Below are 144,179 nucleotides of genomic sequence, written 5' to 3'. Positions count from 1 at the left end.
ACGTGCGGCTGTAATGCCACGCATAGGCTCAATATCAGATTTTTCGGCAGCCGGCACTGTCTCCTGCACACACTCTAGAGGCTGACTGCCGATTATGAATTATTGTTCGCTAGACAGGTTATTTTCAACATTTCTTTTTGTCTTCTGCGTATTAATCTTCAACCTATTCTTATACTTTCTCGGTTAAGGTCCTCAATCGTTTCAACGTGTTCCCAGCGTTGCTGAACAGGACAATGTCATCGGAAAGCTGGAGGTTGTTGAGATATTCGCCGTTGATTATCGCTCCTTATCCTTTCCTACCTAAAAGCTTGAATATTTGTTCTAAGCGTGTAATGAATATAATTGGAGAGATTGTCTCCTTGCCTGACCACATTCCGGATAAGTATTTTTCCACTTTTTCTGCGGATAAGTAAAGCATGTGAACCTGGAGCTATCAATTAGGCAGAGTTAAAGCCTGAGGCAGTTGCAGATATACGTGCACTGCGGATGAGCGTAAATGTGGCACGTCCACATAAATAAAACCATTTTGATGCGAAAGCATCAAATAGCCCATTGAGCTAATTAAAAAGCCGGTGTCTGTCACCTGTAGCAGCGAAACGCCATGTGAATTCCTATTGGCTGCGACGTCACGGCATCAGCGCGCCTCGACGTAGTAGAGCGGGCGAAGGGATGATAAGTGGTTCTTGAGGAAAGGGAAAGGTTGACGCTATCTTCTGCAGCCCTTGAGGGAGCACGGCTTACCCCAGCGGGCGAAGGGACACGCCTGCTGCTGTGATATCGCGCCAGGTGTTGCGTGAGGGGAGAGGTTGTCGCCTGCCTTTCCCATCTCATTTATCTGTCTCTCTCTTTCGGAAGCCTCTATTATCCGAATGCTCCCTGTCCGCGCAAGTTCTCGCCTGCGTTCTAACTGCGCCTCGGTAAGGCGAAATTACGACACACCGAGCGTCTCAACGCGCTTGCCTGCCCGCGATGAGCTTATAACTCGAAGGACCGCTCAGCGGCGTTCAATTGGACATTAATGCTTTCGCATTCACAACTCATATAAAGTGCTTAGGTGTCCTTGGATTTTAAGGCGAAAGTCTTACATGTGCCATGAAGCGAAAAATCGGGCGTTACGTCCGTTAACATCCGATGGTACCAAACCCTTGGACTCTCGTTCTTGTCTGCATTTTTTCTTTCTTCCTAAATAAAAACTGGTTGGAGCGCGTGCGGCGAGCAATACCAAATTGACACTGGCAGCTTACGGCAATCCTCTGAAGAAAAAAAAGTGTACGATCATTAAATTCTACCGGCGCTAACATATGGGGCAAGAACTTGGAGGTTAACAAAGAAGAATGAGAGGAAGCAGAACCGTGCAATGAACGATGGAACGAAAAAGAAAATGGCCGCCATCCAGCCCTGCGAGCTTGAATGTCCAGAGGAGCTGTGTCGAACACCACACATGGTCGAGAATTGTAGTCACGCTGTTCTTCTGGTGTCGTTAATATCCGTGGTCTACCCATGGCTGTCTTATAATGAACTCAATGAGTTGCTAGACGGGTCTCCCTTTCTTATATGAAAGCGTGGTATTTTTAAAGTTTGGCCCAAATGTTATTTCAGTCCACAATTTTAAACGTGCAGCCTTTAGCTTTACTCTTCCCACAGATTAGGACCTTCCTGTACGGTTGTATTCTAAAAAAAAAAAAAAAAAACGTATTAGGGCATTATGCCGTCATTTCTTCTTTGCAAGCCATACATTTTATATTGATATACGGCAGAACGTCCATTTCTATTGTTTGTCGTCAGTTGCGTAAGCTCTAAAGACAGTGCGTTTTGTTTTCTTGCCACGAGGATTTCCCAGTTTTTCAACAGATTCTTCGCTCGTGCGTTACTACGCCCAAGTACCGTTGAGGACACACGTTTAGGCCACGTGGGTTCAGCTAAGATAAACAGCAGCGAACGTGGGTAGTTTCATGGGTGCCGATTTGGTAAGCTACCGCATGTCCCCCCCAAAAAACTGTGCATTTATTTCTTTTGACAATATAAGCTCCGCTTCTAAGGCGTTGCCATTCCGTGTTTCGCGCTACATATGAAATCATTCTTCTATGTGCAGTCTACATCATGTCTGATGTTTTTGAATAACAAAGCGTGGAAAAATCCCCACAGGTAATGAATTTTTATTGTTGCTACACGTTTCGCGCGAAATAAAATGAAGGCCTCCAAAGCAGCGTTCCAGTTGAAATTCACGCTAAGTCTGGCCCTGACATCGACGGCACAAAAAGCCTGGGCAAGATTAAAAATGGGCACGCATAAAAAGATAATTTTTCTCCGGGTTTTCATTACAGCAAGCCGCGACGTCACACTGCATGTAATGAGCGATTTCAATAATTAGTGCGTTCCGTAAATTTATGGGGATTCTGTGGTCACGCGTTGGAGGTGGCATGCCTGCACATTGTTGCGTCGGTGCTTTGGCTGCTTCGTTGTCTCGGCTTAAGGGTTCCTTCGGGGAACAGTGGCGCGTGCTCTTGATGGTATATTGAAACAAATTGATCTGCTGTTTCGCGCTAAAACGGTCGAATTTCCTTTTCCACTTTTTTTTTTCAACTTTGTTTAATAGGGTGCGCTTCCTTTACTGGTTTTTTATTACCGAGACAAAACTTTCATTTTTGGACTTCTCCTTTGCTTTCCTTCTCCAAATGCACGTCCTTTAAGCTACAATTCTTCATGTGAAAAAAAAAAAAGAACTGAAACGATGTTATCTATAATTTTCGTAAGCTGTTATGGCCCGGAATATTCAAATTGATAATGTTCCGCGCCGGAGGTATGTCCACGTTCCAGCAATTTGGCTTCGTGCCCCGTCACGTTTTATGCTGAAAAGAGTGCTGAACGTACACAAAAGGTGGTGAAATAGAGTAAAATGAAACGGCTCATCTAAAGGAAAAAAAGGCAATACTACTTATTTGGCACCTTTCTGAACTGCACACAACTAAATCTCTCGCCAAAGTGCCAGAAACGTGTTTGTTTTTCAGGACGTGAGACAGAAAAAAGCAGAAGCTGATCCTTTTCTGTTGTAGACAAAAAAAAAGTATGACCAATAAATTTGACCAGCAACGTTAGACAAACACGTTTTCAGAATACGTAAATGCTACTCTCCGCTTTTAGTCTACTGCTTCTTTCGGGCCGTTAAAGCGTCTACATTTGGCGCCAGAAGGTGGGCTTTAAGAGTGTTTGGTTCCTTCCCGCATTCCGGCGCTGAATGTAAACGCTTACGCGGCGCGGAGAAATGAACTCATTTCACACTTGCGTATGCCAAAAACGTCTTCACGTGCTCGGCCTGGCCGCACTTATTAGTCATCATATCGTATTGGGGATATCTTTTTTATGGCCTCACGTTAGGAAATTATCAATTTCATGCCGAAAACCGCACCGGGCGTTCTGTTTTGCGTCATTGTACACTGAGTAACATTTTGGATTTGGGTGGCAAGTGTTTGGCAGTAAACATTCCGTCGCAGAATTGTTAAAGTTGTAGTGTGCGAACAAACATTGCTTAGTCTACAAATGCATTTCTTTTATTGTCTAAAGAAAGTGTGACATTTGTGTTGCAGTTTTCGTTGTGATTATACTGATCCTTAATTGGCATTCTTAAGTATCCATCTACCGACACATAAGTTGTATTGCGCTAGCAATTATATGGAATCTCCAGGCGAGTTTCTGCCCTCGACGTTGCGTGAGGTTCCCTTTAATGTGCAAGTGCGATAAAACTGGCCGCATGCCGTATCGTGTAAGCGCGAGAGCAAAAGTCGCAGTGTCGCACGAAAGGCGAAGCATTGTTTGCGATAGGAAATTATTAGACAACTATACGAAGCAAGCATAGTAGTTTTATTGACCGTATAAACTTGCAAAAATTCACTTTCTAACTGAGTTAACAAGGATGGTGACACGCGTGCACAGGGAAACATAAAATTATGGGGTTTTACGTGCCAAAACCACGATCTGATTATGAGGCGCGCCGTAGCTGGGAACTCCGGAATAATTTGAACCAACTGGGGTTCTTTAACGAGCGCCTAAATCTAAGTACACGGGTGTTTTTCGCATTTCGCCCCCTATCGAAATGCGGTCACCGTGCCCGGGATTTGATCCCGTGACCACGTGCTTGAGCAGCCTACCACCATAGTCACTAAACAACCACGGTGGGTCAAAGGCAAACATTAACACATCTCACTCGATTACCGCAGACACTCGCTGTCAAAACGCTGGCATGAGAAGAGCGGCGGCAGCAGTGAGCGCGTTGACGAGCTTCTTGCTGTCTCTCGATTCAATGTGAACTATGCGGCGAAAACACAGCGCACACGAAGTTATCAGCCTTCGGCGCCCCTGGACTCTGTGCGCATCGTAGGTCGCTTTCAAGATATATGACCCGCGCGGCCGCGCTCAGCCGCGCCATACGCAGCCGCCACCGGAGTTGATTTTCTCATGCTTGCCTGTGCGCGCATCCCAACATGGTATGTAATTTAGTTAATAAGCGCATGTTTACTGCGCTAAAAGTTTGCGCTGAGACTAATAAGCTTTCTTCGTACAGCTGTCTAATAATTTGCTCTCGCAATCAATGGTTCGCCTTCTGAGTGATACTGCAAGTTCTTTTTTTAAACACGTAATGTGAGTGGTGCCACCCCAATGGCCTCCATTAGGCACCGGTCTCTGTACTTGCATTTGTCTAATGAACTATCACTACGCATGGACAATAAAGGACCTCTCTCTCTCTATCACACATAAAAAAGTGTGAATATGGTTCTTTTACTTTTTGCAACACCATTGAAGCATACCGCTTTGTTGCAGTGCACTTCTCATTGCCCTTCTGCTTCCCACCATGCCATTCTCTGTAGAACTGATAATGCACGTGCTCGAACTTCAGAATACTAAAGTCTTGTTGAGTGCACTAAGCCTGATGCAGAAAAATAACAAAAATTCCTTGCAAATTGTAGTGCCGTTAATGCTTCTTCTGGCTTTGTAAAATATTTGCACGAGTATAAATTCTTATTGTTGTCTGTTTAGTTCTGGGGAAGGAACAATCAACCGAGTTTCTAAAGGTTTGCAGCCAAAATAAATACCGAGTGCCCACAGCTTTTCGTGACTACTGGCTATAGAACGGACAATTTGTAGCATCCCTGCATGCAGTATAGCATTGGTAATGGGCAAAAGTACATTAGGCCGGGAACTCAACCCTCGTAGGAAAAAAAATATTCTACGAATCTTGAATAAATTTTTTCTCCTTCTGCACACAGCCGTCGGCGCAAATGGGGAACGAAGCAGGAGGCGACCAGGATGTGCTTTTTGTTTGTATAAAGATAAGTATTTTTTATCTACCAAGAGAATAGTATGTAGAACTGCAGCTCGAAGTATTCAGGCATTGTGGATATTTAGTTTTGTGCATATTTTCGTAGAGTGCACAACTGTAGAGATGTCAAACAAAATGCCTGTGTAGTTTAACGTTCTCGGAAGCAGCTTTGAAATTCGCACTCAGCGTTTGCTTGGGGACTGCCTCAGTCTACTCTATACCACGAGAGAAATTTAGAGAATTGCCCTATATCTAATAAGCATCGTTACGCAACTTATCTCGCCTAATAACGACTGGGCTGAAATGACCTGCAGACGATAACAATTCCGGCAGAGCCCATCACAGAATTGATGTCGACGTTGAAGCGATTAGCATCGAAGAATTGCAGCGACACACCTCAGTACCACCACCGAAGCGTGTCATGTACTCGCATGAGACATGTATGCAGCCTGGCTCTTCTCTCAGGCTTCTACATTTTTTTTGGTAGCACTCTGCGATCTAGCGGCACCCCCAAAAAGTCCGCGTGTGGTGCGTGTGGCAATATATAGAAGATTGTCTGAATTCGTATGTCGCCTGTTTGGTTCTGCCCAACACTGCAGAAGCATTAAAGGTTTTTTTTCTTTGTTTTGTTGAAGAACGATACATCATGCCCATTCACCCAAGTTGGTGTCAAAGAAGTTCATTGAAGAGCAGCACATAGTACCCTGTTGCACATTCCGAGTGAGACAAGTTCACGTCTAATAGGTTTGTTCAAGTTTGGCCCCTACCGAGTTGCAACTTGATGCAAGTTGCCCAGCTGGTGTCAAATAGGTTCATTGAACAGCGGCATGTGCCCAGTACCACCTGCCCATAACTCGTTCCGACGGTTGGTTTGAAAGCCTGTTCCCTCGGCACAGACGCCCGATGCGTTACCAATTCGACCATGGGCAACCTGTGACCAATGTTGGAGGGAAAATGGTTAGAGACCAGGTAGGCAGCCTCGGAAAGTGCCGAGATGTACCCCTAGAATTGCTAACCACCTTAATAGCAAAGAAACATAATTGTCTTATTTTTGAATGGTGGTAGAAAAGGAACTAAACACAAGAGAGAAGAGAGAGACAAGTCATAAGGGAAAACTAAACACAAAGTTAAACAAAAGCTTTAGGGCTAGTCGTCCACTTTACACATAGGTTGGAGAGCACAGTATATTCAAGTAGGCCAAAGCATCTTGAATAAAAGGAATATTAAGATAAACGTAAAGCGCTTGAATTCTTGTTTTTATACATTGAAACAATATCTTTGCCCTCTTAAACTATGACCCAACTGCGTCATCTCATCAGGACTGTTTCATTTTCTTTCCTATTTTGCATTAACCCGCAAGTTTAACAAGATTACCCACTTTCACTGCCTCGGGCGCTTACCTGCTGCTGATGTACAAGACCAGCGCCTCCTCTTTGCCTTTTATTTTTTCTTTGTGCTGTACTGCCCACCTTTACCTTCTAGGCCCTTTCTTCTCTATCATTCACTGCAGAGTAGCATGTACGTGAAATGCACTAGCTAATCACTCCGCTTCTCAATAAAGAGCCATAATAATTTTTAATAATAATTTTATTAATAATAATAATTAATAATAATAATTTTTGCTGGTTCACTTCATAAGGTATATGAAGTGAACCAGCAAAAACTACAACTCGCTACACTGCACAGGAGGAAATCGTTTCGGATATTCAGGGGGAACGAGAGTGGCGCAGCAAATATTTCACACCTGCAGGAGTTTCTTCATCTCTTAGACATCACGCACGATGTACAGTATCTCCTGACTACACTTCAGAAACATCGACGGTTTTCCGTCACTGTGGAGGAGTCCTGAAGCGTACGCTTACGCTCTGCGCAGAAAGGTCTCCTGTTTAGCCTAATTTTTGCCGTCTTCGCTTTAACACCCCTTTCTTCTCCCCACCCTCCCTCTGTCGTTCCTTCATGTTCACAGCCGGTGTAGAAAAGAACCACAATCTTGGAGGCTTATACACCGCTGAGACCCGCCTCACCACCTTTCTCTGAATAAGTTTCCCTCTCCAATATACCGATGGAACCATCGTAAGATTGAGTTCCGTTTAACGCGCGACTATAGTTTGTCTCGTTACGCCAGGATGTCTCACAAACTGAATAGCCCAATTCATTCTAGCTTAGTGTGCGAGCCAAACTAGCCCCGTGGGAAGAAGGAGTATCGATGACTGCAGAATAAACCAAAACACCCGACCGGCTTAGCGTACGAAACGAAGCGTTCTACCATACTATTGCTAACGTTTTCTTTCATGCATCGAAATTAAGCCTTCATTGAAACCAAAGCGCGGTCGGAGGAGTCAGTGATGCGTGCGCACTGGTCTTTCGAAATAGCTAATCTTCATCTCTTGAGACATCCGTAATTTTTTCGCAAGCAACAAAGGTCAAGGAAGGAAGACATTATGGAGGCAGCTAATGCTCAAAGGTGTGTCTGCTATCTGCGTTGGCAGCATGAAATTTTCTATCGATCAGACGATACAGTTACTACACGGCCTCACCTTCGTATATGGCGTAATTCTTTCTAAATGATCCGATACACAATATCGCAGGGAAAACGAAACGGTATTAACTGTCATTCGTATACGCCCCCTTCAATCCATATTTTTTCCACGCCATTCTTCGCTGTCATCGAGAATGCGTAAACGTTGCCGATGCCCGACTAGCACTCCCTGCTGCTAACAAGGCCACTACTTGGTGGGCCTCTTGACGGCAAGCCAGTGGAGGAAGGGGGGTCGGGGGGGAGGGCGTTATTTATGGGCGCAATTTCGATGCTCCATTGCAACAATCCTGATTGCGGTCGTCGTTTCGCTATCTGGCTGGGCTCACGCACTAAAGCGCGGAGCAGCGTGCTGCAATTGGCGCGCTTCGTGTTATTGTGTACCGGTATGGAAAGAAGGGTCATATGAACAACGCTATTTTGGCCTTATATTTCGCGATTTATACGAAGACTGGATCTGGTAGCCTGTCGCCCTTCCACGTGAGCGTCTCACCGCTTGGTGTACTCCGCCCAGGAGGCCGGCATCCACCGCAGAGTCACGAACTCCTCCCTAACTTTATTTCTACCCTTTCCCCCGTTAAGCATTGACACCATCCTCTCTCAATAAAATTCCACTTATTCTTTCTTTCTGTCTTTTTGACGCTTTAGCCACAATAAGAATCGGTGGTAGGAAATTAGGCGCATTTTCTATTTTGAATAGCGTAACCTAATTTATAAACGTATTAAACCTACAGGTGCCGCGAAAAGGGCAAAAAACGAGCATGGTGGTATGTATGGTTGACATGAGAAAAACTGGTTGACTGAAATAAACCAGTGTTGTCTTTGTCGGCTTGCATAAATGGGGAACAATTTTCTTGGGAGTGATTTCTAAGAATACCGTTCCATTGCTTCCACTAGCCGATCACTGCATAAGGAACTTAGCTGTTATAAAAATTGGTATATTTCATCCTATTTTTTTTCGCTCTATGCTGAAGCAAGAGGTAAGTCCTTCAATCAGGGACATTTTGTTAACTAGACAGGAATCATTAACGTTGTCCTTCAAAACAGAAGAACGGCGAAGGACGTGCCGTGAGCTCGTCCCCTAGCCGAAGGTACTAGGGTGATGAATGTTTAATAATTATACTTCGAGAATAACACGAGTAGTATTAGAGATCGCGCTACTGTAGTCTGTCATTGTTTAACTTTCACAAATTATATTGGTTGTTAAGTAGTACAATGTGTGTGTGTGTGTAAAAACTTTTTATTTACAAAAGTCCTGGGGCTTGACTGTTTCAAGTCGAGGCGGGCCGCTCCCACGATAGCACCGTTAGGCCCAGCCCTTCAGCGACATCGTGGGCCCTCTGGACAGCCCGTAGCTGATCTTGAAAAGATGAACTCTCTAGCATCTTTTTCCAATGGAGCCATTCTTCTTCAGGGTTGGTGAGAGTCGCAATGTGCATATTTTTTTCTAGTGCTTTCTTCCGCTGACCCTTATCGCTGTTCAGAGAGAGAGAGAAAATGATTTAATGAAAGGCAGGGAGGTTAACCAGGACTGAGCCCGGTTGGCTACCCTACACTGGGGGAAGGAAAAAGGGGAGAGAGAGATTAAGAGAAGAATAGAAAGTTCACTCTTGATATCGCCGACGTAGCAACAGATCTCTGTTCTATCACTGATTATCAATCAGTCCGGGTCATAGACGGTCACTCAGTCCTGTCGTTTTTAAAAATCGCAGCAGCGCTTTTGTGGCCTTTTGCAGCTGTGATATTCGAGGCCATGGTCCCAAGATCTTGCTCAAAGTGAACGGTCTTCTATCTAGCCTATTGAGAACGTTGCAGAGGTTATGTCTTTCGCTTTGAAAAGATGGACAGTAGCATAGTAGGTGTTCTATAGTCTCATCGACACCACAGGCATTACACTCGGCGCTATCAGCCATTCCAATCAAACACGTGTAAGCATTGGTGAATGCAACACCCAAGCGTAAGCGGCACAGCATTGTCTCCTCATTTCGCGGAAATCCAGGCAACAGCCGCAGCTGCATAGATGGGTCGAGAGAATGCAACCAATGTTGGGCGAATTCAGTTGTATGCCACTTCTCCAATGTCATAGTTTGCGCTAGCTTGCTTAGATGTTGGGCTGCGTCAGTCCTCGACAAAGGTACAGAAACAATATTTGCTCCTTCGTGTGCTTTCCTAGCAGCTTCGTCGGCGATGTCGTTGCCAGTGATACCGCAATGACTCGGCAGCCACTGAAACACGACGTCGTGTCCTTTTGCGATCGTATGGTGGTGCATTTCTCGTATCTCCGAGACGAGTTGTTCGCAGGACCCGCGACGGAGAGCTGACAAAAGACATTGTAGGGCCGCCTTTGAATCGCATAATATTACCCACCGATTAGCCGGTTGGTTGTTAATATAATCAATGGCACCTCGGAGGGCAACAAGCTCCGAAGCGGTCGATGATGTCACGTGAGAAGTCTTGTATGTGATGCTCATTGATCGTGATGGTATAACCACTGCGCCGGTGGAGCTGGTCTGAGTGGAAGAGCCATCCGTATATATGTGGATTCGGTCAGAGTAGAAAGAGTGCAAGCAATCGAGAGCTGCTTGCTTCAAGGCCAAAGTGGGCATGTCCGTCTTTTTTCTTATTCCTGGAACGTAAAGGCGCACTTCAGGTTGTTTTAAACACCACAACGCTGATGGTGAATGTGTCGAGGGTGTGAACCCCGATGGTAGGGAGGCACTATGAATGTTGACCACGTTGGAAAATGACGCCTGTGGTCGTCGTTCTGGCAGGGAGGCAAGAGAGCTTGATTGCACCCGTGAAACGTGGCGAATATGGGCCCTAAGCGTGTCGATGGTCATGTAAGTCGTGATCGGATGGTCTTGAGCCGTGATAACTGTTCCTGCTGTTGAGGCGCTCCGCGGAAGGCCGAGGCAAACACGTAATGCCTGTGCTTGCACGCTCTGAAGGGCTCGAAGATTTGATCTGCATGTTTTAGCAAGCACGGGAGAGCTATAGCGTAGGAAGCCGATAAAAAGCGCTCGGTACAACTGTAGCATAGAGCTCACTGATGATCCCCACGCTTTACCGGCGATGAATTTGAAAACGTGAACCATAGATGTGAGCTTCTTCTTCAAGTGGGCAACCTGAGGGCTCCAGGAGAGGTCTCGGTCAACAAAGACACCCAAAAACCGATGATTTCTCTTGTAGGAGATACGCTGGCCATTGATGCACACTGGATAACCAGACATCGCTTTTCGCGTAAAAGCGACTAACGCACATTTTTCTGTCGAGATGGTTAGGCCTTGTGTGCAAAGATAGCCAGTTGCCTGCGTTGCTGCCTTCTGTAACCTTGCCCGAACCTGCGGGCGAGTCACCGCTGATGCCCAGATGCAGATGTCGTCGGCGTAGATCGAAACACTCACTGTTTCCGGTAGGGAATCGGCCAGCCCAAGAAGTGTGAGGTTAAAAAGAATAGGGCTTAGAACACCGCCTTGAGGAACGCCACGGCATGTGTAGTGGTCAGTAGTCGGACCATCTTCTGTGCGTACATACAAGGACCTTTGTGTCAAGTAGCTTTGGATCCATCGAAATACTCGCCCTCCTAGTTCCAATGTCAAAAGTGCGTCTAGGATGGCTTGATGGGAAACGTTGTCGTAGGCGCCTTTCACGTCAAGAAAGAGTGCTACTGATAAGCGTTTCCAAGACTTTTGCTGCTCAACAGATGACACTAGATCGATGACATTGTCAATCGATGAACGGCCTCGTCGAAATCCCGCCATAGAGTCGGGGTAAATATTGTGGTGTTCAAGATACCATTCGAGACGCATGAGGATCATGCGCTCCATGAGTTTTCCGACGCAGCTGGCGAGTGCTATAGGCCGATATGATGACAGTTCTAGCGGTGACTTTCCTGCTTTTAGCAACGGTACCAAGCGGCTGCGTTTCCATTCCTGTGGAACGACGCCATCATGCCATGACCTATTAAAAAGGTTGAGCAGTTCTCGTCGCGCTTCTCGACGTAGGTGGCGCATAGCATTATATGTGATTCCGTCGGGCCCTGGCGAAGACGAACACCGACATAGCGCCATAGCAGCCTCTAACTCTTCCATAGAAAAAGGAGCATCCATACTTGTATCTCGTGGACCAGGAATGTCGCCTAAAACCATGTCAGGGAGTAGAACTGTTCCGCCGGCGACTTTCGCACAAAACTCTTCTGCAACGTCTATCTCACGGCGGTTTTGATGGAGAGCAAGGGCGTTAAATGGGTGTCGTTGCTGGGGACATGAGCGAAGACCCCTTAGGGTACGCCACACACGGGACAGTGGCTTTCGGGGGTCCAGTGACTCACAAAAGCATTTCCATCTTTGATCTTCTAGTTTATCCATCCGGCGCTGTATCTTCTTTTGCATTCGCCGAGCTACTCTGAGGTCAAGAATTGACTTCGTGCGCCTGTACCTCCTTTCAGCTCGACGACGTAGTGCACGAAGTCTTTCCAATTCAATGTCATACTCTGTACGCTTTGATGAATGTGTGAAGCTACGCGTACAATCGTGCATTGCGTCTGCAATGATGTCTTCGAGCCTGCGTGCGATTGGTTTCTTGCATGCGTCTTCCACAAGATCTTCAAACACTGACCAGTCAATTTGGCAAGATATATTGGGTAATGTAGCTTCTAGTCCATCGATTCTCACATAGGTCGGAATATGATCACTTCCATGGGTTTCGATATCAGTGAACCACTGCACTCTCGAAGTTAGGCAACGTGACACCAGTGTTAAGTCTAGGCAGCTGCTGTACGTTGTTCCTCGCAGAAATGTCGGGCTTCCGTCATTTAGAAGACGCAGATTGTGGTCTGATGCAAAGGATATGAGTGACCTGCCTCTTGAATTTATCCTGGAGCTTCCCCATATCTGGTGGTGAGCGTTGAAGTCTCCTGTTATTATCCAAGGACCGTGAGTCGCAGCCATAAGATCGTTTAGTCTTTTGCTATCGAATTGACTTGTTGGGGAAAGGTAAACGCCAATAAGTGTAAAAGACAGCCTCTTCTTTTTCACAGTAACACAGACATATTGGTTATCGTCGTGTGGAGGTACGGGCTGGGCGAAATACGTAAGGTCCTTGCGAATGTAAACCAGAACCTTACTACTTCGGGCACAAGTGGTTGAAACGAAAGGTTCATATCCTGATATTCTCAAGGTAGTTGATAAATTCGGTTCACAGATGACCAGCACAGGAAAGCGGTTTTCAAACACGAACTGCCGGAAATCCGAAATACGTGACCTCAGGCCTCTCGCATTCCACTGAAATATAGAGGCGCTTCTGACATCATCCCGGAACGATCGCTGCTGCTGTCGACGAGCCATGGTTCCGCTATATAAGTTTTCAAGCACTGGACTTCTGAAGGCTTGCGAGAACCGGATTGATGGCATCCAGCACTTGCAATGCACTTCTAGCTGTTGGCGTCTGCAGCTTGTCCAGAAGAACACGAAGAGCATTCACCAGAGAGCTGAGCATAACAACAATTTGTTGATCCTGGTCTGTCAATTTATCAGGAACAGACGAGGTGTCCCTTGCTGTAGATGTCTGTTCCCGCTCCGTAGGTGCATGTAGCCTCGGGAGTTCAGGCCAAGCGTCAGCTGCCGTGTTGTTCGAAGCTCCTTTGTCCTTAGAGCTGACGGCGTTTGGCCTGGGCGGGAGAGGGGGTGGTGATGTACGTGGCTCGCGCGGTACAGAGGCTTTGGAGGTTCTTGAACGGCGTCGGCGACGTGATCTTCGTCGCTTAATAGATTCTGCCGCTTCTCGGTGAGACGAGTTGTCTCTAACCATTTTCTTTAAAATTGCCATTTCCTTTCGAATTAAGGGGCACTCCTTTGAGGATGCATCATGAGGGCCGCTGCAGTTTGTGCACTTCAGCACACTGGCCTCGCACGTGTCAGTGGTGTGCGGCCCCGTGCATCGAGAACACACGGAAGTGTTTTTGCACACACTACTCACATGGCCTAACTTCATGCACTTCCAGCACTGTAGTGGTTTTGGTACAAAAGGGCGAACTGCGTGTCGGAAGTGGCCCACTTTTACGTGTGTTGGTAGGGATTCGCCCTTAAATATGATCTTCACACACCGTGACGTGCCGAGACGAAAAACGTTTGCGATGACGGTGTTTTCTGTAGCCGGCTTGATTAAGATCGACAAATCGGTGTCGGCAATGGTTTCGTCGACATCATAAATTACGCCAGTACTGCTTTCTTTTCCCAGCGGAATATGAGGGTGGACTTTAATCCCGTCAAGTTCCGTGACCTTGCGCAAAGAATCTAACGCAGCCGCATGTTCTACGTCGATCGCTACGACGTTCTTACGGGTGTTTACTCTGATGTCCTTGATTTCATTCGGGACCAGTGCCTCTAGATGTGTAGACACGGCTTGCCTGTTGAGGCATCTCAGGTTATCCGTGGCGAGAACTGGCGTGAAAAGGATGGTGAGTACCTCGGTAATCCGTGATGACCTCATGGTGGACGCACTCGAATTCGATGATGTGCTGACAAACCTTCTCTTTGCTTTACGGCTCCGCACCAGCTCGAAGGTGTCGTCACCAGATTCTTCACTGCTGACATAGTACTGCATGGTGTCGTCGCTGTCAGTGTCGCTCTCGGTGCCGTTGCGCTTCCTGGAGGCAGCCGCCGCGGGCACTACCGAGTCCGGCGGACGCGCGTGAGAGTCCATCTCCACCGCAACTAAGCAGGAAACAGCAGTTCACCGGCAAAGTCCAAGAAAATTCACAAAAGAAGTAGAGCTCGAAGACTCGGCGTTCTGCCTGAAAGGCACTTCGTCTTCGTCAGAGTAGACAACTAGGCGATGAAGCTACACGTTTCAGTAGAATATGACCATTGACCAAGAAAAGCGATGTGGCCTGAGAAACGAGACTTGGCAAAAAGAAAAAGCACTATAATGTAAGTTTAGTACAAAATTGCAAATATTTTTGGGGGCTCCGTCATTCTATTTAGCGGCTCTCTCGCTGGAAAGATTTCTGATGGATTCCTTGACTACTATAAAATATGGAAGTTGCACCAACTTGGAAAGACCTTTTTCTTTCATATAACGTGACCTTAGCAAAATGCGGTGATGTACCTTCTAGAGGCTTTGTAGAACGTTACCTTGCGGCAGATTATAAAAGTAGGTCCCACAGGTGAATGTGAATGCGTGAAGGGTGACCGTGCCATACAGAATAATCAGCGTGCCAGATAGGCAAGAATATGTATATACTACATGAGAGAAAATAGAGTGCGAAACCACATATTTCCTGAGCCAAGCGGAAGCGTGGATGATAAAGTTGAAGCGACCGTCTATGCTATCGCAGTGAATACGCGCCAAAGCTTCAAGTGACAGGAGCTCGTATTCGCGTGACTGAGCACGCGACAGTATGCACTTTCCGCTTCCCTGCCTGCTTTAGCAGCAAACACGTGGAAATTACTTCATACTTCTTGCGGCCGGAGAGAGATCTTTACGAGAACACTCGAAGAACGCTGAAATTTTTTTCTTTGTTCATCGAGAGTAAAGGCACACCTTCAATTTTTGTTGGCCTGAGATGCCGCGCTGTGATGCGTGGAATTAATAAGGACATGCTAAAATAGTGTAAATAAACATTAAATTGTGCGATTTTAGACGACAAAACCAAGATATACAAGTCATGCAGTAGTGGGGTACTGCGAATTAATTTTTCTGACCACCTGGGATTCTTTAAAGTGCACCTAAATGGAAGTACATGAGCGATTTTGCATTTAGCCCTCATCAAAATACGGCCGCAGCGGCTGGAAATTGAGCCGGTGGGCACAGGAGTGTCGAAAGCAATACGTTCGACAGTGGAAGCACATGGTTTATCTGCTTCTTCCTTCTTATTTATTTAGTACCTTGACCACCTCTTCGGCTATATTCCGTAACGTATAATAATAAGGTGTAAGTTTTATAATAGTCTATAACGTATTCTGCGGTATAGGTTATAGTATATCGCAAACCCCAGGTGTTTAAGTGCAACCTTTAGCTCGCGGTCTCCCATCATACATACATGGAAAAGGACAAACATCTTTATCTGGGCAAACACGGCCCCAAATTTTATAAAATTTCTTGCATTTAAAAGAAAATGTTAAAATGTAGGGCCTGTTGGACTAGAATTTTGGGTTTCAGTCGTCTATTTGTTAATAATTGTTGCTGAAACTCACAAATTTTCACGAAATATAGCTATGAAGTTTACAGCTCTGTAACTTCGAAATAAATGTGATATCACAATGCACTAAATGGCACTTAATAGTGCATCTAAATGTACAAAATCGGTGCACTATACGAGACTCCTAAATAAATCACTAGTATGTGAGTAGGACTTTCGACAACTCCGTATAAACAATGTAAAACATTCCCGTAGGATATAAATTCATACATCAATTTTGTCCGCTTTAGTTGATATAATAGAAACTGTTTACAGAACTTTGATGTTTCTTCTCAGGTGCAAAGTTACTAATTTTAAATTTGTGCTTATGCTTTTTTTCTAGCTTCCCAATTTTGGGCAATATTTTTTCATAAAAGTCAAGTCCTAAAAGCTTCTATCAGTGACTGAAATTTAATTTTCTCTCTCAAATGCAACAAATTTCATTGAAATCGGCCCAGAGGTTATAGCTCGGGAAACAATGTCTACGTTTTACATGTGTTTGAATAAGTGACATCAGAGTTGGGCTAAAGCTAAAGCTTCATCTTTAAGCAAGCAGTTTTAAAGCAATGTACAATAACAATGACCATAAACATGTTTTGATCACAGCGAGGCTAAACAAACTACCCTTGAAAGCTATTGGTGTAAAAGGTGTAAAAGATATTTAAGAAGCGCAGCGGAATGTGCTTAAGCTGGCCATTGCGGCTGGCAGCAGTCGCCGCGTTTTCTGCACACTCAAGCGACTGTCAATGCAGCTCTGTTTTCCTGCACTTCTATTTCATTCCACATTAAACCATTACAATGTGAACCCTTATCACGCATAAAGTGACAGTTCAACAAAAGAAAACTTTTATTTGGACCAATAACCTTGCCGTGATATCTCGCTGTTATGACACCTTACAACATCCTCTCAGTGCACCTGATTCTCGAAGTTTGTCTCTGCCTTCGCGAGAAAGAAGGAGCAGAGTGAAATGTGGTGTTTGTGTTTGCAGTCATATAACAGCCGGATAATGAAGCCAATTGGATCACAGTGTAGAAAGTGTCGCCGCAGTGCGCACCAACAAACTTGTGCGGGGACCTTAACTTCGATTTCCTAAACCCTGCCTAGCTCTGGTAAACTATATAGTGCCTCTTATCGGCGATTGCGTATTCGGCGGTGTCTTCACCCGGAGGGCATTGGTTTCCTTTGTTTGGTTTTTTGTTTTCACTTTTTTGAAGCCCCATAAGCAAAGCTGCGTTGTTAATTTACTGGTCCTCACTTTCGTCCTTCAGTTATTGGGAAAAAATGGTCCAGGGTCTCGTCGCCATGTTAGACCAGGTTAGGAATCTATAACCAGGGTGGCCGCCTGTCAGGACGATCTAGCTGGCCCAGTCACTCGCTAGGTTCATTACGGATTTGCTTCTTTTCACTATGGCATCGCCTAAAAGCTTACTCCCCGCGCGTCCTGCTCCTCATACCATTTATTTACCTGACCGGAAAAGAAAATATAGGATGACAAAGTTGGTGCTTTAGGAAAACTTGTGCTTGAGGAACGAATCAAGGCTTCGTCAACCGCCGCCTTTCTCCTCCTAACTGCTACGACAAACGATTCGAGCGCGCGCGAAGACTCGATTTAAGGACTGGTGGGAAAGGAGAAGTGTCACTCGTGGTGGCAGAGAGCGAGCGCAAATATGAACTCTCGCTATAGGATCTTCTGTCGATTCCTTTCATTGTTGCCTATAGTGATTCAAGCATGCGAGAGGCAGGCTGCCCTGGAACGAAAGACTCGAATATCGATCCTGCTTTCGGTAGGATTGCGTCGTGCGTTTTGCGACGGCTCGTGAGCGCGTCGAAAAGGGGGTGCAGTAAACGCCGCATTTTATGTGTACGTAGATGATTTCGCAAGTATAAACAGTTTTGAACGCAGAAGTCAGCTTTTTTCACTGCGAATGCAGCAAGTAATTTTCTTTTCGTAGCTACCAACAAGCAGTATCTAGAATACGACATAAGATGCATTCCATACACTTATCGATAGAAAAGGCCTAAGTGTCACTCTTGCACGAGTTGCTATAATCGGCTGTAAGATTCACTGGGTGGAGGGAAGAGGGACGAAAAGTCACAGAGACCGCATAATGTTGTAGGAACGATGGAACCCAGCCTTCAGGACAAAAACACCAGGAGAGAAGTAGACGGACACATGCTGGGACTAGCAACAAGTTTAATGAAAACAACACAGAAGTTCGCACGGAACCCACAGCGCGCATGCGTCGTACATACCACGTGACAATCAAAGAAAAAACCACTAAATGACACCTAGTAGCCACATTTTTCTAAATAAGCTATCTCTTTCTTTGACAGCGATAACGAGGGCGCACTAACGCATTGATTGTGATGTTTTCGGATATGGTACGCTTCAATCAGTGCACGTTCGTAACGTGTGGTTCCCTTGGCTATAATTTGTGTGTATTCCAAAAGAGGCGAGCAGCCGCACACTCGGCAATGCGAAGGCAGGTTTGCTCCTACTCCTGACATGACAGACCGTTCATGTTCTTTAAAGCGGATATTAATACAACGCCCCGTCTGGCCTATATACAGGCGACCACACTTCAAACGTTACTGTGTGGTGAACTTTCTGCGTGAAAAACAGCCCTTTGCCAACACGGCGTTCTCCTTAGACGTAGAGGACCTGTTCTATTCAGTGCCACATGCTGATTTGTTTGTAGCTCTGCGGGAGCTCATCGAAGAAAACGGGGCAGTTCCATTCCAGAACGCCTGGGGTGTTCCCATTGATTCCTTCCTGGAACTTCCAACCATGTACCTATCGTCAACTATTGTTGAATTTCAGCATGAATTGTTTGTCCAAAAGAATGGTATATGCATAGGATCCTGTGTGGCACCCGTCTTATGTCACATTTTTTTTCAAAATTTGACAATGCTTTGAGCAGCTCTTTAAATGACGATAGGGTAGTCAAGGTCTTGAGGTATGTTGTAGATTTTTTGATATTGTTAAACCTGAAGGACCCTTTGGAACTAGAGTCGGTTTCAAGTGATATTTTTAGCACATTGAGAGCATGCACGAAGGCTCCGAATTTTACGAAGGAACTGGCATCAGACAATGCTATTAGGTTTTTAGACTTAAATCTAACCGTCTCTGACAATGGTCACGTTTGCTGGATGTATGCGCCTCGTACACAGAAACAGCTTCTACCATTTGAGTCGTCGCACTCTAAACTAGTGAAGCGTGGCATAGCTATCCTCTGCATCAACAATGCCCTCAGTAGAAGCTGCCATCATTCAATGGAGCAAAGATTTCATCAGCAGATTAAGCGTCTACAGGTGGCCGGCTTTCCTGGCACTGTTCTCAGTTCAGTAGCTGAGACTGAACTGAAAAAGTTGAAAAAAGATACACAAGGCAGAGCACACAACACTGCCTATGAGGACCGTAAGCGAATGGAAGTCATGCCGTATATCCACAAGGTTTCCCACAATGTGAAAAAAAGTTGCCACAAGGCACAGCGTTCGTGTTGCGTTTTCGGCGCCATGCAAGATGTCAAGTCTATGTGCTAGGATTGAAAATCGTAAACCTAGGAGTGCCTGCAGTACTAGCCATAACTTCACAACTTGCATAAAAAATGTCGTTTATCGCATACCGTTGAAGTGTGGTCGCGTGTATATAGGCCAGACGTGGCGTTGTATTATTACCCGCTTAAAATAACATGAAACGTCTGTCACGTCAAGATGAGGAGCAAACCTGCCTTCTGATTGCCGAGTGTGCGGCTGCTCGCCTCTTTTGGAAGACACACGAATTATAGGCAAGGGAACCACACGTTACGAACGTGAACTGATTGAAGCGCACCATATCCGAAAACATCACAATCAATGTGTTAGTGCGCCCTCGTTATCGCTGTGAAAGAAACAGATAGCTCATTTGGAAAAATGTGGCTATTAGGTGTCATTTAGTGTTTTTTCTTTGATTGTCACGTGGTATGTATGACGCATGCGCGCTCTGGGTTCCGTGCGAACTTCTGTGTTGTTGTTTTCATTAAACTTGTTGCTAGTCCCAGCGTGTGTCCGTCTACTTCTCTCCTGGTGTTTTTGTCCTGAAGGCTGGGTTCCATCGTTTCTACAAGTATGTACCAACAGGCCCAGCAACAGACTCTTCTACGCATAATGTTCACGAAGCTTTTCATTAGTATCGTAAGTACTCTTTACCATTGGCCACCTGTCTGCGCTAATAATATATCCGACACTAGAACAATCGTAGCGTAAAACCTTTTTGTGATGCGGGCCCCGATGTCAATGATAACAAATACATTGGAAGAGTGCAAATACATAACGAAACCACGAAGGCCTGTAGGGATTTTTATCCAGTGCGCACGTCTGTAAATTGATTGTGAATGCCGTCAATCACGTCAAAAGCACAGAACTTACGAGAGGATAGCAGAGCTCAAGCTGTGTCCACTTGTTGATATTTATTTAACAGTTCTTGGGTGACAGCAGATGTAGCGCGGTTAATACTGGAAAGTGTCGAGTAGGAAACGAACCTCTGTTGTAAGCTATAGATTCTGTTTATGACAAAATTACATGAAGTGGGTAAAGTTCAGCTACTGGTATAGTACACGGAAACTACGATAAACATTGCATTTAGGCAGAATGTGAAATTTAATCTTTGCGAAGGGTATAAACACAGCCACAGTCCTGTTACGCCCCCACGCTTGCTTCTTTGCGAACATTTTACAAGTGATGACGCCAGCACACGTGTCGACGAATGCGAATTTTAAAGTGAAGTAATGACTTTCTGTGGTTCCTTCAGCCCTTTTCATATTCGGTGACCCGACTTTCTAAGTGCAAGCACACCGATGCACAGGGCATGTGCTCCTGCTCATCCGAGTTACGGGGTGTCTTCATCGCCGAACGCCAACTATAGCTATTTGCACTATAGTTCAACAAACCTCTCGTGCTGTCGCGCGAGAACTTTGTTACATGTTGACGTTTAGATGCTGCAGTCGATGTTGGCGTTGCGTCGAGTGTTTCCGCCACCATAGCTTCTTCACCGAAGTCCGCCGAGCGTGTATTCTTCATAAGCGATGCTTTTTTTATTGCCGGCTCAGCACAGCTTAGCTTAGGCCAACATCCGCAGTGCGTAGGATCGGCATGATTTTAATTCAAATGGTCGGATGAGTAGCTGGCCTTTACGGAGCAAACGAGCGAAGAGAAAGCCCAGGTATGCAGCCTTTTTCGTGTCATTATTGTCACCCTGTGGTCGTCGCAACATCGTCATCATGCTGTAGTAATTGTGTTATATTCATGCCGTCTTGGTCATGTTCCGTCGTTGTCGTCATCATCACGTTGTCATCCTTTCCTTCATTGGCAATCCATCGGCGTTACACCGTCGTCGCGGAGCCGCCACTTCTGTCATCGTCATGTTTTCATGCAATCTATCAAAACATGTCGATGATAGTGTGTGCCGCCATCATCAAGCACCGTTATTCAGAGACTAAGTGTACTTCCAAAATATTGTCAGTCTGTCCACTTCATTTATACGGTCCGCCCAACCTATTCGCTGTACTTTAGCGTTCATCTCGCTATCTCTCTTAGCCATCACCTTCGACGGTTTATGAAAAAAAAACGTTTTTAGGAAAAGATGGCCAATATATTACTAAAGGCACGCAGAGTAACTACAAATACATTGGGCCTTGGCTACAGTGAACTGGGGGAAAACGAAGAAAACTTCCAAATTATGTCGACAAAAGAAACAAAGATGGGTGCGAGGTGGACGAGGAGAAAGTGTCTGCGCACATGTGGTCATATTCCGGTCAGCGCTATCGGTGTACCACGCACTCGCAATTTTATTGAAAGTATAACAAGGAAACGATGCAGTACGTTAAGGGTACTTACAGTGCAGAATCTCTATTTGAAAAGTGATATAGCCAGGCTGGCACGATTTCTGCTAGGTTTTTGATAGCACTTGCAGTAAGGAAAATGGCTCAATGTTAGGTGTAAAAGTTGAAATTGCTGCCTCCTGTAACAGAACCAAACTAATTGTTTGCATTTCTTTCGAAGAAAGCAAGTAGGCGAGATGAAATTCAAGTGCTGAGTTATATATTCATCAAAGAATAGCCAAAGATTTCACTGTCTTTTGCCTTGCAGAGCCAACACGTTGATCACTAACGTGAGGTGATTTCAGTTCCTAGTACCCCTGTCCTTCTAATCTTGCCTACGTAGTAGGCCAAACATTTCGCTCCTCCGGCCAACTTTCTCACCCTTCTTTTTACTAAAAGCCGTATCTTTTCTGAAAAAGGAATGCAGTGATTTACTGCCAAGGTAACCTTACGAGTGCTCCTGAAATTTCATTCATGACTGTTGTTGCACAAGAGTGTCTATGTGCGAATATTTAGAAGGGAGAATGAGACATGCAGTCATAAAAGTATGCAAGGTCATGCGATAGGACTTTAATGTCTTCGTCGCGTCGGTATCATTATACGACAACAAAATGATCTCGTTTCCCCCAGTCACGTGGTGCTACTAATCCCCGGGCGAGATCGCTGCGGAGCAGGCGTGCAACTTGATTCTACCGACGTGAACGATGTCACTTCGTGGGCGCGCAGACAGTGATGTCAGTTTGACGAGGGTGATGTGATAGGCATTATCGGTGACGTCACAAAGCTTGGCAGGAACAAGTGTAACGTGCTAAAAGCTTTGCTGTGGGATTAGCTCTTCAAAATGGTTACCAAGGTACGTATAACATAAAACTTTATCGTGTTGATTTTATTAAAATATCCGGCCGTCATACGTGACCACCAACGTAAGTATCGGGCTATGACCCACAGCGTTGCCTGAACAGCCCAATGAAACAATTTCCTAGTCTATAGGCAGTCGCTTTTGTTTGCTAGGGAACCAAATAGCATTGCCTACCTTGACTGTTTTTTTTTTAAATCTGATTGGCTGATGATGATGATGATGATGATGATGATGATAAGTGGTTCTTGAGGAAAGGGAAAGGTTGACGCTATCTTCTGCAGCCCTTGAGGGAGCACGGCTCAGCGCCCTTGACAAGAGGCGAGGAGAGCGCAGAAGTGGAGAGGGTTTCGATGGGTTCGAGCTAGAGCAGCGAAAGTAGATAACCAAGTGAGCAGGAGACCGCTCGGCAAGAGACGTGAGAGCCATGGCGATAAGGCAGCTGAACACGAATATGTTGGTGGCCTTCATGATGCTGCTCCGGCACTTCAAGGCCGGAGTCATTAGGTTTCTTGCAAGCTGAGCGATATGCTTGCTTCGATGCTAGCTAATAGTCGTATATGACCACAGGTGGTGTCGAAATCCCCGTACCAGCGATCGCTCTGTCTGGGTCACTAAAGTTAATTTAGAAGGCCTTGCTTTTGCGGACAGCGTGCGCTGAAAGCAGTTGCTTAATACACGTTAACACGTAATACGCGCCATGATTTGGAGACCACCTATAAATGATGCACGCATTGCCCGATGTGCATATAGTGGGAAGTACATGGCCTGTGTAACCGAGCAAATAAGAAAACGTTTGCTCATGTTTCAAGCTGCACTGATCCTGATATAATTAAGACGGTTTGATGACTCCATACAGCGTCAGAACTGCCACATAGAAAGGGCTTCCTCTTGTTGCGTTGTGTAGCGGATAATAACAATTCAACTAGTAGGGCCCTTAAGCACTGCGTAATGCTGACAGTCCATGGAACCTTCAGGTTGAGCAAACATGAGCAGGGCTAGTGCTGCCATTTTTTCAGTGCTGCCTTCGCTGTGCTTTTATAGCATTCCTATTTCTCCAGCGGACATTTTTTTACGGCGTTGAAGTTAAATAGTGACGGTATGCCTAGCAACTACAGTATTCAGCGTTGGTTCACAATTGCGTAATATGTTAGAAATGTCGGCCATCACATATTACATCACTTGGCCACATCCGTTTTTCTGCGTTTCTGTCTATTGAGTGTTAGACTTTAATTCATATTTAAATGTCATAACTACAAATATTTCATTTGTGAACATTCCCCAATGCGCAACCCTGACGCAGGAAAACAATAAACACAAAAAATGTCGCAGTTTCACCCGAAAGGCGAAGCATCAATCGCGATGGTAAATAATTAGAGAGTTATACGTAGCAAGGATAGTGGTTTCATCAGTTGTATAAACTTGGACCTGCAGCTGCACCAGCAACGCCCAAACTGTTGTCGATGCTGTCGGCGTTGGTGACTGTTGCCGGTGCCTCTGGGGGCGGCTCGGAGGTTTTCGAAGAGATGGGAACGGGACACTCGTCGAGCAGCGTCGGAAGGCTTTACCACCTTCTCGCCTCGCAACGTTTTTATATAAATACGCATTTGGTGCCGCAGCTAAACGTCGCCTCCCCTCCCTCGCGTCCCCCCACGACCTTTCGCGCCACGGAAGTCGCGTTTGCTCTCCGCCGTACGATCGCTCCCCGTGAAAGCGCTCGTCTATCGAGCGCTTTCACTCGCGCATACAGCATACGACGCGCGGCGACGATTTAATCACTATTGGACTCTATACGGAACCTAACGGTGACGACGACGGCGGTGACGACGGGGATGACGACGCCGAACGCAGAAATCCGCTAGGAGTGTCCATATAATTTCTATCGCAATAATAAAGCACCAATGTCATTGTTTAAGTGGCAATAACCTCGAGGTTTCCAGGGGTTTTTACGGAGAGAAACAAGACCCATTACAGGAGGACATACAGAAGACGGTAACTTTCACCAATCAAGCCGGTAGGATGTGTGCACCCGACAAATCAGAGTTCATCAAGAAGAGAGAGAGAAAGAAAGCGAAAGAAAGACAAGGAGATTAGCCAGTGTAAGTACCGGCTGGCTACCCTGCGCTGGACAAATGGGTAAAAGGAATAAAAGGTGATAGAAGAAAAACAAAAATTCGAAGTAGGGAAAATTCGCACAATAACGCGACCCTACGCGCTACAACTTTCAAAGTTGGTGGCACAATTCACAAGCTCTTAAGAACTTCAGCAGATCCCAGAGTTTATCAAAGTACGCAGCAAGCGTCATAAAAAAGCAGCCACCGCAAGCATAGACTTACGTCTCAATGACAGACCCATTGGCGAGGTTACCCATATAAGAGCGCTTGGTTTAGTAATCTAAGAGAACGGCAACGTCAATGGCACAATTCATAACTGAAAACCAATCGTCGAGAACGTGGTGCGTATGATATGCAGAGTCGGATGCCGCTGCAGCAGCCTCGCGGAGGAAGAAACCCTTACGCTGGCGCACGCCTTCGTGAGTAGCCGCATCACTTACGGCATTCCTGCCAAAAAACTTCCTAAAACTGAAATGAAGCAGGTGGACGCACTTATTAGAACGGCGTATAAATCTTTTCTGGCACTCCCGAACACAGCCAGCGCGAAGCGCCTGGAGCGGTTGAGGAGCGACAACAGCTACGGAGAACATGCCACTGCGGCTCTAGTAACACAAGAGGAAAGGCTGAAGTCTACAGCTCAGGACTGATCTTTTCTCCAACGTCTAAAATACGGCACTCGGCCCCTGTTCTGCCGAGACGGAACATACTCGTTGATGCGGGAATTGAGGGACCACATCCACGTCTCCCCATTCCCAGAAATATAGTACCACGCACGCCACGGACAGGCCAGAACGAGGGCCCTGCAGGAGCGATTTGGCGGGGGACCCGGCAGCCTACTACACGCACGCGAGTGCGACTACTCGCTAAGAGTCCTACGCGATCGCCGCCATCAAAGAAATGACCACGATAACCACAACGGTTATCGATCTGCACAGCGGAAGCCGCGGCAATTGCGTTGGCCCTCCGCTAACCCCAGGTCACGGGATACACAAAATTCAAGGGCCAGCCAGCTCACGTGCTTACAGACTGTCAGGTGGCGTATCGACTCTTCGTGCGAGGCGTGGTACGCAGCGACAACAGAACACTCGGCTCACACCTTGAACGGGACCACGGGATTACGTGATACCCGGCGCAAAATGAAACTGCACCGGAATACAAGGGCAGACCGGTCGCATAGCTCGAGGGAGCAACGACAGAGCGGTGGACATAACCCTACAGACCCTAGAGGAACCTCCGTTCACGGAGCACGAAATACCAGAGACACACTAGGAATCCTAGAGATGAGGGAGAGACGGACCTACGGCGCTCCGCACACCAAACGAAACAGAAGACAAGCCAGAGACGGGCATCGCGTACAACTCAATTCATGCCTACACTTAAATTTCTCATCATAAAATATACCCGGCACAGTACACAGACACTTTCCCGTGTGCGACACAAAGCCTGTGCTGGCCCACGTAACGTGATACGACTGTACTGTCACGTACTAGTGATGGTGAAGAAAAAGTCGCAAAACAGGTAATCATGAAGCGGACTTTGTATTGGGCGAACCTGTGCCCACAAAATCAAGTTGCACTCGAAGCACAACGATAGCGGCAAACACAGTCGGTGATCGTCGAAATCTGATCAGCGGCGAAGCGCGTCGACTTTTATGCATGAGTCATCGAAGGTTACAGAGTAATCCCTGGTGCCCGCGTGTCTTCCAGAAAGTACTAGACAATTCGCGTCGCTCATACAATCAGATTACATAAGCGTCGGTGACAACAGACAATGGATAGAAGCATCGATAATGTTCGAGAAACTTCCGATACATGCAGGCGCGTCCTGCGCCGAGCGATAACGTTTAACACTTGTTAGCCGGTGAAAAGCGGTCACCGGTGAAAGATAAACTAGTACACGTGTCAACACCTAGTAACGTCCGTGATCTCTTATGCGGCTAACGCACTTTGCACGGCAGTGTGAGGCACGACTCGCAAACGAAGACCGGCACAGCCAACTGCCCCTCCTGGACCAAGCTCAGTGAGCCACAAGAGCCAGTGCAGTCCTGGACTGAGGGCCCCACTAGGACCTGCTGTCACACCAATTAAGAAGAAGTAGCTTAATGATTTGAAAATGTAGAGAGGTCGGCCGGAAAATGGAGCATCTGGCCTGCTACTCTACGTAAGGGAAGGGGAAGAGGGGAAGAAAGAGGGTCACAATGGGGGATGATAATCGGAGGAACGAGGTGAAAGGACACATTGCATAAATGTAATCACAACCATGAGTCAAGGCCAGTGTCGCCTAAGAAACGTGAAAAAGCACGCATTGCCTCTATCGTCTGCCAACTCTGTGGCCCTGCACCTAGCAAGAGGTCCTCCGGCAGTGGTATATTCTATAAATGCCTCAAGGTAGCTGCCAGTGTCAGTCTATTGTCAGTCGCATGGTCTATTGTCTCTACAACACCACACACCGAACAGTCCGGGGAGTCTGTCCGTCCAATGATGTGCAAGTATTTGCGCGTGAAAGCGACGCCTAATCGCAGTCTGTGTATCAGGCATGTATGAGGGCGTGGAATTCATGCAGAACCGGAAATTGCATATCGGGATCCAGTCTTTTAAGGCGGACGTGACGAGCGTCTGGCTGGGCCCAGTATGTTCTCGTCGCACTCCTCATTAATTTCGACAGGAGGCATGTGATGTCCGGTCAAGAGAACGGCACTACAGTTCGCAGGCCATTGCTGAGGGTGCGCCTTGCTACAGCATCGGCCAGTCTCATTACCATTGAGCCCACAGTGTCCCGGGGTCCATTGGAACAATATGCGGTGGTGTTTTTCTTGAGCGCATGAAAGTAGCTCGGTGATCTGCAATGCCGAAACCTGATATGCGGTGCGGCGCAGGAAGCATGCCAAAATGTCACACCAATCAACTATTAAATAAACTTTATTCCTCCTCTTCCACACCAGAATGCTATTTTCAATAAACGTAGGTTTGTTCACGTGGTGAAAAAATATATATTGGAGGAAAAATGCACCGAATGTCGAACCAAATAATAAATATTTTATAAATTTTAAATAACATGACATATGAATTTGCGCACAGTCCATTTAGGAAGAAAAGTAAGGATATATGAGTTATTTGACCCATAAATGTAATACCGTTCGCTACTAGGTTTCCGATGATCCGAAGAGGATGTTAAATGAGAGCAAATGTTTTCAGTTGCCTGTGGCATCATCACAATTAACGTTGTGAAACAAGGGAACAGCACATCACCAGATGCATGGACAGCGTTGTGTTCAACAACTGCAGCTCTTTGGCAACAGAATTATTTGGCACAGTCCTCACTTTTATCGTTCTCGGTTACTCGAACCTTCAGAAAGTGCTGTTGCGCTTTAGGTGTGCAAAAAAAAAAAAACACATATTGCCACAAATTCAAATAGTGAATTCTCAAATCGAATGCAGATCAAATAGCAGAGACTTTTCGATTCCTATTGGGAATTTTGAATACTAGCGTACCCTTAAATAAACATGAACACCATCGAGGTTATTTACACTGACCAACGAAGTATGGCCAGTCGCCTATTTCACAACAGAAAAACACCAAGGATTGAACGTCCGTAAGGGAACATCATATATTTGTCATTACGAATACTCAACTAGAGAGGAAGATTTACAGAAATAGCGAAACATTCATGACGCACAGGTGTGTGTTTGCAAACCCGCCGTGGTTACTTTGTAGCTTTGGCATTTCGCTGCTAAGCAACAGGTCACGGGATCAAATCATGGCTGTGGCGGCCGCATTTCGATGGCGCCTAAACGCAAAAAGGCCCGTGTACCGTGCATTGGGGCCACATAAGGAAACCAAGAGGGTCAAAATTAGTCAGGAATCTCCAACTACGGTGTGTCTCATAATCTGATAGTGGTTTCGGCATGTAAAAGCCCAGAATTTAATTTATTTGGGTACGTTTCCTATACCCGATGGCCGAACAAGCAATTCTGCCGGAATAGCACTGCATCAATGGCAGGCTACACAATGCTCCGGCCCTATATTGCGTGTACTTCCGGCTGCTCAATATGTTTGTCATTAAAGTTTAGTTCTTATTTGGGATGAGATCTGCATGCATGCATACATTCATATACGTCTTTGTTTCGTTGAAGTCTTCTGTGACTACACGGGCAAATAGTACCCGAAAGAAAGTCTAAAACGTTAGCCACGGTTAGAAATATAGGTCGCCTACTATACAGGGTGTTTCACTTAATTTGGGTCAAACTTAAAAAAAATAATTCAATGCTACGTAGCTGGACAAAACTAAGGTAATGTTGGTTGCTGCCGCTGGGAGATACTCAGATTGTTTTTTGCATTCCACCTAATTTGCTAATTAGTCTTAATTATTTATCAACTTCTCTCTCAATATATGTCCATGAAAGCGTCAATGAGGAAACTGTAAAGCAACACGATAAACTGCTGATAAAGATTTCTGTTGCTCAATGCGTGCTACAGAAATGTGTTTTTCTGAGTGTGAAAGAAGCCCACGAATGCACGGAAAATTGCCGCGCGACTGACCGCTCGGGGCACTTTGAGTGTATTCGCGGACACCTTTTACGCTCGGAAAAACACTTTTGTGTAGCACGTATTGAGCAACAGAAAGCTTTATCAGGAGTTTATTATGTTGCTCTACAGTTTCCTCATTGACACTTTTCATGGAATTATATTAAGAGAGAAGTTGATAAATAATTAGAACCAATTAGTAAATTAGGTGGAATGCAAAAATAACTTGACTATCTCGAAAGACGGCAAACAAAGCACCTTGGTTCTGTGCAACTACGTAGCATTCACATCTTTTAAAAGTTTAGCCCAATTTAAGTGAAACACCCTGTATAGCTATGGTTCAACGTGCATAACAGCGACTCGACCAATTATAGCATACTTCTGCAGGAATCAACTAGGGCAAGACAAGGGTAATTGGAGATTGGAGGGAGAGGCCTTCGTCCTGCTGTGGACCTAAATATAGGCTGATGATTATAATAGTGATGATTTCTGCAGTGTGTAGCTTCTGAGAAGTCAATAGCGAGATATAGTACATCTTCTTGCGAATGAAAGCAAGCAAGTCGAGCACGTACGCTAGGGGAGTCCCGCGTTTGAGCAGCGAAGCGGGCAAGATTTTGAACAATGTTTTCTCGTTATCGGCGCAGCCTTCGCAAAAAACAAATCCATTTGCGTGAGGCGATGAACACAGCTCCATTGAAACTGTTTTGTCTTGTTCATATGTTTAACTAATACTTGTTTAGTCACATTAGCCCCGCGGTACCTCTCCTCACTGACGGACATTGGTGTGAGTCGTACACGTGCGCTTCTTCCTTCTTTTTTCGATATCTACGTACAACTTTAAAGACTACAACCGGGTAAGAGCATGCACCATACCCTGTGACCGACAGGTGGTCTTCGCTTTATCAGAGAGCCCATTTTACTAGCGCTCTGGAATCGATCAGAAGGCGTCGCTGCCGGGTTGGCCTCACTATGCCCTGTGCTTTAGGAGCCTAAAGCATAAAATACGTCTACGGGACCCCGACAAAGGACGTCTAACCCATACATTGCAAAGAAAGATGCACAAGGAGAGGCATTATATGCATTCAGGGGACTAACCACTGCATTCGTTGGCTATCTCGTCTGGCACGGTGATTTTTCGGGGGTTTTTTTTCCGGCCGAAATGTAAACGCTCAAAATCACGGCGACCTTATTTGTATGTATAGATTCGTGCCGAATGCAGTGAAAATCTCCTTTGATTGGTTAGAGATGCAATGAAATTAACCTCTTCTTTTTTTTTCTCTTGCTGCAGCTGCTTTCAGGTTAGGTCGGCGATAAAGGTGTACCACTTCTTAAGTCGTCAACGGAGATGTGCGTAGCACCGCGTCGCCAACAGTCCTCTTTCACAATGTTGGAGCAATGTAATTTACTGTAATTTGGCCACACGCGTCCGCCCTTTTCTTGCCCTTCGTTTACTGTCGCCTGGTCCACCTCGCAGTGACGCAACTTTATTACTGTGTCGCCTGTGGCTAGCGTTAAGCTTTACAACACGGACTCCTTTTTTTTTTTAGAATCGTGGCTGACAGTGTGTCGTGTCACTTGTATGGCCTGCGGCGAGACCATAGAAAACTTCCTCTCCTACTGCCTATCGTTTGATAAAGAAACATATTCTGTGCGCGTTACCCTAAACCCACTGGACGATAATGCGCTCCCAGAAGGTATTAGGACCGTTGGCCGTATACTGAACCGCAGGTAATACCTCTAGAACTCGGTGGCACTTTTTAAAGATGGCTGACTCCTGCAATCGCCTTCTGATGCATAGTGAACGCTGTTGTTTGTGCAGGTGTATTAGCCGTTATTGCTTTCCTTCTATTTCGTCACTTCCCCAGGTGTAGGGTGGAAAATTATGTACAGCCTAGTAAACATTCCTCCTTGCCTTTTTCTATCTGTCATGTGTTTCTGTTAGTCAGTGTGCAGTTTAGCTTTTTCACCCCTTCAGAAGCCTGCCTTACGGCCACAAGACAGACATGTTTACACTACACGAAAATATCCCTATACTTGTAAACGTATTTGTTGTGCCAGTTATGTCAGGTGGCGACGTCTGCCAATTTGATGCCACTCTGGTATGACAGAGAGGCATATTTTCGTTGATAATTTAGCGCTTTCGATAGAAAAAAACTATTTAAAAATGGTCCACTGGAGGTAAATAGAAACATGCAACTGCTTCGTAAACGCTAAAAGAACAAATGCAGAAAAGGACAGAAAACAAAACAGGAAAGTAATCAATTATCGACGCTACCCCGCCAACCTACGTTGCCTGTTGTAAAAAAAAAAAAAGCATGAGCAGTGCCACATTAAACAAGGACAGAGCAGAAATAAGAACTACTCGACGTATGTACACCGTATCAAGGTTGCAGATTCGTCGATCAAGGAAATTGGGCTCCAAGGCGTAGAAATACGTTGAATAATTCGAACTTGATTAGATTTTGTTGTTGAGAAAACAGGATTTTTTAGCCTTTCTTTATATTGATTTAAATATAGGTTCTGCGTGTCTATCCGTACCGGTAAGAGATACATACGCCTGGAATGTGTGTGTTCTGCTGTATTTGGGACATAGGTACTAAGCACAGTATGTCTTCGCATTAAATTACTCATTTCACCAGTGTTCCGAGTCATTATCAAGGTTATTGGACGGCGCGATCGTGGGATGACGGCGAATGTTGTGCTTCAGCTTCCACCTGCGTCATACGGGCTAACGTGTCACGCATATGCAGTAATGCATAAAGCCAAGAATGTTGACATAACGCTCAGTTTAAGACGCGCTTTTTGTACTCCTCTTTCTAATTCCTGTCGTTCCGACGTTCACGCTCAAATAACTTACGAGCTCATCGAGTCTTATAACTTTGAATGTTCTGTATTTCTTTCGACTCCCACTTATATAACTGTGCCAACCTTTCCACTGTATTGTGAGTAACAGAGATCGCTTGTGTGGCGAGGACCGTAGAACGCCCGCTCAGCACTGCTGCGTCTCCATAGCGCGCGCTTCATTCATTCATTCAAATAACTTTATTGAGTGCCCTGCGATTTGGTGGGGTGGGCCTATACCCCGCCTAGGCTTCGGCCAAGGGTTGTTGGCCCTTGGCGGCTTCCTCGGCTCGCCGGACGGCCCAGAGTTGGTGCTGGAGGTCCGAGCTGAGCAACGCAGACTCGCAGCGCGCGCGGAGGCTGTCGCTGTTTGAGGCTGCATCACTGTTATCGTGTGTTATACCCGCACATTCCCACAGGATATTCTCTAGGGTGGCTCTAGAGTCGCAATGTCTGCACTTGTCAGTCGTGTATAAATCTGGATGTATTATGTGCATGATAGCTGGACTCGGATAGGATCTGGTTTGTAACTGCCGCCATTCGACAGACTGTTTTTTGTTTAATTTTGGATGAGGTGGCGGGAATGTGCGCCTCTGCAATCTATGGCGTTGTGTTTTTCATGAAATTTGGTCATTCGATCTTCCCACTCCCACTCGTCGGTAGTCGCTGAAGCGGGACTAACCGAGGCTCGGTCCGTAAGCTCTCGAGCTATGCGGTGCGCCACCTCATTGCTACCGTCCGGTAGTGTGTGAGCGGGTGTCCAGATGAGATGGACACTTCTGTCGTGGTTGTTACCTAATTTTAGGAGTCGTAGTGCCCCTGGGGAGATTGGACCATTGGCGAAGTTTCGTATTGTTGTCTGGGAATCACCGATGATTATATCTGCTTGTGTTTGTGCTATGGTTAACGCCATAGCTATTTGTTCTGCGGTTTCTACGTGTGGCGTGTTGACTGTAGCGCTCGTCGTGCATTTTCCCTCGTAATTTATCACCACTGCTGTGTAGGCGCGCTTGTGTCTGTATCTAGCAGCGTCTACAAATATGGTGTCCTTGCTGTTACCGAATTTCTTTTGTATATCGCGTGCTCTGCTTTCCCGCCTACCCTGACGGTGGGTGGGATGCACATTCTTGGGTATTGGAGGGACGGTTATCATGCCTCTGATGTGTCTGGACATATCTACTTTGACACCATGTTGGGTATGATAGCCTATACCCAGGCTGTCCAATATTTGCCTACCTGTTTTAGTTTTGGACAGGCGTTCATATTGTGCTATGCGTTGTGCTTCGATTAGCTCATCCAGTGTATTGTGTAGACCTAACTGCAGTAGTTTATCGTTGCTGGTGGTGATGGAGAGGCCGATTGCTTGCTTGTAGATTTTTCTAATTAAGCTGCCTAATTTGTAACTTTCTGACGAGTACCATCGTAGGTACGATGCGACGTATACTATTCTGCTTATTACAAACGCTTGGACTAGCCTAAGCAGATTGCCTTCTTTCATTACAATGTGTTTGTTGGCTATTCGCTTCAGTAGTCGCATGATTTGAGATATTATATTGCCTAATTTACGTATGGTCTCTCCATTTTAGCCGTTACTTTCAATGATGAGCCCCAATACTCTGATCTTGTCAACCTTGGATATGGGCGTACAATCCGCGGTAGTTAGGCGAATTTCCGGATTGTTTCGTTTCTCGTAGTTGCGTGGTTTTCGGCCACGTCGCGATGGTACATAAATGAGGAGCTCAGATTTCTCAGCCGAACACGCCAGTCCGGTTTCTGCTAGGTATTGTTCAACTGCTTCTATTGCACGTTGTAATGTGTTTTCAACCTGTCCATCGTTGCCATCGCTCACCCAGAGTGTGATGTCATCAGCGTAAATGGTATGATTGAGGCCATCGATTTCCTGTAGATTTGTTGGTAATCCAATCACAGCCAGATTAAACAGCATCGGTGATATTACTGAACCTTGGGGCGTACCTGCGCTTCTAATCTGTAGTTCTTCGGAGTTAAAGTCTCCTATCTTAATGTGTGCTTTTCTGTTAGTAGGAAGTCTCGTATATAATTGTATACTCGCTCGCCTAGGCCTAGCTCATTTATTCTGTTTAATATTGTTTCGTGGGTAACACTGTCAAAAGCCTTCTTTAGGTCTAATCCTAAGATAGCTTTGGTGTTCCGACTGGCGTTATCTCTAATTTGATGCTTAAGTTGGAGCATTGCATCCTGTGTAGACAAATTTCTCCGGAAGCCCAACATTGTAGGCAGGAGAACGTCGTTGTCCTCAAGATAGTTGGTCAGTCTCGCTATAGGACAACGTGCTCCATGAGTTTGCCCACGCAGGACGTGAGTGAAATGGGTCTCAGGTTCTCCAACTGCAGCCGCTTGCCTGGTTTAGGTATTAGAATAATCTGGGCCGTTTTCCATTGCTGTGGTATTGTACCGGATATCCAACATAGGTTTATATAATTGGTAAGTGGTTCTAGAAAGGCATCATCGAGATTTCGGATCGTCTTGTTTGTTATTCCGTCTAGTCCTGGCGCGGATGTAGTATTTAGCTTTTGTAGAGCTGCTCTCAATTCCGCTTCGCTAATCTTTGTCTAATTGTCTGTTTTTGGTGCCTATGTAATCTGGGTGAGTTGTTGGCTGAGCCCGAGATAAGTACCTTGTGGCTATCTCATCGATAAAAGCTTCTTCAGTTTTGTCATATGCATGCAAGATTTTGTTAATGTTTTTTGTGTACGTGGCTTTACTTTCCTTAGGATTTAAAAGGTGCCTGAGGAAGTTCCACGTTCTGGATAATCCTAACTGATTATCCATATTAGTGCATGTTGCTTCCCATTGTTGGTTACAGAGCTGTTGTGCGTATGCTTCTATATCTCTGTTAAGTCGGGCTAGCCTGCGTCGGAGCGTCCTGTTGTGTCTCTGAGTTTTCCATCTCCTCAGGAGACCTTCTTTAGCTTCCCACATATGTAGGAGTTTACTGTCTACCTGCTCGATTTGCGCGTCCTGGGGGATTATTTGTGTGGCTGAGTTAACATCCTGCTTCAGCTGCGTGCTCCAGTCCGCGATGTCGGTGATAATATTATCCTTTTTCTCGCGAATTTGTCTGAGCTTGTTCCAGTCTACAATTTTCAGTTGTTGCCCTTGTATTTGCTTGGCCCTGCTTTAACAGTGATTTCGAGGATATTGTGATCGCTGCCGTGATCCTGTTGGGTGTTAAGCCAATTCGCATTCCTAATGCTATTCGTAAAGTTGAGATCTGGCGTAGTATCCACACTAACACTAGACCCTATTGTCTAGTGTTAGTGTGGATACTACGCCAGATCTCACCTTTACGAAGAACATTAGGAATGCGAATTGTCTCCTACGAGGAGAGCTCTCTTCGTAGGAGTCGACGGGTCTGTGATGAGGGTAAGGCCCTCTTGTTGTGCGTCTAACCATAGGTGTCTACCTTTGGGGTTTTCAAGTCTGTATCCCCATGCCGTATGTTGTGCGTTGAAATCCCCTCCAATCACTAAGGCTCTGTTTTTTGCGATAGTGAGGTTCTTGCGGCGAAGTGATGGGAAATTGGGAAGTCTGTTTCTTGGGTTTCTATAAATATTAAGGACAAATAGGCTTTGATTGTTTTTTCTAGCAGGTATTAACTCCATTATTATATTGTCCACATCCGCAATGCCTGTATCATACTGAACAACCGTGTACCTACGTTTGACTAGAGTGGTGACAGCTCTCGTCTTCCCGTCGGCACTACAGAATCATCTGTAACCATATAATTTGGCCTTACAGTGTGGCCCCTGTAGCATTATGACATCAGGATGTTCCTTATTAATTAGGTGTTGATGTAAGTTGGATTTTTGTCTGCTGTATCCAATGCGCGCTTGTACAACGCGCGCTTGACCAGATTTAAAAGCACTCAAGGCGACATAGATCTTTACCTGCTCGAACTTTAGCAGTATCATTATTAACCTGTTTTCTTCACACACTACGCGTTCAATAGTCGTCTTCGGCTTCATCATTATCATCATCAGCAGCAATCTTTTTTTTACGTACATTGGAGGACAAGGGCCTCTCCCAGCGACCTCCAACTACCCCTGTCTTGCGCTAACTGATTTCAACTTGCACCTCCAAGTTTCCTAATTTTATCACCCAACCTAATTTTATGCCGCCCTAGACTGCGCTTCCCTTCCCTTGACAAACATTGTATAACTCTAATGGTCCACCGGTCATCCATTCTACCCACTACATGGCCTGCCCAGCTCCTATTTCCTCCGCTTAATGTCAACTAGAATACCGGTTATCCCCGTTTGTTCTCTGATCCACACCGCTCTCTTGCTGTCTCTTAACGTTAGGCCTGACATTTTTCCTTTTGTTCTGTCCTTAACTTGTTTTCGAGCTTCTTTGTTAACCTCCAAATTTCTGCCCAAATATACTAGCGCCGGTAGAATGCAATGATTGTACACTTCTCTTTTCAATGACAGTGGTAAGTGCCCAGTCAGGATTCGGCAATGCCTGCCGTACGCACTCCACCCCAATTTTATTCTTCTGTAAATTTCCTTATCATGATCAGCGTCCCCTGTGAGTAATTGACCTAGATAAACGCACTCCTTTACAGACTCTACAGGCTGACTGGCGATCCTGAATTCTTGTTCCTTTGCCAGGCTATTGAGCATTATCTTTGTCTTCTGCATATTCATCTTCAACCCAATTCTTACACTTTCTCAATTAAGGTCCTCAATCATTTGCTGTAATTCGTCTCCATTGTTGCTGAATAGGACAACGTCATCTGCAAACCGAACGTTGCTGAGATATTCGCCGTTGATCCTCACTCCTAAGCCTTCCCATTCTAAGAACTTGAATACTTCTTCTAAGCATGCAGTGAATAGCATTGAAGAGATTGTGTCTCCTTGCCTGACCCCTTTCTTGATAGGTAACTTCCTATTTTTCTTGTGGAGAACCAAGGTAGCTGTGGAATAATTGTAGATGTTTGATAAGATATTCACGTATGCCTCCTGTACTCCTTGATTACGCAATGCCTCTATGACTGCTGGTATCGCTACTGATTCAAATGCATTTTCATAATCTATGAAAGCCATAAAGAGAGGTTGATCGCACTCCACAGATTTCTCAATCAGCTGATTAAAGACATAGAACTGATTCAATGTTGATTATCCGTTCCTGAAGCCAGCCTGTTTTCTTGATTGATTGAAGCCAAGCGCTGCCCTAATTCTATTGGAACTTATCTCGGTGAATATTTTATAGAACAGTGAAAGCAAGCTACTGTGGCTATAATTCGTCAATTTTTTAACGGCTCCCTTCTTATAATTTAGTATGTGTTGGCATTCTTTCAGCTCTCTGGTCCACTCGAACTCGTGAGGCGTTGCGTATAAAGGGTCGCAAGCTTCTGAAGCATGATGTGTCCTCCATTTTTGATTAAATAGACGCTTATTTCATCTCTTCCTGTCGAGTTTACGTGGGACATGTCTTGCAAGACCCTTATAACTTCATCGCCCTCGGCTTATGAAGCAGCTAACATTAAAGCTTGAATTTCCCGTCTTGTTTTCGGTACATCAGACAAAAAGAATAGTGCGTATCTCTCTATTTTAAGGGTTTCACTATTATTTACACTATGTATTTTAACCCATTTCAAGCATTCAACTCGCGTATATTTCCTACTGGGCTATCTGGGAAAGTTCTTTGTAGACATGTTCACGAACTCTAGACGTGTTTGCTCAGGTGATACGTGAAATGGGGCGCTACCAGGCAGGTCATGTTGAAACTTCTTCCTCGCACAACCACTATCATCATAACTTTGTTATTCTTATAAATTGTCATGTTTGTCAATCGACCACACTTCCTGTGTGGTGCTTCGTGGGTTCCTGCAAGAGGTCGTATTTACCCGAAAGCAGGTACACTTCAAAAGCTCATCGACGATTTTTCATTCTGATAGCATGGTATACTGATTATTTGCACCATTTCGTGAAACCACTTGTCTCAAACCACATGTGTGTCATATGTGCCTCCTAGATCTTTTAATTTGGGAAATTTTAGTTGCGATAGAATGTTATGCTTAGCTTTTGCACTGGTTCGTGTCATCTTGTCGGAAGCCACTTTTGAGTCATATGTCTAAATATGCAAAAAAATGACCGGGAAGACGCTAGGATGCGTACTGAAGTTTCAGAGACAATAGCCTTCATTTGTCGACTGCATGATAGATGTCCCACAGTAACGCCTCACTTAACACTGTGCGTTCGTCAGTACGTGTAGTATAGACCCCTTGCTAACATTAGTTCGTCAACATAATCTACAAGCGGTGATTAATGAACAAGAACACGTGTATCTTCTACAGCGCGTGTCCAACATAATGTTAGACTGTCTGGCAAAAATGATTTCAGTCGCAGTTTTACGCGAAAGTTTCTTTGCTTTTATATTTAATAGCGGCCGTCAAAATTTTGCCACAGGTATTCTTGAATTTATATTTTTACAGGTGCAGAGATATTATCCTGCTCATTTTTAGTGCCTATACTCATATTTGTAATTTATTGTTCACTTATTCTGTATGACTGCTACCCGTATTTTTCCGACTTTTTTTGTACGATATTTCACTCGATCCTGTCTTGGTCAATCTGGCTTGCCGTATTTTTTTTATTGGCACTGTCATAATTTACAAGACTTTGCAGGGTCAAATAAAAAGAAGAGCTTCACTTGTACACGCTCTACTCACTTCCGACAAGGTTTGAACCCACCATCTATATGTGCTTGCGTTTGCAGATTCATATATATTCGTTCATGAGCGCACTATGAGCCGGCGGACTAAGAATGAACGCAGTATAAAGCATGGATAAACTTTGAGCATTTTACGCTGAGCAAATGGTTTCATGCCGGCGATATGAAAGTTACTTTTGTCAGCATTTTGACGATACCATTCGGCTGATTCCGCAAAAGACTAGAATAGAACTGCATTTCAGGCACTCGGAGAACTACTATACACAGTCGTTTACATTCGTTTTAGCAAGCGCCAAGGTTGATGTTTCGAAATTATAAAAGCACCGGGACCGATTCGTCAGTCAAGGCAAATCGTTAGTTCATTGATGAGCGCGTAATTCTATTAATGGCAGACGTAGTGTACATTTTTTTATTAGCTATGTTTTCTTACTTTCTTACCGTCCAGAGTCCAAGACTGGTCGATTCTGTTGACGTGGGGGGAGCGCTGCTACGTTTGCTGAAAAAGAGCGTAAGGTGAATAATAATTGGAATAAAACGTTTCCGCTATGTCGACGGCCCGTGTCTACATTCGCGTACATGCGTTAATGCTGCGTACATCTTTCTTATCTATGAATTATTTTATACGCTCTCACGAGAAACAAAATGCCGGTGCGATTCGACGTGTGGCGGCACCCCCCTCTACCTTGCCGAAACAAACAAAAAACGTGCGCAAGAAATGCACATACAACTATAGCATATACAGGGTGTTTCAGCAAACACTTTCAAATTTTATTTAAGGTTGCCTGTGGCAGATAGCCCAATTCTAGTTATTGAGCTGGTCTACTCAAAGAGGCGGACCTTACTTGCACAAAAAATTGAAATGCATAATCGACTAATTAACAAAAAATTTTTAATTAAGTTTTTAACTAATTACCTGATGGCCGATATTGCAATTTACAAATTGTAGCCGTGGACTTCCCAAGGCGGATCCACTTAGAAAAAATTCGCAGGCTATCACCAGTGTTGAGATATTAATTCCCGAACTTTGCGGAGAAATGCATGAGCGTTCCAGTTAATTTTGTGCTTCAATGCAAAAAGCGACTTTTTGTTAAGAACCTAACTGGAACGCCAATGCATTTCTCCGCAAAGTTCGGGAATTAATATCTCGAAACTGGTGTCATCCCGAGAATTCGTTCCGAGTGGATCCGCCTTGCGAACTCCACGGCTACAATTTGTAAATTGCAATATCGGCCATCAGGTAATTTAAAAACTTAATAAATTTCTGTTAATTATTCGAATGTGCATTTCGATTTCTTGTGCAAGTAATGTCCGCCTCTTCGAGTAGACCAGCTCATGAACTAGAATTGTGATATCTGCCACAGGCAACCTTTAAGAATTTTTGAAAGTGTTCGCTGAAACACCCTGTATATTGTTACGCCCACGAAAGGCTTTAATTGAACAGCCAGCCAGGCAGAGTTAGTCGCGACGGCCTTGATCAGCTGAGTGCCTGTCGAGATTCAGCTAGCCAGCCGCGCGTCGTCTTCCGATTCACCCGTCTTGGATGCATCACATTCTTGTGGGCGTACACCTGGAATGTACGTACGAGTGTCACAATATATATTATATATATATGGGGCTATAGTTGCATACCGTTTAGTACCAGAATATACCGGGGGATCGCTTTTACGTCTTGAGGATATTTTTCAAAATTGCCTGTTGCAGGTAACACAATTCTAGTGCTTGAGCTGGAGTATAGAGAGAGGGGTATATTACTTGCAAGCGAAATTGAAACAAATATTCAACTAATACATAAAAATGAATAATTAACTTGTTCGTAATTACATTACGGCCCAGTGCAATTTACGAATTGTAGCCGGTGAGCTTGCAAGTCGAATCTACTTGCAATGCATTTCCAGAATGGCACCAGTTTGGAGAAATATTATGCACCCTCAAACTCGCCGTAAAAATGAACTGTTGTTCCACTCGTTTGTTTTAACAAAACGTTCTTTTACGCATTCAAGCGCGAAAGTAACTGGAACTCCCATCTATTTCGTCCCACACTTTGGGAAATATCTCGAAACTGGTGTCCTCCTGGCAATTCATTTCGAGTGGAGACTTCTTGCAAGGTCACCGGCTACAATTAGTAAATTGCAATATGCGCCGTAAAGTACCTAATTAGGAACTTATTTAGTGAATTTATCGCGATTACCAAAATATGTCTCTAGACTTCTAGTGCCAGTAATGTCTGCCTCTTCGAATAATCCAGCTCGAAGGCAATAACTATGCCATGTGCCACAGGCGATTTTCGAAAGTTCCACAAAACTTAAATATGACCATCCTGCATCTGTACTGACACCACGTAGGCTCCGGCACAAATATGCATGCAAAGAATACCCGCAATTCGTGCTTTATTTTCGTCACGCGCGTGACCTGTCAGATCCACGGCATTTCTGCCATGCGTTGAGAAGCACAGCGGTGCCAGCTGCGCGGACGGAAAAAATGCTTGCGTTAATGGACCGAGAGTGTCAGTGCGCGCGCTTGGTCAAACATTGGCACTGGTGCCTCGTCTATACCTGGCGTAGCTGAGCGCGCCAGGGAAGGACGTGCACGTGCGAGTGATGGAGAGCATTTTTTGGCGAGAAGTGGCGTCACTGCGGTTGTCCTGAAAGCCACGTGTATTCACGAGAACGTTACTGCGAAAAACAGGCGTCTTTCTTACGCCACGAGGGATTCCGAAGAGGCCCAGTCATACATTACATGTCAGACAGGCGCAGCTGGGGCGGGCAAGCGCTTGAAAACTAGGTCACGAGTTATCAGGCTGCTTGAGCTGCGTGTATTTATACTTTTGCAGTGGTTTGAGCGTACACAAGTCTTCCAACTGTGACCTGCACGCGCCTCGTGCTAATAAATTCGCGTTAACACCTTTTGTACTAAAGTCATGACAGCAAACATAGGATAGTGCTCTGGTTCCGCATCACATTTGTGAGATGAACTAGGTTCTTTTCTTTTTTTAATTGGGATTTAAGCTTGTCCTGCGACACAAAAGTCTGGACTAATGCGTGTTCTATGTGTACATACATAGTTTGTCATTTTCAATGAAGTAGAATAGAAATTTGTGTTGTGGAACATAGACACGAAGACCGTATAGTCAGCCAAAAGTTATTTGCGTGAAACAGCGGCCGTTGAATGTTCGTTGTTGCTGATAGACAATGTCGTGCCAGATATTTTCACGGAGCACTGAAAAGAAGGTCTTCCAATTTTTTTCTACGCATTTCCAACTCCAAAGGTTCGGGAGTGAAAATACGTGCACTGCGCCAAGAAATAAGCAGCTCGTTCGCATTCACATAAAATAAATTCTGGTGTTTTACGTGCCAAAACAACGATTTGATTATGAGGAACGCCATAGTGGGCCACTGTGAAATACTATTTAATGGTTCTTTAACGTGCACCTAAATCAAAGTACGCTAGCGTATTTCGCATCTCTCCCTCATATAAATGCGGCTGCCGTGGCCGGGTTCAAAGCCGCGACCTCGAGCTCACGAGCGCAACGTCGCTGCCGCTAAACTATCATGGTGGGTATTCGCAGTCACAGAGTCCTATTATAAACTACAGTAACCGTATTTAGAGATTGAGTGGAGCTAGGCTTTTAATATTTCGCGCTAGTCGCCCTAAACACAAGCACTGGGGGCGTATTCTGGGACGATCACTTTTGGGGCGATACCATCGCGTTCGCGTGTCGTCGTGGTCAACCAGCCAATCAGCTCATCCATTCTTGCTCAACCAACTAATGAGCGCGCACTGAAAGTGAGATCGCTAAAAGTTATTGAACGAGAATACGTTCCCTGTACTCGCGCTACTGCGCGTCCATGGCAGTACAACTCCTAGATGACCTCCAATGTGTATCCGGTAAAATGTGACGTGAAAAATAAAAATTACGATTTGCGGGCTGAAACACCGCCAACAAACAGTTCTATATATTCGAGTGAGGACTACGCGAGGTGTCTTCTATTATATAGTAATTTATTTACGTTTTATGTTGTAGTCACCCATCCAAGCGACTATTTGGGATTGCAGCCCTGCGGAAACGCGAACGGCGTCGGCAGCAGCTCTGCGCGTTGCCTTGTTCGTGCTGCTACCATTTCTTTTTATCTCTCACTCTTTCGCTCTCGTTTTCTCTTTCTCTCTCCCGAGCATAGCGCGCACCGCACGCATGCTCTCCCTCCCTCTCTTTAACGTCCCATTTAAAGGCAACATTTGCACGGCAGGGAGAGGAGGCGAAGCACACTCCGCTCTACGAGGTGGTTGCTAGGCAACGCGCGGTGACGTCATCGTTCAGCGAGGTTTTTTTATACACACTCTACGGACTGACGGACGGCTTAAACAGCTCCGATGTTAAAAGGTGCGACGTAATGCAAACCCATTTCTTGCGCATCTGCCGCTTAACCGCCCCTGAATGTTTTTTATTGCAATAACACTAACACGGGCGCTCGATGCGCATTGACGCTGTCGTCGCCCCCGCCACCACAAGACTGCTGTCCTGCTATCGTCGGCGTATGGGAGGAGTGTCAGATGGATATTGCGATTGGCTGTGATTGGCTGCAAAAGCGACCGAAGTGAAGTGTACGCTCAATCAGCTCGCTGGTGGAGCGAAGCCAGCGTTCTGCCTTACGCTACTGGCACGACCGTTGTGCGGGCGTTCATATAAGCACAGTAAACTATAGCCACACTAGCATTGCTGCTGACCTGCTTTGTGTATGCAATCGAATGAGCAGTGCGGACAATATACTTCGGCTAACCTTGTCTTACATTTCTCTCAGCGCTGGCTAACGTCGTGTAACTCGAACCTCATCCACTTTCTCTTGCAATTTCCTCAAGAACTTTATTTTGGAGTTGGTTGCTTCGTGTACCGTTGTCATGACTCGATGCCGGCGACACACAAGAACGAAGTAGAAGAAGATCGCGGAGCGTTCGAAACCACGCGAGCGCTCAAGGCACGCGAACCGACGTGTAATCCGCGAGGGAGAAGCAACCAATCAGCATTAACGACGTGGCTCTTGGACTGGAAGGTCGCTTCGTCAGCAATGCTCTGACGACGGGAGTGCGGAGAGCCCGGCCACGAAGCTCGTGACGCTGGCAAGGCCCAGGCGTGGCTGTAGACCTCGGAGACATCCGGGCGAAGCTCCTGGGACCGGCTGCTGCTGCTCACGGTGGTTCCGGTCCTCTTCGCAAGAATCCCACTTCGTCGGCCGAGCCCGATCAACCGATAATCACCAGGACACCGGGTTGCCACGCAGATCGAAGGAGGGCGAAGAACGCTGCATTAAGCCTAACCGGGCAATTGACACGTCAGCGGCGGCTGCCGGGGCACCAGCTACGTATTCGGTCAGGTCGACGGAACCGCGAGTCGTCGGCACTTACGGCACCAGCGACACTCCGAACGAATACAAAGTGGACTTGACGAGAGGAACTTCAAACCGACGGTCAGTAAGAACCCGCGCTTCTGCATTGCTGCGCAGTTAGGCCGAGTCTAGGGTGGCCAGACTTTGATGTGAGTCAGGGCTAAGACTGACTTAGAGACTTTAAGACGCAGCTAGGCCGCATGTTGCTCATGTCAGACCGGTGCAGCAGGTTCATCCATAGCCACTTCCTCCCGATGCAGTTACGACGAGCGGCATTTCGAGCTGCTCTAGCCTCTTCCTCCGCGGCGTACTTTCTCGGTCTTACCCGCCCGCGACTAGGGCCTTGTGCGTCGTCACCCATAGCGAGGTGGGATGAAGCTCTGAGAACACGCGACGACGAATACAAGGCGCGCGAGCGCCCTGCGAGCGTGCTGCCGCCGTTTCCGTTACGTTCTACAGCCGCTGACATACACCGTCCGGCGTCGCCACTGACATTTCCCTCCTCCTCCCTAGCGCCGCTGTTGCCCTTTCCCCCAAATTTCCTACTGCGTCGACGTTGCCCTTTTCCTCTACTCTCCGACTGCGCTCCGTCGCCCTTTCTGAGAATCCTCCTCCGACGCTGCTGTTTCTCTTTCCGGTGCACTCCGTTTTTATGTACCTCACAACGCGACCTTGAAGCATACAGCTAGTAGTCTTGAGCCTTAAAAATCCAGTGTCTGGCGTTGGAAACATTGAATGGCACGAAAACTCACGGGACCAAGTGATGACATCCCGTTCCCGGCGCTGCACCTGCTGTGGTTCGCACTGCGAAATCCCCCGGTGAACAGCCACGGTGTCGGCCGGACGCCGTGGCCCACACCCAAAAAACTAACCTGGTCCACTCCCAAAATTGTATTCAGGTGAATTAAATCGGAATAATGAGGATTAAAGGCGATTCAGGGGAAAAAGGTGGATTAAGGTGGAAAAAAGTGGATTAAGGTGGATTTGGATGGAAAAAAGTGGATTGAGAGGGATTAAAGTGGACTAAGCTGTACTGGGCTGGATTAAGGTGGATCCTCGCAACCTTGTTTTTGTAGACTAAACTCAGTTCAATTAAGGTAGATTGAAGTAGATTAGGGTGGTTTAATGTGGATTTAGGTGGACTAGGGTGGAGTTTTAATTTAAGGTTATAACTTATACAAGTCCCCATTGCTTTCCCCTTCAAATCACATTAGGATACTTCAGTAACTGTCCACTTGTTGGAACACATAACTTGTTTTTGAAAAAGTGAAAGCAAAAAGAAACAAAGAATATGGCAAAATAAGCAATTTCTACAGAACCGCCTTATTTAGCACTATTGTTCACCTTCTAATGGGGCACCTCTTATAGTATCTCAAGGGCAACTGCATGCTTTCCTTGGGATATTTCTTCAGCATTTGTGACATGGGTAAGAAATAAGGAGAAATGCGAAGAATTTTGTCAGTACCGCAAGCCTTCTAACCTAATTTGATTTTCATTAGATGAGAAATACATGAATGCGGTAAATTCATGGCTAGCGTGGAAAGCGAACTTTACCTTCCTTCGCGTGGTTTGGGCCCTCAGTGCCCAGTCAGCTACCGAGGGAGCGAACGTAGCGTGGAAAGCGAACTTTACCTTCCTTCGCGTGGTTTGTGCCCTCAGTGCCCAGTCAGTTACCGAGGGAGCGAACGTAAGATTTTTTAATGCTGCAATGTAGATTTTCCCATCTGCTCTTATCTTATTTTGTATTGCGGCTTCCGCTTTCGATGTTGATCGCAGTACACGTCTTGCCTCGGTGTTCTGGAAAGCGCTGTATGAGTGAAAAGAAAAGAAAATATTCGTAGATATATGCATATCTGAGCAAGTGATACACGAAAATGATCGATGTAGTAAAACCGAACTCTCATATGATTCGGAGGTACTATAGGGAGTCTATTTGCTGGCTGTGCTTACTGATAATTCATCGACTACCGCAAGCAAGGGAACTTTTATTTTATAATAATTGATAAATACGCTTTAAAGCAAAATTCCAGACTACGACGCAGGCTGCGTGGTTGGATGAAACGGAGCACGCCCCTGTACGCCAGTACTCGTTATGGTGAATCGAGAAGCAGTACTACCAATACACCCCAGCGGTCCTAGCTTTCACCAGCCGAGAACGCCTGCGATACTCGCCACAACAGCTCTGCTGTACGGAAAGAAAATGAACCTTCACAGAAACACGCCAATTCAGCGCTGCTCTGGACAGCTCCTCACCAGTCGCCAGACATGCGCTCACACCGGCCGTGGCCAATCCGAACTATTCATAGATCAAGGACAGCGAAGTTGCATACGGAAGTTCTTACACCCTTCCAATGTAAAACAGGTCTGCTTAGGGACAGACGTCTCGAAGCCATCTTCTCATGTCCCCCACGGAAATGCCGGCCATGATGGGCTGAGGCCTCCTAAATAACCAGCAGGGATATTCTCGGTAGATAATTACTGGATGAGATGAACACGTCAAAAAGATTTTTTTAGAAGTGAGCCATACGCAAAGTAAAGTTTGTTCTATAAGTTCTGATATTTACGTCTCAATTCGAGAGAGTATGACAAAAGCAGCCGTTGCAGGCCGTTTTTAAGCCTAGCACGCCTCCGCACGCCGGCGTTCACCGCGTGAAAACGATTGCGCAACTCCCTTAACAGCGTCGCAGCAAAAGCTTTCTTCGTTGTTTCTATTGGTACTAACCAAATCGAAAAAAAAATCGCCGTAATCACTCACGACAATTGTCGATGCAAACGAATAACCGCACGCTTCTAGAAAGTTATTTACTTTATATTGAAGAAGTGATGCGCTTGGAGGCGTGCGTTTGATGCAGTGATGATATTTAAGAATAGCGTTCGTTGTTTCATTGTGTAATTCCACAGAGAACAAAACTGTTAACCGCAACATCTGTAGTGGTTATATACATATAGGCAGGTTCGTCATACGCAGGAGAAGATGAGGGCTGTACTTCCCGGGCACTTCACCACAGCCTTAAAACATTGACACACACCGAAGCTCTCGCGCGACAGCAGGTGCGTCTGAAATAACTTTCTATAATAGTTGTCGCTCGGTGACGAACGCGCCCGGCCACTCCATCGGTTTCCTAAGAGCCCGAACCTTTCGTATCGTCACCTTCGCATTGGTGGTGAAAGTCTGACCGCCATAGGCTACCAACCGACAATACCACCAATCGCCGAACAGGATAATGGGGGACAGGACAAGAGAAAGCTCGTTTATTCGTTTATTTTTTTTAAAGGTGCATCACACGGTGCTTTTAGTGAAGCGTATATGTACATAAACACGGAGCCGCTGCTAAGTAACGAAGGCTTACGAAACGACGTGCGATCAGCGCAGAACCCCTCTACCCAAAAACACATATTCCCAGTTTGCACCGCTTTTATCTTGTATGCTTACCAGCGGGAGAGAGAGCCTTGCAAGTGGAGAAAAGCGAATTGAATGTCTTCGGGCCACACCACGTTACGCGCGCGAGAGGCGAACGGGGAATCGCCGCTTCTGTGCGATCGGCGACGTCATTCGGTCATACTGAGAAAGCTGACACGCACGGTAGCCAAAAGAAAGCCATTCGATTTAAAAGGATGCCCGCGTTCACCTGTCACCAACGTGTAGGCTAGCAAGCGTGTCCGAGTGTCAGCTGTAGGAATACCTCCACCTCCCAAATTTGTCCGCATCCAATTTTCTCGATCACTGCTCCCTTCTCTGTCGCAGCTGCCTTCGGATACAACAGCGATCCTTCACTTTCTCAAAGCCCTCTCGGCAAGACAATATGCATGAGAAATGAAGGGCCACGTTACCGAGACCTACAAAGTTGTGGAGTAAATCTGCACTTCGGCAGCCAGTAGTATGCATATGAGCTTATGCGATGCCATGTCTTTAACCGGTAGTTTTGTACGAGAACTGAACTTTTTTTGAGCGGGAAACCTCACTTCTATTTTTTTTACCATTGCGAAAAAAGAAGCAAAAAGGAAACAGAGTCTAATTTGCTTTCAGGTTTCAGGCGCGTAGGGTTGCTGTGCTGCAGACGTTATTGAATAATGCATGGGAGAAGCCTTCGGAGATGACGATCACTCTTCTGCGTATCTCTCTTTGGCGTTTCGTTACTCCGACGGTGAACGGAATGTTTCTCTGTAGTGTATTGCGGCTTTAGTAGAAGGCACGATAAAGAGCCCTTATGAAATTGTTGACTTACATCTTCGAAAGTGACACCTTTATTTATTATTATTTATTATTTATTTTTTTTGCTTAGGAGGAGTTAGATAATTTGTCTGTTTTGAGTGTCAGCAGCGTTTGTCGGTGTTTCGGCAAGCATCAGGAAAGATCTGTTTGTTAAAGAATTGTCATGTTTACCAAATAAAGTCACCATAAATATCCAGTTTAAAGTTTTGGACAAAAAAAAAAAAGAACCCATTTACCAACGTTGCACGGTGGTGAAGCTTCTGCCAGTACTGTGTCGCTGGAACTGTTCCTCGTTTTCATACGCTTGTGTTCTTTTGGCAGCGCTTTTCAATAAAAAGAACATTCACCTAATGCTTTTCATAAGGCTATTTTCAATCACAAAGGCAAAAACTATTGTTTCCTTGCAAAAGACAACGCATCAACACCTCAGTTAGCCAGTATACGCCTTACATATCGGATAGCAGTGACTCGCTTTACAATAGCTGATTCCTTTAAACCTTAATTGGCTCTTTGGACTATATAATATGCCCACTGGTTCTTGAAAGAATTCCATAAGGTATAGGTGGGTGTCGTTTGTCAACTTTACATGTTAGCCGATGTAATTATGTTTCTCAAATTGTTTATTTCGCCTAATCACAGAGTTCTTCAGATGCGTGGAAAGAATGTCTACCATGCCTGGAGCAATGGTATGCTTGACCTCTTTTATTGAATCCACGCGAAATTTGTGTTTCTTGGGCCAAATTTAAAAAATTTAAAAAATTAAAAAAAAAGCTCTGGGCCGTCCGGCAAGCCAAAGATGCCGCCCGAGTCCAAGGACTTCGAGCCGACACCTGAGGCCACTAAAAGCAAAGTGCCGGCTCTCTAAATAAAGTTTATTTCTTCTTCCTGTAAATCGAGTGACACAATCAGCTTAGAATCAATGAAATGCGCTCTTCGTTGCTGGGTGAACGTCTTATGTGAAGATCTTTTTCTATTGGGAAGTACTTGCATAAGTCATGAAAATAAAAATTTCTTCCTTCAAATCGAATGAAATAAGAATCTTCGATTCAAAAAATGCGCTCTTCGCTGCAGTGTAAATGCCGCTTCTGAAGGCAGTTCGTAGCCAAAGTTGGGCACCTACTCAAGAAGCCTAAGAGTTGGGCACCTACTCACGAAGCCTATTTACTGAGAGCTCAGCTTATGGAATCAGGCCTCCGGTACATGTAAAGCATTAGGTTGCATAATTATCTCAATGTCCATGGTAAAGTAGTCTGAGTTGCGTACATAATATCTGAGACGGAAACATTGATCAGTGCAACCACGCTTTCGTTTAGGCACGTCACGTTCCCGACTCAGTTGGCTGCTCGAATGCTAAACCAGGCTTGTGTATGCTCAGTGGCGGTTACCCTTCTCAACTATAGAATGCATCTCGTCTCCGCATTCTTTGTTTCCTTATCCAAACATCTCGTTAAGAGATGCTGCCATATTTGCCGAAGCGAACAGCCAGACACTGCGTCATGGACGGGCCGATCATATCCCTGCTTATTTTATTTCCTTGGTGTATTTCGTCTTTGCATCAATTCCAACAAATTGTTCGTAGACTTCCGTTGTTTTCAGGCGTTGCAAACATTCTTAGCCACACTAGCGACACTGCATTAGGAATTAGAGCAAATCGGTCATTTCAAAAGCTTGCGTAGCAAGAGAAGTGCTGAATGTAATAAGTGCATGCTTCCTAACCAGCTGTACTCAAGGGCTCAGTGCGTGTGCAGTTGGTTTGCAGCTCAGTGCGTGTGCAATTTGTGCCCCATTGGCAGCCAATGAAGTCTGAGGCAGCTAATGAAGCTGATGAAGTGTGGAGTCGGCCGATAAGAAGTAAGATGCGCAAGACGTATTCTTTGGTCTCGGGTATACCCCACTCCTCGCAGTCCGGAGTTTCTTGCACTGCCAATAAGGTGTGGGTAGAACTGAGTGAACTCCACACCTCGTCGTAACGTGTGCCGCAAGCTTGCATTACTTCTTGCATTACTCCCACGCAGAACACCAGCAACATTACTTGCATTACTCCCAGGCAGCACACCAGCTTGTATAACTGCATTACTTCTTTTAACGCGACAGCGTTAAGGGCCCCGTGTCGCAGAAAATCCGGCGTCAGTGTCGGTGTCGGTGTGGGCACGGGCGCGTCGGCGTTGTTGGCGGAAATAATCATCCCGAAACACCCCAGTCGCGCAGGCCCACCGCGTGACGCAAGGCGTTAATGAACAAAATTGAATTTCTCAAAGTAAAATCCGCCAGAAAAATCGTGGAGTACGACTTACCCACAACCTACAGATGTGATATGTTTGATTCTACATGCTTGATTCTCAGGACAAATTTGAGAGGGGTCGCTAATCCAGGGTTCGTTGCTGAGACCGCGTTAAACCGCTTGGAAACTGGGATTGCCAAACTTATGCTATTTTTCTATTACCGTATCCATTGTTCACCATTGGGCCTTTCACCGGCTTGTCAGGCTATTTTTCTCTTCTCTTTCGCTATATTCCAAATGCAGGGCGAAGAAATTGTGCCGGGAAAGGGAGCTTTTCGACAACGCGGCCGAAGTATGAGCGCCATCCCTCCCCTATTTCGCTGTCTTCCGTTTGCAGGAGTTCAATTGGAGTTTCGTTTGGGGCGCCATCCCCTCCCCCTATTTCCCGTTGCTATCCTCTCTCAAGCGTTCCTCCTCCCCGAACTCCCCCGCACTCCCGGCGCTTTCAACTCACCTCTCGTGGCGCCTCTCCGTCTGTCGATTGGCCACCCCAACACCCGGTCACGTGGCTGCCGGAACGCGCTTCCATATAAGCGCGCACTCGCGCGAGCCCCAATCTCACAGCGTTTGCGCTGCAAGCTACCAATCGTTCGCTGTTCACTTCGTCTGCAAGGGTCGCGTTGTCACAAAAAAACGTGCGATCAGTCCGCGGACGGTGATAGACCCTATCGCGGCGTTTGATTGTTGGGCAGTCTGTGAACCGGGAAGCGTGAATTAGGAAGGGCAAAGAGCTTCTTCAGAGTGCAGAAAATAGTTGTTGAAGACAAAAACTAAAATCTGTTCCCTTATTTGAAACTCGCTGGAACCTGGTTGGCGCCTCGTATCGAAAGAAAGCTCGTAGATTAAACTCACGTCCCAACAAAGAAGGCTAGAAGTTAAGAAACAGGTGTCTCTGCGTGTCCGCCCGCACTCCGATTGCGTCTTCAACCATGACGTCTGTCTTCACTGTGCTCCTACTGGCCACCGTTTCACTGTGCCCCGCCCTCAACGTAAGTGGTCTTCTGCTCTGAATGCTTGACTGCATGAAGTCACTGATGCGTTCGTGCAATGGAAGACGTAACGCAGGTTAAAGAAATACGACAACGCACAACCTCCACTATTCCTAATTCTTTGAAAACTTCGAATTATGAAATTTTGCCGAATGTGCCCGAGCACTGTGCTGTGTGACATTTGCAGTGGTTTTTACGTTCCTCATGTTTCAGCCTATTTTGTTGACAAGTCAAAGGAGTAAATAGCACTTAGCAATAAATTAGTGCAACATATGTACCTTCTTGAAGATAATTTATACGGCACATTCAAGTGAACTAGTGCGAGTTAAGGTAATGATGCCAGTGGCGTTGCACGAGTCTGTGCATGAAAACTAATTGCGGTGCCGCATAAAGATCTTACGTGATCGTATACATATAGCTGATGTGCTTATATAATTAGCGTTACTCCTCTTCATTCGCACTTGCTACGCTGAAGACAAAATTCTGGTGCATGCTCCAACTATATATCTACAAGAACAAATATATTGCATTTTAAAATTGCTCCTCATGGTTGTCCAGTGGGTGACGCACTTTTGAAACTATCTTTGGCACAGCCTTGCCACCTAATTCTACAAAATTCAATCAAATGCCATCGATTTTAACAAGTCTAGACATGAAGGAGCCGGTTACTGTGTTTAAATTGTTGTATTTTCTTTGTTTCTTCGCAAACTGGCGTCAAAAATCTTCATTAATATTCTGAAGTGTCATTTTCGCAATATTTCAAGAACAGGACACTGTTAGTCTCTCCGCACGATAAACACCGTCAAGAGCTCTGCGAATAATGCCAACTTTACTTACACTTGTATTGTGGATAATAGCGCTGTCATTACATAAACGTTATGTGATCGCGCGCATGAAATCTGTACCGATAATAATGCTATCACAAAATTAAACGTCGCAGACAGCAGCCTGTTCGTAGTAGTACCTGTACTACTTAAAAGTAAGCTGCATGTAAGTAATTAGGGCGCCATATAAAGATTGGTAGAACGTTCTATCAAATTTTTTTTAATTCAGAACATTGCTTTGTGTATTGCTTGGACTTGCTTTTGGGCGCTGTCCATATCCTTAATATAAAACGTTAGCTCTACATCAGAGCGTTGTATGGCTAGATTGTTTGAAGAGGTGGAAAAAACTAAATTACTTTGCAGAAAACTGTGACTGATTTGACTTGAGACAGCAAGTGTTATTTCTCTTGCGCATGGTGTTGCTGACGTAGGGCTCGCGCTGAGATATTGCCACTTGACCTGTACGCTGACGAACTTGCCCTATCAAGGAACATATAATACGCAATTGTCATGAAGCATCTGTATCTATTGCAGCGCGGTATTAGGGCGCCATCCAGAATTCACTCGGCTAATGAGAGCTGCTGCTTGCAAGGTTTCCATGCACGCCTCTGGGTCGTTTTTACTCTTTTTTTATTTAGTTTTTGCATGAATAGGTATATATGACACACAAGAGGTTTCCGACATCTTGACGCAAACAAGTGCAAGCACGCAATATAACTTGTTATCGCAAATACAACGCCAACTGAGTGCATGTCTCTGTGGCCCATTTGATACACAAGATGCTTAAGAGGCCCGTATTCACCAGTGCTAACACTAAATGTAAATTGCTATCGGAAGTTAAACTGTTAAGCCATGGTGAAATTATTCACATGTGCCCATTCATCATGTGTTCAATGCGCGAGTCGGTTGCAAACGCCATGACTAGTATAAATCCATACGGTATTGTTTTCCAGCTTTACTCCGAGGGCAACATATTTCTTTTTTTATATATAAGTGTCAATTTTGAAGCGTTTCATGCCTGAAAAGGCCTACTTTATGATCACCTTGCCTCGAACAAACAAATAATATGAAGAAAGCAAAGAACTGCAGAAAACTAGCAAGACGCTGTCGAGCAATTCTGTACAATAAGAACAAAAATAGTAACAACCAAATTTTTAAAACGTTTTCTTTATAGAGACACATGACGCTGGTATGCTCAACATTCAATCCATAGAGGTATTCTGCTCTCCTTCGCAAAGGGTTAAATAAGCGGAATGGTTAATAAAATGAAAACAAAGCGGAAGGGAAGGATAATGTGAGTGTAGGCGCTGGGAAGCGATAGCAAAACTAATACTCCGTAATTCTTTACCTGCATTTACTGAATGCTGCGTGCACTTTTCAAGGGGATACCGGCATTGGAATAACTTCATCGCAGCCGTGATGTCGGATAAGAATAATCTGCAGCTGGTAGGACACCCTCGATTCGAGATACTACTAATGAGTTAAGTTGCACAGTGAACGAAATTTCAAATCCTGGTATTAACAAAAATAAAGAAGCTGCATTACCTTTAAATGTATTAATGGTGTTTTAAGGTCTAATGTATTAATGGCGTCTTAAAGTCTCTAATTAAAGTAATGGTGTCTAAACAGGAAGCATTTACAGGATGTCATAAACGTGGGGGTCGCAATGCACTATGCCTATGACACGGTGTCCGTGCCTCCGTATCAAGAGACTTCGCTTTAGCACAACACAAGCCAGAAGTAACAGTTTCGTATCTTGAAGATGCACTATCTCAACACGGCATCTCTCCGTAGATGTCTTGAATTCGCTTCGAGTTATTGGTGATATTTCTTTTCACCTTAGAAAGCGAGGGCTAATGTTCAAGTCTTGCGCGATCTCATGAATTTGGGAGGAACAGTCTGGAGAAATTGCTTGACATTTAGTCAACGTCTTCAGTCTGCGTGCTACAGTTTTTAAGTTTATTGCAATGCGCCCCATTAAATTACCTGTTTCCGGAACGTGAGTTTTCAGCGTTGTATTAGTAGCATATAAACTTCAACCTTTGCTGAATTAACTACGCAGTTGTTTCATTGACGACGGGCACATAGAAAACTTCTCATGCGAGAGAGAGAAACAAAGAAGCACGGGGGTTATCCAAGGACTTGCGCGGTCTGCTACCCAACAATTGAGGCGAGTGAAAAAGGGTGGAACAGGTAAGAAGGAAAGATGAGAAAAAAATAAAGGGGCAGTCATTGTCAACACGCACGTAGAGTAATGTTCGCAAACATTTACAAGTGGTTCTATGCAGTCCAGTCACCTTCAAGAGGTGCAGTAGGACTTTTGTTGCCTTGCGGATGGCCAAGGCCAAGGATGGATGGCCAATATTAGGCCAAGGTTCCAGAATCCGTTCTTGCGTGAGTGGTCTGCCATTTAAGAGGCTGAGCCTGGTTTGCAGAGCAGATCGCTGTGCATCAAAGGATGGGAAGTAGCCCGAAAGTGTTTTATTGTCTAGTCGTACCAGTAGAAATTTGCACGCCACACTGCTGACCCTTCCTATTTGGAATAGGAATGTAAAATGAACTGCAGTGAAAAGATACTTCGAGACTTATGTCGCACTGAACGAGTACAGCTGAACACACAGTAAGGTTTTCAATTTATATATCTAAGTAGCCAATTGCTGTATACAATACTACAAACGTAAGTCACCAGGGCATAGCTGTTGTTTAATAAAACCAGTAATTCATTATTTCCTTGGCGTTAAGACAGGAAAAAATATAACGCCAATAAGAGATACATTAAAGCGATATGTTCTAGAATAATTATTATAGCGTCAGGTTATACACGGTGCGTTTTTAAAACGATGGTTTATATGTCTAGGCGAAATCGTATATGGCTAGGCGAAATCGGCTGTGTACAGAAAACTATCATCAGCAGCATTGGCTCGAACGTGGTCGTCTTCCTCCGCAGCTGGCTTGTTGGTGCCCCTCGGGTTGCCCTCGTGCTCGTGCTCGTCACGGGCTCGTGCCACTGCTCCCGCGTTCGTCGTCGTCGTCTTCTTCCACGGCTGGCTGCGTTGTCACTCATCATTCCAGCGTAGAATTTCACTTCTTTTTGGTCGTCGTAATGGGCAGGCCTCGTTTACGGGGGTATGAGCCATTCATTGTCTTACGTAACGGACAGATTTAATTTTGAAGGAATTTAATTTCGAAGAATCGCAAGCGGCAATGGGCGGGCGAATGCTCCTAACCACGCCGCCGAGCAAACTCGAGAAATTTATTCATCGAGTGACCTAGTTCTCTCCGTCGCAGTCGAACTTGTGGGTAACCTCATAATTGACACATTCTTTAATGAACCGTCGGGATTGAACCAGTGATAAACACCGGGGCCGCACATTTAAGCTTCGCTGGTTAACCATCTTCACGGAGCAGAAGTGCCGACGAATTTTTAAAGAAATATGCAGACAATTTATAAAGAAGTCACAGGCCTGCGGGGCACACATAGCACAGTCACAGCGTAAGCAGGAGGAGAGCCTCCATAGGAGCTCCATTTTCGGCAGCACGCACTAGAGGGCTCATACCTAAGCGTAGCCAACCTGGCACTTCATCAGATCAGTTTCAAGGAGAGGCTGACGAACATCGATGCTAACAATGTGAGTTTGAGAAGGCCTGTGCCCAAAAAATTGCTAATAAACGTTTCGTTAGAGCCTTGAGGGCAGTTTTCATATGGCCGATATGGAGGCAGTCACAGTTTATTGCAACCAAATATTTTAAAATTATTAAAATGGCACCTAGCTTGAGATATTCATGACCGGGTTTCAACGCTCACTCCAGGCAACATCGAAACCTAGCTCGTCGGGTGCGCAAGAAATTCAGCCCAGCAATTACGTAAGACGGAAACGCCTCAATTGTGAGGAAAATGGTGACGAAGTTTGAAACTGAACGCTGTGGCGAGGTGTGGCAGATACTGATGCGACACGTCTTGCCTGGCAAACAGCTGCCCCGACTTGTGTGTCAGTATTTTCCCCGACATGCCATCATTCGAACTTCGTCATGCACTTCATCACGGGCTGTTTCCGTCTGACATAGCAGCGGGGTAGGCTCGTTTTCGATATTGCCCTGAATTGAACGGTGAAATTTGCTAATGAATATCTTAAATTAGGTACGATTTTGAAGTTTCTTTTTGCGTTGCACTAAAATGTGACTGCTTCGAAATTTGCCATATAAACACTACCCCGAAGGCTCTAATAAAAGACATCCGGCAACAAATATTTGTTAATGAGCCTTTTGAAACTTACGTTATGAGCTCGAAATTATGTTCACCGCGGCTAGGAACTCATCTGGAAAAAACGCCACACCCTTGCTACGCTAATGGGATTTTTATAAAGAAATCTGGATAGGTCGAATAAAATACATCCTTTACAATGAGCACGCAATACTCGCCTCATCAGCGCTCTATGACCCGGTAGAAATGTTGCTTCCGGTGTCGGAAATCGAAGCCGGGGTTTTGAGTTCAAGTGCAGGACGCCTTATTAACAAATCAATTTTTTTGTGTGTGTGCGACTGTGCGTGTCGTTACTATCGTCCGGGTCTTTATTGCTGCGTCACAATAATTTTCAAAATCATACACCAACTAACCAACCGGCGTGTTGTAATATGCCACAAATACTCCTTCACGGGTTGTTTAATGAAAAGGTAAACCATGTTATACACACGTAGCACGCCAACGACTCCCGAGATATCAAAAATTGCGCAGAAACAACACGAAGAACAGGACGTACACTGTAAATCAATTTGAAGCTTTACGGGTACTTTCTGTTTATAATTCACCCTAGTACACTCTTTAGGGGTGTAAGGGTGTTACTTACTGACGAATGTAGACCCTTAAGAACCTTTAAGCGTGCAAATTGGTTTACACTCTTAAAAAAGCTTGCACCCTGTGGGGCTTACCTTGTCCCACAACGATAATCGCCAGCTACCTTGCTGGCATTTCTATTATTGAAAACGCTGATCTCGCAACTTTCCTCTCAAGAATGCTATGTCGCGCTGATAACGGGCATTTCGTTCGTGAGCTGGAAGTACCGGGGCACAGCGTTAAAGAAAAGAAAGGCGCGCAAAATAGATGACGATTATCATTCTGGGACGAGATAAGCCCCGGAGGGTGCAAACTTTTTTGAGAGTGTACAGTGCAAGGGACGGTCAGACAGCCCAAAGTACGGCCCTTACATCCTGTTCTTTGCTCGGTTTCGGCTCATTTCATGATCCAACGGGCCAAAATGCACACGCCTTCTGCATACTAATAAGAAATTCTGTAAGAAGCGCCTCCATTCCACCCTGTGAAAGTGGATGTACAGCAAAGCTGTTGCCGACGTTGGAGAAGCGCCAACACCACAAGCGACGCAGCTCAAGGGCGCGCGCGTGTACCGAAGAGCAGCATACGTTCTCATTCCTGTAGACCTTCTGCCAAGCGTAAGTGCATTATTGAACTAATTCAACTTTTCAAAGTACCTTACGACTTACACAAAGTACGACAAAGTACACAAGCTGCAGACGTGATTGCTTCGGACTGTAATTCGAATGTACAACAATAAGGGAATCGTCACGTGATGATTTCAACTGACATAATCTGATGATGTCATCTTGACAAACGGGACATCACGCGACAACGTCTTCATGTAGAGATGATGCCACCTGATGACGTCATGTGAGGCCTCTTGGAGAAGCAGCACACTGTGCGCAGTCTCCGGGATCGGCCCACATTTGTTGTGAGAGTCAGCGCACGCGGATATGAAAAATCCCGACCAACTATAAGCTAACATTTTCGCTGATAAAGGATCCGCGGTTTCACGAGCCAAAAGCACCATAGTGACAAGTGTACTTATCCTTTTCTCTGTTACTGCATTGCACCAGCTAACAACTTAAAGAGGCCCTGAACCACTTTTTATTGAAGTGGACAACGGCGTTTGAAGTCAAAATAAGCCATTTCAGAAATACTTTGCCGCAAAAAGTACTTCAATGCGTTCCGCAGAAGAGGTGTGATTGGCAATCAAACATGACCTCCGCTGTGCTCCCATTCCTTCTTCAATTCCTTGCACTGCGAAGGCTACGGTGGAGTCGGGCGGGGCTACAACGCTCCACCTTCGAGATGTCACCGTGGCGCGCAGTTCAAATTTCATTTTGCATGTTAACGTAGACTGCCACGACTTCCGATTTTGGTGCCTACGACGCGCTAAACGTAATCCAAACGCGGTGGTCCTCAGCGAGCCACAGCGCGCTTAGCCAGTGGACTCGTGGCAGCACCTCGCCGCCGCCGCGCTGTAGCCGACCGCAGCAACCAATAGAAGCCGCGTATAGGAACGTTCTTTATTACGAAATAAAGCAAACAGAAAAGTGTGAGGATCAAGGGTTCTGTTGAAACGGGAGCGTACGTTTGAAAGAAAGGTCATTTCGCGCTCCGCTTGCGAGCTCCATGCACCACGTACGGCAGCAAAACTTGGCTGTGATATTCACAGCAGCGTATGCTACCCGCGAACAATGTTGTTTCACCAAGCCCGAGGAGTGGTGCAGGGCCTATTTAAAGTCATGACTCAGCGCAAGAAGTACTTGCATGATTTGCAACTTACTCGAAGGTTATAGTTGATTCTATCTGCTGCGTATGTCCTCGCCGAACCTTCTGTAATCAGATTGTAAGGGCGACTCGAATTGTGTAGCAGTTGCTGGAAGGCACGCGGGCACCAGCGATTACGCTGGAACCTTAGACGCGTCAGGTATAAAAGTCATGCCCTTGACCCGCAGAGTAAGATTTCGACCACCGCCGACGGTGCTCACCGCTATAGTTGTGCGTCGAGTGTCACTTGCGTTTGTGGGCACAGGTTCGCCCAATAAATCGATTCACAGTTTTGCCTATACTGTTCTTCACCTTCACTACAACGTCACTACAGGATATCATGAAGGGCGTCGTAAGAGGGATTAATATTGTCAGCCTAGGATTCTTTAACATGCATGCACCCAAATCTAAGGACACGGACATTTTCTAATTTAGCCACTATTGAATCGAACTATGGATTTGGCCACCAGGAATCAAACCCGCTACCTCGGGATTAATAGCGCAACGCCATAGCCCAACCACGGCTGATCGGCACCAAATGATGGCCGGGAGATCCATAAATATGCATATATAGCACAATTCAGGTAACTCTATCCTCTCTCATTCACGACTGCTTAACGGATGCCACATTGAGTACTGCTTGAGCCCGCGCGTCATTAAGAAGTCGTCGATGTACTGGCACATAATGCTTACGTTTTGTGCCATTACATCGTCACAGGCTATCTTTGGCTTGTGAAACAACACCGGTGTGGCTGCGGAACGAACACAAACGCACACTCACTCACTCAGGAGCGCTCGCACACATAAACGCTCGCACACACACCCGCACGCACGCAGGCACGCGCGCACTAACACACTCATTTACAGACTCACGGAAATTTTACCGTAGAGGGAATTCGAAGACAAAAAAAAAAAAATTCGCCGCCAATTACGATACTCCCTAGTCCGAAATTTCAGCGCAGCTCTTTAGGTATATTAAATTCCACCGGTTGCGTCCCTCATTGTTCAGAATGAGAGCGTGAACACGTAAACGCGTGGCTCGTGCGGAGCGCATTCTCTAGCGGTGGCGGCGCAGGCGAACTTGCGCATGCGCAGTGGGTCTGAAGCTATCACTAGCGTTTTCTTTCTATATATGGTATCAGTGAACGTGCTCGCTGCATGCCTTAGCAATGGCGTTATCGGCGACCGGGTGACTGCGCACGCTGCTATGGCGCCAACTCGTAGCGGGTCACCGCCGTGGTGCGCGTCTCGTGCGGAACTCCGTTTTCCTCCTCACCCTTTCGCCATGCTTTCCTAGGAAAATCCAGCTTTTCTCCTCATGATACTGCTGCACCCTCCTTCTCCGCGTTCCTCCCCGCGCTCTCTTCGCTAGCGCCGTCTTTCACCCTCCGCTGTGCTCCGCTCGTTCGTTCTGCCAGTTGCGCCGAGGCCTACGCCGAGGCCGACGGTCAACGCAGGAACAGTCACCTAAGAGCTCCGCTCTAAAATACCGTCAGAACCCAGCTCACGACGATTGTCGACGGTAATGTGTGAGAATTGAATCAATACAGCGCCACAACGTATTGCCACCGTCGAAGCGAGTTATTTTTGGGGGTGCACTGCAGTGGGTACTCCTCTTCCGCGCTTCCATAAGAACACTCGGTGCCATCTAGTTCCGCCGCTGCGAAGCCTGTGCGTGGCGTCCCAAATTAATGGCGAGCCGGCGCGCGCGAACGCTGAAAAGCACATACTCAGGGACTCAAGTTGGCGAGAACCTCATTGAAGAGCGGCACATACGCAGAGCATCCTTGACACAGATCGCTAAAGCGTCGGGGTAAAAGGCCTTCTTCGAAAAGTCGCACGTACGCGCTGCATTCGTGGCGCAGCCTGCTAATGCGTTCGAATTGCTGTCCTCGAAGGACCCTTGTGACGTCGGTTCGATTCCGTTCATGATCGTGGACATTACGTGATCTTTTCGTGATCCAAGTTTGCATCAGAGAGGTTCATTGAAGACCAGCACAGACCGAGGGGCACATACCCAGTGCTCCAGGTCGACGTCAAAGAGTTCCTTCGAACAGCGGTACTTACTCAGTCTCGCATCTTTCAGTAAGCCACGTAGGCGCGTAAAATAAGTTAATTGAAGAGCAGAATGTAAGTAAAGATTGCCAAATACGCAGTGACCAAAAATGGTTGGTTTCGAACCATGTTGCCTCACACAGAAGCATGGCGCCATACCTATTCGATCTTGAACTACCCATGACCCAGGTAAGTGGGAAAACGATTCCATACAAACAAAGATGAATACTTAGACAGATAGCCACCAGAAAGAGTGTGAAGTACCCCAAGAGTGCTAATGCATTAAAAACTGAATGAAGTTTGTTCCGTTGTGCTTGTTTCGGGAAACTCAAACATCAGTGACATCACGCTGTCATGAAACTAAGACAAAAAAAAGCTAGAGAAATGTGAAGAAAACAGGAAATATCTTGCTAACGACAAAAACCACGTAAAAGCTAAGAAAATTAGGGCGAAAATTCAAAGACCTTAAGCAAGCCATTATAATAAAACGCACACCGCAGCATTGCGAAACAGCTGGTTTTTGAGCCAGAATATATTCTGCAAATATCTGTCAAAGAAAAAAAGCTCCTGAAAAATATATCAAATAAAACACGCCAGGCCCAGAACCTACTGTTGTTGCATCCTCGCTCGTTATAGCACCTGTTGAATGCAAGTTCTGCTTTAAGATCCGGGTGATTTATGCAGGAGAAAGAATATTTTTTTTAAAGTGAGAGATTCTAAAAGCAGTCCATACCCTCCCCCCCTGCTGAGATGTATTGATCTTCTGAGGCGCTTTGAATAACGAGCGGAGATTGGATACATTAGTTGCTAGGCCTCTGACTGCATTTCGAAATATCAGCACTTGGTGTCAAGCAGTGCTAGTGCTATCAAACAATTACTCTCAGAAACAATGGAGAAGAAAGTGCATCGGTGCTCGATTCCCGATTCAATCGATGCGAGACGCCAAAAATATCAGAGATAAAAACCATGCGCTTCTCATGTTTGCACGCCTTTTCTTTTACTGATGGTCCCTTATGAGTCGGCAGGCTCTTACTCGAAAAGGAGACAAGAAAGGTGCACTAATGTTCGCAGTGCTATCGGCGACTGCACGGGCACTAATGGAAAAGTGCCCAAAGTAGAGTTCCGCAACACAACAGACAGTTGGGGCAGGATGAGCGAGCAATAGAACCTCGCGGTCAATTGATTGAGAGCTTACTATCTGTGCAGTAGTTGTAAATGTTGCCAACCTGACATATCAAAGCGAGCTCGAGCAGTGCCACTCTATCGTCAACTGTATCGGGAGACCTTAATTTGCTGAGGCGATGGCGCCAGGTGATATGATGCCACTTCAGGAGCGCAGCATTACAACAATCTACAATTGTCATAGTTAAGATTGGAATTAGAAATAGAGGTGCAAGTTCTCTTTGTTGAATTGGATTCTTGTTTGCCGAGTTTCTTTTAATGCAATTAGCTCTTCAATCCTTTCACTTCTTAGCCAAAGCAGTTGCGAATCGCTGTCAATAACACTTCCATTTTGCACCTACTCGTTGTCTCTACACTTTTCTAAGGGGTTGTCGCTATTCTGTAATTAAATGCCTTGGGCCTAATGGAAAGCACAGAATAAACGCACGCAATTGACGCCAGGAAATTGTAGTTGTTTTATTGTCATGTGGGCCGTTTCTTTAATACTAGTGGTGTACTCGTAGTTCTTAACCAAATATGCTGTAATTCAACGACCCTCCTCGTCATGCTTCTGTACTACTCTCATTGACATATCTCGGTGCGTTAGGGTTGAATATATTCAAGGCTAAAATGCAACTTCACGTTTATTCAAAGAGCTCACGGCTAAACGAAACGAACTTTGAACTCAACTTCAATTGTTCCCCTAGAGCACGTGCTTCAAAGAAGTCATAGACATTTACACCTGAAAACAATCTATTTTCAAACATTTTCTCCTATTTTCCTTGATTCCGAGAACATGCAACTGGCCACTCTCTTTGTTTGACCAGTATAAAACATTAACGAATGTGCCTTTTCTCGGGACGTCTTAGGTAAAATGTTTAGCTTGGAGGAACAATGCTTAATTCTTAGCAGGAGCACTCGTTGCATATTGCAATGCCGTGCCGAAAGTCTTTCCTTTGCTTCTTTTCTTTTTTTTTGTCGGCATGTATGCAACCTGACACGTGCTGCGCAGTCAAAGCTACGTATCTGCTGAAATGTCTATCTGCTAGCGAATGTGGGTAGCAAGGGCTTTTTTCTAGTGAAATTGAAAATATGTGAATCGTTAATTAAGAAAGAGAGCAAATAACTGTGTACTAAAGCGGGCCTGTGTGGATAAATAAACTTAAGGGAAAACTCTAGAAAACAGAATTCTCTGTTTTAGCTTTTATTCAGTAAAAAAAAAACAAAGACACACGGGAATTCCTTAGAAGCTCATGCAGAACAACGTTGGGAATATTTTAACATCGAAGCTGGTTAAGCTATCAGTAAAACCGTGCTCGTCGTCTGAAAAAGCCTCACCTGCTCCTACTTCGCCAAGCTCCGCCCATCTGCTTAGACACTGCGCGCAACTGCGCCCGCAGCAAGATTGTGACAGTCGGAAAGAACGTCACTGCGCGCCACCTCACAATCTCTCCCATTGAAATGTCATTCGCAAAGCCGCCGTTCTGCAGTATCCAACTGGAAATGCTGTGCCTTTCGCTATTTTCATACAGTTTTTGTGCCACCGTTTCGAACACATTACAGTCCGTATATATCTTACCCTCATACGCTCTACGTCCACTCTAAATTGCAGGCGAACCTATTGAATTTCGCCTGGCTGATTCCTACGTCCACCAACACACACATAATGAAGACCGCGTTGCGCTTGTTTAAGAATGCCAGACATATGAGCGTATCGGTGTGGAAGTGCTTATAAATGCACTTACTGTTTTCCTCAGGTGCCCCACGGCCGCTCTCATTGTGACGCCAAAGACGCTCAATGTACTTCTCAGCAGAAAGACAGGGCGGGAAAAGAAGAAAACTCAGCGAGATAAAAAAAATGTACGCTTGGCCTGCTACCCGGTCAAGGCGGGAGGAAGTTAAAAGATGAAAGGGCAAACCAAGGAAGCCAAGATCACTAACGGCGTCGCCATTCGGAGCTGCGCATCAAGGGAAAAGGAAGCCGGTGAGGGCAGGCGGCTTGAGGAGCACCCACAATGCCCTGAGGCCTTCACATCTAACGACGCATGTGGCTACTGTCCCAGAACCTACCGTCATCTCATGTCGTAACCTCCGAGTCATTGCTCGTACCTTTCAGCACACATGTTCGAGAAGATGAGCAGAACAGGAAAAAGTTTCTTTGAAATTGCGTGCCATACTCTTACCCTGCACAATTTAATAGTTTTGACGTCAATATAGACATGCCCATTAATGCAAAATAAAAGGTGGTTCCCAGCCGGCACCACCCTTTGACGACGATTAATTGTCTTGCGGTTGACAAACCATGCGACCAGATGGGACAGGATTTGAGTATGGTTGTGGACTAATATGCATTTCCACCCGCCGTGGTTGCTCAGTGGCTATGGTGTTGGGCTGCTGAGCACAAGGTTGCGGGATCGAGTCCCGGCCACGGCGGCCGCATTTCAATGGGGGCGAAATGCGAAAACACCCGTGTACTTAGATTTAGGTGCACGTTAAGGAACCCCAGGTGGTCCAAATTTCCGGAGTCCCCCACTATGGCGTGCCTCATAATCAGATCGTGGTTTCGGCACGTAAAACCCCATAATTTAATTTTTAATTAATATGCATTTTCCTGGTCGGCCTCTCCTAACTTTTTCTTTTATTTTACATTCTTAAGTAGCGTGGCCTGAAGGGACGGGCCCTACTGTATGTTGTACTTTTTTTTTCTTTGAGATTTGTGATCTCGCTCTTTCTTTCCTCTTTCCTCCCGTCCTTCCTGTCTTTCATTTCTATGTTTGTCTCCTCCTTTCTGAAGAGTAGGCAGGCATTGTGTGCCTTCTGGTGGCAGTTGCCAGCCTTGCTCCTCACTTTCTCTTTCCTTTGTATATGTTTACAAATCAAGCAATAATAATAATTGCCTAACTAGGAAGAAATCTTTATGTAAAATAAGTTTTTAATAGAAGCATTCTCACTATTTTAGCTAATTTCATTCGTAACCAATTGGCTATTTCTGTGGGCGCTACATGCCCCCAAAAAATTTCGCTTTGAAAAGGTCAGCCTGGCCAGATGCAGCTGTAGGGTAGTCAGGCAGCGCTAATGAGCTCGTTTTGTGGAGTAAACGCTCAACGAGCTTTCGCAAAAATATCAATTAAATTACTATTTGATTAGATGGTCAAATATTCAGCGCTGGTCAAATGCACAAGCCACATGTGACAACATGATCAAGCTTGTCAAACTGCGACCAACTTGACCACGGTACAGGACATTGTGAGGACTATTGTATTCGATAACAAATATAATATTTTAATGTGCTGGTAGTACAAGTAGTGCATGAGGTGCAGGTATGTGTAGAAACACTCTAAATGTGCGCTTCCTATATGTGTAGAACTGAAGCAACCTTCTCTTGAAGAAGTAGAATAGATAAATGTTCTTCTTCTTTCAGGGGTTTAACGTGCCAAAACCAGTTCTGATTATGAGGCACGCTGTAGTGGAGGGCTCCGGTATAATTTTGACCACCTGGGGTTCTTTAACGCTCCCTACAACTCATGCCCACGGGCGTTTTTGCATTTCGCCTCCACCGAAATGCAAACGTTGCCAGGAGATTCGGTCACAGAACTCAGAACTGGGAACGTCAACGCAATTGAAGGTGTCCAAATTAAGGGAAGCTGTGCGCAGGCTCCGGTTGTAAAGTACAGTATAGCAAGTTGTCGTTATATGAGTGAACGATAATTATTATTTTCACGCGTTTACAAAGCTTGCGCCACTCGCTAAAGGAATGCACCTCGAATACCTCACGTATTTGTATTATAAGGAATTTTCCGAGCATGCATAGCTGTAGCGTATTGTATACAAGATATTGTGCATCCGTGTCGTCGTTCGAATAATCCAAGCGATGAACACGACGTATGTAGGTTATCAGGTCAGTCACGTGCCCTGATAACATTTATTTCTTGTTTGTTTGTTGTATGGCATTAGCAATATAAGTTAGCGCCTGGCACCACGCACACGAATGAGAATAAATTTCCTCATATCGATCCCTGTATGGTGCATCGTACCATTGTTTTATCTTTATCTTTCTGGAATACTGTTGTTGCAACGACTAGCTTTCCTGATGTAGCAGCCAGACGTCGAATGAGACTTTGATCACCGACCACAGAGCTGGTACATTTGCAATACAACAAGCTCATTTTGGCTAAGTGCGTTGCTTCGATATGCAGACGCATCACTTGAAAGCTCCCAATGCCTGAAATAGGAGTGCACGCATCGGCAAATATGTCCTTGCATGCGGGTGGCATACTACAATTGACCGGTGCTACTGAATGAGAAATGGCAGGCTTCGGAGAATACGAAGGGGGCCATTGCGAGTGTCACAGAAAGGTGCTCGTGCTATTTACTTCCTTGACAGCACAACCAAATGCTCCACAGAACAGACAAGTTGTGTTTTGATTTATTTGAAACAAAATGAAAATTTTGACAACGGAAGGGGCCGCCAGCTTGCACACAAAGAATGAGTTGTTCAGCGATTACAGGGTAACGACTTGAGCTCATATAGAGCATTGTGGCAATGGCACTTAGCTCGTATAGAGCATTGTGGCACTTACCGGAAGTGCACGTGCTTCAAAATTCTATATAGAAGAAAAAACAACGGTGATGCAACAAGCCTCCTGGCGCTGTAGTTTGTGCAATTAGACACGACTGCATAGACTAAGCAAATGGCGTCAGTGGGCTGTGAATATAGTTAAACAAGATGGCACGTGAAGTCTCATTGAGGCGACGTGTGAGCCAGGCGGCCCTTTGTTGTTTTGCAATGTGCGGAACTAGACCACCTGGAAGCATAACTTCAGGGCTTGTCGCTGTGTTTTATACCACTTATGCTAATTTCTAAGTTCAGAGTGTGGCTTTTATAAAATAATGTGGTCCTCAGTCATGGCATCTCTCATCGCCCATTTTCTTTGTCATTTGTATGCCCGACTGATTCTCTCCGGTTTCCATTCCGCACTTCTGTGAGCACTATCCGTTGCAGTAATATGTTTTGTACCAAGCTAGACTAGAAGCATTCCCAGCCAAGAGAAGCCCCGTTCAACACAGGGTATTTGCCATCTGTCTTCCGTTCTAGTCAATTTTCTGCATCGCTTGCTCGCTTTCATACCCCTAAACAATGTCCAGCGCTACAAATGAGCGCCAACTCTACCATCGGTTCTGAAAGCTGTTACGAAGCATGAAAGTGTCTCACGAGGCTGTTTTCCGATCTCAGCCCCTCTCACACGTGAAATTGAAGCATGACGCTACGCATTTAAAAGCAAAGCAATATTACAATGGGTGTTGAAAGTCTAAAGTACCGGAACGGGAAAACGTTAGAGCGTCATAGGAAAGCCCACTGCGAGTTTCACCGTGCACCTACATCACACGAACGTGCAAAATATATGGAATGTAAACTGTGTCGGCACAACCTAACTATTCATTTACGCACGTCACGTGCAAGCATTAGTCATGAGTGTTCAACTGTGACTCGAGCTACTAACGCCGGGTTCGGTCAGCGGCACCTGGTGCATGTGTCTCCAGAAGCATTTCAGGAGGAACGCGTTTCCAACCTCTCGTAATGAATTGCCTGCCGTGCGCGTAGTAATTTCAAGTTGCTATTATTACTACGATCATGTCAAGGCGAACCGTATACTAAACATCCGAAACGCCGCAATCACAGTTGCCAGAAATGCTGCTGCACAATTACTATCCTTAGCACAAATGGCTCGCAAAGGCACTGCCATAGACCAAGTTGTGCGCTGTTGCTTCCAGAACGCCGCATCCATTCTATGCATCCTGCTTGCATTGTACCTGGGACCAAAAGTTAAGCAAAAAATAAAGGTTGTTCTTCGCTACTTCCACTCATCATGGATACACGTGCCTTCGTATGTCTGTACTACCCTGATAAATTCCTTGCTGACGAGATTTATGAATTTAAATATAGAGAGCACCTGTTCCTTGTCTGCCGCACCGTCCTGTCTAAAGTTGGCGCTTATTAAGACGAAAGCCTTATAATGTCTCATAGTTCAGTCGACCTTCAACGTCCTTGAACGAAGACCATATCATCGAAGTGAAATCGTACACGATGACGACTCGATGTAATAATTCACTTGCTACACCGACCCGGAATCACGTCTTAGCAATATACAAAAGCTCACGCAAGAATTCTGATGGTGCGCATGGTCACTATCGTCATCGTGTTAATTAAGCTGGAGTTATTTAAGGCATTCGAGCTCACGAACTTCGGTGGGAGTCGAACCCTCGAGCTGATGTGTGAGTCAAACCCACGACCTTTGATGTTAATTAGGGCGATGTTAATTAAGGTAGCGTCAATTAAGGCACTCGAGCGTGCAACCTTCGGTCGCAAAAAAACTAAGTAGTGACAACGCATTCGGATGAGAATGTCAAGTGATTTGATGAATGTCTCTTGAGCGCGCAGGCCTTTGTCTTCACCCCTTATGGCATATGCTAGAGTGACTGTCAATTTTGTTGTATTCGACGTAAGATAGATTTAAGCTGACGTTCAGATGGAGAGGTCGGAATCATGTGCTTTCGGCTTTTCCATTTCATCTATATATGAGTGAAGTAGCTATTTCTGATCAAAATTATTCGACAAATACTGACATCCGTGGAAAAATATTGTTGGAGACGTGATCGTAACGTTCGGTTAGGCGGTAACAAAATAATAACAATAAGTCCAAAGTAGTGCACAGTAACTAGAAAGTAGAAGAAAATAAAATAGGAATAAAAATAAAGTTTAAACGCATCTACAATGAAAGCATTTTCAAACACCAAAGTTGCACGAAAACGAAATTATGCACAGCACGAAATACCCTTTACATTTTTCGAGGAGGACACAATCCAAGAATATTCTCTAAGGAGACCGCAGGGCTGCCCATTGTTCTAGACATATTACAGAGTTCTCGCCATTCCTGGATTTATGACTAAATGAAACATATTCTTTGCTGTCGTATTTGTGATACCGCTTGTTGTTTAACTTATTAGCCTGTAGATGATTCATGCCGTGACAGATTTTACACACAAAACCAGAAGAGAGAGACGGCAGGCAGGAAGGAAAACCACAAATAAATTTGTCGATTGTGTTCTCCGGTTACTGTTTTTGTTTTCTTTTGTGGCCATCCTGCTATTACTTGTCGAACGAAAGGCGAGCCTTAAACAGAACAAAAAGTTGTCGCAGTTTCATCCGAAAGGTGAAGCATCAATTGCGATAGCAAATTAATAGAGCTGTACGGAGAGCTATACGGAGTAAGGATAGTAGTTTTATCAGCTGTATAAACTTGGACATGCAGCAGCACCAGCAACGCGGAGAACTGTTGCCGACGCCGTCGGCGTTTTGCCCGCGTTTGCACCGAACGCGCGCGCGGCGTTTTTATATAAATACGCATTCGGTGCCGAAGCTAAACGTCGCCTTTGCTCCGTCCCACCCGTCCCCCCACAGCCTTTCGCGCGACGGAAAAAGCCGCGTTTGCTCTCTATATATATGGAAAGGAGGAAAGGGACGCTTAATTCTGCAGCCCTTCAGGGAGCACGGCGCAGAACGCGCGTTTGCTCTCCGACGTGCGTTCGCTCTATAGTGAACTAGAAGACTTCTAGTGGCGCGAGCAGCGAGGCGTGAGCGAGCCGTTTTCATACTGACGCCACGAGATGGCGCCACTGCAACTTTTCATAGGACGAGACCTCGCGGCATTCTTTAGAATTTTGCTTGTTATTTCGCGTTTTTCAGCTGATTTATCAATTCTATTCGAAGGTTACATCCTTCTCACTGGTGAAAGCCCACAGGTTTTGATGGCTAGCGTTGTTAAACATTTAAAAGGCGTGTACGAAGGCCACGTCACTATTCCGATTTTCGTGTTGTCAGCGAAACTTTGACTTCGAAAGTAGTTTTTTGGTTATAAATGCCACCAAACAACGACGTACCGTTTTGAAGACGTGCAAAGCTAACTGTTCGCATGATCATAGTCGTGCGCACGAGTCCCCCCTGATGACCTAATGGGCGCAAAGTTTGCCGCATACTTTTACTCAGTAGGACCTTTTCCATCATTGTTTTAACAACAGGGTTATGGCCACGAAGGTTTTTGGTGATTATGGCGGTTTGATTTAGGCGTACTTATGAAAAATGACACCACAGCCATGTTCACATGAAAACACACTTCAATAATTTATTGACAACTTACTTCACTACAAAAATAATGACAGGAAAATTCTTCACAGTCATGATCAACAGCTTTCATGTAGACACTCATTTAGCACCTACTCAACTTTAAATGCTTTGATGCCTGCCGCCTTTTGTCGTTAGCTCGATTGATACTTTTCGTGAAGAAATGCAGTCGTGTGGTTAAATAAAATGCAGTTACGTCAGCAGCTATGGCTTCACCATGTTCTGGGCATCCGAGCGTAGTTTGTTGCTTTTTCTTCACAAGGTCTAACACATCAAGCACGCTTTCAGAGTGCAGTTCTAAAAGGCTAAAGCACGTTGTAAATGACTCCTCGAGGTCGGCCACAAATTTGCACAGCTTTCCTGCAGGATAAAGTAGACCGCCATTGTCCTTCAAACGGACAAGCTCAGCAATCTTCAAATCATCAGCTGCCTCCTTGGTGAGCAAAAGAAGGTTAATGCACTGTTCACAACCAGTTTTGAGAATGCACTTCCTTGCGACATAACCGGCAATGTAAAAGATAAGTCTGCGATCGCTTGATGCCACAACAACAGGAGAATGATCTGGCGCAACCTTACTGAGTAAGGCATCTGCGGCATCTAGGTTTCCATCATCGAGAAACCTGTCAATCAACTTCTGCCTCCCAGTGCAAGTGCTCTGCTCACCAGCATCTGCGTTCAAGAGTGAACTGAGAGCAGCAGGCTCACAGTTTCCCCTTGAAACAGAATGCGCAAGATTGCTGAAGCTGAGACAGTTCACGGTAGCAATGAACTGCTGAGGTGTCGGGTGGGTATTGCAACCTGACGACTTTCTAACGATTCCAAACAGATGTTCGACAGGGTCCTGGCTCAACCTGCTTGTCATCAAATACTTGAAACCTACATTTTCAGTCAAATACTTCAACAGCGACAAGGTACTGGATAGTGTTACTCGCAGTCCTGTTGCCGTGGACTGACTGAGAAAGCCCCTTTGCCCATTTGTGTGGCGTTCCCACTCTGACAAAAAGGTTAGAAAGGAGTTGAGCTTCTCAGCTGATCGAGAGTTGGGACGGAGTGCTTGAGCTGGAAAGCGCGACGTCATGACTTCTATGACGCCATGTATGGTCCTGCAAAAAATGTTTCAGTGAGCTGTATGTGCAGCTAAGAAAGCTGCAAAGAGTTACAGTAGCACAAAATTAGGTAAATATAAAATTATGCAATGCTTACTCAAAAAAGTGAATTGTTGCTGCTATGCTACCACACAGATCTTCCAGCCTGGCTTTGTGCAGCTGAAGCCCATGTGTTACTTTTTCACTGAAGAGCTGGACTGCCAAGCCAACTCGCATTTTCTCGAAGTTGTTAGGGTTTGTATGGCTGGATGTGATGCCATGCATAGCCTGCAGGGTAACTTTGCTGCCATCCAGTTCCAAAGCCTTGCGAATAGCTCGCATAGTCACCTGCACATAACCAAAGCAATGATAATCCACTGAAAGTTAGAGTGACTGGAAGAACAATTGTGGTAGGTTAAATAGCACGTTATTTTCATTGATTAAGGTACTTACTTGACCGTTCGGTGTTTGAAAATCCAAGCATACCAGCCGGTTTCGAAGGCACTTGAGGAGATGAGGAAAATCTGATATGAAGTAGAGCTGACGGTGCTCGTCTACTGGATGTGGTGCACTGCACTTGATCTCATTCAAGGAGGCCTTGACACCCATTAGCGTCCACATGCGTCTGTTCCAACTTGAACCGTCTGATGTGATGAAGTCCACCTTCAGGCCTGCTTTTTCTGCTAAAATTATGGCTTCAAGCATGATCTTGGTCAAGGTACCTCCATTGACATTTCCTCTTGTTGCAAACGCTGCCAGAATTTGAGTCCATTTCCCAATGAACGGTACAAAAATCAAAACCATTCCATGGTCACACGGTGTGTGTTTATCTTTAGGAGATGTAAAGTTACCTAGATCCACAAAACCATCTATGTGGCCGGCAGTTGTTACAGAAAGATGCTCAGAAAGGTGCATTTCATCTACAATAATTCCACCATGGCATGCGTATTCCTCCATTGTGGCTGTCTTTTCACTCACCACATTGAAAATCTTTGGGGAGAAGCCAAACCCTGTTCTGTACGACTTCAAATATTTGCGCAATGTTGTTTTACTTGGCAGTGACAGAATATTTTCTTTCCTCAGGTGCTCGTAAAGCTTGGCGCTCTTCATTTTCATTATAAGACATTCCAAAACCCATTCATTCGAATATCTCATGCCTTTTGCGCTTTTTCGTGACGCCGATTTAAACATGTGAAGTGTTGCTTCACGCTGTTTTGGAGGAAGGGCTTCTATCCTAGAGGTAAATTCCTCCTCGGTGATGGCTTTGTTTTTAGCTGACATTGCTTTCAGTTGATTTTTCAATGCAGTGGCGCTATTCTTCAAACGCTTGGTTTTTTGCCTCTGAAGCTTCAGGCGCTGGGCAAGGGCTCCTTTTTTAGGCACATGAGCTTTTTGGCACGACTTTCTGGTCAACAATAGCTTTCGATGCGACTTGCACTCTGGGCAAATAAGTCCTGTACACGAAAGAAACACAATTGTTTAAATACCCGGACAATAAATACATGCGGCGCTTGTAGATCAAAGTACTTGAACGAACTTACCATCGGACAAGACTTTCCCGGAGCACTTGGCGCTGAAGACGTACAGTCCGTTGGTGTATGTCGCTGCTTGCTGCTTCACCGTCAAAACGGGCAACATTTGCCTGAATTCGTTGTCCGACATTGCTCCCTTGCAAACACACATTGCCATGGCGTCATCCAGTACAGCTGCAGCGTCGCCAACGGAGGCGATTGTTTTTTCTGAGCACAGAACACCTTGACAATAAATGGCAGCAGAAACTTCGTCTCCTGTCGGTTTTTTGAAAATGACAGCTCGCTCATGACAAATAACAAGCCTTCCTTGCTTCTTCAACGAAGACGTCGCGAAAATCAAGCCGACACTATCATCTTCAATGCGGCACCACCTCGGCGATGGTGCTAGTGAACGTAGGGTCTGAAACTTGAAAGGCGAGGATTCTGCAGACTCAGGTTCTTCAAGCACCTCATGTTCGTTGTTAGTGCAGTCAGCGCTTCTGACGTCCTGGCGCGGCTTCTTTCTTCGAAGTGGAACCGAACATGCAGGTCTCTTCCTTTCCGTTCTCTGTTTCGGGGTTTTAACGGAGAGGTAGGCTGGGCACTGCGGCAACAGCGTAGGTATGGCATTGGGAGCTAAAGACGGCTTGCCTCTCGGAATGCGCACTTCCACGCCATCGACCACATGAACGTAATCGCGCAATATGCAATGCGCTTCGAAATGATGCTCACACACAGCTGATGATTCCGTCAGGCTCTTGTCTGCTCTTCTTAGGTTTCTCTCCCATTTACTTCGAAGTGAGTCGTCTCTTGGTGCGGCGAACAGCGATGCTTTCGGCGCGCCCGGATAGCCGGTGCGGCAGCCTGGTGCGAAACAGTGGGAATCTGTTCTTCTTTTCGCCATGTCATCGCAAAATTCCTCGTCCCTGGTACAATATAGATCCCTCTCACTGCATTGACTACTTAACGCCAAGATACTGAAGATAACGTCAAGTTATCCGAGTAACATCGCGCGCACAAAACGAGCAAAACCACAACACTCACAGCCATGTGCCGCCAACTGCTGCCAACGAGCGTGCCGGAGGCTAGGAAAAGGCGCAGTGGCGCCCTCGCCGGCCGTCAGTGTCATCTCGCTTCACCCGAGCTGGCCGTAGCTGCCGCCGGTCGCACCACTAGAAAGTCTTCTAGTTCACTATAGTTCGCTCCCCATGAAAGCGCGCGTCCCTCGAGCCCTTTCACTCGCACATACAGCGTCCGGAGCGCGGCGACGATTTCATCGCCGTTGACGTCATACGGAACCTCACGGCGACGGCGACGGCAGAAATCCTCTTTGGAGTGTCCATATAGTTGCTATCGCAATAGAAAAACAATTTTTAAACATTTTTCTAAAACCTTCCTGCAAGACACAAACAAATTACCCATCAATAGCGTTTCAACAAGCGATGTAGGTGGAGCCAACAGTGCGACAACGGAACTTCTTCAAAGTTTCAACGTTAGAAAACTTAGGCCCACCGGATTAACAACGTCTGCTTCCACGTGTACATCTTTGTCTTTTGTCACTCCTAGTTTCTGGAAGAACCACTACTGATTTCGCTTACCCTAATCTGCACACTACGGTATTCTCCTCAAGCTCCTTTATTGAAGGTAGGGAAGAGTGAGTCACGCATCCATAAATGCTGCCAAGGACAGCAGTTGCTGCCGCGTAGAAGTGCAGTCCCCTTTCCAAAGATATTCCTTGTTCATCCACTGTTTACTCCATCAAACCTCTATCTTACTGTGATATTGTGTCCTTTTTGCACAGAATGCCAAAGTAATTCGACTGATTTCCGTAGGAAACAGAAGGAGGCACAGAGAGAAATTCACTTTTTTTTTAAAGCGAAGGTTCATATGTCTAGGCGAAATCTATGCGGCTAGGCGAAGTCGACTGTGTACAGAAAATTATCATCATCAGCACTGGCTGGAGCGACATCGTGTTCTTCCGCAGCTGGCTCGTTGCCTGGTGCCGCGCTCATGCCACTGCTCCCGCGTTCGTCGTCGTCGTCTGCTTCTACAGCTGGTTCCGTTGCCGCTAATGATTCCAGCGTAGAATTTCACTTCTCTTCTGTCGTCGTAATGGGGAGCCAGCGTTTACGGTGGTATGAGCCGTTGCTTAAGGGAGTATGAGTCATTCATTGTCTTACGTAACAGACAGATTTAATTTTGACGCAATTCAATTTCGAAGAATCGCAAGCGGCAATGGCGGGCGAATGCTGCTAACCACGCCGCCGAGCAAACTCGAGACATCGAACGGAAGCGATAATGGCGGACAGCGGGCATACCTTCAGTGACGTCGTTCTCTCCGTCGCAGCCGAACGTGTGTGTAACCTCATAATTGAGAAATAATTTAAGAAACCATCGGGGTTAACCCAGTGATAAAAACCGGGGCAGCACGTTTGAGCTTCGCAGGTTAACCATCTTCACGGAAGGGAAGGGCCGACGAATTTTTAAAGAAGTTTCTTAGAGCTGTCAGCACTGGTGCAACGTGGTCAGTTGGTGCTTTGGAATATTTCCAAGAGAAAGAACTTGAAGCAGGTGCAAGTGTGCGCGTCCCAATTGAGAGGACACGTTACGAGTGCTTACTGGCTTCACTGCTGCAACTGAAGCTTGGTGACTGACCTAAAGATATTGATATAAAAAGATTTACTAAGGTTAGTTCCTTTTGCTAGGTTATTTCGCACGATTATACACCATAGGTTCCTGCTTTCCGCAAATGTAAAATTTATTGTTGGCTCTCTAACGCCGTATATTTGAAATTGCTGGAGACATCGCCATTGAAACACGCGATTACTCAACTATGGATTTACAAAAAACGCGACGGCATATTGCAGTGTGATGTTTATCAGGGGTAGTAATAAACATCAAACAATAACGGCAATGTCGCCTGTACTGAACAACTGCCTTTGCACTTGCAAATTTCTAGACACTTGCCTGTACTACCACGGTAACGCTCGAATGCAGCAGAGCGCGCGCGCTGCGACATTTCAGCGCTGCCGTTGAACTACAGAGCCCAAAGCGTTTGTGATGTGCAGCGCACTCGCTATGTAGCATTCAGGGAGATGGTAAAGTTTCAATTGTAAGTTGGACATCTTCATAATTAACTCCTTTTGTTTTGCAGAAAATGTTTCGGACATGGCCTAGGCAATGACCGACGTTTAGGCGACTGCTGTACGCTCTCGGTCACTTCTGCTAACGATTTCTTTTTGACAGCTTGGCCCAAATTCACAAAAACTTCTTACGCCAGAATGTTTCGCAAGAAACAATTTTAGCCAATCGGGATGCCATACGTATCATTAGCGCAGGTGGTCAGCCAATGGCAAAGTGAACTTACGAAAGAAAAGCTGTGCGAATCTGGCCCCTTGTCTTCTAATTTTTATACAGCTGTCCTAAGGCCAAGCGTCTGATCTTCGTAAGATGGACAGCACATTTTTTTATAGAAAATACGATTCTGTGATTGTGGTCGCGTGCATCTGCGATGTACAAAGACACAAAAGCGCAGCTGCGTCTCTGGAGATGCACCTGTCTATGACGTTTACTCTTCTTTTAGTCCCCCTTTCCCACTGCAGGGTCACTAACCGGGTTCAGCCTAGTTAACCTCGATGTCTTTTAGAGCGCAGCTCTCAGGCGCCCGTTCCTACGGCGAGCGATAGGCGTCGGCGTAACCGAGTTGTTCAAGAGCCAGTTGTTTGGGAGCTTATTTTTTCACGCTTTATTCGTCTAACAAACAATAACAAGCTGTGTTTTCTACGCCACATAAAAAACGAATTATTAGCTTCGCTATAGAATTTTAATGCGTCGTCATACACTGGTTGTCCTAGTGAATCAACCAGAATATTTCCACATCAGGTAACAACTTTCGTATTCAATTTTTGCAATGGTTTTACGCTGCAATATATCGTTGGGTACGATGAGCATTAAGACCCAGCAATGATGCAGGTTCGCGAATAATTGCTACTGCATGGGAAAAATTTTGCAAGATATTTGTGGCAAATGGTGACCAACTCAAGCAATTACGTGTACGCATTTCTAGTAATGCCGTCTTTAATGATAATTCTGCTTCACCTTTTACCTGTCTTGCACAGCATTCTATGTACACGTAAACGGATGTCTTAATCAAACACTCGCATAATGAACACATTGTACACAGTTATTACAAGGGCCACGAATCAGCATCCCTCATTGGTAGGCAATTATGAAGAACCTTCTTTCCAGGATTTATTTATTGACTGTTACAGCCGGGATAAAGAAATATGCTTGTAATGCACGAAATACGTATGCGGCAATATTCTTACTCTATCATCGCCACTTAGCAAGATGAGAGCTAACATAAGCAGCACTGCACGTGGATGTAGGACATATTTTGTACCGTTGGAACTTTAACCTGCAGTGCCGCTCAGATGCTTCGGCAAAGATACCGGCAGTCGTCATCGCAAGAACTTGACATGTCACCTGTCTCTAAGGGTAACTTACGTTGCCGATTCAAGTTTGAAATACTAGCTTTTTGACCAGCCAAGCTAATACAAACATCGGCTTTGCACTCTTTCCTTCAAGTTGCAGTGCTAAAGGCACTTTAGGAAGCGGCCGCTGTCTCAACAACCGGCGGCAAGTGTTTATGGTTGAAGTCACTTCGTCGATAATGCACCCCACGGTCTTAGTGCCTTAGTAAACGCAGAATCGTTCATGAACTCGCAAACTTTCTCGGCGTGCGCAAACTTCATCAAGCTGGCCTCGCTCCGCGTGTTTTCGTAAGGCTGAGACGGCGTTCCTGTAAATTATGTTTTTGCGGGGACTTTTCATTTTCCTTTCTTGGCTCTTGACCTTCTCAGCCCACGTTATTACGGTGGCCGTATCAGCGCACTTCAGAGGGATAATTTAACCGAGGAGAGGTTCCTCTAGGACACGTCAGACATATGAAGTAAACAAACTAACTGAGAGCTTGCGAAAACGAAACACAGTGTATCTGAACATCTCGTTGCGTGACGAACTTCTGGCAGACATTATTCCGCCAGCCTTCCTAGTTATTTTCATCCATGTGTTGGCAATCGGCAGGGAAGGAGAGCATCAAACCCGCCCCCCCCTCCCTTTTTTGTGGATAGAAATTACCTTTTTTGCTTTTCTTGTGTTACTCAGATCTCTCCGAGATTTGCATTGCATTCTTCAGCTGCGCGCTTCAATTTTCAGAGATGAGGAAGACGATTTTGCGTCGTGAAAAAGGAGTAGAGGAAAATTTAGACATTTTGCTGCATTCCTTTACATTTCCTTGCATGAGTTTGAATGATTTCCACACTCTGTGAACGCTATTAGGCCGACCTAGCAAAAACGAATGAAAAGAGTTACGCTATTTGCACTCTAAGAAGATGGCTCGAAAATGGCTAAAAAGAATGAAAATATTAGCCGCGGAACAGGGCGTGTGGTTCCTCGTCAAATATTAAATGTAAGGGCCGGGAAGCTTGAAACCTCTTCTATTCAAAACGACTATTGGAGTGTGCACACCCGCCGGGAGCATTTGCGAAATGAGGGTATATCTCAAGCATCGCTAAGTACCCAACTAAATGACATATTTCTCTAGAAATCATAAGTGGGCGTTCATAAAGCAGCATATAGAACTGTTTGAACGGCTGCAAAGACGTCTCTTCCGAAAATACTCGTTGTAATGAAGCAAGTCTACCAGAAATTATGATGAACTTTCTAATGACAACTACACCTCTTGCTAAGAACTTCCTAAATCTAAAACTGCTGACGCCACTGACTCATATCTTCAGGTTTAACAGATTTTGGTTCCTAATCTGCAATGTTTTGCGATGGGGCAAAGCCTATATATTAAAATATTGTACCGATTCAAGGCAACTGAAAATCATCGGGTGTATTCGCGCCAGCGTCCTCGTAGAGGTCAGTCTATTGTTTGAGAAATGGATATTTCATGCAGAGAAAGAGGTCACACCAGAAGACCACTGTGCCTCAAGTTTAGAAAACATCCTGTACACTTGTATAAACTCCCCGTAAAGAAGGACGTCCAGGAACGCTTCGTGATTCCTGCGCATTGCGACGCCCGCATAAGTGTGTCTTTCTCGCCAGCGGATATCTATCACTTGAGGAGATGTCAGCTTTGTAAAATGAAGCCCACCTAGCGCCTTTTTTATTGCTGCCCGGCATTGTCATTTCGAATAAGTTATGCGCTGGAACTTGCCATTCATTGCGGCATAAACTTATAAGAATGTTTCCTCATACAATGACAAAAGCTCCCCTGGGAGACGTTACTTCGCTGTCTAAAGAAGGAAGTGTTTTACTGTGCATTTGCAGCATCGTTCAAAGCCATTGTTTCTGTCTTTACCATTGCTCTTGCGGCAAAATATTGACATGGTCAAGGAGACAATTGCACCTTTTATTGGGCGGTTTATCCATCATCAAAAATATAACATGATTGATTTCACTCATTTTATTACCAGACTGTTTGAATGCATTGTTTTTCTGGCTATAAAATACATAATTTGACAGAATACGCAATGTAAAATTCATATTATATAAATAAATATTCTTTCGTATCAGTATTTGCAAGTTCATACACGAAGATGAATAGGAAGCCACCATAGAGGAATGGCCCTTTCTATTTCTTCCGTTGTGTACGCGTTTATTTATGCTAGTTTCCTGTTAATTTGCAACGTAGTCTAATTCTATTTGTCTTCCTCCTTTCCCTTACTCCTCAAGTTGGGTAGCATGACGACAAGGACATGGAAGGCACATAAAAACGCGGTGCGTTGTCTCATGCGCCAATTACGTCCGGGTCGTTGTGCCTACGCTATAACAAATAGATTATGTGATTTTGTGTTTTTCAGCCGTTGTGTGAAGTTGTCAATGACTTGTTCACAGTCAATTATTATGCATTTTAAGTACCTTCTTATGAACATCCGGTGCATTTTGCGCAATTATCCTAGAATATTCCTCCAAGCAGTATGGGTCTTAGATTCTTCGTAGTAATATTTATCACATAAAACAATTTTAAGAGATTATGGCATTAGTTATTGCTTTTGTTTTTCCCGTTTTTCTGATGAAACCCGTCAACATACCTTGTGTCGGCTTTTGTGTGTGCACACTTGTCTCACAGGCAAAGCACGCTTTACAGTAGCGTCGCACAACGTCGACCGAAGGGAATTAATTTTGACATGCGATACTGAAGCCACAGCGTCTTACCGACTAGAACATCCTCCCTCTGCACGTCGAAGCTTTACACCATGTATAAATGTCTGCAGTTGTCTTTAAAATGTACTTCACTTGAATGCCCCAGGGGCACGCGTTACTTGGCAAAGCTACGGCCACGAGCTGAAAGCCTGAAGCATAGAAATCAATGTCGCGCGCACTTGGCTTAATCTTTGACGTGCAGGCAAAGTACTCGGAGAGCCATGCTCTTAACCGCACGCATAAAGCAGTTCTGATGCACTCAAATAAATTTTTCCAAGCGTTAAAGGAACCAGCGACGTTTACGACAGTAAACGAAAAATGCCCGTGGAACAATAACGTTTTCATAGGGTCTTCGAGGCAGAGAAAATATGTGCTGCTCTTCCACTTCCTACCGTTTTGTGCTACATAATACCATGAAGAACCAAATAGCTCAAATGTGCACTCTGGTATGTTCAAGGTTGCGTCATTTACCGCTGCGCTGCTTGATTAAAAATTTTGTGCAAGTATGCAACGTAAGTTTGCTAACTTTACCGCCACAACGTGCTATAAAACACTACAACGTTGAACGGCTTCCATTACTGTTTTTATTGGGACATGTTCCATTCCACTCGGCACTAGCACCTGTCCAGTAACATGTCCGTTAATACAGGATGTGTGCACTAATTATTATAGGCATTGTCTATCTCCAACCCGCAGGGTTGGATGAGAACTTAATTGAAATCGCTATTATTTATTGAGGAAGTTTCATTATGTAGAAAGGCAAAGTAAACAGTGTAGCGAAATAAAGGCATCTGAATTATTGTGGTGAAATTTCTGCTAATTAGCGGCAAAAAGGGACTGCGCGCAAAGCCAACCAGCAGTTCACGTATTTACTAGCTTCTACCATCCTTGTATGTTATGCGTCCTGTCTTTTTTTTATTTATACCAGTGCGGTGAAAGTAATAGATCTGACTCGGGCCTAAAGCAACTTAGTTTTCGTTGCACTTGATGGTACTGCGTCAATGACTCTATTCTCAAGAACTATTCTCTCTATTCTATTCTCTCTCCAGAACTATTCTCTCTATTAACAATTTGTTAATTCAGAAAATGTTTGAGCCTATCGAAAAAGCCAGCAATTCTTATGGCTTAAATTTCTCGTGCATAAAGAGTTCCGGTGTAAAGTAAGCATTTATTTGGCTCGATTACATTAATTAATTAGTATTATTCAGCGTTCATGGTCACCTAAACCCAGTGATAACGCTGGTGGAGTACCACTCTTACCATTGATGAATAACAAAAAGGAATAACATTGGAATAGAAATGTTACATTTTATTGGTCCAGACTCTACTAAACACTTTCCTGTTTGGCCTCTCATGTGAAACGTTGCTCGGTTGCGTTCCGCTCACCCAAAAGGATGAGTAAGGTTGGTTTCATTGTACAGACAGCGAAGGTATCTGTGGGACATTGCGACATTCAGGACGCATTCGAATACACTACCTAGAGTGATAAAGAATGTGGATCATCATTAGCCTATATTTATGTCCACTGCAGGACGACGGCCCCTTCCTGTGATCTCCAATTACCCCTGTCTAGCGCTAGCTGATTTAAACTTGTGCCGGCAAATTTCCTAACTTCATCACCCCACCTAGTTTTTTGCCGTCCTCGACTGCGCTTCCCTTCTCTTGGTATGTATTCTGGAACTCTAATGGTCCACGGGTTATTCATCCTACGCATTACATGACCTGCCCAGCTCCATTTTTTTCTCTTAATGTCAATTAAAATATCGGCTATCCCCGTTTGCTCTCTGATCCACACCGCTATCTTCCTGTTTCTTAACGTTAGGTCTTACATTTTTCGTTCCAATGCTCTTTGTAGGGTCCTTAACTTGTTGTCGAGCTTCCTTGTTAACTTGAAAGTTTCTGCCGCATATGTTAGCACCGGTAGAATGCAATGATCGTACACTTTCCTTTTCAACAACAGTGGTAAGCTCCCAGCCATCATTTGGCAATGCCTGCCGTACGCACTCCAACCCAATTTTTTTTTATTTGTAAAGTTCCTTCTCATGATCAGGGTCCCCTGCGAGTAAGTGACCTAGATAAACGTACTCCTTTAGACTCTACAGGCTGACTGGCGATCCTGAATTCTTGTTCCCTTGCCAGGCTATGAGAAAGGGAAAGCCTGGCAAGGGAAAGAAACTGAATACACGTGTATAAAAGCGCTCGGCAAGATTGAAATAATCTTGCCAGTGCTGCAGTACATCTGTGTTCATGCGTTTCTTCCCATATATGTAGTAAAAAACCTGAGCTACGCCAGCTCTATGTGTTTTCACTCAGCTTTCAAGGGTGCGACGTTCTATAATTTCTGCATTAACATGCCTGGCTCATATGCAGTAGTAGGCACATTTTCGCAATAAATGAATGAACAGAAAAAGATCGCGCTATGACCTTCTTGCAATCCCGCTATTGCAATCCCGTTGCACTGCCCGCTATCAACGGCGCGTGCACCGTTCGCGCGCGGAGGGTTAGAGAGTCTCCAGAAACGTGGATTACGCTTGTCACCAAAAATGTCACAGTTTCACCCGAAAGGCGAAGCATCAATTGCGATAGCAAATTAGTAGAGAGCTATACGGAGTAAGGATAGTATATATAGATTTATCAGCTGTATAAACTTGGACATGCAGTAGCACCAGTAACGCACAGAACTGTTGTCGACGCCGTCGGCATTTTGCCCACGTTCGCACCGAACGCGCGTGGCGTTGGTGACTGTTGCCGGTGCCTCGGCGGGCGGCTCGGAGGTTTTCTACAAGATCAGAACGGGATACTCGTCGAGCAGCGTCAGAAGTCTTTACCACCTTCTCGCCTTGCAACGTTTTTATATAAATAACCATTTGGTGCCGCAGCTAAACGTCGCCTCCACTCTCTCTCGTCCCCCCGTGGCCTTTCGCGGGACGGAAGAAGTCAGGCTTGCTCTCCGCCGTGTGTTCACTCCCCGTGAAAGCGCGCGTCCCTCGCGCACATACAGCATACGGCGCGCGGCGACGATTTCATCGCCGTTGGACTCTATACGAAACCTCACGGCGACAGCGACGCCGACGGCAGAAATCAGCTTGGGGTGTCCATATAATTGCTATTGCAATAAAAATGACGAGTGGACGCACTGTCAACACTCCGCTCAGTCGATTCGGTGGGGGATCCAGGACTGTGCTGGCCTTCCGCTCCGGGCATAAGCACTGTGTGCACGCATGATGCGAATTCACTAGCATTCCTGCTGATCTGCTGTATGGATGCGCTGGTCTGCATAGAACGGAGAGTAAACATCAAGCCAACGCTACCTATTATGTTCACTAGCGACAACAGTCTTCCGTCCATCTCTTCTCGCGCAACATCGAGGTGGGACGCCACTGGCGGTGGTCCTGCTCAGGTCAGCTTTCTGAGACGCCTGGTAGTTGCCAGGGCACTGTTCCTGTGACCCAGTAGCCGAAAACCATTTTTGTTTTTTGTACAATAACCTAAACGACGTCTAGCTCAAATGCCTTCTTTAACTTAAGAAAGACTGGTGCGAAGATTGCAATTCCGGGGCTTCACTGCCGCCTATTATTATAAAACGAATGGGATAAGTGCTGGTAGCCTGATATTTTTTTGTGATGTTTCTTTCATGGCACGAACGATAGCAAGAGGAAATACAGTTTTATTGCAAAAGCCCTGGCAACAAGAGATGAATCTCCCATAGAGTCCTATAAAAAGAAACAAAGTCGTGTGAACAGTACGACTGGCTTTTCTCGAGGGAACAATATGCTGCCGCAGGCGAGGACGCCGACCTGCGACAAAGACATTCGTTCCAGAGGTAAAGCAGCCCACAGGGTCGTAAGCTGTGGCAAATGCCCACGCAGGGAACGGAGAGGCGGTGCGTTTTACGGTTTTCACGCTAGAGACGCGAATGGCTCACTTGCCGCAAATCAGGTCTCGAAAGCTCCTCCGAAAAAAAAAGAAGAAATATGAGGCTGAACTTTCGAGGGAAACTGCTCTTGCGCAATAACGGTAGTATTTCTAGGTTGTTTGCCTCTGCCTACAGAAACGCGGTTGACCGAATTACCCGGGATTTGCTACGTTGGCGCGGGAACAAATCTGTGATAGGTGTGACCCTGATACCACAAGAGAGCGCTTCAAAGAGGAACGTATGTTAGTACCCCCAGAGCTTTGAGACGACCATGTGAACGTCAGAAAATAGACAAACTGAGTAGATGGGTGATATGCACCAATGAGAAACAAGATTCCGGAACATTGGTACAAACTTATTCTGCGCTGGCCACAACGAAGGCGAAACTTAATCGACGGAGGCCAATCCATGCACATGACATTTATGCATGTGCAGGAAATATTATTGTACCAGTACGTGCTGAAACGTAATGTCAGTTTGTAACTAAAGTCATCCAAAACACTGGTGATAGCCCACACAAGGGCAAGACATTTTCATATTGGTTGTCTATATCTGTGCTTCAGCACGTCCAGAGTATTTGCGTCGAAGACGTTTCGGGCAGTGCTTATTTTTTTTAATTGTTTGACATGAAATTGAGGATGTCCACATAGAATATGCTAGTCGCCGCAGACCAATAACATGCAGCAAAGTAGAATATCTGGAATATGGGCATGGGGTGCTTTGGTGTGAATGAACTATCAGGCATATCCAAAGGAGCACTGACACACTGGATATTATCCAGCTGTTTTGTGCTGTTAAAGTAGCCGTCGACTTCGCAATCCCAGTGTGAGGATTGAAATACTCGAGCGTGTGACGAATAGTCAGTTACTAAATATACGACCAGATCAATACGTGGCCGATTCCAGCGCCACACTAAAGTAGCTCTCCCTGTCACATCAGCAAAATTGGAGCTGGTGATCAAGTAGGGTTTTAAATCGCTCACGCGCGGGTGAGTCAGCGTGTGATTTCAGGCCGCAAGAAGACTGTCTCGCAGAAAGCTCGGTGTGTTTGGAAATCGATGTCGGATAAAAGAAGAGGTTGGAAAGCCACCGCATGCTTTCAAAAGTGCGACAGCAGACAGCAGGACGAGGAGGAAAAACTTCAATGAAATGCCACCTACGGTTTCAATTATGAAACGTGCACTCCCGCTTGCTTGGAGCCATGAGGCACGTTTCAGTTGCCGAGCGGTGTGAATTGCATGCAAGGAAATTCGATGTCATTATTATTGGATGCGCTATCTGGCCACTCCTATCACGCTCAGTGGTTTGACAGCTATTGAAGAAAAATAGCGGAAGCAAGGATTAGATAAGTTGTTCTTGAAGAGGCACATACAGGAAAATATCCTCGCTCACACTACCAAATGTGTCATCAATCAGATAACGTTATTATAGAGAATGCAGACTCATCGTTTACGTAGCATCGTGGTTTCTGTACAAGCTGCTATATATACCGCCATGTCGGGAATTAACAATGTCGCAAATAATACTTATTCATCGCGTATTTGTGTCTTTTTTTTACCACATCAAGTACACTTTCCGTTCTGCTCATCGATGACCCCAAAGTGTTGTGCACAATAATAGTGCCCAGCTTGCTCCCCCAAGAAAGGTAGATTGTGCCGTTTTCTCGATATTTACTTATGCGGGTACTATTATTTATGGGTGCAATTAGCGGGTCACCTTGCACTGACCCTGATTGTGACCGTAATATTACGAATGGTCCGAGGCTGCAGATAAAAGCCCATATTTGTGTTATCCTAACAGAGGCGCAGGAAATAACCGCCAGAACGATAGTAGTGTTATACGCGCTTGTGTACTTTCCTCCATTTCTTGTTATTTTGCAGCTCTGGTCATAGTGTATACAGAGGAGCGAGCAGCGCTGATTGTGGGAGTCAACAATGGCTTCTGACCAAAATTACGACCGTCTACAAAGCACGGATTTCGTGTTCTCTTGAGGAAGCCTGTAGGCATTGATGTCATCATTACAATTGGCTAAGTTATGTTGCCTGACTAAGCAAGTTGACGCGTTATTTGAGCGGTGAACCGCTTCGCACGTGTAACATCATGCAAGGGCACGACGGGTATTTCGAAAGTAGCGATTTCATGACTGCTTCTATTATGGAGCACTAGAATTCACACCGGATTGAATTGCATCGTTGCAACAGCAGGCGCTGTGTCCATTTGGGTTCTCACAACTAGGGTCCTCTAATTCATGAAGCGGCATACGTTTTGACTCATCCAGAGATGCCATGTGTGCATGTATGTAGTGTACATGATGTCTAGTGTCAAGTTAGTGGAATTCAAAAGCTCATTTTGTTTGTCGGTTGACGGAAAGCTTTGGCAAAAGAACTACCTGTGCAGGCAGGCGCTCCACACGAGGTCTCAGCAGCAGAAGTAAGCCTGGTATGCTGCTTTTTGCTACCATGGGTATAGTGAGAGCACTTCCTTCGTCGTGACACCATGTAATTGATCATCGGCTGCCTGTATTGTGGTGGCCAATATACGTGGGTAGCCAACGGCATAGGTAGCACGGCAACACAGCAAAAAAAATCATGTTTCAAGCCATGTCGTAACGTATTCAATAAAACAAGTTTCCACACAGCCAACAGCCCAAAGCGAGTGTACTAGTCGTTACGTCAGTATGGGGATATCCGCGACAACCTTTTATCTTTCATCCACGAGCATGTAGATGAATTGATGGCCTCATCGCTCAGTCTGCAGAGAGATCTAGATGGCTGTGAACCGTAACAGCTGCCTGTGAAAAAAATAAAACACAAATTGTGACGCGACTGTCATATAGGAATCGTGTGTGAGAACTTAGTGCGACCCACTGGACTGGCATCGTCGTTTCGATGTAGAATGATCCTGATTCTAGATATGCATTAATAAACTTTCCGGTGCTCGAAGCCTGACTACAGTGCAACATCTGCTTGGTAATCTTGGCATGCATGGTAATCTAATTATAAGAACACGAAATGGCGGGGCACTAATCACGACAGAGTGAAATGAGCACATGGATAAACAAATTCTTTGAACGGGCAAGATTTGAGAATATGTCTGCCGGAGCGACTGTTCCCATAGATGTCGATCAACCTATCTACTGTGCGACATCTCCATTGACGGCGTCTTTTGGCTCCATAGATATAGGACAGCACATCAAGCACAAGCGCTTGCACTCGAAGTGTTGCAATGACCAGCACCGATACCCAATATGCCCTCGCTCGACAGAAGCCACGTGCATGCTGTCGTAACATCTTTAAGGCTTCACGTTTCAAATGTACACGGCTCAGTGAAACTTAGCGACTACAACTCAGAAACTGCGGAGCGTCAGTACTTCGAAAGCACGCTTGCCTTAGTGAATGCACCAAGATGCGACATATATAATTATACAACGAATCCCAAAGGCGCCTCCTGATACTCAACGCCCATAGAGCAAGGCATCTGGAACCACATATGCAATAGCTTCTCGAAGTTATGGCCAAATTTTGTGCCCCACAAGCAGCGACGCGTACAGCCTGAGCACTTTTTTATGGCTTTCATCGAAAGCGAAAATGAAATGGTTGCACAAATTGCGTCTTAAAGATCGGAATCTACGCAGTGAAGTCTATGACGCTATTCTTGAGAGGTGCTGCTGCTGCATGCGCGCTCACACACTGAAAAAGAGACTGAATATATTGCTCAACCAGTTCATTTGAAAGGGCTAGCCTTTCAGCGAGTTCATTTACGTAAAACTTGGCGGCATCTTTAACGGTATGCACAGTACACTCTTAAAAGAGAACACCAAATAGGTTTGTATAAAGAATTAGAGCTCAAACTTGATGAATAAATGTTGACCAACGCAGAAGATGAAGCACTATTTCTTTGCTGCATTGAACAAACGTTGCATACCTTGAACATATTAGACCCTTTAAGTTACGTTGACCTAAATATGAGGTGCGTGTTCCCTCTCAAAGAGGGTTGAATGCTGATATTTCATTCAATACGCAAGCATGAACAAACATAGCTATTGCTACAGGATGCTGCTGCTGAGCACACAGAACGAGAAAAAGTTCCGCTATTATCGTGCTAATTAATTTAAAATTATGGATATCCGCGATGCAAGTCCGGTGAATACTATTTTTCCACCAGAATTTGTCGCCACGTTATCTGTGAAAAGTCTTTGTCAGATACACCCAGGTTATTACCATGACAAGCTGTAGGCGTCTTGAATAATGTATGTTGTGTGGTTCGAATTAGGAATGAATTATGCAAAACGACTCATTACCTGGTTACCTCGCTCTGTATGTTCGAGAATGCGGCAATATCTAAAGGCTTTTGATACGAATATGTTTTTCGGGCGACACTTACAGCAGGCAAGTTTTTGGTTTTGTTTGCTTCTTCTCCTTTTGTGTCAGCGCGTAAACGTGTTTAAAATGAGACTTTAAGTGTAGTAGCTTTCGACGCCAATATAAAATGTGCAAGTGATCCTACGAGCAACATGTCCATCTGCAATTACATACTGATCCGGCAAACATTCTTGGTTGAAACGTAACAGTAAAAGTAGATGAGGCCGGCATGGTGACTCCTATAAGAAGGGGTTCGGTGTTTTTTCAACTTCCATGAAATCGCAGAACAGCAAACCATAGCTGGCAGCTAACTTTCTTCCTTTGCCACTTACACATATGCCACTTTCCTATTTGAGAATATGCCTGAATATACTGTCAGGCATTCAGATAACTTCACGTGCAGGTTATCATGCTCTCAGGTTCTGAAACGAATATTTTGTGGCTATGATATAAATATATGTACTAATATTCACAAAAACATCTTACGCTAGTACTGTTCCTAAAAGAAAATTTCAGCCAATACTGATGCTGGAGATACGATTAGTTGATTGGCCAGCCGCGCCTAATGACAAGGAGCTCTTACGAACAAGAAGCTTTGTGAATTCGGTCTCTATTTTGTCAGAAAATATTTTCTGTTCCTCTGTTACCTCTCTGTTGCTTCATAAAACCCATTAGGCTGAAAGCTACCTATCTGCTCATTATGTGTTTCTTCAGCAAACATCAATAAGAAGAGACGCTAACAGTCCTTGGCGTAGTACATCCTTTGATGACAATGTATTGCTTGCCTTCTGCGTGCGTTATTTTCTTGCTATATTTTCCCAAAATAAAGTTTTACCCAATTTAAATATATTTTATAGTTACTGCCTAATGCCTCTTTCAATGTTACTAGGAGACTTTTGTGGTTTAGTACTGTTTGTAGGCGCATACTGCGGATAAACGTTGGATAATTGTTTACAATGACTCAAACGAACAGTATTCACGTGGAATGACAGAACTGCGTGTAGAAGAGTGTTGTTTCTGTTGGAAAAAACAATGACATGTCGAAAATTTTTCCGTGTGACAGAAATATCTCCGCTGAATAAACTATCTGAAAGAGGACAAATTCATTCTGCTTTTCAAGTCTTTATATTTTTTTTCGGAGCAGAGTGCACACGAAGACATCGTGTCAAATAAAAATTAACAGATGGACATCAGTTCCATAACGAGTTGTTGATGAAACATCTCATATGTTCAACCGATGCGCGAGGTATCATTGAATGTGTGCTTTTCAAACTTAGAAGATTCAATTAAGGGCCATAGATTTTACATCTTATATTTCATTATGAAACTGTTGTGTGTTACAAGCTTCTCCACACGCTCCAACGAATTAACTGAACAACAAAAGTCGATAGTGTGTTGGCACACAAGTTTCACTGCCCCATGGAGATGAAGAAGTTTGCGATGAAAGTAAAAATAAGCTTAGCTAAAATAGCAGACCAGGTGGCGACACGGCTCAGTGGGAGTGGGAAGGGCAAAGTGTAGAAATTTTGAGGAATGGAGGTGAACATACGGACAGAAATTTCCAGTGCACGCGAGGCACCAACCAAAGGCATTCGTGCAGTCGCTATAATTTCGACAAACCTGCTAGTGCTTCTAAAACCTACCCACGATGTTTTCTTAATGGCTATGGTGTTGAGCTGCTAAGCACGAGGTCACAGGATAAAATACCGGCCAAGGGGGCAGCATATCGATGGGTGCGAAATGCGAAAACACCCGTGTACTTAGATTTAGGTGCACGTTAAAGAACCTTAGGTGGTCCAGATTACTGCGGAGTCCCCCACAACGGCGCGCCTCATAATCAGATCGTGGTTTTGGGACGTAACACGCAATAATTATATATTTTTAAAATTTTTGTCTAAAGCCTATTGTGCCCTACGTTGGCTGGAGACCAACAATTTTGTTTTCGACTGAGGAGCTCCGTTTCCGCACTAGACCAAGTACAGTGACAGGGAAGGCGCTAAACAACTAGTTTAGCCGTATCTTGCTGCCTAACTGTACCCTGTTACTACATAGAACTACGCACTTGTAGTAGATTTGTTGTTACTGTACCTACATTCCCCATGATTGTCTCACACTTTGGGCATCAAGAAGCCGGTGCAAATTTTGTCGCAAGAACTTAAACAGACTACACTGTCGCTTATGCAGGAAATCACCAGCACAGTATGAGTTCGTCATTTATTGTAGTTGAGCAACTGCAGGGGTCATTCGCATCTAAATCAACTGAAACCAAAGTGAAATTAAGGCATTTAATTTGACACTGACAATTACCGTCAAGCTTACATCCCTCCATGCGTCCATAAGATGAGGTAAGAACACTTTAGACATGACGTAAACACAAATTGGCTTCATGATCTTTAGTCTTCGCATGGTTGTGACTAGAGAAAATGAGCCAGCCGCCACGTTAGCTAAGTGCCTAAAGGGCTACGCTGCTGAGTTGAAGCCGCGAGTTGAATCCTAGGCATGACCGTCCCCATTTCTATGGTCCAAAGGGGAAAACGGTTTATGTAAATTTATTGAGGTGCTCGTTAAAAAATCCCAGATGGTCAAAATTCATCCGGCGCCCTTTACTACGGCGTGCTTCATAACCATACTGTTATCATGGTGTGCGAACTTTGTTCATTGCAAAGCGAGGGTCTTGACTATGGCCGCCTGGATGCCTTAAGGTAGCATATGAGGTTTACTTGGACAGGTGCGTGCTCCGATGTTCAAGTATGGCGTGACACTTTCGGTTAAGAGGATGTGCCGCCTTCGCCGTCATGGCCTGCAGTGGCCCTGGCTAACCTTTGAGGGGTCTTAAACGTGCTCTTTCGACAAAGGAACGGCAACACAGTAGTGCGAACGATCACAAGGGCATTTATTGCGCCTTTTGTACACCAATCTAGCCAGCCGCCAATGGGAGCTGACGAATCGAGCAAGTTCGACTCACTGCGACAGGATATTGAGCGAATCTGTTCGCTTCCACGCTGGACACCAACGCCTAATCGTTCACGTGTACAGTCACGCGAAGGGCGGCGTGTTCAAACGATCGAGTTCGTCCATCCTTGTGCCCCACTCCAAAACCTTTCTTGGGACGGTCCCGCTAAGCGTGTCGGCGTACGGGCGAAACATCCGCGCAGCTCGCCGACCCCAAGCCATACAGGAACAGGGTACTTCCTCTAGCGCCCCAGTAAACCCGCCGTTATGTGGCGTTAGCAGCGCAACATTTGCACCATGTCTCGTACTAATCTGCAACTGCACCGACCGCGGGCAAGCCGGAGTACAGCGATGCGGGCAAGCCGGATTACAGGAGATTCATAAGCCATGCGGGGAAAACCACATCTCGGGACGCGTGAGAGTCGAGGGTCCCCACACACTGTCAGGGTTCATATCTAGTACACATAAACAAATATCCAAAAATGTTGACGGTAGGATTGCCACCACCATATCCTATTTGGCAATGCAACGCACGCGCTGTGAGAAAGGTGCGGGTTCGGCTCCTATAGGCGGGAAGTTCCCTTTGCGTTCACTTTCATTTCGCTACTTTCGTTATTGTTTCTACATTTCAATTTAAACGGCAGTTAATTTCACCTATCCTTTCGTTGGCTTCTTTGTCTGTTGGCCTCGTGGGGTTGAACATTAAATCGAATCACTTTCGAACGTCACAGCCGTTACTCTCTTCAGCGACAACGAGCAGTTTGCGACGCTACATGCTAATTCTCCTTGCAACGCGTACGTGCCCACTGTAGGTACACGTAGAAAAAAATTAACGGAGCGAAAAGCGAACTAGAAATAAGCACGCAAATACATAAAATAAGGTCGTTCACGACATGCATTAATTTCCGGCATAGGCATTCGCGTAGTCATACAAGTGCTTTGGAGCGCAACCCTAAATTAAAAAAATGAACTTTTCTTCGTCTGATATCCCGGAAATTTGTTGGAAGCGATGATTTCCTAAAGATAAGCTGAGAAGTCAAAGGCGGAAAGCGATACTACCCAATTGTGTGGAAGCATATGCGTAAAAGCCCATAGAAAAAAAAGTTGTAATCCGCTGGGAATAATTAGCGTGATACGGCTTGCGAAAGTTGAAGTGACAGCGCATATGCCGTCCTTTTGGTTCACCGCCTAATGACTCATCGTCCATCAAAAAGTCATTACGACGACAGCTCCATGAAAACTTACAATCCCACTGTTCTTGTGCACGCGCAAAATCACCTGCATTAGGAATAAATAGAGAATACGCTTTAATTTGCCCAGAACCCAACAGTTATTTGCCCAATAAGAAAAATGAGTTGCTTCTATTGCTGCGAAAGTAATCATTCGCGCCGTCGAACAAAGCACGCATCTCCTCCATCTATGTGACTGATCGATTTTGCTATCAATATTACATTTCTGCTGGAATATATTTTCGGCCATCAACTATGTAATGAAAAACACAGTTTTCCTTATTGTATGATGAAAGAAATTCAGCTGCATGTACTTCAGAGGGAGCGACGTTGTTATTTATTAACAAAAAAAAGTTTGACAGACCCCTTGAATAGCATTGCGGTAAAATGCCCCAAATTCGTATTGCATATTAATAAGGTAAACAAATGGCCTACCTGCACATCGATCAACAATGAAAGTCTCGTTTTTTTTTCTGTTGGAGTTTGGGCACGATCCTGATGTAACCTTTAGTCGTACCAATTGGCGCACGCAGTTGTAGATTTGTCGAAATATAGGGATAAACCATTTTTTTCCGCCAATGCTCCTTCACTAGGGGGACTGCGGCCCTCTAGAGTTACACTTCAGCATTGCGGCTACTGGATAACGACAATCACATAGTTACCTTCATTTAAAGATACAACCGTCTTTCGAAAGCCTAGAATAAACCAGAAAGAACAACACGCAGATCCAACGCAATGTAAGACTCTAAAATAACGCAAATGTTGTTTGAGTTGCAGACGCGGCACCTGTGGCGGGACTCCGCTAGATGTTAGTTGTCCGCGTCCTGAGGTCGAAGCGGTGTCTGATGCTGTTCGTGTGGAGAATATGTACGAGAGGTGTATGGGGGCACAGAGAACTAGGGCACACATCTGAATAAGTTTAAGGCTTCATACCATTCGCGTTAATGTGGCACATCTATTTGGGTGAACTTGCCAAGAATTGGGACACAAGTAGTGGTGCATACTAATTTGACTACGAAGCCAGGTAGCAGCCAACAGCAAGTTGTGTGTATATGGCCACATACCTTAGCAGTAGCCCAACTTGTATGTATGAGTTTTTTTTTTTTTTTTTGAAGATGAGCCAAATCCACAAACCACAAAAACTAGGCAACTTTTCTTTAGAAAAAGTATCACAACGAAACGGGTCAAATAAGACAAATGAATCATGTGCGAAGGTTGTATTTTCCATCAAAAATGAACCAAATCCACTCGCCCAATAGGAAAACGCTTACGACACAATGGGATCGAGACACTATGGCAGTTTCACTTCGAGTTTTGTTCATGATTTTGTTACAGCCTTAAATGCTGCTCAAGAAAAAGATCCTGTGAGACTTTACAAATGACACTCCGTATGCTTTCAAGCAGACGGAGTCTCCAAATATTATTCTCAGTATTCATGAAGCATAACAGGGCCCTTACGTGCCAATGTTCTAATAACTTTTCTACTAAAATCACGTCAATCCGGATTTTTAATTCGTTTTCAACAAAGCTTCCGGTCCAAAACCGCACGAAATCGAGTGTTTCAAATCAAAAGAATCACATCTCAACTTCACATCCTAATATTGGTCCAATGTGCACTGCATCATGTTTCATTGCTTTTTCTGTAAGTTTGCCTTAGCTGACACGTGAAACATATACAATTGCTTCTATAGCATTGCATTTGGTCCGATGACAAATTTCTGCGTTTTGCTCAAATTCTGTATAGGTGGATTTGAATCATATTGGAAAAAAAAACTTTTCATAAATATCCACGAATATGCCCGATGAACAAACAATAGAACCACCAAACCCGTTCCAGGAAGAGCCAAATAAGATTTGTTTTAAATATTCGCCCGTAATCATAAAGAGTTCGTACGCATGAATTTTTCGTAAGACCCATTTCTAATCAATTTTGATGCCATTAGTGATGGTTTCCGAGAAATGTCAGAGATCACTTACGGATGACTGAAAACATTTGTTAAATTGACCGGTGAAATACAATGACGCATTTCGGAACAACGGGCTGTTACGAAATATTTGTCTATGTATGAAAGAACCACACTGGGGTCTTCTCTCTGCGTTATTAGAGAGTTTCAGAATAGCGTATGCAACCAAACGTAGATGCATTACTTATGTAAAGAAATAGCAGTTGTCCTCAACTGCGCATGCTGAGAACGTTTTTGGCGTTTCTGTGGCCTTACGTGCGCTATGATAGCGTAAGTTATTTAGCGAGTTGAACGTTCGTGATGTTTAGGCATGCTAAGAAATAGCGTTGTCTAACATGGTAGCACCCATGGTTGCCGCTTCAGCATCAATTCTTGTGATGGCTACGCTCTCGCTCTTGTTGATCGCCAGTAAATAGTGAAATGAGCTTTCGCTTCCTCTAAACCCACCTGAAACGTTAGTTGTGAGCGCATAGTTCATCTAGTTTCTTTGATCGCTCGGCGATTGCAGCGTTCGTAAGCCTAACTTGACGTGTCCGCATAACAATGACAGGGTGGTTGCTGATGAATTGTCTTCGCTTGGGTACGTTTGCCACGAGGCACCAGACGTTGCCCTGCTTCAAACGTCTTTCTTACGTTTGCGTTCTCGTACGTTAATTATAAGTATTGAAGGGAGAGGCCCCGTAACGTCCAACAAAGGTACTCGCGTGTAACGTACGTAAGGTGGCAAACGCTATTCTAAAGCTGTACAGTAGTCTTTCAAGGAACAGGTCATTATGTAATTACCCATTGATTACAGCTTAAGTACCGCGTGGAGGGATGCCGACAATATTTTATGCATGAATACACATGCCTTTCATTCAGCAAACTTAACCAGCGTGTTTCTCTAATTGGGGCTTTAATAGTAGCTAGATTTTTGTTTTCAGAGTGTACTCAGCCATGCATTCACTTAAGACTTACACTCCTCCTTTTTTTTTAGCTTTACCGCTCCCAACATCTTGGCATCAGGAATGTGGGTAGACAGCTGAGCATTAAATGATATGCTGCAAATAAACATGGGACTCTTACTTTGCGCGCTTTTTTTTTCTTTTACATGAGTTATGAAATAATAAATTTTCCTTGGTCAATCTTACATAAAAGAAGCGCTAGAAGAAATATTTCTTGAGCACGAAAGCGCGCGAGTTGCTTTTACTTGAACAATTCATGTCACCATTGCGGATAGATGGATGGATGGATAAAACTTTATTTCATCTATTTAAATGTGGTTGGGCCCCTATATGTCCGGGAGCCCCCTGGCCGACTCACCATTGCGTATCGCAACCAGTCGTAGGGCAAATGTTATCTCATGAAGTATTAAAAGCGAAGCTTTTCTTAGCGAACGTCATCGGGTTTCATGGCCGTGGGCGCTGCGCCCTGGCCGTTCTCTTGCCGAATAGGCCTCTAACCAATCACAGGCAGAGGACGTACCGTTAAAGCTCTACGCCCAATTGCCTCGATTTCGGAGGCAAATAGGTGTTCTGCGTTCGACTGCTGGCGTGAGCATTGTACGCACGCACATTATAAGCACACTAGCGTTCCTGCAGCGGACCTGCTGTGTTTACGCACTGATAAAACGAAAATGCCGGCTCTCTCGTAATCGTGAATAGATGTAAGCATGAAATGGCTACCATATGGCGTGTTTTACTGCCTGCGGTGCCGCTGCCTTCAACCGCTGCTTTTCTTCCAACAGTGCAGCAGCGCTCAACGTCCGTCGCTACTCTTTCTTCTTGTCGCGGACCGCTCACGACTCACGGATCGCTGGCGTTCAAAAGAGCACAGACAACCCTGTCTCAGCGCCAGATGACAATCAAGTGCATGGTGCCCTGTATCTGCCTTCTGAACGTCGTTATTGGCAATGACAAATAAAACTTCAGCGTACTAGAAATTACAGCTTCAGTGACATTGGTAAGGAACATTAGGAAGCAATCGAAAGCAATATTTTTGGTAACTTGTTTTCGCATACCTAGCGTATGTAATGCGGTCGTGTACAAAGGGTTGGGGGCCGGAGACCACGTTTTCTTAACTTTTGACTGGTTGCCTTCATGATCTCGTTTTGTTCTCGCAACAATGCCCGGTGTTCTCGTCATGAGTGCCCGGATAACGGCTCTGACTTTTGGCTCAAGGTCCCTTGAAGGTCGCCGACAACGGGAGCATGACATAAGCATGTCATGCTTAAAAAGTGTTCTTGTTGTTAGAACGTTTATTAAAATAATCATAAAAAGTTTCTGCCCCCAAGAAGTGAAACCATCAGGGCGGGGGGAGGGGTAAAGGAGGAGGTTCAAATATTATTCATCATTTTTTACTTGTAAAAATTGAAGTAACGACTGGAATATGAGGCGCCGTCTCTCGGGGGGACCAGTGGGAAGGCGCCAGGCGTGCAAATCCTGAGGCCTCAGAGTAGGGGGCAGGGTGGCTATCACTTAAAAAGTGGAACGGACAGTGAATGCCAAGCTAGTGTAAATCGAATATTTCACCGGGAGCTTAATAATGCGGACGGTTTCGGTTCTGTCTCATCTCGGGCACCAAAGCAGTGCAATGCCGGCTAAGCCGCTGTCTCGGGATACCGTCAGTTGCACTTCGCGTCTCGAAGAGGCAGGACTAATGAGCTCCTGAAGAGCACTTTGCAATGCGGTGAGCGTGGTGTCAATCATGAATTCGGGATGTCAAAAATTTGTGCAACGCCTAACACCTTTCTCTTGCATTTACCGCTAAATCACCTACATGATGTTCATTTTTTCGTTTAGAAATAATGAAGCTCGTTTTTTCTTGTCCCTGCAATCGCCGGTATTTGCCATTCGTCGCGACGAGTGATAAACAATTCCATCGCAAGAAAGAATCTCCCTCAAATTGGCCCCTTGAAATAGATTTGCAGAAATACCAGCCCCTATTCGCAAAAAGCTCTTACGCCTAAACTGTTCGTAAAAGCAAGTGTCAGCCATTGTTGATGCTGATTTTCAAGAAGGCGCCTCGCCAGTGGTGAAAAGCGGTTACGAACGAAAAGCTTTGCGAATTCGGTCCCAGTGTTTCGCCCTTAGTAAGAGCAGTCGCCGTTCATTTTTGCCGTGGTCACTATCGATTTATAAGTACAGGCAATTTACGTTGCACATTTGCAGTCGCCGCTGTTTTGCATTATTTTTGCAGGAAATTACTTTGCGTCATACACTAATGTCCCGAAGCTATTTGCTCAGCTTTTTCTTTTTAGTATTTTTTGTGCTGGCATGAAGAAAACTGATAAGGTCAACAGCGCCAAGTGGCTAATCTGTCAGGCATACTAGGAAATGGGGCAGATGGTTTTCCGTTTTCTTCTATTAGTGCTTCATTGTTTTCAGCTGCACACGCACCAAGGTGACTGACCGGCGTGACGTCGGTCCGCTAATTTCGGATTCGTGTTCGATTTGGAGTTGGAATGCGGTTGGAATGCGGTTGCCGCATTCCAATGGAGTCGCAATGCAAGAAACCACTCGTGCAGCATACTTTGGGTGCCCATTGAAAGTCTCCCGGTGGTCAAAATTTACTCAAAGCTTCCATGCAGTTAGGGCATCTATCATCTTCCGTGTGTTGGTTTGGAACTTGAAGTTTCATCCACTTGTCCAGCTGTTGGCGTTAGAGACAATAAAGCGGCATTCGCACCTCCGGCAAGTCGCACAGGTCGCGCTACAAAGTTGGTCGCTAAGCGATTGTCAAATATGATATAACTTTAGTCGAGGAGCGACCGTTTCAGCTCACTATAGCTCGCTGAACGATTTTTCCGGTTCGCGATCTGAGTCTCAAAGCTGCTGAACCAGACGGTGTCACGGGAGACGGACGTCGGAGTCACGGGCGTAGCCAGGAATTTTTTTCGGGGGGTTTCACCGGCCCGACCGGGGGGGGGGGGGGGGGGGGCAAGCTTCTGCTTTCCTCTACGTCTCGTGATCGATAATAAATATCGGTAGTTTAAGCAAACGCTATACATGTATATCAAAGACATGGCTACCCCCCCCCCCCCTTCACGTGTGTGTGTGCTTGTGCAGAAATTAAGTAAAAAGTAAAGTAAGCTCAGTAAATACAGTAAGGACGACAGGTACAGTGGGCGTTTGGAGCAACGGTCTCTCATCGCGCCACTGAATGGACCAGTCTTCGAAAACGCATCATTGAGACGACCCGTGCGATCGGAGAAGACATCATTAATTGTTAATTTCCGTTAAGCATAGATGGCGTCGTCATCGTCGGGGCGAAGTGCATTTCACAAGTCAAGGACGGCTATACGCGTGAAAATGCACGTGTGACTAGGCTATACCTACTCCCATAGCAATAGCTTGTTCGCTGCGTCTTTGCGCTAGAAAACTTAAATACGCGCAAAAACGCGTAAGGATTTTTTTTTTTTCGAAGCTTTCGTCGCCCTGCTCCCTTATACGAGAGGGTTGCATTTCCTGCGGCAAGTGCATGGGCCGCTGTGTCTTCCGCTTTGTGCGAGCGTGCAGCCGTCATTGCCTTTACGTCAACAGATTCAGAATTGTACAGAATATTTCACCGCACAGCATAGATATGGCATGTGTACGCATATTAAGTAGTGCGTGCAACTCATTTCTGCTTCACTTACGCCGGTGCAAACAGGAAGCGGCCTTGTACCTCACAGAATCTCGACTGAATGGTGTACTAGTGATGCAGGAATGAACTCCGGTCTTGTTCAGTGCATAGTGCACATAATCAATTTCTCAGGACGCGTGAACTCCGACGAGAACTGTCAGCGCCTGCAACAAGAATTTACTCACGCTGTACTGCGCACAGCAGTAATTCATGCTTGTCGGCTGTCTGTTTCGTGCATTCTGTTGCGAGTCGGTGGAATTTCACTGCTGTCATCAACCCCTTCGTGTGTACATTGCTAGTTTGGGATTCCACAACAAAACAGCAACTACCAGCCTTCCGTAATAGCTGGTTTGGGATTCAACAACACAACAGTAATTACCAGCCTTCCGTTGGGGCGCACTCGCAAACAAGAGACGTTTCTCGCGCAGACTAAGCCTACGTTCACACTTGGGAAGCGGCAAGCGGGCGGAAAGGCCAAAGCGGCCGGAAAGGCCAAAGCGGCCGGAAAATTTTTTCTGTGCCTGTCCAAGTTGTTCACATTTGTTTTGCTACCGCCGCGGCCGCCGCTGCCGTTTTCGTCCAGATCCATCTAGTCTGCGTACGTTTGTCGGCGTGGTGGCGCTCATTATCGCATTATTTCGAGCGGTATGTTCATTCATTGACCCACGTACCGTCATCAAAAGTGATCATTTTACGCAACTTCGCGTGTCATCTGCGACCTTCGGTAAATTCCTCGTTGGCGTACCATAATTCTCCTCACACGGGCGCTGTAGCGCCAAGTCACAGGTTGGTGCCTAGGCGTGATAATATTTCTTTAATAGCTCTTATTTACAAGTTGTAATAACATTTCATCATTTCGTATTCTCGGCGCCTCTAGGACACCAAAGGGGCAACGGGAACACCACAGCTAAAACCCGGGCTGGCCCTTGTGTTGGGGCTCGCCAAAGCCAGCGCGTCCTACGTGAGACCTACGCTCTCAATCTATCGTCGCGACGAGAAAAGCACCCCGCGACTTCTGCAACATACCGTACACGTGCGAGGAGAATTATGGAGCGCCAACGAGGAATCTGCCTAACTACTGTCTGCCATGGAAGTGGAAGAAGAAATGGCTTTTATACTTCTACCTACTTGTTTTCTAGAAATTGACAATGAATAAACGGAAGACGCGGGCACCTCGGAAACGGCGGTGGTGAGTTCGCCTGGCTTTGCAAAAGCGCGACAAGTTGGGTCACGCCAAGGCTTCGTTGCTGCACCTCCAGTCGCGCGACGTTGAATACTATCGCGAGTATTGCTGACAGTACGTTTTAGTGCCACTCTTGTCGTAGAGCAAGGGCTGGTTCTTGATCGCGTCGATCAGCATTACAGCCTACACTTTTGGTGCCATGTTCAATTTTACGACCGGTTGTTTACATGCTAGTGTAGCTTCCAGTGAAGCAGAACGACTTTCCGCCGCGTTTCCGCTTCGCCATGGCGAAAAAATCGGCCCGAGACCAATTTGGCTCGCAGCCTGTTTTTCTGCGTGTTTTGCCACCTAGGCGGGCGGATTTTTGCAAGATTTTGCCGCTTCCGACAGCTTCGAGATCAAGTGTGAACGTAGCCTAAGATCCTGCGCGAGCGCCGCCTAACCGGCACCTGAAGGGAAGCGGCGGAAATGTATACCGGAGATTTCTACCACCTGGGGTCTTTAACGTGTACCTAAATCTAAGTAAACGGGCCTAGAGCGTTCTCGCCATCTAAAATGCGGCTGCCGCATTTGTTAGTTCATTTGTTGCGCATTTGTTGCTTCAGAATGCGGCCGCCACATTCTCGCCCAAAACTTCACAGAGTGTCAAAGCCTTACCAAACACTGTGACAGTTTTTTCCATATTCAGACATGATTCTCTGTAAATTACCAACCCAAACGGAAGCGCCCAGGAATGAAATTGTGATAGTAGTACCGGTTTCATGAATTATGTCAGCGCGAAGCGACGAGAAAAAAGGGTGGGTAAGTGGGGGGGGGGGGGGGGTTGCGGAAAAAAATTCGGGGGGGGGGGGTTGAACCCCCCAACCCCCCCCCCCCCCCTGGCTACGCCCCTGGTCGGAGTGCATAGGCGCTTATTTGACGTGGTGATCGCGACCAGACGGTTTGAGTATCGGTTGCCATGGGTCGCTCCTTGGTCACAAGTCGCGGTTGGTTGTGCGACCTCTGTGAATCCTCGCGAGCATTCTCAACGAAATGTGCAAATCAAGTTTATTGTATGTACTGACCGTTTAAGACGTGTACTTTTTCTTCATTACCCACAGCCTTCTGTAAGGCCTTCGGCGTTGAAGGTATTGAAATAATGAAGTAAATAAGTAGCAGGTGAGAATACACCTTTAGGCCCAAACTTGCATACCTTACAAAAAAATGTATCCGATTACATTTACGTATTCTTCTTTCAAAAATGTATTAGATAGCGATTGCCATGTTACTGCACCACAAAAGTAATTGATTGCTTCAACGTTACTTTGCTGCCTACTTTTGTTAACAATGCACAAATACAGTATATGGAACGAGCTGGCCGGGTTCCTGCAATGCGTCCTCTCCAGCCCTTCACATGGTATTTATCTGCACAAGAATTGCTTTTCAATACTTCATTTGGTAATCTTCCTTCGTTTCCATGTTAAGACATCTGCAGAGATAATTGAAACTCGCTCAATGTGCGCACTGGAGAGAAAAACTCTGTACAGTAACGTATACGAACACCTTGCTCACAAGATTGTGGTTACTCAATGCGCGGTGCTGCAGTCTGTGTTCTCGATGAAGCGCAGCGCCTAATTGTTGCTTGGACTACAGGAAGACGCTCCTGATAGGGCCAATAAAAAACCGAAAAAATCGTATAGGCGTTTTCCTCGCATTACCGTCTGAAGTGACCATCTCTACCAAGCCATAGAAGCACCGTTTGAAGTGCACCTCCTTTCTGCGCCCTTCACTCATTAACGATGTAAACTTGAAGGGGTCCTGAAACACTTTTCTAAGTAATCATAGAATGACTTCACTATTAAATTGCGTCGCCTCACGAATCTCCCATCGCAAAAAATTTCTAATCCTGCAACCACAAGCAAGGATTAACCACAACCAATGAGTAGCTTTCTCTCTCCTTTCGTTTCAACTAGCGCAATGGAAGCGACACAGGAAAGACCGCCAGGCCAAAGGGAGAAATGCCTCTGTGGCCCAGCTCATGTTAGCATGGCTAACACACAGCGCTTTGCTTTGTGTCTCGTTTGTTGTGTCCGCGCTGCAGTTTCGTAATGAACAGCTACCAACTCGCCCAACTTTCAGTGCTTTTACAACCAGCAAAATGGTGGAACGTCTCGTGGGCGGGACAGCTCGTGGCGCCATCCCATGGCGGCCGCGGTATCTACGCTGAATTTTCATCTCGTAAGCCAAGCGCAGCAACGCGTCAATGGAATCTGTAGAGCAGCAGTGCTAAGATTATCCGTTGCATGATGATTATCCGTTGCATGAGATTATCCGCTGCATACAGTTCAATAATATTTGGCTCACGTTTTCGCAAGAGCGTCGTTAACAGACCGAAAACGTTTTAATGCACTCTCAAAGTGTTGTAGGCCCCCTTTTAACGACTAATTGTAGCGGGCGCCAGGAAAAATTAACGCTCCTTGAACTGGTGGACAAATCTGTAATGCATTTTAATACCGAGCTGCGTATTATTCAGCAGTAGAAATACTGTTCGTGTGTTACAATCACAAAAATAGATGTACATGAGTCCGGCAATACCGAACAGATAGAAACATGCTTTTAACGGGTAAAAAGTTTCTTTCTGTCAGATAAGTCTCATTCCACTAAGCGAAAAGTAACTTAATATAAACGAAAAGCTTGGAGGTGAGACTTAATTTCTACAGAATTGTGCTAATCTGCGAGCCTTCCATGTTCACGGTGATCGAGATGTACCGGAACGCTGATTGTTGTAGGTGGTCATCCAATTAGATGCTTTCAAATCTTTGAACTCGTAGTTCCCGCCAAATTTAAGTGCTTAAAGCTGCGTCGCCTGTCAGAGCTTATTCCATCAGAAATGTAACTGGTTACTTGTTATGGGCTATACAAAAAACGTAACTGAATTACAGGGAACTTTACGGAGTAAACAATGTAGTCGATAAATTACAAAATTAAGCAAGAAAAGTAATTGATCACAAGATATTGCTTACGTATGTAATTCGTTATGTACAATTCTGCTTAGGCTTCCACAAGAGTGAAGTTTTTATATAATTTCATGGCTACCAACACGTTCTTTTTATGTATTCAGTTATTGCCTCATGTTATTGCACTATTCTTGCAGAAACGAAGGAGAATTTGAATGACATCCCGATTAAATTCTGAAGTACTGTGCGGGAAACTTCCCGTGAGAGTAATTGAACTATTGGACTGCACACGGAGATGTATCGGTGACAATTTTATGAATGAAGAGGTTGAATACGCACCCAAGCAATTCCTTGCATGTATGTCATTTACATTGAGGAAGTATGAGACGTATTCAGGGGGAAACGGAAGTGGAGTAAGAGTTGGCGCTGATTAACCCTTCCGCTTAGCTCTCAGGAACATGGAACCCAAGCAATGCTTCATAGCCGGCATTAAGTTTCAACGATTCACTACACATCAAGGTCGTCAGTGGTCCTGTCGAGCAAAACGAGAGGCTACGTAGAAGCTGCGGCTATTTTTAGGGTAAAGCCTTTCTGTTATATACCTCAAATAAGGTGCAGTGAGAAAGGCTGATCGATCGATTGATTATTGACTGGCTGATTGATTGATTCGAGTTAGCGTCCCAAGGCAACTCTTGCACTATGAGATGCTTATCGTGATGGTACAGCACGAGGAGGTTAAACATGCACGCCAATAAGACAAGCACGAACGCTGTACGGACGAGCGCGGTCTTTTCTACGTCCCCGTTTAGTCTTCGCTCTGCATACTCACAGTAATGGATCACCAATTAGCCCAATCAGTCACCCTTCTTTGCGAGGCGCCTTATTGGAGGCCTCCGGATAATTTTGACCACCTGGAGTCCTTTAACGGCCACACAAATTTAAGTATACACGAGCGTTTTACTCCCACCGAAATGCGGCCGCCGAAGATGGGAATGGAACCCGCTACCTCATGTTCAGAGGCAGACTACCATAACCACTGAGCTATCACGACGCGGGTGCAAGGGTCAAGGAATATAAAAGGAGCTAACAGGAGCAGTTTAGTTTTTTCTGCAACGTGTTACAATAACGCCAAGTATAGTTTGCTTTGCAGAATTCAAACCGGGCAGTCTGCAAACGCAAAAAGCTTGCCGTGTTGTAAACTAAGAAAAGAGGTTCGTTTTATAAGAAGGTGATGCTTCTTGTAGGTGACGTGGGCATGTCAACGGGAGGCGACAGTATCATCTAGGGAGCCGTCTCCAGGGCTGCCGTTCCCCAGACCTTCTCGTTTCTTTCTCCACTCGGCCGAGTATCGCGGTTGCGTCCGGTTGTCACACTTGTCAGGACGCAATACGTGTCGTTGTGACACGCAGGCGTTTCGTAACGCCACGGAGGCACCTCTCTCTTTGTTTTCGGTTTGTAGTATCGCCGCGAATTTGTCGCAGAGCGTTTCTCAGGGGAACGAAGGTGGTGGAAACAGCGTACCAGAAAGATGGGGTCTGTGGCGTCGACGCGAAATACTCAACGTTGAATAGTAGACTTTCTGTAATGTTTCCATGATGTGTGTTTTTCTTTGTTTGTAGGTCTTTTGCGATCATGGAGGGGGAGTAAGTGTCTAGCGCTGGTGCTTCCTCCGTTACTCAGTGTAACATTTAATGTTTAGATTTAACAGTTTATGGAGTTGTTCTGTCAGATTAGTAATGAACGGAAGAGAAACTGTGAAACCCGCTTGTTGTTATAAAGGTTATTGTGTAATAAATAAAATATGGTGGCGAAGTTCAGCACCTAAGATTTAAATGCCAGCCTTGAGCAGCTAACGTGGGCATCAGACGCATTGCATTGTTAACTAGATACCCGCCGTCCGCTCGAATCAGTACATTACTTATAAGGCTGCTTTCGAGGCTCAATGTAATACTGTTTTGTATCTTGCGTTGGGCGATGAAAACATTATGATATGAGAACATTGGCTGTCATCAAACATAGGCATATGCGAGACAATACACACAGCCAAGGCCTAACGCAGTACACATTAAGCTCAACTTATTTGACAGCGATACGGCTAAATGCATGTGGCGTTTCATCGTATTTCTAATCTACCACGAGAGTTCTGCGTCAATTACCAGCCTCGAAAGGCGCCCAGCGTGCGCATCATTTGAACACCATGCAGGAACCCTGCGTGCTGTGATCAATAATTGTATTGTAACCTTTCATGTGTGCTATGTTAGGCACACATCTGGTCAAGAACGTCTCAAGTTACGCATCGCGGTTCATGGTTAGCCTGCCGTGCACTTAGTACGACTGTATTGTGCTAAGAGAGAGAGATGAAGAAAGGAAGGAGGGATCAGATAAAGGCGGGGCGGTTAACCAGGCTGAGCCTAGCTGGCTAGCCTGCACTGGGGTAGGGGGAAAGGTGACTGAAGGAGTACTTTTTATAAAAGCTGTGTAGTTTGCCTGCATAAATTCGCTTAAATTTCCATTTTCAGAAGGACAGGATGGCAAGAGAAATATCATACAAGAACAGGAGCAGTGCTACGTTTCATTTCACCGGTTATGGCACTTGTAAATGTGAAAGTAAACAGGGCCCGTGTTCACACAATCTTCTGAGGCTATTATTTTCGATACGAGTGGCTGTCTCTTCATCGGGATCTTTACCATATCATTAGCGAAAGCAGCAGGCCAGTGACAAACAGAACATTCGAAAGAAAAGGTTTGTTAATTCGACCCCATTTATGGTAGCTATTGAAAACAATAAATTGTGTAATTTACCATCCCACAACTGTTCAGTGGAATATAACTTTTCAAGCACGCTCAAGTGCAGGTTCCTCGTTAATTTGGACCATCTAGGGTTCTTTCACATCTTCCCAAAGCACGGTAAACGAACACTTTTATCACTCCGGCTCCATCACAATTGGCCAGCCACGTAATTTAGCCTTATTCAGTCAATGCTTAATTACTGCTTATTTTTCTGCGGTAAAACAACATGTACAAACCTATTTTATCACTCCGGCTCCATCACAATTGGCCAGCCACGTAATTTAGCCTTATTCAGTCAATGCTGCATTACTGCTTATTTTTCTGCTGTAAAACAACATGTGCAAACCTAAATTCTTCATTTTTTTTGCAAAAGAAAGCAATCACAGCAATCATTAACATTCATATGTCCAAAACCACGATTGCCTGACACCGGCTTCTACGAACACTTTTAGAGTAAGGACGTTTTTGTGTATTCCGCCCCTGAAATTTATTTAGTGACCTTGTGCTCCGAAACACAATGCCATAGCTACTGAGATACCTACTTATATGACTATAGAGAGATAGTATGGGGGACTGACGCAATAGTATACGTAGCGGGCCAACGTAAAAAAGGGGCAGTAGGTCTTACTGTTGCTTTCTCAACCTTCTACAGCTACTCAATTTTTATTCAATAACAGCCCCAACGAGCCGCACCACCTTTCGTGTAATGCGCTTTCTAGCGGAAGCGAATGCATTCTTCACAGAGGAATCAAGATTACTGAAGCTTTTCATGCACCCAGCCAAAAAGGTCATCATGCTGTAATTAGAGGTGCCAGTTGCCTATGAAAACTGCCCGAACAGTCCCGGACCATAATGCAGTAGACACTCCAGCGTCTGCAAGAGCAGCATTTTTCAAAGCAAGAAAACCTTGTCATTAAACGTTCTAAGGCGCTGCGGGAAAGCTGCGATATTATTAGGGGATAATAATAATATAGTATTATTATTAAGCTTCGGAACATTGTAGTGTTTCACAGCTTTCTAGCCCCATGCGGCCCTTATCGATAGCGAACACCCTTGGACAATAAACACAGAAGAAAAACGTATCGGTCTGCAGACGTTCTATACTCCCGCTCTTGCACAGCTTAAACATAACAGAAAGAAGAAAGAACATCGACAAACAGGTTAACGCCAAAGAAGAAAGAAAGGGGCGTTAACGTTGGTCGCGAGGCGAATCACCGAATGCTGCCCACCAACAGCACCAAACGCGTGCTACTCATTTCTTTTGCGTTCCCCGAATCAATCACAGTCACGAACTTCGCTCTCTGTACGAGAATTTGTGCCCGAGGAATGTACTGCCGGAAGCACCTGTAGGCAATCTGCGCTATATCTCTGTGTAAGAGCTCGTGGGCCCAGCAAGAGAAGAGAAAACGGCAAGGAGACTAAAAGCTTCCCGCCCTAGAACCCATCACGAGCAGTGTGCACCTCGGGTGTATGGTGTGAAAAAAAATACCACCTTTTTGTTTGTGCTGGCTCTTGGAATTGGGCCACCGGATTGAGGCATAGATGTGTTCGCAAGACTCTGTGAGCTAACAGAAGGCCTCCTCTGCCCGGCAATAAACAGAGTACAGATGAACACGCGCCACGTTCTTAGGATGCGTAAGCGCTAGCCAAGCAAGGATGCCGGTGATGGGCAACTGTGTATCCGCCGATGCAGTGCGTCGACACGTCTGTCTACATCTTTGCCACTCTTAAGCTATGGGGTTGTCTGCCGGCGCTGCTGAAGAGGCGAAATGGTTGGCCAATGGTACTCGGAGTGCTGTATAATCCCTTACAATCTTCCGGCAACGACGAACGTACGTCCAAAACAGGAATGCGAAAGAGAAAGTAAATAAATTATCGGCGGGACTGGGAAGGCATGAAAAAAAATAAGCAAAGAATAAAGAACACTGCCCAGTGAGTGCAACGCACGAAAATAACTGCACGGCAATCATCAAGGAAGGCTTTCACTCTGCGTAACTGGTAAACAGGCGTGAATGAGGGAAAATGGTACGATTCTGTAGTCGGCAACCTTCCTCAGTACAGGCAGAAATATAGGTATTTAAATTTATCATACGTTTTCCCTATCCTTAACAGCTGCTCGCACCTTTACCTGCCCTTGGCTAGATACATAGTGAATACTTTAAGCACAAATGGTGGTGTAAGTGTGGGTAGTGGGGACGGGACGGGGGGGGAGGGTTGCGTTGAGATCATTGCGACGGAAACAGAGAGGCATATAAGAAGGTGGCGTCCATTTAAGTACATCCTAACTATTGTCGCTGCTTTTATGCTTCATCGTTAGGAGGTCACTTACTTATAATCTACAATGCAAAGGTTCTCTTCCTAGCAAAATAGCAAAAGAAACGCGAACCACTTTAAGTGGGCGTGGTGGTAGAACATCCTCTTTTTCGTTCTTTCTGCGGTTTTACGTGCCACAAACCAGTTCTGATTATGAGGCACGCCGTAGTGGAGGGCTCCGGGTTAATTTTGACCACCTGGGGTTCTTTAACAGCACTACAACGCAAGCACAACGGCGTCTTTGATTTTCGCCTTCATCGAAATGCGGCCGCCGTGGCCGGGATTCGATCCCGCGATCTCGTGCTCAGCAGCGCGACGCCTTAGCTGACTGAGCCACCGCGGCGGGTATAGAACATCCTCGTTCTTCCTGAAGCTCTTAAAGTAAAGGACAAGAAATGGGAAGAGCGCACTGCATTTCTCAAAAAAAAAACAACTAGAAAACAAGAGTCCAACAAACAAACAAGCGCTTTTGTGGTGCCCTCAGCTGATTAGGTGACGGCCTCCTCGTCAGCTGCGCATTCCCTCTTGAACCACATGCACAGATAAGATAATCCAACGCATATTTTAAATCATAGAAAAACAGGAGATTCTGAAATTGATGGACCGGCGTTCTGTCACATCTATTGCCCGTAGTGTAGAGCGGGGCCTAGACAATTTCGTATTGTCGAGACATGTACACAAGATTTGAGAAACATATAGTGTTGAATACGCAAGTGAGTAACACAAGCTCCTTCTAGAACAGCAGGACAGCCGCGCGCTTCAGTGTACTGACACGTTTTACATAGAGAGTGCGCAGTGCCATGACAAGAGAGACAGCGAATTTAATTACAGGGAGTCCGCCGAAATTTGTGCACTCCGATCTACTAATCAGCACTGGAGGAAAGTACAACAACGAGCGAGAAATGGGGGATGACGGCTACGATAAGATTCATGCGATGATGTTCTTAGTCAACACAGTTGCCCTGCGAAAACATTGGATCATGTTCCCAAAGTCTTTCTTTTGTAATTGCTCTTCACCATTGGTTGACCGCATTCGCTAATGATATGCCCAGCAACACGATTGGCTAGAATGTTCGCTTACGAGCAACTTTAGCGTAACAAGTTATTGGAAATACCATTCCTGGAGTCGAGTGGCGTGCCTTTCCAAAAGGTGGCATGAAAAGTACTGCTATGACTGCACATCTCGGGTAGGGAGAAGGAGCCTTAGGATGAAGTCCTTTAGCAATTGTCTGGGGCAGAGGCCTGCCAGAAAAGGCGATAAAATCCGATTTTCTTCAGGGCACTTAGGGCCAGACAAAATATATGTAATGCCGTCCTCTGGTACATGGCGGCTGTAGTAGTCCAGATGACTCTCACTTTCGATGAGCTGCGTGTATATCAGGGTGAATGCCAAACCAAGGTGTACCTAGCTGTGCACCAAACTTGTGGCGTACTGCGTTTAAGCGAAAGAAAAGTACTCGTGAATAGGTTAAGTGGTCATGGATGCTGAATGACTGTACGATAGCTATTCATTTTTCATGTTATTTCATCTGATATGTATCCTAGGCGTGGACAAGGAAGTCGAATATTTCAGTCTGCACGGTGGATTAAGTATAGTCAGTTCTCCTCCTCTGTTAGCGCGCTTTGGTTTCAGTTGTTGCTATTTTCACTTTTCATTGGCCGCAAGAGTACTTCAGCAATTCAACATATAAACAAAAAGTTGAAATATTGATCGTAAGAAAGTGCTGATTTTGATGATAAAACATGCCATGTTACTTGCGCCATCCGTGATCGTTGTCTTTTGAACTTTTCTCCGCGAAGATACCTTCCGACATGACAGTATATAAACCTTGTGCTCGGAAATATAAAAACCCTAGTACTTGAATCTAATATATGAACTGGAGTACTTTTGTGCAGGCAAGTTACTCTGACGTGCTGCGGAATAAACAACGCGAAAAGGCGAGCACCGCTAACACACGTAGACGCAGAATCAGCGTAATACTACTAATTAAAATTCTATTCTCCACTGGTCAACTTCTATAGGTATCATCCACTCATACTTGACGAGATGTGTGTAAGTCTATTTAATGGTGAAAGTCGGCACAACGGATTTCCTGTACGGAAAGAACCACCTCACACAACGCCGCCACGCAATCGTAAAAAAACTTACACATTGCCCTATTACTAGCAGGCAGCTACTAAATAAAGTTCTGAACATTGCTTCATGAAATGAAAAGAGAATGATGGCGCAGGTGAACCCAGGCGGAACTGAGCGTGAAATCAAAATAAAAAGAGCGCAAGAGGAATTAATGCGAAAATATTAAACTAAACGTGATCAACAATGGAAGTCTTAGGCGTAACCATGTTTCCAGAGCCAAAAACTTAAAAAATTATGACGCCACAAAAAACTCCATGGAATAAAAAGTCATGGCGGGATGAAGCCGTGAGCATGGAAATGCAGCTCTGCATGAATCTAAACCCTCTTTAAAGTATTTGCGTACACATGTCACCATGGCACAGATCGGCCCGTTCTCGAGACCATCCTCTGCAATACGACGAGTGCTTTGTGTCTTCGCTACCTCCAACATGTGCTCTATCTTTATGCGCGTACCCGCCGTGGTTGCTCAGTGGCTATGGTGTTGGGCTGCTGAGCACGAGGTCACGGGATCGATTCCCGGCCACGGCGGCCGCATTTCGATGGGGGCGAAATGCGAAAACACCCGTGTACTTAGATTTAGGTGCACGTTAAAGAACCCCAGGTGGTCCAAATTTCCGGAGTCCTCCACTACGGCGTGCCTCATAATCAGATCGTGGTTTTGGCACGTAAAACCCCCTAATGTGTATCTTTATGCGCCTTGCCTGAACATTCGTAGACGAGAGTTGTTCTATATGCTCAAGCTCAGAGACGAAAATCAGATGACATGGCCAAAACGGTTGTAATTTTGCTAACGAAGAAATGTAACAGTGTGATTCTTCTTCCACAAGAAGAGTGAATATCACACTGAAGTAATGTTAAACTGCAAATATATGCCATCTATAAGCCCAGATTTCACTTCGGTTCCTTAATTAAACTTATATTATTCTTGTTTTATTGGTGCGAAGTATGCAAGCGTCAACAAAGGCGGACAAAAATATTTACATCTTTGTTTCTTCCATGATAAAGGTAACTAAAATCAAATGCAGGAAATCATGCTTGAGGCGGTTTGGCCCATCATAAGATAGCTGTTTTCTTATCTCTATTTATTCGGTAGGAAGATTGGCTTCCTAGCGCGCAGCTTGCTGCCCTAACAGGAGAAAAGGGACGCAGCTGTGCTTTCTACTAACCTTCTTCGAAATGGTAACGTTTACTCGAGTGTCTACGTGCTTTCCACAACAGCAATGCTCGCCAAACTGCCTATCACGATAGCCAAGAGAATCACATAACTTTCCGATGTTGGTCGCAAGCGGCTCGGGAACTTGAGTTTACTGCCGGGAAACATATTCCGCGTCAAAAATGCAAAGTGTGCACCTGAGGCTAACTTTGATTCCAAAACTTACCTGAGCGCTGATTTCGAGAAACTTTGTTATGCCAACTAAGTTTGCTTTGCTCATAATAACTGTTATCACGAGGGTGTGCAATACGGAGTGAATAATTTTTATTTAATGCGAGGGCATTACTTTGCTCATTAGCAGAAGGACGGCACACAATTTACGTCGTCTTCATCTCAATAATAAAAATGCGGCCACGGTGAGGATTCGATCCTCTATACCCATCGCCACTGATACCGCTCCGTAGCCAAGCGTGCTAACGACTGCGCCGCCGTTGCATTGCGCCACCGTAGCAACAAGCGACAGTGATGTATATCTTCGAGGCTGTGGACGTGGTTGGGCTCTGTCTGGCGGGCAATTCACTACATGGCGCAACATTCTTTTACATGGTACGAAGCCTGCATATAAGCGAGTGCTTGCATGTAGGCTCCCTATTACAGGGACGCAGCAGCGTTCATGTACAGGAATTTAACTTCGGCTCTACGCTGCGGCTCATTAACGCTCGGCATAGGAGGCTTCAATCTCGATGCACGTTCAATGCGAACGTTCGTCGGCACGATTCATGCCGATCTCAACTTAAGACTCGCCTATTCAACAGATGCAATCACCGCTTTGCGAGGAACTGGAATCGACTTGGTGTACGAGAACATGACACGCACAGTGCACGAAGTAATGTACGCACCGACGTACTGCTCCGGTCACAAGGAGTTGTTAGTGTCGATCAACTTGGACGCGCAGACGCCGTCAAATAATAACTATTAGCGAGGGCTACTGTTAAAAATTAAATGCTATCTTCAACGTATATTATAATAAACTGATTTGAATAATGTAACGTAGCATAAAGTGATAAAACACAGTAGAAAGAGGTCAGCTGTGTGGCATGATAGTGTTTACATCTTTAGATGTGTTTAGGTCTCATAAAACAAATTACATATCCAGCAAAGTCAGCCACTTCGCAATGGGGCTTGAACTGGCCGAATCTGAGGTTGGAGTACCTTGTGCCTTTAGTACCGCAATGGTACCAGGATATTTGATTTAAAGAGGCAGCGCGATGCCAAGCACCTGTACACAAAACGTCTCCTCGCAATTCTGAATGTTCCCATCGTGTAGCAGCACCCTCACATAAATCTTGAATTACCCTCAAGAGAATGTCGTTCCTTCTTCTCAATTGTCCCTTCATCGGCCCTAAAGATGAATAAATTATTCGGAATTATGTTCTCGTCGATACAATAATTCTTCCATGCAAGAAGCATTTGTAGACAACGCTCATGACACTATGGCGATGTTTCGTCTTACCAGGCCTATACAAACCGTATAATGATGTGCCGCCTAACCGACCTTTCCATCATTTTGAATATTTGCACACCACTAAAGAAGCTATCTGCTCCAGGAACAGTTTGTTTCGGGAACAGTGTTTCGCCAGGAACCTGGGAGAAACGGTGTCTTTACACCTAGCACTTCTGGAGGGGTATTCTGTAAGAGTCCACCTAGTGGACTGTCCACTTCGGCGGTCGCGATTGGCTCCAGCTGCACGAGCGAGAAGGAGCCAGCCAGTCTCCTTCTCGCTCGTGCAGCTGGAGCCAATCGCGGACAGTCGAAATGGACAGTCCGCTAGGCGGACTCTTACAGAATACCACCCCTGCTCGCGTGCACGGCGTGGTACTATTGAGCATTCGTAATCAAATGTCTTCAGCAAGAATCTCTGTTCTGCATACATTTATACTGGCTTCGTCACGTGGCGTATGTTTTAATAAAGAAGTTGCAATAAACACCGCTTGTCACTGTCACAGCTTAATAATACGAAACCGTGGTGCCAGGCACGGCATAATAAACTGCATTTACGCAACTGACATACCTGTCTATGTGGAGAATATATTGAATGCTAGAGACCACTTGTAATTTAATGTAAGGCTGCCACATATGTATGTTCCTAAACGCCGAGGTACCGTCGCGCTTTGTAGGAGAGTTGAAAATGGCGCCAGATTGCTCGTTTATTTGTTATCATACGCACGAGCCAACAGTCACGTAAAAAAAAAAAAACACGGACCTTCGAACAGGAAAAGACGCGTACGCAAAACACGCCCACGCACTTGATTACAGGAAACCTCGAGCGATAATACAACCGTAACATAGTAGCGCACACACCGCGAATTATGCACACAGGTTTTCCACAGCCCGCACGAAATGAAAAAGTGAACTTTCCGGGTGCGACACGAATGCTCCAGATTGCGCTCCTACCGTTATGCAGATCTCAAATTGCTTCTTGCTTTGGCACTATCGAAGCGCTGATATTAAAACTCCACAGTGTGCAAGCTTTTGTAGAATACCAATAACTTTTCTTCCACCAGGTAATCTTGTCCACCGGACGTGTTCATGACGTTCGGCGTTTACTTTTCTGAGAACTGTGATTACAGCCGCTTCAATATTTTTTCTCGGAATGCCTACGTGCACGCCTAAGCCACTTGCGCTAATCATCATCACCCCCTTGCCCATGGGGAACTGCGTGCCTGTGGCTGGCCTTTTACTGTACAAATGCTTTTTATTTAAATAATTTCTATAAAAAGCTTCTTGCTCCACGAGAGGCTTTCTTTTTGTGTTCGTGGATAGAAAATACCCAAATCTCTTGTTTCTTGGCTCATGCAGGTAACAAGTCGGAGTGGAGTCTACGAAGGGGAAGAGAAAAACTATATCGGCAAAAACATTGCCTACAAAGCGGTAGGGGCAAAATCATACAAGCAGTTCGTCCTGCTAGGCTGAATCTGCCCTCGAATAGGCAAAAAAATAACACACGAATCACAAAGTTAGGGTAAGTGCCACTGAGATTCGTAGCTCGAAATCTCAGTCTGCAAATAATCGAAAGGAGCCGACAGCTCGAAAAATGTCCCAGTATTCACCTAGCGCAGTGAAACCGACTTCCTCAGACGCATTTCCATATTCTACATACACGCGCTGTTGCGTACATCTCGTACGGGTCTCTTGGTGCGTATACAGTGGCGATGAAGTGCGTTACCCTGGTGCTTTTACCGTCAATGTACCCATTGGCGTTTCGATTCGTCTGTATTTAAATGCGGCCGTTCCCACTATGCTTGTGCAAGCACCCTACACGTGGTAACGTGTGGGTCTGCATAAACCTCGAAGGTATAGAAGATAATGTTCAGCGTCGCTTAATTACCCTACAGGGAATGACATGCAGTTCAATGCTATCATCAGCATCCAGCACTATGTTGTGAAACACAGCGATGTGCTATGTGAGACACACTTCTTGCGTGCATCTTTCCGAGCGTCCTGTTTAAGAAAAACCTCTTGACTGCATGGATATCAACACCTATCTTTTTGAAGAACGCTCCTCTCTTATAATAGCTTTATTGCTCTATGCAAAGAAACAGCAGTATGGGCTTGCTGCCACGATAAAGTGACAGCGAATATGTTTTGTGAAAAATTCGTAAATGAACAAACCATTGTACATTTCATCTTCAACCATTACTTTCCTGTCTTCAGGTATTACATACTCGCGCGACTCCTTCAATGCAACAACAACCCTTTTATATGCATATTAATGCGTCTGTCGTACCAAGGCGTGGAATTTCTGATATTTTTTTTTCAGAAACCATGACCCTTACCGAAGCACTTGCCGATCAATATCATGCAGGCGATTGCCTTGATAGCACTTTAAAAGGCAACTTTGTTAATTATAGTAAGTGCTCTTAGTTTTAGAGAGTTCGTACAGACTACATTTCTCGGACTAGTTAAATGTAAAACGTTTTTTTTTCACACGCGTGTTTCTGACAGCATTATTACTTGTAATAAGTACCACCGTCTTGCAAAATGTAATTTAGTTCCTTCCTGTCACGCGTAAGTATTGGCTTCAAGAAGCTTCGAAAAATTCGTCTATTTTCCTGCTTCCGTTGTCATTACCCAACTTCAGTCAAACTGTTTTCCAAGTTACTGCTGACCATATTGGTTTGACCTCGTGTTGGATTCAGTCATTGCCACGTTTCTGCGAAAATTAAACGCTCGAACTTGGAAAGTCAAAGTGGAGGAGTGTTGGTCACGGCCAGAAACACCAAACATGCCAACACGTATGGTGTACTCGCTAGGAGCGTGAAGCAAATGGAACGGTTACGCGACCAGTCGTGATATAGCTTCCTGCTTGCCGCTTCTGTTTGCTCTCGCGTGGTGTCAACAAGTCACCAAGTCATAATGGGCAAGGCAGCCGCGTAACAAAGGCAGCGCTCAAACTCATGTGCTTGTGTGCTCAGGAGAAACGTGCGTAGAGGAAATCAGGAGAAGGTACGTTAGGTTGAGGTGAAGTTGGACTGCCGAAAAAGTAGCTCGCAGGGTCTGCACCGAGGCTGCACAACGTGCCAGGAGTGCACGTCTGGCAAGCACTTAGAGTCCATTTGTAGAGTCATCATAACTGACGCCTCGTCACGCAAGTTTCATATTGCGCTGAAAGCGGTCGCTTTTCCAAAGTTTCGCCGATGCACCTATGTCGTTTGCGAGTGTCTTCTGTTATATTTTAGGTGGTCCTCGGGAATAGATGCGCGTAAGTTCGATATTCATACCTGGCTTTGCGCATCGAAACGAAGTCGTGACGAAAACAAGACCACAACAAACACTGTCGTTTATATTAAATTGTTGTGTAGATTTTTGTTTCTGGCGATATCGTGTAAGGCTCTGAATAGCCGCTTAGAGGAAGCGATTCGGCTTCCCGTTCCTTGCCCTGTTTGCTCATGCTTTGTTTAAAGAAGGATTGCAGGATAATTATCAGTTTAGGATAATTGTCTGCTTGGCAACAGCAGCTCCACTTCTAGGGTCAGTTCTCACTGGTGCGTAAGTTTGTTACCAATTGCTATCCAACTGCCATGATCATATTGGCTAACACAAACACAGGTAGGGTCAATGGCGTTTTAAGGTTAGAATTTTTTAATACCTGTAAGAAAATTGGACAGAGCTACTTTCATAGTTTTGGGACTAGTGGTATTTTATCACTGCAGATGCATGCTAGATGCACGCAACGACTGACCATGGCTCTTGATGACATGACTCTGTCATAATTTTCTCGCGGTTTCCATCTATTTTCATGACATAATGTTTCAGCCAATATTTTCACGATGTTCCGTGAACTTTTTCTGAATATCGTAAACCCTAGCTACACTTACATACTGGGACACAATTCCCGCAAGTATGCCACCCATGTGCTCGTCATCGAACTGATAACAGCTCTGAGTTTATCCTAAGAGAGATGACAATAGCAATCACCAATAACGATCTTGTACTCGTGTCACGTCCCGTTCTACAGAAGTATAAATGGGTGTTAGTGCGCAGTTTTTTTATGTAGCAAAATAGCACCAGGGAAATCACGCAGCAACTTCTTCAATTCAGCAACTTCCTCAGCTGATTAAAATATTCCATCTCATCTATTTTCAAACTAGCTCACAGGAAATGCTATAGAGACGTCGGCCAATTCATTCCGTCATAACGGTCGACGCTGGCATCCCATGTTCGCCCAGGCCTGCATCCTTTAGTGGCCAATAATACCAGCCGTATTAGAAGACGACAATGGTAGTCACTCCATCTATAGCGGCACCGTTGGTATATGTAAACGAGAAGAAGCGTGAAGTCTATGGGCTGTGTGGATGGAATTCACCGAGCTAACGGCAGGAAATGCAGGCGAGGAGAATCAGAAAGAGCGTGAGAGGTCATCGGGAGAATTGAGGGCGCGATAGCAAAGCGCTATAAGGTCAGTCCTACTCCCAAACGACCGGTAAGGAGACGCGCAGTGCATACTACACCACTGATCCAAGGAAATTGTTCCGCGTAACGGTCTAGCCAAAGCGAGAAGCTTATTCATGAGGGAAAGACGCGGGTGCCGGGCATAAGGTCGTCATTCCGACAACGATTTTTTTTCCTCTGTTTGTTTGCATTCTTGTATTACATCACCGGAACGCTCTTATTTTTGTATTTCGAGTTGCATGTGGTCTTCAAACGCTGTCCGATCGCAAGTAGATGATGGGGCCCAGGCAGCCGCCGGGGACCCTCAAAAATTCGCGTAAGCTTACCGGGCATCCCAATGCTGCGAAGTGCGGGATTAGCGTGGTTTCGAACCACGCCTGCTCCTGTGCACTACAGTGACGACAGATAAAAATTCGGAGGCGTTCAGAATGTGAAGACGCAGATAGGCAAGTGATTCAGTTCTTTAGCCATGGCTTCGGGAAGAAATGGTCGGAAAACAAGTTAGTGTGACAAGAAGGGACGCCGACTTTATGGCCGACTTTATGGCGACACGGAACATAAGCAGACTCACCAAGATATTCATTTTTCAGATGAAGAATCTGAAAAAAAAAAGAACTTGTGGAACATCGATGAAACGGGGCATTTTCCGGCGCAAAGAGAGCTTCGAAAGCTGGAAAGTGAGTTTCATCAATGATCCACTGGTAAAGCTGGAATATTTTGACAAAATAAAATGGGTACCACAGTTTCGTACCTATTCTAGTTGAATATGAAGAAATTCTTGACAAGGATCCGAAAAGCACATAAATATTCAAACTTAGACTTTACAATATCTCATATGATGTAAATTTAGGAGACGACTGTGCCCTTAAAACGTTTCCCCATAATTAACCTAACCTGCAGTTAGAAAGTTAGAAGCGCAGTTCACATGATTTTGCAAAGACTATTTAGCAGTTATTTGAACTTTAAGATACCTATAAATGGATACTTCGTCTAGCACAGACCGATCAATTTTACAAAGAGGAGGGTTGCCGGTGGCTGATTTCCTTGGGATTCTCGCTACACTTTTGAGCATTTCGACGCATTTGTCATGCGTTGCACAAGTTAGTGATAGCGTCAAGGTCAGACTGAAGTGCTTTAAGACGAGTATCAGAAGATATTAGATGATGAATTACGCAGTTGTTAGTGCACAGCCTAATAGATGATTCAATTATACAAATCAAGTCAGTCGATCGATCGATCGGTCGGTCGGTCGGTCGGTCGGTCGGTCAAATAACTTTATTGAAATAGATAGATAAATAACTTTATTAAAGACCGAGGGAGGAGAGCCGGGTTTTACCCCGACCCCCCTGCGGGCCGCTCCCACGTTGGGACAGGCAGGGAGTACCTGGCCGCGGCATCGTGGGCCCCTTGGATTGCCCGGAGCTGACGGTGACGATCCGTGCTTTTGATGGCGGAGTAAAAGCCTTCTCTTGAGTTCATTTTTGCCTTGAGTTCCTTGGGTATGTGAGGGCAGTCCCACATCATGTGTTCAAATGTACACACACACCCACAGTCCGGGCAGTCAGGAGATATATCCATATATATCGAAACGCTAGCTGGACAGGGGTAAACCCCTGTCTGTAGCAGTCTGAGCGTAATTTCTTGTCCCCTGGTGAGATGCGAATGGGGTGGAGGAAAGACCCTACGACCCAAGCGATAATGTGAAGTGACTTCGTTGAATGTCGCTAGAATGTCCCGCGACCCTCGATCAGCCGCATCCCCATCCAGAGGCTTGGCCCCGGGCGGGGCGGAGCGATCCAACGACCCAGGGCCGTGAAGCCCCGCGCGGAAGGCAAGTCCTCGCGCCCGGGCGTGGGCCAATTCGTTGGAGTTGGTGATGCCGCCGATCGTGGAGCCCATATGGGCCGGGAACCAAATAATCTCGTGTGGAGTGATGTTCCTATCTCTGAGAATCCTAGCAACAAGCGGGGAGACCCTCCCAGAAGCAAAGGCTCTAACCGCCGAACGTGAATCCGAATAGATGTGATAGCGGGTGGAGTCCAAAAGTCCTAGTGCGATGGATACTTGCTCAGCTATTGCCGGGGAAGCTGCTTCGACAGAGCATGCCGACATTAATGTACCTCGCTCAGAGACCGCAACGGCCACATAACGATTCCTATCTGTGCGCGCTGCGTCCGTGAAGGTCGACGATCCCGAGTTTAATTGTACTTGCTCCAAGATTTTCTTGGCTCTAGCCCTACGCCTTGCGATGTTAAATTGTGGGTGCATATTCCTAGGAATAGGTTTAACCACGAGCACCTGTCCAATGGCGGAGTCAAGAGAGGTCATCCGCTCCTCCTGTAGTATTGTATGAATTCCGGCACGCGCCAAAATCTCCCGACCCGCCCGGGTGACCGACAGGCGAGAGATCTGCGCAGTACGTTGAGCCTCTATAATTTCATCCAGCGTGTTGTGAATTCCTAATGCTAACAGCCCCTCCGTGCTAGTTCTGATTGGAAGGCCGAGCGCCCTTTTAACCGTTTTACGGATCAGTATATTCAGCTAACTTTATTGAAAGGTTCTGCGAGTTTGTGGGACGGGAAAAAGGTCCCGCCTAGGTGACGTCCAGGAGTTCTTGAGTCCTGGCGGCTTCCTCGGCCCGCTGGACAGCCCAAAGTTGATCTTCAAGAGAAGAGCTGAAAAACACAGTCTCCCAGTGCGCGTGGAGGCGATCGCAAGAGGCTGCTCGTTCATATAAATTAAAAATAGAAGAGGGCCGAGGACACAACCCTGCGGTACACCCGCACTAACTGGACAGGAAGGGGAATCAAAATCGTTAGCTGTCATAAATTGCGCTTTGCTGGAAAGAAAATTTACAATCCAGGCAATAACGTTAAGGATCGACGTTTATATTTTCCTAATTTTAAACTCAGTAGTGGGTGAGAGACAAGATGAAATACTTTCTCAAAATCCGGAAGTGTGCAATCGGTGAAATACCCGTGGTCAAGAGCAGCTAAGAGTTCTATAGTAAAATAAATTAGTTGCGTCTCAGATGAAAATGATTAGTGAATGCCACGCTTTATAGCCGTATGAAAATGCATGAGACTCGAGGAAGTTAACTAAAGTTGAGTAGATGATACGTTCTAAGAGTTTCCAGGGGACCACCGTAATACATTACGCGAACAACCCTTCTCCTCAGCCTTCCACTGGTGGGCACAATGGCGAAAGCTTCTTTCTTACAATTTCGACATCAAGTACAGTGACGAAGAATGCGCTGGGCACGCACGGTCTCTCAGGTGTGCGTGTGTTCGCTCTCTGTAGCATAAATGCGACTGCGAAGCGCTTCCGTGTACGGCTCAGACATGGCGTAATTTGCCTGCGTGGTGCGCCGTGTCTCTCACATAATCTTTTCGGAGGCGCCATTCTGCAAATCGCAAGCATTGTGGTGCCTGTGAGCAAAGTGGATCGCAGGAAATTGCATTAGCGGGCATGTGGAACGATTTCGGCAAGAAATGCGCGGCATTGACACACAAGCCCACTTTGCTAAAGTCCTGCGCGCGCAGAAGCCACAAGAATATGCACTTCGAGAGTGGGCACCAATGCACTGCGAGCCAATCACGCAAACTTGCCAGATTAGCAGGATCATTGTGCGTGCAACACTGAGACGCGGTAATGCAGTAATAATATGATAACACAATTACTCGTGACTTTGCGACGCAATTGCGTAACGTAGAAAACGCTTGTCCAATTTGTTCTAGTTGGGCTGCTAGCACGCTGACATAATCTAAGTGTTTGGTTCACTCATAAATTAGAGGGCTAAAATAGCCAGTAACCACTGTGTGTTTTTGTTCGGCGTTGGTACATTTTTCTTATCATGCATTTTTTTTGTACATGTAGGGATTTGTTGAAAAATTCTTGACGCAGCGCTGTGAGCTACACGGTGTATGGATATTCTTCGGAAGTATTAGCAAATACTGAGTGCAATCAAACAAGTTGACGCAAATGGCGTCCTGTAGATGGGAATAGGTGTCTTCCTTGGCATTCCTCGGTGATAAAGTTGAAGTGCTTAGATTTAGGTGCACGTTAAAGAACCCCAGGTGGTCCAAATTTTCGGAGTCCCCCACTACGGCGTGCCTCATAATCAGATCGTGGTTTTGGCACGTAAGACCCTATAATTTTTTGAAATTAGGATCAAATGTCGCAAACACACAAATGAAACAACTGAATTTGCAAGCGTTGGCTAACTATCACTAGAGTCTCTATTCTGCTGATAATAGACGATGAGAACCTTAAGGAACCAGATAAAATAAAGACAAGGAGACGATATTGCAGTCGCTTGCGTATGGCATCCGGAACTGTTGCAGAGGGGAAACTCGGTTAGACTGCGGCAGCGTGAATTATATACCACCTTTGCAAAAGCCACTGTACCTTTTAAACTACGTGGCGAGAGCGACAAAAACTGTATAGGCATAGACCACTAGGCAATTGAAGCGACATAAAACCGGGGAATGAAAGTGTGTCATAGACGTGGACGGTGATGATTGAGGGCACGAAGACTAAGAGGATCGTGAGACGCACACTCCATGCATGTGCACGATTATGCTTACATATATTGGTTCAACAATTGACTAACACATTCACAACGTTTGAACCGCGCTTTTGAAGTAAAAACTGCTTATTAGAGAGAGAATTTGCTTTAAATGTGGTTTATTTATGTGAAAGACCCCAAGGATGCTGTTTTCCACTGTATGCACGCATCAATATGCTTATGCAAAACAAGAACACTTATTAGAAAAGTACAGAAACAGCGCGACACAGGACACAGCCCCTCTGAACACGCTGTTAAAGAACACTTAGCCTGTTACCGATCTAAAATTGGAGTACTGGTACAAAAGAAAACACAAAAAAAAAACGATCACCCCTATGTGTGGCTGTTACTCTATAGTGGCATGTTTCCCCACATGATGGCGCTGAAGTTACGGTGAACCCCTGTTCTCTAGTTGGGGCAACCTGCATGGCACCCTCTCACGCATGTGTCATTACACGCGCTTTCGTCCTCTCTTCTTTGTGTCAGCTACAGAATGACGTGACACTGAAGCATAGAGCTCGAACTGAATGCACGTCCATCTGCAGCATTGCCATTTTTTCCCCCCACTGTCGTGTTGCGAGTATTATTCTGACGATGAACAGTGGGTCCAGGCAACACAATGGCGCTCAGTGGACCACCGACGAGTACGACTCGGTGCACAATCGACCGTTCCTGATGCCACTCCCGGCCACTCGTCGACAGCCTCGCGCGTGAAAATATGAACATCTATGGAGGTGTCCGGCTGAAAGCCCCAACATTTCTTGGCGCACAGCGCTGCCCCCAAGCACGAAGTCTGCACTCTCTGAAGTTACACCATACGAACGCACATTCAGCACTGAGAAAGTTCGAGGGACTTTGTGTTTCTCCTCTTCGGAATCCAGTATTCTCAAAGTGCACTAAACGAGAAACTGTGCTTGCCTTTTTATTTCTTGCACTCGGTGATGCACTTCGGGGAGCAAATATATATATATATATATCTGTGAAACCACAATCCCCTATCAGCAGGCACCCGTGTCGCCCGATCGATTCATCTGTGCCATCCCAACAGCCATTATTTCGGTTTCCTATATGCTGGAACTTCAGGAAAAGATGGATAGCATCGCCACACACGTCGCTCCATTTCCCAGCACACAATAAGAAAAAATCGCGTGGCTACCTAAGGGGTCACGCTATAGTGTATCACGTACAGACAAATACGTCAGCCAGCAGGCGCATACGGGTGTGACTGTTGGCTTTTCTAAGCACAGACACACCGCGTGCTTAGAAAAGCAGACGGTGTGTCTTAAGGACAAAGATATTACAAGCTCCAGACACGACCGACGGTTGCGGTGAGCCGGCGCTGATGGGGCAGATGGTGTACAAAGTATGCTTTTATTTCTGGAAGGCTTATTCGAGTTTAGAACGATATTTGTAATAAAAAAGCGCACACCCAGTGCATTGACACTTGAACGCGCGAGTCTAAAGAGCGTCCAGCCGGTGTTCTGTCGTCTTGTAGCAGAGATGACGTGCTATATTCCTGCAGAAAGGAAGAGCACGGGGATGATTTTGATGCTCATTTTTGTGTGCAAGTTCTTGCTTTGACTTATTCTTTGACCTGTCGTACGGCAACCCCTTGTGCATGAGTAGCGAGGGCGTCGGCCGAGATGCTTGTATGCCCGTGGGAAAAGCGCCACAAGCGCGCACGCGTAGCTCGGTATAAGGAAGGGCGATGTATGGCAATATCGGAAATAACGCCGCGCAAAAAGTTGAGGAGTGTCGGTTTTTTTGCTGCAGACTTTTTGCGATATCTTGGATGCTTTGAGAACGGGACACGACCGTCAGTGCTACGCATATTTATTCACTCGCATCAGGTTGCACCTTTTGCCAGTGCCCCAGACTTCGTGTCCCTCCATAAAAAAATGTGTTGGTATTTATTTTCATTTTATTTTGATTTCCTGGGCGAACAGAAGCAGTCTGTACAAAAATGTATTAACAGTTAAGTTGAGAATCATCTGGGCCCTTTTGACAAAGCCAACAACAAACACCTATTGGGACATTTTGTAATTTACGAAGCGCCTTTAACCTTGCAAATAAATGCAGAAATCCGAGTTCTAAAGACAAACAGAAAAATATAAAATATAAATTAGCACATGAAATATTATATTTTACTGTGGAAAGAAAGTGCTTCCAAACACACTTAGAGGCGAATTGTACAGAGAAGCATGCAGAGATTCCTACCTTACAAGACTCTTCTCTTTCTTTGAGAAACACACACACAGCTATAGCTCTCTCTCTCTATGATATGCTATGATATGATAAAGTGGGGACACTAAGAGAAAGCAACTATGCATTCCAAATGTTTGAATTATCTATTAAAACACGGTTGGGGCACCAAATGACGGTGACTTTGAAGGCAAGATCAAGCTTATGGCAGATAGCTGGGCTAGTTGGATTTCTGATAAGTGATGCATTCCGAGTGCTTCGGAAGAAACAGAAAAAAGAATTGTAGAATTAAAGAGAACGAGACAGGGAGGACGCTAGACTTCAGTTGAAGACCAGCGTCCTTCCTGTCCTGCTCTTTCTTAATCTCTGATTTTTTTCTGCTTTTTCCGAAGCGCTGGAAATGCGCCAGTTAGCTGCGGAAAATTCATTTCGCTGGTGTCCGTGCATTATACAAATGACATATTATTGGCAACGAAATATAACCCGTAGCGCTCGCTTCCCTGCAGGAGGTGCGCGGTGACGAGCAACGCGGTGTCCACGCCTCCTCCTCCTCGTCGTCGGCCAAGGAGACGCGGACGCTGGACAGGTTGAACGGCGGCGAGTACGTCCGTGGTCTCGACGGCCGCCGACGCCTGGACAAGATCAGCGGCGGCGAGCTGCTGCGTTCGGCCGATGACGGCGCGCTGCTCCGCTCGTTGGCGCTGCCGTACGCTCTGCGAGGACCATCTCCACCCGCCCCGGATGCCAGGCGTGGACTGGACAAGATTGGTGGCGGCGAGTACATTCGTTCGGCCGCGGTTTTACCGTTTGGCTCGGCGGCGAAAAGGCAAGAACCCCACGGGAACGCCCTTCCGATGCTTTTAATGTCTGACTTCTCTGCTTTGACGTGCGTTAGAATTACACACACAATGACACAACACCAATAAGCCCCACGTTACTAAGTTAGATGTACTTCAGTGGCGGAAGATTTTTGGTAGGTGCCGCATTCCCTGTGCCCTCAAAACTCTCTCCCCTATCAACACTGCCGTTTTGTGCAGCAGTGCTACAGGCTGATGGTGCAAGTGAAGTGGAGCTGCTAAAATTCAAGAACTAATTTTCACAAACCTCGCTATAACGTAACGGGATATAACGAAATAATGGATATAGTGAAGTAAAGGAAGTTCCCCTTGAAATCTCCTTAGAGAACCATGCATTTAAAACATCGTTGTAACGATGTGAAATTGACTTGTCAATGAGTATAACGAACTATATTAGTCTCCCCCCCCCCCCCCCCCCCCAAAAAAAAAAAACGACCACGGTGCGTGAAGTTTTCCGCTTGGTTCGAAACTCGTTCGCCGCGGCTGTTTTACAACTCCCGCGTCGACCTCAGGGCCATGCGCATCCACGCCACCTGCGGCCGAGCGAGCCACCCTCCTCGCTCAACCAGCGGCGCGAAACGAGCGGCTCGTGCGGGCGAGCGGGTGGGCCACGTGACGACAGTGAGAAGCGGTCAAGCGGCGCAGCGCCGCAGCAGCAGCGAGCGAAGTGACCTTCGTGCTGTCTATCGCTTCAACGCAAACTGATCGCAGAGAACACACGGCACGCACAAAGCTACGAGCACCTGCACTGCCTAGACTCTGCCCCCAACGCAGATCGCTTTCAAGATACAGCCCGCGCTCGTCGCGCGCGGTGGTGCAGTACGCAGTTGATGCCAGAGTACAACGCCGCGCGGGCGCACGTCGCAGATCGCTTTCAAGATACGGCGCCGGAGTAACCATAAACTGTCACAAATTGCCATAAACTTTGTAATTGATATAACTAAATAATGAGTATAACGAAATAATTATGGCTACCCTTCAACTTTGCTATAACGAGGTGTCAGTGTATATATTTATCCTGCTCCGGCACTTTCTTTTAGAGTTGATGGTGTCAGCCCGTATTCACGAAAAAGCTTTTACGGTAGCATTGTTTTGAAAGGGCGAATCCAAACTGATCCTCATGCTGGACACATTATTAGCGAAGACGGTCAATGGCAAAATGCACTTATGAACAAAAGGCTTTGGGAATTCGGCCATTGTACTATAGAGGAAGCTCAACATTTTTGTGATGCGGAAGTGCCTCCTTTATGTACATGCGATTGACCATTTGCTTAAATCACGCCTAAACTAACGCCAAGATAGTGGAACTGTTTGGCAAGCCCATAAGGTTTACGCACAGTGTGCGTGATAACGGCAGTGGTATCAATTCTCTGCTGCTTGGTCCTGATGCACGAAACTAATTTTCGGTTTAGTTTGCGCCATTGTGTTGTTTCACTGAGCCCACATTATTGCAACCCGTCTTTATACATTTTGAAATTGGGGAAAATGTTTCATTGCAAAATTTTATGGACAAATCCGTGACAATGTTTGAGGGAACCGAAACAACATGCAACTCCCCAGTTAGACTCTGACATGTGACAACTCAGCAATACTTTAGGCGATTTACTAGTTCCATTTACGTCTTATGTGCAGGTTCGACTCCCTAAGCGGGTTGACGTTCGGAGGCGACCAAGGGGGCTTACAAAAGCGGGGCTATGGACACGGAGACTTCGACGAGATCGATCACGCTGGCTGGCCGGGCTTCTACAAACGAAACTTTGACGAGATTGATAGGAGTGGCTTCGATGGCTTCTACAAGCGCAACTTTGACGAGATCGACAGGAATGGCTTCGAGGGCTTCTACAAGCGTTCGGGGGCTCGGGAGCAATGAACTCTCTTGCACCACCCACTTGTCCACGTCACCCTTGGCCATCGGCTAAGCAAATCCACCTCAGAGCAGATAGCGCCTCTCCACCGTGTTACACGTCCTTATACGAGTCTTAATAATATACAAACGTACGAGACTAATGTGGCATTTATTATATGAAGCAAATTTTTCGTTTTCGTAGCTAGGATGCCGGAACAATGAAAAGCGACTTCTCAGGACTAGGTCTTATGATGAAGAAACTCTGTGCTCTTTCATACGATAGCTTCCCCTGAGTCCAAAATTGTTTGAGCAAAACATACTACCGCGTCGACAATGCCAATCAGCAAACGGGATGGGACTTGGCGCAGGAGTTGCTAAGCGCTCTTCATTGATTTGCGTTAAATTGTGTTCTTCTGAACTCCGTTTGTACGCGTTCATTTTATCGGTTTAACGAACTCAATGAATCAATCAAGGCATTGAGTAGCACCTTGGGCGTGGCAATACCATTTCTACGCCTATATGAGGCGAATAGCCTGCAAGCTGCAACTCGGTGAAATAAAGTATTGAGAGCCGTGCGAACAGACACATTCTATTTATTGCATTTGCGGAATCCGTTGTGAAGAGGTGGGAGCAAGTCCGTTTCAGAGCGCATTCACTGAACTGGAATAAAATGCTACCTAAAAACACGGGAGACAAAATTATGAATAAATGGTTGCAATATTTTTGCTCAGAGCACGTTCGTTCACTACGATGTAAATAAAGATGTTCAACATTAGTCGTCGTCTGTGCTCCTTCGCCATATTTCCAGCGCCATCGCTGCCACTCCTGTCAAAGTCCATGCCAGTGTCACTTCAACACTTAGGCGTCCGTATACTACATGGTTGCCCATGGAAACAAGCGTGAAGGCGTTTCCATGTCAAACGTTTGGACACTTCTAATGAGTAAATTAAAAAATGATGTGTGTGCATTATTAGCCCTACTCTCAAATTTCTTTCGTCATAAGCTTCACGGCAAATTTATCAATTCCGTGCATTTTACTACATTTTTAGTTCAAAATGAGTCTACCTTACATGCGTAAAAGTGTCCAGTGAAGCAAAGCTACAGCATGGCGCCTTGTGTTTACTAATACGAACTGTTAATCCTGATTACGAGTGTATGGTGTATTAAATGCGAAGCATTTCTTGGCGAACATTTGCTACTTTGACAGTATCTATCTATCACCTAGCCGCCTAGGTCTTTGTGCTCTCATGGTCGTTTCGTTAACTTGGTCTGCACCAAAATTGGCATACTATGACAAGAGTGTATGACGAACGTAATGATATGTCATGACATGAATGTCATGACATGCGTGTCATGTAGGTCATGAAACAGCCGCCTACGTCTTGCTGCTCTCATGGTCGTTTCATTACCTTGGTAGGTACCAAAATTGGCATATTATGACAGGAGTGTATGACGAACATATGTGATAGGTCCCAAGTGATAGGTCATGACATAAATGTCATGACATGCGTGTCATGTAGGACATGACAATGACCCCGCGAAAGAGACTAACACCCAAAAACCACTGAAATGGGTTCGGACGTGGGTTCTAAGTTAAGTAAACACAAAAGGTTGCTGGTAGAAGTCTAGTCATGACTTCAAAACGACGCGCAGAACAATAATTTTCAGTGGCGGATATACATCAGTTTATGGATAAAGTGCCTTAGCAGAGATGTGAAAACGGATGTTAGCTTAAAGAACATGAGGAAATTTTAAAGTGATTCACAACAACGTCATCAAAAATAAGATTGCCCTAATGGATTATAGAAATGCAGACTATATATAAAATTTACCTTAAGCAAGGACTGAGGCTTTTCAAGGTTGCTTTTCTTAACCCCTCAGATAGCACTTCGCTCCATTAGAGAAGCAGAAGAGAGCCACTATAGCCGAATGCGTGTCGATGATTGGCGAATTTGGTCTTACCTGCCAAAACCGCAATCAGATTATGAGTCACGCCATGGTGAAGGACTCCGGATCAATTTTGACCACTTAGAGTTCTTTAAAGTGCATCCAATGCACGGTACACGGACGTTCTTGCATTTCTTGCATTTCGAAGGGCTGCTGCCACAGCAGGGATTTGACCCAAGGACCTCGTGCGTAGGAGCCAACGTCATATCCGCTACGCCATCACGACGAATTAATATAATGGACAGGTGTCACACATCTCTGGCTGTACCTAATTTTAGCGAGGCTTCCAACAAGAACTTCCCCTGTGGCAATAAGGCAATAGAATACGTGTACTATACGACATATACCACATACAGCGCCATATCGTGTTCAAATATGTAACTCTATATTGTTGCGCCGCGACTTGTTCTGTCATATATATATATTTTTCTGCTCTTACTCAATTTCCATTATTTTCACGTCATCAACATATCTTTTTCTAGCTATTTGCGCGTTGAAGAGTGATTTTGACGGGGGTCGGGAGTGTTTGACTTGCAAAACACAGCTGTTTGCTTAAGTTCGCGTTGCCGGGAATATTGTGCTGCTACTAGTGCGAAATAAAATCACTACGCAGATGAGGTAGGCGACATCGTGGTGTCATCTCACGCTACTGCGCCGATGCGTAATATAGACAGGGAGCATGATCGATTAGCTTACCCAAAAAGTTGCAAGGCTTGCTAATACCAGCGCCTGAATGTAGAGGAGAAGGTGGTAGACAAACATTGGCGCTTGTTTCTTGCCCTATGACGTCGGGGATCCTAAAGCACGTGCGTCTTCAGAGCTCATATGTGCGCACGCCACCGGTTCCCTCTAGCAAAGGCCTCAAAACTTGGCGATACTAAAAAAGAAAGCATTTTCTTATGTATCACATTTCGCAATTATTATGTTCACGTCATATTTACTTTTCAAAGAGCCCCAACTTCCATATTTCTTTAATATTTCGTCGCTGCGTTAGTGTGGTTCAAGGGAGGAGAAGGAGGAAAAAGAAGAAAGGAAGGGCAGGGAGGTTAAACAGACGCACGTCCAGTTTGCTACCCTACACGGGGGAAGGGGTTTAAAGGGATGAAAAGAAAGGAGAGAGAGGGAAGAAGCAGCTTCAGGTATGCATCGTACTTGCTTTTAGAGATATGTAGCCACGTGATTGACCGTTAATACCATGGAGTGTGCCCAAATCGACGGGCACCTACTCACTCAATATTCAGCTCCCGTTCTCCTAGCACTTCACTCCCTTGAGGCTCAGCCGTCAATGCTAAGTTGCTGCGCTGAGAAAAAGACATCAGTTAGAGAACGCGCAGGCACTCACAAACCAGGACAGCTGTGCTTTTCATGGGGATACTGGATGGAGGAAAAATTACGGCGTTGTTTATTTCGATACGCTACTCAAGGTTTCACGGACGTAGGAACAATCAAACCCAATTGGTTCAAAAAATCGAATGTTCTCAGGTCTCAGAACATTACGACAGTGAAAGCGGCTTATCGTAAAACAATAACGACTCCGTCAGCAGCTACACGGACAGTATTGTGGTGGAGTCTTACTAGTAAATAGAATTATACAGATATAACTATAGCACCGCGGAGTGAAAGTATATGTTCCGCGATAAATGAAGAACTGTACAAAAATTGACCACATGAACGGAGTGAAATCGTCTTTCCTATTGCTCGCCGCTCTACTATGTATAAGATGCTAACAAAAAAAATGAGGAGAGAGGTTTCATATATGCCGAAATAGTCCACCAGTGAAAATAGATTAACTTGTACGTCTTAGGCATTTTGAATGTGAGTACGAGACGGGAATGCTGTCAGCACGGCAAGCTGGTTGCTTATCATGCCGCTGCCAGCACTGTTAAATTTCTCGCGGATGGGCCTGCCGCCTGATGACTCACAGCAATAACTAAATAAAAACAGAAACCAGAGGAAAAACTGGAAAAAAGGTTTACTCAACTAAGCAAGCAACGAATCAATGGTGAACTGGAGGAGAAGTAGAAAGCAGGCAGAGACCAAAGGAGGGTCTGAAATCAAGCTTGTGTTTACGTGTAAAGGTGCAGAAAGCTTTAGAACTTGGCCTTATTAAGAGTAGCCGGTCACGAGCATATCTTCTTTTAAGGTATAACAAAAAAAAAACATTTTTTTAAGTACTGCCGCAAGCGAGCGTACTGTACCGGGTGTTGTAGACCTGGGGCCCATACACCGTAAAACTATTGCATCCTGGTTTTATTTCAATCTCCTGACGTCAGTCTCTTGACGTCAAGAAGAAGCCTGTGAATACACGCGAAGTGCCTCGAGCGGCCAGTCGCGCGGTGATTTTGCGTGTATTCGCGTGCTTCTTTCACGCTCGGAAGAACGCGTTTATGTTGCAAGTATTGCGCAACATAAATCTGCATCGGGAGCTTTTCGTGTTGCACTAGAATTTTCTCAGTTACACTTTTCATCTAATAATAATAATTGAGAAGTTCATTATTTATTAAGCCTAAATATCTAATTAGACGGAATGCAAAAAAAATATTCTGAGTATCTTTAAGTGACGGCAAACATTACCTTGGTTCTGTCCAGCTGCGTAGAATTTTCCAATTTTTAATGTTTGGCCCAAGTGACGTGAAACACCCTGTATATGTACAATGTAGATTCCTCCTTTGGCAGGCACTACGAACGTCGTCACCATTTTCACTCTGCACACCAATAGCTGGCGCAATTCTCTTACAGCCGTATATCTAAAAGCATGATGTCATACCGTTGGTAAGCATGGGTACGGCAATTCATTTTGCATAGAACAGTTTTCACATGACGCAATATAATAAGCAGTACTTTCAAGCTCCCGAAGTCAAAATGCAGGTACGAACCAGTGATATTATAAAAGAAGGACGGAGTGCAGTATATCTGCATTGCAAGGTTCATCACAACCATGATTCGACATGACATGACTTTCGATCACAATGGGGTAACTGAGTAATCAATAAAGATAGAATTGAGCCTCATTATTGTATCTGTGTGAACTTCAGACTCTCTTTTCACTTTTTCCATGAATTCCTGTACTCCCAAGCGGTACTTCGCGAGTGTTCGTGTAATATAATTGCTTTTCAGTGCTATTACTGTTTTTTTTCTCTCTCAAACTATAGAGAACACCTCCTAGGCCTTGTTTTCCCTTACGACGTCGAGAGCTACCCTCTCTAGACAAATTAAACAGGATGTACCACAATTAAACAGTCCGGACAAATTAAACAGGCTGGGCCGTGTTAAGAAACCATGATTTTTGTGCTGCCTCTGGCGTAGAAAGCTACGAGAGCCATTTACACAGTACCTCAAGGGTCTCTTCGACCGTCTTTAAACTTGGTGCGCATCTTCAAGCGCGCGCGCAACAAGTGCTCTTTCTGGATGACACTTGGTCTTTATCGCTAGTAGCTGATCAAACTTCGTCGGACGTCTTGCGTCAGGAACGATACAAATAGTTGATTATCTACATGATCAAGTCCGGTCACTATGACTCCAAAACGTTCTATTCGCGAGCCCCCCACCCCATAGTTGCCTGATCTGCACAACACAGTAGATGCAGCGCCGCCGTCTACAATGTCCAGTGACGCCAGGGGCACATACTCAGTAGCGCACAATATTAGAGTGTCCTTTCTCGGTATAAGCTACTTGCACGTCGAGATAGCCCACTCGTCCACCCATTTGCACAACGTGGCTGCACTCAGCTCACATATGCGGAGAAAAGACAAACGTCGTCTTCCTGATCTTTTTTTTTTTTGTTGCTTTCGCCGGCAGAACGACGCTGAAAATAAATTTGACAAGGAAGAAGTCTAGACATATACAACTGAAAACCAAATAGGAAAGTGTAATGCTCTGTGTTCAGGTCAAACAAATTTATTTGACATTTCCACGTCACTTTTCTCGTTACGTAGGTTTTATTTACACAGGTGTTATTCATCTACGTTTACGTCCACGAAGCAAATAGCTGCTCAGTTCAAACTGAAGGCTTCAGTAACCATCCCTAAGGCTCACTGGTTAGGGCATTCTGCTGTGCAGCATGAAGTCGTGGGTTAAATCGCTATCCAGGATAGGGGTGACATGCTTAAGTGCCCTTGTACCATGTCTTTAGTGCACGTTCAAGAACCTGAAATGGTGGTAATTAGCCCTCTGCCCTAGATTCGGTGTCTCTTATAGCAACAGTTCTTATATTTTCATTTCTGCTCAATTGCTATGTCGTTAGGCGGCTGAGCACAATGTTGCGTGTTCCACCCCAGCCGTGGCGGTCGTATTTCGATTAGTGCAGAATGCAAAAACTGTCCTGCACTGTGCATGCACTTAAAGCCCATCGTTTAGTGAAAATATAATGGAGTGCCCCACTTGCGTGTCTCATAAACAACCGGTGGTTACAGGATGTAAACCTGGAGAATCCATTTTGTTAGCCTTGTATCGTGAGGAGTTGAGCACCAGAGTTATTTTTAAAGGTTACAGGCTCTCTCTGTTGCCGCCAGTCGAAATTTATCTGCCTCTGCAGATATGGTCATTGCATCTAGGTAAAAGTCAACTGACACTTGCCAACCTAAATGTGCTCTTTTTTTTTTTGCTTGCTTCAGATATGTCGCATTACCGCGAGAAGCAGTTTTGGGTCAAAGTCAACTCGTTTTTAGCTGAAAACTTCCCGAACCAGCGACAAGACTGTGTGGCCGCGCACAATGAATTTTCTGTGTGTGCACGAATATACGTGTAGGTCTCGATGAAACTTGACTGAAAGTAGACGAACAACTTTAATTAAACTATCGCAAGGGTTTAGAGAATGCTACCAGGTCGTGCATCGACAGTCAATGCGGCACTGTTCTTTACAACATTGCCAACCATCCGGTAGCTACAAATATCAGCGTTCCTAGGCGGAACAAAAAGAATTGCTAATAAAGGTTAGCCATTTCGGCTGAGTCGAACCGTGTGTCCAGTCAAACAAATTGCTCTTGGCGGTACAGTGCAGTGCAGAAAGCACCCATCTGATTAGGCGGCATGCAGCTAGAGAGGCGGCCTTAATCGCAGTAGTCGTTAATATTGCACGTGTCGAACCTAATGGTCACCGCACTGCATCTTTGCACGGCAACCGCAAGCAGTGCCATGCGCCTAGCGGAAATAGGTAGTCAGTGTAGTGGAATGCTCCTTACAGAGCTGAACTTAGCTCTTAGGTCACGAGGGAGAACGAAACGAGTGCTTTGTGGTGGTCATGTATTACCCGATCCGCGAAGAGAGAGCCGATAATGTGTACACGCAAATGACCCTGCCTTGCTGAACTAATACTATTGTATAAATTGTTCTACTAGCACAAAAAAGCACAAAAAAAAATCCAACAGTTTTTGATGGTGCTATTCTAGTGAACATTTCTGATCCAGACTGCGATTGCCTACACTGTTAAGCAGCGGGAGAAAATGAAGCTGCATAGCCTTTGTATTGTGCCAGACGCCGGAAGATAAAACGTATCTTACACTGTTGTTATTCGAGAAAACCTCATACGAACTAGGATGGCAGTTTTAACCCTTTAACTGGAAATATAAGAAAGACCTAATTGGCCTAGAATGATTTTATTACTTTAGTTCGTCTTTACTTTGCTCAAATACATACCAATTAATATATTAACTGGTTTCTCTAAAAACTAAGCGAGATACAGTAGATCAAAATTATTGTTGACCATGTGGTGAATGGCAAATGTATGGCCCAAAACTGGTCTCTGGAACTTGCTCTGGCAAGGTTAATGTGTGTTCTTGAGATGTACACTAGTGAGCAAAATTTACGGACCACAGGGTCACCGAAAAAACTGAATTTCTTCGTTATTAACATGCATAAACTGAAATTGGCTAGTGTGCTGGAAAGTTCGCAATGCCAAGTTTGAACTGCAGTCTTTAATTTCAAGTTACATTCACAGGCAGAGGAGAAAATTAGCTCTATCGCGCAATCCCTCGTCCGTATACTTTTGCTCACGGGTGTACCTTTATGAAGTTAAGAAATAAGAGCTTCCTTAAAAAAGGGGAAAAAATCACATTGGCGAGCATATGATCCCCACGTGCGCTAAGAAGATAACGACGAAGCCTGCAAGTTTTGTGACCAATACATCTGCTGCTACTCACTCTCGACATTTTATTGAATACCACTGTTGAGCAGGTACATAAGTAAAGATAAGTTGAAATGCGCAGACTAATATTTTGATTTGTCTAGTTTTTGCAGATACTTTTGTTAGGTCAACAATACTGTTGAACAGTCAGATAAAGGGTTAAGGACAGGTCTAAGGTGTCTTGAAATTGATTTTTTGATTGGCGGTAACCATCATAGAGATCCCAAATGGGTCTTTGCCTAATGCAATTTTCTTCTTTCGTTTCGATAGTTACAACAAGTGGACCACTTTTCGGCCTACTTGTCTGTAATCGGATAATGCCACTGAGGAGAAAAAGAAGAGACCCAAAGTTACAGACTTAACAATTGAAGGTGACGCGACTGCGCCGAAACTAAAAAGAAAGAACAATAAAGAGGATCGCTAAATATCTTTACTCTAGTGAACGAAGCTTTTAGAATACCATCTTCATTTAGTTGACAAAATGGGCTTGATAACGAATGTCGAAACTGAAAGACAGTTTCCTTCTTGAATTTTACACCCGAACGGCAGTTGTCGTATGCCAGTGTGATATCGGTGAAGGTGAAGAAGGGGAGCCGAGGGTATCGATTTTTTGTTAGTCACAACAACACGAAGCCGAGAGACCATGAAGCAAATCAAAGCATAGGAAAAATACTCGTTGTTTTAACACAAATGTAAGGATTAGAAAGCAAAGGAAAATGAAAGTGAGATTGGAAGAAATACAGCTGGCCGCTGGTGGGAGCCGAACCAATATCTTCCACATTAATCCCGTGCCAATTGAGTCTCGGCGACGGCTGCTCGCACGTTCACACTCTTCGGCTTCTATGTATGTCTACATGACCGCATTATCTATAACATTATCTTAACATTATCATTATTAACAGATTACATTATCTGTGTAATATGTGTACAAGCGTGCAAGTCTCACAGTCATAGGATATTGTCTAGTGCACACATGTAATTATCCACTGATGTGGACGTGATAACAGCTGTTACCGCACCTAAATTTGTGGAGGAGCGCAACCGTAATGCGAAAGCTGTAGGTTGGGCTCCCACCGACCGCTGACCGTTTTATCGTCTACCTTTATTGTTGCATACAAAAAAGCAAGTAATTCCCGCTAGGCTTTCCCTAGCTTCATCGTCAGTTGACTTCATATGGTAGTGTGACACCGGGAATTTGGAAGTAATTGCGGGTGTATAGGTCGCTTTTCAAGAGGAAAAAATGTAAACCTCGTATGGTTTAACTTCTGCATTCCTTCGACTTCAATATATCCCCTTTTCAATGATGGGTGGCTAACTAGTTTGTAGAAGATCTCGTTAATATCGATGAACTTACGGAGAGCACGAGTGGAATCGCGAGTGTTTGACTCAAAATACTCACCTCGTATTAAGACGGACGCATTTCCTGTTACAAAAATGCGAACTAGCAACCGAGCTGAACTGCATATTTCTTTTTTGTGTCCCTTGATCGCAATAAAATTTGAAGTGTCAGTCTCCTGCTTTTACCATAAAAAAACTTACGCCTATGAATACTACGCTTAAGCTCAAAATTATTGAAATGTTTATTGCATATTTAAATTGTTGTCTTAGCGCACCTCTGCAGCAGTAATATTTAGACATCACTGCTAGAGCACTGCACGGGCCGATTTTTTCAGCCCGGCCCGGGCCCGTTTTTACGTTGAGCTGCCCGCCCGAGCTCGATCAAAACTTTTATGGCGAGACCCGGGCCCGGCCCGGGCCCGGAAATAATCTACGTTACCCGCCCGGCCCCGCCCGCCACCCCTTTACCTTAGGACCGAGCCCGGCGCGAGCCCGACTCGAACCCGGCCCGAGACCGAAAAATATATGTTTTTCAGAGTTGAGACGCCCGAGAATAACTCGCTGCAGGTTACATGCACACCACCCGAAAGCCCGAGCGCGGCCCGGGCCCGGGTCAAAAAGCACACGCCGTGCCCGAGCCCGGCCCCAGCCCGAGAAAAAACTGCTCTACCCGGCCCGGCCCGGCCCACGGGCCGGGCCCGTGCAGTGCTCTAATCACTGCACGTGGTAAAGCTCTTAATTTTAATGAACTAATCCCAATCCAAATGTTATTCTTCTTTTTACTAAGCATCACTTATGCCATTGAAAAGTGCGCATGTACACATCTTATACATATGATCACAATAGGCAGAAATAGTTATTTAGATATTTTCAAAAACTCGTGGTCAGAACTACCCCCGTATGAACTTTTCTTGTTCGTGTGCTGAAACAAATCCATGCCTAGAAGCCACCCACGTAAATCAACGTCAGGAGTCCAGCTCTGTTCTACGCTGTTTATAGTACGACAACGGCGCAAGTACAACAGTCTGCATCATCGAGGGACCTTGCCCTTATTCCCTAGGTGTGCACATCTTTATTTCATAGCCAGGCTTCGGTATTTCTGAAGATAACACAGTAAGGCGACATCTCGTGACATTCATCCTAAAGTTCCTGCACGCGAGACACTGCTCGTATAGTTGTTTCGTAACAGCGTACCTCAGAGGCGCTCATCATACGTATTGCGTGCTATTATGCCTGCTCTATAGTGTTATCAACTTGCCTCTCTCCCTACCCCTCGCCCTTCGTTCCTTTTTTTTTTTTGAGGTCGTACCTTCTCAGCCGCGTGCTGCTTTCATCGTAATATCTGCATTCTCGTCGGCAAAAAGGAAGAAGAAAAACGGAACGCTGGGCTACCAATCGATGCAACCAATTTTCTCTCCTGACCACCGGCTATCTCGCGCTCCCAGAGTGGACACTGATTTTTCTTGAGGCGCACTCCTCTGAGTCAAATTATCAGTGTGGCCTGTGTTCTGCTTGCCTTGGTTCAATTCGATACGTTTTTTTTTTTTTTTGCTTTGTATTGTTCTAGCTTGTATCATTCGCGAAAGAAAAGGACAGCCTCCTAGGCTGAACTACGTCATTTTATACGTCACCCTTAGGTAATACCCGAGCCCCGTGTTCGTCTGTACTGTTCGTTAGTATACTGCCCGCGGGAAAATTTGGAGACGCTCCTTGTTACAGTTAGCTTAGCGCCTCCGGCAATATAGTAGTGAAATACTTGCGTTGCCCTCCGAGCGATGAACCCACTTTTGGCGGCTCTGCCGCGGTTGAGAGGTTGCTAAGGGCCCGATATTTTCGCTACATCTCCACCTACTTCGTTTCAGGAGAAAGAATCCTGCCTGCTGTGCCTTGTGCGGACCTACAGTTATGCCTGTTGATTTATTAGCTTTCACATTGTCTCCAAGGTAGAAGCATTCGTTCAGCTGCGCGGCTAATTCGATTTCTGATGTTGGTCTCGAAATCACTGCCCAGAGCACACGGCTAAGTGAACTTCTCGTCTACCTCTTAAATATTGACGGAGACATTCCACGCAACGTAAGAACTAGAAAGAATTTTTCACGTTGCTTGTAATATACCGTCAGTTATACTTTTTTTTTTACCTCTGAATATGCAATGAACTAAGCTTTGTTAAGAAGACGCGCGTTGTCGTATCATTGCAAATGGTCAGATTTACAAATGACTTTGAGATACTCTAACAAGTTCTACTTGGAGGTCTCTAATCTGGTGAAGAGTGCGCATGCACTTGCATACTAGTATTTTCGGAGCTTCTGACGGAAACTTAGGCATTTTCATCAGCTTGCACTACTGCCCCACATATGTCTATTCACAGGTACACGAAGGACGACGCCAGTAGGCCACTTAATATCAGTAGTCCTGATTTCATATATAATTAAAGTCTGCTCAATAGATCTCAAAGATGGAAAATACTAAGACAGGTAGATCGTCTACTTCTTTGCACTGGTCATCCGGTTGTTTTGTAGGTGGCCTAGAGTTCCTATTCTTTTCTAACGATAGCTATACACAATTTTGTGCTACAGCTAACGCGGATATTCGTTGATCCCACTTATTCTTGGTTATATATAGTTTCAAATATATATGAAGAGAGGAAATCGTGCCCATTTTCTTCACACGCCGAGGGGTTCGGTATTACATGTTTCTGAGGCCTAACAGCATGCTTTATGTAGCCACAGTCTACATTCCACGGAGAGATAATCTCTGAATCAGAATCGGTTTTATTTTGACATATATGTATGTTTACAGAATATTTATGTATAGGAGGAGGGCCCGAATTGAAAGACTGCAATGGTGGCTCCTTTCCAAAATAAACATAACAGAATAAACTAGACAGTAGTTACAACTTGAGAACAAGAAGCAATAAAAGTTTGCAATATAATTAGGAAAGTTAGTTAAATAGATACGTATGAATAATAAGCATTTAGCAGAGTACTCTATATGACCTTGTTACACACTTTTAAAACAGAAAAGTATGGCTAACCTGTGACACGCATATCTGAATTGGTGAAGATGAATATATTTGAACAGTAAGCACATGAACAGCAACTGTATTCCAGCAGAAACTAAACTAAATGACTATGTTAACTATGTTAACTAGCCATCAGCAGAAGATAAAACATAATCAGTATAGGTAATTTTATAGGTTTGTGAAGATTTAAAAAGCATGCTTACATAACAACGCGAACGCATCACGAAATAGAAAATTTCCTGGCGTTCTCGGTCTTTTGATGCCAGATAAACACAATTATTACCACACCAACTGTATTCCAGGAGAAAAAAAAAACTGAATGACTATGTTAACTATGTTTACTATGTTAACTAAGTGCCAGCAGAAGATAAAATATGATCACTAGGTTGTTTTTTATGTTTGAGAGCTACGGGCCTTAATGCAACTTTAGAAGCGTTACGGGTGTGTGCTGATATCTGTGTATGTTTGTTATGCATATGCCATCATTCTGTATGTATTTTTCATCGAACAGATGCAATAGCACGGAACGCTACTACAGGCAAACACCTGCATAATTCCATTAAAAAAAGCGTTCACCTTCTTCGTAGACCTGTGGAAAGCACATTCACACGGGAAGGCACAAGTTGTTCATCATCTGGTTACCATGATCGGTTTAATAATCCTCCCCGAAGCCTTTCGTGAGTTCTATTCATTTCGAGGCAACGCAACACCGTAGCCGCTGAGCGATCACCGCGGGGGCCGCGATGCTCGTAAATTGCAATAGGTTCGACAGCTAGCTGAGTATACAAAGTAACGTCGCACTGCAACGAACTATATACTCATAAAAACACATAATACTTGTGCGTGAACCTGAAGGCTCCTTAGGTATACAAAACCTCACTGGTGCTGATAATCGTCTGCACCTGAGATGCAAGCGTTGCCCCAACAGTGAAATATATCTTACGTTCAATTTTCATTACTTTCAGACACGCTGGTGCAGTATAACGTATAAAATGCCGCTATTAAAAGAAGGGCGTAAGTTAACACAGCCAGTGGACACTGGCACTTGTTCTGTCGCCTCTGCCTGCGTATGTGTTATCCTTCTGTTGACTGCGCTATACTGTTTTACAAGGGGCGAAAAAAAGAACTGACACACATATGCGCAACACGTATGTGTTAACGACACACGTACGTTACACGCGTATGTGTTAACTCCCGTCGCTCTTTTGATAGCTACGGACCACCACATAGCCCAAGACGTACTCGTACAAATCCACACAGGCATCACATGACTAAGGTGATGGGAATTATGCCTTCGTTGTGTGGCGGTGGACATCCGATTTTCCTAGCGATAACTGTGTTTAGCTGGCATCACAAGACAGAAAACGCCAGGAGCTTTTCTATTTCGTGACGTGTTCGCGTTCATATGTAAACATGCTTTTTAAAGCGGCACAAGCCCTCTTCTTCAGGTAACGCACAATAGCTTGCCATCAAAGCTGGCTCATGCTATGATAAAAGATATCGTGACGCTGCAGTATAAGTGATTTATGTTCTCTGGACAAATATGCCGATTCTCGAGAATTGACCGCCTAAATCACCATTTCAATTTGCTGTAAAGGATTCCTCCCCCCCCCCTCCCCCCAAATCTTCATCTTAGCCTTGTGTTGGCGATAAAGAGGATGTTTCCGCTGCGTCACACGCAAAAAATTGCGGACTGCTGTGTGCTTGTACTTGGAAATGGTATCACATCTTGTCTTCCTTCTTTAGTCAGAGTGTCTTGTACGGAAGAGTGAATAAAGGTCTTCCTCTTTGCTGCTTAGAAAGATCAAGCCAAAGGGTGACGTTATTTCTTGTGGTAAAAAAGTTAGCATCCGGATAAAAAAAAACGCTTGCTGCCATTATTAAAGCAAGCATGGCAAAAAGTCATCTCCTCTTACAAGAAAGTACAGGTTTTTGTGCTCTAACGTCTTCAACAAGCAACCAAGATAAATTGCACGAGAACCCCCAAGTCAGGAAATAGGGACGTGATACTACTTTTTTTCTTTGGTTTTCTTTTTTTTTTTTTGCAGACGGTGCAATGTGTGCTTTTCTTTTTTGTGTGCGTTTATCACACTATTTATAACCACAGGTGCAGACGGGCAGTCACTCGTTTATACGAGCGCAAAGTTTTGTGAATCTAGCCAAACATATATTTGTCGCTGATGTATACGCACTTTATTAAGCAAGTAAAATCGAAAGCTATAACTTAGGTGCAGGCGAAGAAGAACAAGATAATCACAGCAATCCGCCTCTGAAGTGTTCCAGCCCAATTCATAAAGCAAAGCCGTTGCAAGAGTTCCATTTCCCTAGTTGAGTGAAAGTGAAACCCCGCGAGGACTTTCAGGTTTGGAAAAAAAAACTGAGTAATTCCTTCGCGGTGAGTAATGAGGGACCTGATTACGGATACGCGAAGTGCGTAGGCAGTAAGAAGGCGCAAAGTGAAATCGTCCGAATTTCACAAAGGCGATCCGACTGTGCGCCCCGTTAATCGAGGCAAGAAGATTACTTTGATTTTCTTCTGTGGTATTCCCTGTTTCGTTACATCATCGAGAGTTGCTTTACGACATTTTTATTCTTTGCGCGTGAAGAAATGTTTAATGTCCCGTCTGGGGGCAGCAATGCTTGGTTCATTTGGCAGCGTCACTTGCAAATGGAGAAGAGCTGGTCTGAAAATTGAAGACGTTTCGCTCCGCTTGAGAAGAGGGACGGGAAGCACTGGGTAGAAGGAGCTAATAGATCTGGCAATGGAATGGCGTGTTAATCAAGCGCGCTAAGTAGGGGACCGACGTTGCCATGTTAGGTATTTTCTTTTCGCCAATAAAGTGAAAGAAATGCCGTCTCTAGGGTTATACACTCTAGGCTTCTCACAAGCGAAAACATTAAAAAATATTTACCGGAGGGCACTACATATCAATGCACTTCCACCCCTAATCAGTAGATATGCGACATAAGTAAAATACGTATTCTACATATGAGCAGGGTTGCTTACCAAGGTGGTAGCACAAAGCTTTTAGATTGTATCGCTTCAGCAAGTGAAAATTTAAAAATATCAGATTGTTATACGTACTGTTCACGCCAGTTTATACTGTAGCCACTAGAGCTCTCCACTGCAATAATCTCTACAAGAGCACGACACTGAACGACTGTGAAAATGGAAACCACAGTCGGGGCAGTACAGCTCAGCGAGAGGCTGAGCTTGTATAGTTGAATAAGCTCAATAGTGAGAAAAGTGCAGCAGACTCCGACTAGCGAGAGGATGACGCAAGCACTTGTGTCATCAACTCGCTACTCTGCTTATGTTAGGCTTTTTTTTTTCACTATGGCGACAGTACGGAGTGTCACGGGCTGAGAGCCCTTCGAATTGGTGAACGCTAAGAGCAAAATCTATAATGAAGAACGCGTGAGCAATGTCAAAGAAAACAGAGGGATGGCTTAGGTATTCAGGTTCATGTACAGAAAGAATGCTTACTTGCAGTGGGGCAAAAAAGAAGCAAGGGGGGAGTTCACTAAGCTGCGCCGTTCATACGCAATTTCTTGGCCCAAAATCTCTCACGCTAAGGTAAGGGTCAACCAAAGTACCAGCGCGGGAGGAGGGGGGGGGGGTGGCGAGAGTTCAGGTTGGGGTGAAGAAGAAACACATACATCTGCAGCCCTCATGGAAGTATGCCTGAGTGTCTCTGAGGAGAGGGAAGTGGGAAGAAAGAAGATAAAAGATCGAGAGAAGGGATTAAAGTAGGAAGGTGGCGCCCCGTAGCGGCCCTGGCAGAAGGTGGCAGCAGACCCCTAAATATCTGGTGGACAGCGAGGTGTCCTTCAGGAAGTCGAGGAATGGCTTCGGCGGCAGATGGGAAAAATAAGTTCCACGATAGTGGAGATAGGGCGGCCCTGCTGGTGGAGGGTAGCCGCGAGTTTTGCTCGTTGCGTTGCATGCGCTGGGCAGTGACAGAGGAGGTGCTCCAGTGTTTCGTTTGCGCCGCAGTCTGTGCAGGCACGGGAGGAAGTCCTGCGCAGTCGGTGCTTGCGGGCGGCGGTCCAGCAGCAGCCAGCTTGAATTTTCAGCAGGAATGTGCGCTCCTTCCTGGTGAAGCCTTGATCCGGGAGCAGTTAGCAACATGAGTGGAAGTAGGGACAGTCTTTATTACAGCACACTTCGCAAAACACCCTTTATATATTATATACAACTGGACGGCAACGACAATGCTTAATGCAGTTCACATTCTTGCGTGTGATAATACTTATAACTTGTTGCTTTATATGCGTCGCACCACATTCAATAGAAAAATAAGTTCGATGTGTTCCAATTCAAGGGAAGGCAACTAGTATAATAAAGATGTGTGCAGGTTTCTTGTGCGCACTGGCGGC

At 45.3% G+C, this 144,179-nt stretch overlaps 1 protein-coding gene across 1 annotated transcript; it reads left to right on the top strand.

Moving 5' to 3' along the window:
• The first annotated feature begins 51,389 nt into the window (after positions 1–51,389).
• On the top strand, positions 51,390–128,140 carry LOC119445959 (uncharacterized). Its single transcript, XM_037710261.2, has 3 exons — positions 51,390–51,801; positions 125,175–125,494; positions 127,158–128,140. Exons 1-3 carry the CDS (start codon positions 51,742–51,744, stop codon positions 127,393–127,395), a joined length of 618 nt encoding a protein of 205 aa, XP_037566189.1. The 5' UTR covers positions 51,390–51,741; the 3' UTR covers positions 127,396–128,140.
• The last annotated feature ends 16,039 nt before the right edge of the window (positions 128,141–144,179 follow it).

Source organism: Dermacentor silvarum, chromosome 3 (genome assembly GCF_013339745.2).
Source record: "Dermacentor silvarum isolate Dsil-2018 chromosome 3, BIME_Dsil_1.4, whole genome shotgun sequence".
Classification (NCBI taxonomy): domain Eukaryota; kingdom Metazoa; phylum Arthropoda; class Arachnida; order Ixodida; family Ixodidae; genus Dermacentor; species Dermacentor silvarum.
This window is presented reverse-complemented; position numbering and strand designations above follow the sequence as displayed.

Excerpts from the sequence above, each read along its gene's own strand:
- LOC119445959 (XM_037710261.2), top strand. The coding sequence starts at position 51,742 with ATGACGTCTGTCTTCACTGTGCTCCTACTGGCCACCGTTTCACTGTGC. Across the intron at positions 51,802-125,174 it reads CACTGTGCCCCGCCCTCAAC|GAGGTGCGCGGTGACGAGCA; the intron begins GTAAGTGGTCTT and ends GCTTCCCTGCAG. Across the intron at positions 125,495-127,157 it reads TTTGGCTCGGCGGCGAAAAG|GTTCGACTCCCTAAGCGGGT; the intron begins GCAAGAACCCCA and ends TCTTATGTGCAG.